A 144,179-nucleotide genomic window follows, 5' to 3' on the forward strand; every position below is an offset into this window, starting at 1 on the left:
GAGTGCCAGACAGAGGCTCTCCAACAGCAGTTCATCAGTCTGGATCCCGGTGCTTCATGAACGTCTCTACATTAGTCTGGTGATCCTGAGATTAAATTACTTACTATCCGCTAACCGGGTAGTAATTGATGTTGTTGTGCATCCAGCGAGGTGACAAGCAGAAGTAGTTCACTGTTTAATTTCCACATGGGGCACATATGATCATTAACTATTCTTTATTGTTTGCGCAAGATTTCTCAATTATTTAATGAACACGCTTTCGAGAGCTCGAAAGGATAAAGTTGCCGGCCGCTTGATTGAAAACAGAATCTGATCTTATAATGTGGAACCAATGCTAGAAAAGTTGCCAAATGTTTCCAAGTTTTGAAATGCTAGTTATGAAACATGGTCGGATATTGTGTGAAGTGGTGAGCTACTCCTAGAGTTCTACAGGAAAACCTCATTGCAACTTCCTCCCGAGGAACGGAGAAATGTGAGCGACCGCAGTTGGGACGAAACATCGAGCTGACTTGAAAAGGCATTGTTTTACACAATGTCCAAGGGCTGATGTCACTAGTTCTTATTTCTGGGGGTGTTTTTTTTTTTTTTTTTGCTCCTCTAGTTTTCATGGTTAACTTCTGATGCACATATCTGCGTTTTTGCTCACCGCACTGAGACATATGTTTGATTGTTTGTTATCGCTAACTGTTCCCTTGTATGGTGAATTAAGTCGTTGCAAGTCGATTTTCCTGCCTTACATTCAAAACAAGGTAATGCTCTTGGAGCCTGCAAGGGACATGACACATGAAAAACGCTTTCGGGTTGATCAAGAAACCCACATACACTCATCTATACTTGGTCCTGGAGTGGGCAGAGAAAGGGATGATTGGGGAACAATCACACATTAAGAATGTTTTTTTAAAAAACAAAAAAAAACCCCTATGATAATTCTGAATATGACTTAAAATGGCAGAAACAGGGAGGGGTGCAAACAGGAAGGGAAACACAATGGAGGAAGACTGTCACACCAAGTATTACAGGTGTTTCAGAAAAACTCAAAGTGAGGTTAATCAGAAAAGACCAAACACAACAACTCTGTTTACCTGAGAATCAACCAGATACAATCTTAAAAAAAAAAAAGTAAAAAAAAAAAACACATTGAACAGCATCCAACACAGCAAGCAGCATGGGTCAACAACTCACCGATGACGCTGAAGACTCAGGTGAACCAACCTGCCACTCAGATGGGGGTTAACCTCTCTTTTCACCCCCGAGACTGAGAGGGTCCCCGTGTCATGTTTCTTCACGGCCAATCCCCTTCTTACAGCCTCGATGCCTAAAAGCTGGTTTCTCTTCAACTTGAAGGCGTTCAAACCACTCTGACACCAGCCTTCGTGAATCCCCATCTTTGTCCCTGATACTGAAATAACCTTTAATACATAAATAAGATCACGGTCGATGGGAGGCTCCGTTTCTCGACATCTTTCAGAGCTTTGTTAAATACCCGACCTGGAGTGAACCCGTCACAAACAATAGACTTAGAAATAATTGTTTGCTCAATACAAGCAAGAAATGAGACTGGCCATTGATACATTGAGAAATTATATTGCAGATGTATGTTCACGAGCAGAAAATGAAAAAAACAAAACCCTCTCTAATCTAAATTGGTTATTGACAAAATAACACAGCGATATAGCGAACAGAGAGCGAGGAAAGCAGACGGATGAAAAACTTGCACCGTTACCCTTAATTTCAAAGGGCGTTCGGCGATATAGGGGGCGAAATATACCTGCAGATGCGGGTCAGGTTCAGATCTTTACATTGCAAAGAAAATAATAGATCAGGAGGACGGCGAGAGAACGAGTCGGAGTGCCGTCAGAGTTGATCTGCTGTGAAGCAAACACACTCATGCACGAATTCAAAAGAGGCCCTGCAGATTGACCAAACGCGCACATAATGCATGCAACATTAGCAACCTGTTTGAAAATGATTCTTTGCAGTGCCAATGACAGCATGGGGGATGCAGTATGACAGGGTGACTTGTTTTCATTATGCATAGGAATATCAATCAACGCGTATCCATGATTTTGCAGTTAGAGCGAGCATACTGATGGCAATACGATATAAAATACTAGAATGGTAAACACTAAAAACCTCCGAGCACACTGCTTCATGGAGGAGTATTTCAAAAGGTGTTCAGCTGCCACTGGATACTGAAATACAGCCACTTTGAGGATTCTTAATGCAAATTTTTCTACTTTTCTTCACCGTCCTCATAATGTCTTTGTCTCTATACAGCTACTCTGAGCAGCCGGCAGAAGCGGGACTGCAACCGTGGATTGTAATCTTGATCCCAAGTGAGTTTCGAGTCTTTTTAATTAAGTTGAGTCAGTCTTCTTTTCACACATATAGGGTTATGTAGGGTTTCGTGCTATTTCCCAAAGTTAGTTATTTTACCACTTATTGTTTGTTTCATTAAAGTTTATTACCTGATGAGAGAAGCGTCTGAGTGGTTGGGATTTGCGGTCTTATATTACAATGTTATTTTAATGAAATATAACAACAATTGTTTTGGTTCCACATAACCATTCCCACTTAGCGGTCCCAGTTGAGGGGTGTGGGAATAAGATGGGGATCAAAAATACACTTAGGCATCCTTGAACGTCTCGGTCTCTGGCAGAAGTGAAAGTCCTTCAGCGACGGTGTTGAATCCTTGAAAGCGGGCGTAAAGGATCCTTCAGTCACGTAGAAAAGCTCCTATGTTAATCCTTAAACTCATATCTTGTATTCTTTAATGGCCACGATGGAACAGAACCTGGACTTGAATGCATCATGTCTAACAAAATTGCATGGATTTGACCAACTATATATAGAAAAGTAATCCTTGCAGAACATTTTTCAGCATGTTTGTTTTCTGTGATGGTGATTCCATTTTAATTAAGTTGTCTGATTTAATTCTATTTCTCTGCTGTATAACAACAAAGTAAAAAAAAAACAAAACAAAAAACAACAGTACATTTCACTTCATATGATCAGCAAGAACATTCTCTTTATTGTAACTGTTTGAAAAACAAACAAAAAAAGGGTTTTGTAATTCTCTTTTGTTAACGTTTCAGAATTCTGTACAGGATAAAAAGAAATAAGCACTGCTTAAGAACAGATTCAAATCTCAAACTAGAAAAAAAATGAAAGCAACAAATAATCAAACAGAAGAAAAAAAACAGGAGGTTTACGATACAAATTAGTAGTAAGACATTGTCCGAAGTGCAATGGCATTTCTCAGATGGGTTAAAAGTGAAAACAAAAAACTTCAAAATAAAAATACTTCTCTATTTTTCCAACAAACAGTAAATTCTTTACAGAGTAGAGACTGTATTATCTGATGTATTTAAACCTGTAAAAACATATTTACAAATAGCCATTATCTTTTATATAATTTTTTCTCATAATCACATATATGTCAGCACCAGTAAAAAAAAAAAAAAAAAAAAAAAAGGGAAAAAAAAAAAAAAGAGAAAAAGAACATATAACAGAACATCAACAACAACAGTTTTTTTTTGTTAAAATGGTGTCAACAGACTTGGTCCCAGATATTTGGAGGAAGCTTCCGTTCTCATCCTGAAGAGGCTTCTAACCGTCACCTTAAAGAGGACAAGACAGACCCTAAACATTGACCCGGAAGTCTTGCTCTACCTTCGAGCCTCCGAACCTCAAGATTTCCAAAACGCCAACCCTGCTTTACTGGTTTTGACAGCATTCATTCATGTTTGTACTCAAACCTTCCTGGTCAAAGGTGTGGAAGATTGAGCAATTATGCTCATCTGCTTTCCCCAAGCATACTTTGTTTTGACTGTCTTGCCCTGATAAAGCTTGAGAGAACTATAACCATCAATATTTGTCTGCTGTTGACCTTCAAAGTCCATACAGAGAGATGGAAAACTTCCAGAACATGACAAAAATCCAAAATAACCTCATTTGTGGGTGCTACCAAATGCAGCAACAATTACAGGACAATGGGCGCGGTGGCTAAAATTTGTATTTAAAGGGTTGGATTATACAACACCGAGAACAAACGCGTCGATGGCGAGGAGTTACTTTACAGAGAAGAAGGCTTTTTGGTTTGTTGATTACAGCATCATCTGTAAAACGTTCATTCTGATGATCTAAATACAAAGTAATGCACACACAGTTACGCTTTCATCCAACTTTTAACCAAAATTACAAAACATTTAAGAGAAGCGTGGCGTCCTACGAATGGCGGCTGTATTAAACCTATTTGACACGTGTTCATCAGTCAACCGAGATGACGGGAAACGTAAAGGAGGTTTGGGACTTCAGTGGAAGCACTGATTGTTCTGATGGTAACTGGCGCTAACTGTTGTCACCCTTCAAACCCTATTAGCTGTGCAAAGTTCCTTTACTGTTTAAACCAGGAACTCTAAAATATGTCAAGGCTTTAGCAGTGGTTTAATTTTCCTAGTAAAGCGCTGTAAATTCTTGCATTTCTTCACAGTAGTTTTTACAGTAAAGCACAGTTAGTTGGAGCGAGGGCGTTTCGTAGTTGTGGTATAAGAAAAGCCACAATGTAGAGCAGGGCTACGTTGATTGACAACCAGCTGTGTCACAATGGAAGGGAGGCTTTTGCTGCAACGGGAGGACAAACAGATTTCCAAAAGACAACACAAACTAAATGAGGGCTATTTTTTTTTTCTTTTAATCGACAAAGACACAACCAGCATCATTGTTAGAGATAAAACACAGCAACAAAACAATGTGAGTGGGCTTTTTCAATGTGTGTGTGTGTGTGTGTGTGTGTGAGTGTGTTTTTTTTTTTTTTTTTTTCTCAAAAGGAAGAAGTCACTTGTGGTGCTTAAATACATTCAGTGCCCAGCGATCATTTCGGGTTGTATCAGCCTGATGCGTTTGATGTAGTTTGTGTCACACAGGCAGAGGGTTCAGAATGTAACCTTAGCTACGTACCCACACCCTCCCCTTTGTTGGTTTGTATATGTGTGTGTCTGTGTGTGTCCAAGTGGTTGCTTTAGCTGCCTGTCCTCTCCCTCCTTCTCTGCGTTTTACGCTCTTTGTCTCCGGCTGCACATACATACCAGTCATCCACAGCCACGTACAGGAAATGAACACCCCCCCCCCCCATTCACCCACCCACCCAGATGAAACAGCAACCAAGCCGGTTGCCTAGCAAAAGCACTAGAGGGCCGAGTGCGCTCGTGTGGGCAATAGATGAACATCGTTTGTTCTGTTGTGATGTTCACGATTTCATCAGGGAAAGGAGTGTTGAGCGCAAGGAACCAGTCTCTGGAGAGAGGGTGGGAGAGACGAGAGGAAGGAGCATGAGAGAGAGAGATCAAGAGTACATAGTGAGAACATAGAGAGAGTGAGACAGATTTGAGTGTACGTGTGTGTGTGTGTGTGTGTGAATGTGTATATATGGGAGGGGGCGCGGCAAATCTGAGACAGGAAATGGGAGCATTGAGCTTTTTACTCCTGTCAGCTTTACATGTAGTCGAGAGATCTGAAGCACTAAGCTGGGTGGCACAAACACACAACCACAAATAAAATGCTGTCTTGAGAACAAGTCTGTCTTTCCCTTCATCAGTCTGCGGTGTTCAATCGGCCGCCGCTCGAAGCTCGGGTTTAAAGTGTTAATGTAAATGGGGCTTGCTTTCAAATTTGGGAACTCAGAAGAATTCATTTCAGTGGGGAAGAAAAGCATAAAACTAACAAAAAAACATACCTTTTAATCTCTATATCGGTTTTTCATTAATATGCACAAGACATTAATGATCTCTCCCTCCATCTCACGTGCGCGCACACACTCGCAGGCACGCACGCACGCACGCACACACGCACACGCACACACACACACACATACACACACACAAACACAGAACATAAGACATGAACTCATTTACTACTTTGCTCATGTTGGAAAACAAAAACATGCCAGTCACCAGACCACATTTTGTCATTCTTTTTGTTTAGACTTTTAACATTTGTCTGACTTTAACGTTTAGTTCATCCAGTAAAAACTCATATCCTCTTATCCCTCTTGGCTATTGGCTCGGAAAAAACTCCTCCATCCATCCATCGCTTGAGTCCAGCTCAGCCCCTGAGCCATCGCCCAACCCGAAGGCTCCTGCGCCTGAGGGCCCGCCCCCATATCCATATGATGACATGTCCTGATTGGCTGTCCTCTGGTAGCCCTGTGGCTGACCTCCAACCCCCACTCCCCCTGGTCCGTAAGGTCCACCTCCTCCGCCCCCTGTTCCTATACCGGGGCCCCCTGGGCCTGGCCCAAAAGCCCCCATCCCAGTCATACCCTGGCCCATGACTGCTTGGTTCATTCCTTGGTTCATGACCATGGGCCGGGGCTGGTTGGTCCTGGGCTGACCACCCATGTGAGGGCCCATCATTGGACCGCCCATACCTGCTGCTGGGTTGCCCACCCTGGGGTCCATGCCCGTGCCCAGTCCCTGGCCCGGGCCCTGGAAGTGTTGTTTGGCCATCCGAGGGGGTTGACTTGGCTGCATCCCGTAACCCTGGGCAGAACTAAACCCCACCATGTCCCCTCCTGCTCCTCCCGTAGTCCTTCCGACGCCTCCTCCCATGGCTTGCAGACTTTGTCCTTGTTGCTGCGGCCAACCACCGGACGCCATCCCTCCGTTACCTCCTCCCGCTCCCAGCATGCTTTGCAGTCTCTGCGCCTGGGCTTTGGTGCTGGTTGGGCCTTTGAGTGGTTGCTGGGTCATGGAGTTCATCAACATCCCCTGTCCTCCGTAACCTCCGGCTCCACCACCTCCAGGGCCCCCGGGCATACCTCCGACCCCAGGTCCTGCACCTGCCTGCCGGGGTTGCCCTCCGGCTGGGTTGTGCTGCGGTGGAAGACCCATGGAGGCTTGGACACTTTGGCTCTGGTGCTGCTGCTGGTGGATCATTTGGCTCATGGAGGGGTTGAGCCCATACAGGGAACCCTGGTTGGACCCCTGATTGCCGTACGGTAGGCTCATGTCAGACTGGGGCCCAACGGAGCCCCCCTGGCCCTGGACAGAACTCATTTGGACCATCTGCTGTTGACTCTGCTGCTGCTGGTGTAGAAGACGTGCAGCTCGGATGTTCTGGAGAGCCTGGCTTCGGGAGGCCAGATCTTGAGGAGGACCTGATGCGGAGAAATGACGGGAGTTACAACAGGAGAGCGGAGAGAACACTTTTGGGGTCGATCTAGAAGCTAATTCTGACAGAAAGTCACAAAAGACACTGGATTTTGTCGATTTGAAGCCTGTAGACTGGATTCATTTCAACCACCAAATGGTGCACAAGTCTGACTAAGTATAGAGGGAAGGATTTGTGTTACGTGACAACCTGTTTACTCTGGAAACTAGCGGTTCCCTTCCAATTTACTTCAATTCCTTCCACGGCAACATGAAACTCACCGCACAAGCCCGGCGCGTTCCCTCTCCTCGCTGTTATGGGCTCAGTTGTGCGAGAGCTGAGGAGGTCTGCTAGCGTGGAAATTGCTCTAAATCCTCTAATAAACCCACGTCTGACAGCATTCAACTAATCCCTCACCTCAAAGCTCGGACTGCAATGGAGTGAGAATGAAGAGGATCACATATACTCCACACAAGGAAGTGTTGAGGGAGCGGAGTTCGAGGTTATGTAACTACTGCAAAACGGCCACAGCTGTAACAGGTCTGAGCCGCTGTAAAATCTTATCGTGGCAACTGGACTTGGTTTTTCTCCTTGAGGACGTTCCAAAAGGCTTCTTCAGCACTGAACTGTATTTAAGCACCAGAAGCGGCATCAGAACTGAAAGAGCCGTTCCGGTAACGGGCGAAATGTCTTCATGGGGAGAAACCAAGTCCAACTGGCGTGATAAGACTTGACGATTGAGCATCACCTAGATGACTGACAACACATTTGAGCGTGTATTAATTGAAGTATATATGGTGATCCGACTGACGTGTTTGCGGATGACACTAATCAAATCACTGCTTTTAAATCACAGGTGCACAGTAAGCCAGCAGAGTTAATATCTACATTAACATCATGCTGAAACCTCATCTTCCTCTACCTACTGAGTATTATACTGAGTACTCTATGATCGCTACCGATGGCTTTCGACTTGACTGTTCTTCTTCTTTACGTTTTTTTTCGCCTCACCCACTCGTCCCTCTCACTTGCTTCCTTCCATGCCCCTCCGTCTGCCTACCAGACCATCTACCTATTCCTCTCATTGCCAGCATCACCCCCCCCCCCCCCCCACCCCCTGACTCACTTCCCTCCTCTCATCCATCTCTCTGACTTCACCGGAACTCTGGGGGATCCAGGACATAGAAGTTGCCGTGGTAACAGGCAGAGCAGGAATATTCTTTTTTTTTTTTTTAAAACTTGAAGATAGATTGAGAGAAAGAAAGAGACAGAGAGAGAGAGAGAGAGAGAGAGAGAGAGAGAGAGGCTGCTAAGGGCGAATTTGAGCGCCACCCGTTATATCTGATGGAGACAGACAGAGGATGAGGTTTAGATCCGTGGCGTTCAGTCACCGGGGTTGTTTGCATACTTTTTTTTTTGTGTTTACGTGCCTGTTTGACCATGATAATGCAAAAGAAAACTGTCAAATCTGTTAAATGTCCACAAGTCTTGGCAGTTTCCCATATATATCATACTTGATGAAAAACTCAAGAGCAGGCAATATGGATTCGCTAACATACAGAACCCAAAGACCTCAATTTGTGGAACCATCTGGTACACATAGCGAGCTGGACGGGAGCCCTAAGACTAAAAACTGATGTTAAAGAAATCCATATCCGTCAGTGTGTTCATCATAAGAATTGAGATGCGGTCCTGAATTTTATTTCTGTGGCGTCCCCTTGTGCTTTTGTAAACGTTACTAGTGTCTCACCTTGGTACTGAGTGACTTGGGGGTAGGGATTCCTCTGGCCCTGGCTCATCTGTCGTGGTAGATGCTGTTGTTGGAGCTGAAGAAACACACACATACAGACAAATAGAAAAATTAAGACTTTCTGTCTTGATCTGTTTGTTGTTCCCTATAGTAGATGCAAAAACACAGGATGTAACATTTCTGTTTGTTACAGTATGCCATGACCAGTAACTGCTACAGCACATAGATGTCCTTCTTACCAGATTAAAGTTTTAGGGTCAATTATACTCAAAGCAGATGTTTGATGCTGCAGAAATAACACAAATCTGCATTACAGTTGATTCATGAAAGATGTCGGATGGACTACTTTTTTTAAGAAGATGATGAACAGAGAAGATGGGATACAGGTGATCGGTCAAGGAGATGTGGCAGACGTATGAGATAGGAGACAGACAGATGTTTGGTACAGCTGATGTGACAAAAACATTTGGTATGATGGAGGTGAGACAGATGTTTCTTTACAGAAAGGTACTTGTTGATGTTTCACACGCAAGGCACATGTGGTGCACCGGAGATCCATGGAGCTCAAAGGTTCATCAGCAAAGAACTACTGCTAACTATCTCAAAAGTTCTCAGATGAACAAAATGGACTCCACTTTTTTCCGAGCTCCTCCGCATATTCCCCCGTTTGAAACAAAATCAGACGCAAACCGAATTGTTTGACAAGACATGTGAGGAGGATGACTCATTTCCAAGGACTGCGTGAGGTTTGTGGAATCTTTGCAAACTATACTGGTAGCAACGCAAGTGGCCAAAATCGAGGCGTAGCTAGCATTGTTATTTTCAACCGAACACTTTTGTCATTTTTTCCTGCAATATACCGTATCTTCAATGTAGCAAACCCATCTGTACCGCTCTGTGCCCCACCAGGTGTGCTAATCTCAAAAGAAGTGTTTTTATTTAATTTTCCTTGCAGAGTGCTACGTTGGGTACGCCTTGCTTAACACTTGAGAGCCGAGTTTGAGCGAAGTGCAAAATCCATAACGCTTTTCAAATGCGCAAACTGCAGGAGAAGACATTTCCCTATAGGATTTGGCAAGGGCAACTGTTTTTAGTGAAACTGTAGTGCAGACAAACCACGGGGGGAAGTGCTGTGGCATCAAACCTCAGGGGATTATTATTGGCTCAGTACCTGACGAATGGTTTACCGGCACAACCTCGGGTCATTCTACCGAGGAACAGACTTGGATTCAAAGAAAGCTAGAAGAACGTACACCGGGGCATCCTGACACTCCTGTGGAGAAGATCTGCTGCTGTCTGAAGCAAAGTACTGATGCTGGGTCCCTGCCTTCCTGAGCGCAAGCTTAATAGTCAGCTGAGAATCTCCCTTCCTCACTGTTCGTGTCTGGATTTCATGCAGACCAAGATTCCCTGTCTAATTGTATTCCATCTCTTGACATCCTAATTTTAACAGTCCTTCATTTTTAGTCTATTGCACACTTTGCCCTTGTATTTACTCACTGTGCCAGACTATAAAGGATAATAATCTGCAGTTAGTCTCTTTGCAGCTGATGAGACTTGAGTCTATTGAATTCATAAAGTATGGCTTTGTGAAGAGATTGAGCCGAAAGTGATCAGATTATGGTTTGACTTAATTGGAACCTCTAAATATTTAAAACCGCTTGAATGGAAAAATCTGACTGTAAATCTACATGTATGTGAGACAGATTATAGTAAAACAGACACTCAGAAGGTAAGATTTGCGGTGAGAAGATGCGAGACAGATGTTCGATACAGCGGCGTGAGACTGATGCGCTGCAACTGTCGACCCTGATTTCGACGCCACAATTTTGCCATTAAAAGTGCAAAAACAAATGAGGGGAAAAATGAGAAATTAATATTTCATCATTAATAATCTGCCTTGGCTCTCCCTGAATTTTGAGGAGATGCTTTGAAAGCGGTGGGTGTTGCTCATTAAAGGAGAGGTATGATATCCAGTTAGGAACATAAATACTCCTTTTTTTTTTGCAGACACGTATATTTGTATGTCTCTGTATGTTTTGCAGAGCCAATTAAAACCAACATGGTGGGTGTTGACTTCAGAGATTGGAACTCTTTAACACTTGATTCCTTCACAGAGAGAGAAATAAAGGGAAAACACAACATTATCACAGCGGGCGGCATGTTGCAAAACACACATACACGCATGCACGACAAAAAAAGAAACGCTCACACACGTGTGTGGGAAAGATGAAAGGGATGTAGTGAAGAGGGGGCTGGTTGAGGGTAATTATACATGCAACCAGACAACAGAGAGGAAAAGGAGGGGATGAGCTGCTCCTGTTAGAGCTGCAGACACAGACAAATAGACTGAAATGTTGGAACAAACGTTGCACAGACACACATTACTGCTCATCGGGTGATAAATGAATCACCCGGGTCGTTTTTAAACCAGCACGCAGACACGGTGACCTCGCGTTGCACCTCTCACCTGTTCAGCCAGTAGCTGCTGCTGCTGCCTCTGCTCCCTGAAGAGCTGCTGCTGCTTCTGCTGCTCCATCATGTGCATCTGCACCCTCTTCTCCTGCTCCATGGCTATCATCTGCTTCATCATGGCGGCCTGCTGCTGGTTACCCACGTAACCCGGGGGTGGACCTGACCCTTGGTTGGGTCCCACTCCGGAGGCCACGCCGCCCGCGGGGTGTGGCGGTGGGATGGCCCCGGGTGGCCGTGACATTCCCACCACACCTTGTTCCTAGAGAGGACATAGAGGGAGGGGTATTTTTTAAGCAATAGTTGGTTTAAACTTCATGTCATAGGCACTTAGCTTATCAAAGTAGTTTGCGTTGCTTAAAACTCACACCTCAAATGTTGTATCAAATCTCCCTAGTTGACCATCAATTGCTCCAAACGCAGACAAAGTGGAGCAAATCCATCTCTACAAATTAATACTATACCAATCGCTACAGTTCGGCTGAAACATGTCCGTTTGATGAACTAGGCCAGTTAACTTCTACCGGTGGCGTCACATTCACTGTGCATACATGAAGATGTTGACAAGTATACAGGATTCATTTAGACCATAGCTTGACATGATGAACTAATGCTCACTCATGACACGCAACGATGACATCTGTTGAGAAGGAAAAAATGGACACTGCAGCAGCCACTACATTATTCTGCTGGCCGCAAAGGCACAGTTGTGAAAAGAAAATAAAGACCGGAATGGACGATTCAGCCCATCAGGCCACCCCGACTCCTCCCAATAGGGCAATGGTTGGTCCTCCCAGCGAACATTATCTCCTCATTAACATATAAAGAGCGCTTCCTTCTCCACTCACCCGTATGCTAATCTCTAATAGGATGAAATAGCCCGGTCTGGCCAATGGGAGGGCAGCGTTTATGAATTGACCAAAGGTTAGACAGCTGAGCGAGAATGGAAGTTGTTAGGTCCGCTGGCAAGAAGAGTGGGAGGGGCCCGATGGGAGAGGGGACATCAATTTGGACTTGACAATAAAGAGTGTTTGTACATAAAAATGTGACAACACACTGCAGCAGGAGCTGACAGTGTGTAATGAAGCACATGTAACTGCAGGGTGAGAGTAACACAGCAAAAGGGGGATCTACAGCATCAAATAGCAGCGGTGGAAGGAGCCTGTCACATACCGCTATGCACAAAATGTAATGAAAAACAGAGAAACATAATCCATATTGAGACTATGCAATTCTTAGAAAGGAGCTGGGCAGACTTAAACTGTGTTCGAGCACACACAGACACACAAAAACAAAACAAAACAGTGAAAAAACCGGGACCCTCTGCTGAAGACTGAGCTCACCAGACAGCCACACCAGACTGATCGATGTTCACAGCTACGTGTCTCATCTCTGACTGACATGTTCCTGCCGGATGGCACCGGGGCGATCCGGAGACAGGAGGAGACGGCAAGGAAAGGCGTAATGTCATAGTACAGTCAACGGGTGGCAGTGGTGATCTTTAAGTGTCGACGCGTGTCGTTCGTGTATGTGTGTCTCACTGGCCTCTTCTCAGCAGATGGCTCAATCATGACGGTTCTGATCTACGATCTTTCCCTCTCCCCCGCTCACTACCTCTTTTCTTTACTTCTCGCTAAACACCCCACCGTCAAACTCCTCTCCGCTCTCATTCTCTTCTCTCTCTGAAGACACAGAGACCGCCGTTTTCACGTAGTTAAGAGAGTGAATGTGAGATCACAAAAGGTAGACGGGAGGGAAAGTAGTAAAATAAGTAGGGGGAGGAGGAAGGGTGTGTGCTCGTGTGTGTATGATGACTGAATTAATTAGAGAAAAATAGAGCATATAGACCCATATAGTGTCCTTATATTTGCATTCAGGAATGCACAAAGGTATGGTGATGAAAAAGGAGAACTGGTCTCATTTTGCAATTGAATCTAGGGGACGCTGGGAGATAGACGGGGAGTAATAGGTGAGGAAGCTAGGAGAGTAGGTACCCTGGTAACAGTTGCTGTGGCGAGGAGCAGATGGCGCTTGGATGATCAGTTCTGGTCACCCTTCACAACACTGGGCTGAACTGTTGGAAGTCACAGACTTTGCACTTTGCTTAGTTTTATCTTCTTAAGGATATCGTTCAATCTGTCCGGTCGTCTGTCCCGACTCGTGTACGTTGCTGAATAATGCAACAAAGAGCATCCGCTACTCCGCCACTTTATCTCGCTCTGTCTTTTCCTTTGTCTCCATGTCCCTAAGCAGATGCTTCGTTTTGGCACCTCGGACCGGCTCGAGTCACTCCCCGAACTATGCGCTGCTCGTCAGAAAAGGTCAGCGCTTAATAAGACTGGGTCATCAGCTGATTAACTGGAGATGCGACAGACAGGCAGAGTTTGCAGCAGCAACAGCTTCCGTACGTTGGCAGTTTGTTGCGGGAATGATAAAACAGAAAAGAGAACACAGGGTGAAATGAAAGAGGAGGTATCACAGGTTGTTTCCAGAGGATGTGTGTGCGTGCATAGTAGCGGCTGTCAGCTTTATTGGGTTAGGAGGCATGGAAAGCCCAGGTGATTACATTACATGTGAAGTGAGTGGAGGTGTGTGCGCGCAAGCGTTTGTGTACATGTGTGTGTGTGTGTACACAACTCAAAGCCTGTTTCTCATGAAAGTAGGGAAGTGTGTCTGTGTGTTTAAAAAAGGTATATCAGCATACACTCTCTCTAGGAAGGATGAAGTCACATGCTTCCATGATGACCACACAAGATTTAAGGATATATTTGCTGCTTATACATACACACATGCACGCACACACACACACACACACACACACACATGCACAAGTCACTATGTTTGTGCATTATGTGTTACAGTTCATGCATTGAGGAACTGCTTGAAATGCAACAGCATATCACGCACACGTGTTATCACGCACAGACAGACAGACAGACAGACAGGCAGGCACACATCCACGCACACACACACACAATAAGAGCAGTGGCGCCTGGCAGCAGAATGCTGGGTGTCTGTATGCTCTCTAGAGTGTCTCACATCTGTTACCCACTTGTGTAAGAGAAGGAAGGGAGGGAGTGTGAAGAGGCGGGAGGAAAAGCAGAGAGATGGATAGATGGATGGATTAATGGATGGATGGATGAAAGGATGGGAGGGGGGTAGTGGCTGCAATCACACTGAGAATCTGCCCACATTATTCTCAGCAGCCGTTTGTAATGTGATGGGGAGACAGAGTGTCTCTGGGTGTCAGTGGGGGCGGCTTGAAGGTCACAGGTGTAATCTCTCCCACAGCCAGTGCTCATCAATGTCTGCATGCTCTTGAACTTCAGAATGCTTGATCTTACAGTCCGACCCCTCGGCTGATGAGTGAGAGGTGTGTAAATAAGCTCTTTTGAAAACAAAGGCAGACATTGGCATTAGCCTAGTAACGGCCATGAAAATGAGCTAGCTGAATTTAGGCGGGCTCCGGGTTGAAAATAAGACAGGGGTGCACGGGTTGATAGACGATGTGTAAAACGGCTCTGTTTGTTGGTGAATGCGGCTCATTTAAAAACATGCGACAATGCCAAGTCATGCACGATATCAATAATATACCGAAACTTGATGTTTAGCTTTCGTTTCGAAGTCCCACGCTGTGCATGGCTCAAAAAAAACTAAAGAACAGTTAGAAGGCTGCGATGGAGCATTCGAAAAATACGAATTACTACGCTACACTACAGGAAGCTCAATGAAAAGCTTTGTTTGTTGATGTATGAGTGCAAAGAGGCATGTTGTGATACGTGGAAATCTGTCTTATCAACTGTAGATCTTGAGGTTACTTCTGTTTTCGAACCCTCCGGTGTCACAAATGGGGTTGGATTTTTAGCGGGGCCAATATCCATGGTTACTAATGCTCCACACGCGGATCAGGTTAAGAACAAGATAACAGATCAAACCATTGCATTCTTCCAAGATCCCCCGGACTCAGGTTTTTGGATTCATTCTTTTCCAGCTGGCTGCTATTGATTTTAAAGCAATATCGTTCTTCCACATGCCTTTCTAGAGGGATATGTAGCTGATTAAAGAATTATAGCCTTTCAATTTTCAGCCTTATAAGATTTTTTTATTCATGTGAAATGTATTCTTCTCTTGCTCCCTAACCACACTTCTATTGATTTACAAGCCATGAAGATAGATCCTGTCCTGACGTAATGATGGAGCAGATGTATTGATAAGTCTATTAACTTATATATTATTAAGTTTTCCTTCTGCTGCAACTACCGTGTTGCCTTTGACCTGTTCACTGACTTTGGATGATTAATACCTGTAAAGGAAGATGACTTGTGTTTTTTAGCTCAAATACACAAAAACCTTGATTGGCTTTAGTCGTACTACTTGTGTCAGTCTTGGTCCGTGAGTTAAATGCATGAGAAAACATAGGTTATGGGCGAATGACTTTCTTTTGTTTTTGAGACTAAACACATTGTCAAATTTGTGGTGCGTATGAGAAAAAAAAAAATTAGCTGGTTGAGTGGGAGCTGGTATAGCCAATCGAGCATGCATGTATTGATATACCCAATTGAACATGCTCTGTACATTTCCTTTAAAAGCAACTATTGCCAGGATGAATCTATGTGGATGATTTATATTATTATATTGTCAAACAACGCACACCCCGAAGAATGTCTATTTTATGCTAGTGTCATACACCCGATGAGCTCCGAAGTACAATTGTTTTTAATTTTCATTCTTCGGTTATTTCATTAAGAGTATTGTAGTTGTTCTAAAGACTTGCCTATCTCAACATGTAGCTCATTTTTATTCCTACAATAATGAAAAAAAAAGAGAGCGCCCGAGTTATTGTTAGAATAGCAATATAGGTTGAGATTGAGATCTTAATGAATGATGCGACGCCATCTTTCTCTCCCTCAGCTAATGGCGACTGGCGCTGCACCTGCATCCCCTTGTGAGAGTCTGGAGAACCTTGTCCAGTTGCTGAAGAGCAGATAAAGGCAAGCTACGAATTGGTGTTATCTCTCCCTCGCTCTGCTTCGTTCAGGAATGTCACCCCGGCGTCCACATGCTATTACCATCGATGGCAACCGTACTTCGCATGTGGATTCTTTACGGCATTTTAGAGGCTTTTCAACACACCGAAGCTCAACACTTTTGGATTCTTTTACGACACGGCTAAAATGTGGGCGGAGAGTTAATCATCCCATCATAAGTGGGTCTGGTGCATTTGCGCTAATGTTGTTTCTTGTCTTTTTTTCTAATAATGGCTAAAGGTTTGCTAAAGCTGACAATGGCTGTTGAACTATAATAAAGTAACGTGCATTTCAATACACTCCACCGGTACTTAATCATTACTGATTCACTTTCAATTATTAAGTATTCATGTGAGTGCTTACAAATAACTTATACAAGATGTTCATCCTTCCGTGTGTCCATCACTTTTATGGGTCCCATGTGTGCCCTCCTCCATATTCAATAAAAACAAAACAAAAAAGAAAACAAGCACCCTGTCAGAGCCATGATTGAATAGAAATAGAAGATAGAGAGTTTTACTGTCATTGGAGAGCACGAGTTTTAAAGTGCAAAGATGTTTGGTTGCTCGGGAAGGATATACAAGGAAACAGTTGAACAGAATATAATCAGAGTCTATCATAGATTACCACTGATTGATTCTCGGACACAGACACCTCGAATGCACGGCACTACATGGATCTCTATGGACACATCCTCAGTTCCAGCAAAATGACCTATGTGGTGCAGACAGACTGATGGCAGGAGGCAAATTATCAAGAAAAGCACCTCTGTGCTCTGACCAGTCCTGTGATGGAGCAAATATACAGTAGAGCAGGTGTTGTGTCTCTAATAAGCATTTACACTTGTTTGCTTATTAAAACTGTGAACATAACAAAGCAAGTTTAGCCCACATCATAGATCACCGACTTTTCTTACTGGTTATTAGTCTGTCAATGTCAAAAAATTGAATCAAAGACTACAATTTGAGAGACAATACTCTAAGCAGTGTGTGTGTGTCTGTGTGTGTGTGTGCAAGTTGTTTTGGATACTGGGATCTACATTCCCCCTTTCTGTGAATGACAAACCGCTGTGCACGTACACATATGTTTTGAGGTTCTATTTTGCTGAGCGAGGCGGATATGAAGTTGCGTAATAAAGGATATGTTCTGAAATAAAAATAAAGTTACAACATCATTGGTATGCAGCACCTGCCGGCTGATCCATAGAGCTGCGCACACATGCACACTAACCCCAAGCAGATGGCGGAGTCCGACCTGACAATATTAAAATATCCTTGCGGCACCAACAGTAAAGAAGACATCAGTGTGACATGCAGAATAAAAGAGACAGGTGGACCTATGAAACCAGTTTTTTGATTCTGAGCCACCACTCCCTCGTGTAAGGGACATATCTGCCCACATATGCTTACACCACCTCCTCAGATACAAGCTCATACAACACACATTAATACTCATTTCTCCCTGAAGAGTTATATTTAAATTGGTGGAGATGAATCTTGCTCCCCACAGAGGTCTGTTTAATCTCTAACATCTCTCTGCTCTAAACCCTAACTGGCCTATTTCTGAACTCTACACACACACACACATTATTGGATCAACTCAAACACACAGACACACACAGACACACGTTCAAAACCAATAGACAGGGTTAACATGGTTTCTAGGGATCATCCTTTGACCATAACTATAACAACCTGCTGTGGTGCAGCAACACTGTGAAACGCATGCAGGCATGCAGGAGGGAATCAGTTTAAGTAAATGAATCCCTGCAGCATGAATTCTCTTCGGAGGCAGTGTATTTAACCAGCCCATTTCTTCTCTGCCCCCCCCCCCCCCCCCCCCCCCCCACACACACACACACACTTGAATGCTACCCTCACACAGAGCACAGTCTGGAAATTCCACATTTGTTTAGCAACCATTTTGGATGATATTCTTAAAGGGGTAACCCACAAATGATCTTTCTATCTCCAGGGATAAGCACTATGTGTACAAAGTGCACTACACACTAATGCCATTTCCCATTTGATGATCCCTAACGAATGGCATCATGCGCGCAGGAATGTGCAGCAGTGCACAGATGTTGCAGAGCCTCTGTCACCACTGGAATTCACCGCTACATATTACAGTTGGAAGACGGGTTATATTCCAGGCTTTGATTGACTGGTTGCCCAGCCTACACACACTTTCTACATGCTGATCTTGCCACCACTCCAGCCAGGCCCCATCATTTTCTGATCTTTTATTCTGCAGCAGTCAAGGTAGCACTGGCTTCATACTATTCATATATGTTATTTACCACACTCTCTCTCAACTAACAGCACAGGATGGATCTTTTGTCCATCCATCAGTTGTGATCTGGACTGGAATATCGCAATAAGCCCCTGAACGGAGAGATGTGGAATTCCGCACACTTACCCACAAGAGGACAGCTTTTTCCTCCAGTGCCACTGTGAGGTCAAGTGTTGAGGTTATGTCGCTTTGATTGTCATCAAGAATTTTTTCAATCGTTACGAAGCTCTTGATTTCAATCTATTCATACACTCAGCTTCATGTCAGTCCTTTAACATCCTACATAGGGGAGTATTCAAAGTGTAAAAAACCACCCCCTTTACTTCCTATTTATCATACCTATTTAGTACTTTACCGTCACACGATGAACGTTAAAATGGTGTCAAGCCCATGAAGAATCTGAAGAATATTCAAACAAATTGTTCAACCAAGAAGAGATAAACAACAATTTCTAATGATTCAGAAATCCCAGCATTTAAATGGTTACAGCCAACGTTTAACCACATGTGGTGGCTAAAGAGCTTGGAAGCTGCTGCAAAATGACCCATGGGAAAATGACTTTGTATCTTTATTACAGTAAGACATTACTAAAGCTCATATCAGTAGTCATTGGTCAAAATACAGGTTAAAACAGCTAGACAATTATAATTTTTTGACTGATATAATGGTGCAATTTTAATAACATAATCATTAAAAATGATTTAACTTTAAGACGATATGCTGAACAATGCAAAATTGCCATGTAGAGCATGGCTGTGGATTCAGCTGTGTGATGCAGTTGTGATTTAACACCAGGGAGAGTGGAGGACGACCCTGTTCTTAAGCGAGGATTGACACTAGATCCGCTGATAGAAACTGCTGCTAATGTGTCTGCTAATGTCTGCTAATGTACATTACTTTAACCACTGAGCTTTTTGACTGATTGGGAAACAATCCAAAAGGTTTACATTTTTCTGTAAGGATAAGAAAACTTCATTTCTGCATTCCCAAAAAAGCTGAAGATGACAAATCTGCACTGTCTTGTCTGCTCAACTAAATAAGTGCTACAAATTCAGATCGGAAGTGCTACCAAACACAGCGACGAAGAACATTTTCCAACCCTGTTTGGCTTGTTTGAATAAGTTTGAAATAATAAATGATTTAACAATTATCCAAACTGACGATGCATTTTATGTTGCTCAGCTAATCAATTCAATTGCTCCAGTGCTGCTATTCGCTGATGCTTGATGAGTCTCTGGAAGCTGTTTATAAGCTGAACAGCTTCTTTCCACTTGTGTTTGCTCTTATGAGGGAAATTAGTGAGGAGGGGAGGGAATATCTGCCACTCTGCGACACAGAAGACGAAGAGTGGACAGGAGACACAAGTCAGTTGTGGCCCTGAGGAGGGACCAGGAGGATAACAGGGAGGGAGAGCGAGCACGGCTATGGGATGAGATCATTGGGGGCCGGGGAGTGATTGTGGTGAGTGTACCACCCTGAGAGGGACCAGGTGCTACAGTAAATCACCCTGGAAACGGTCACCATGGAAACCTTAAAGACACACATGTAGACGAAAAGAGGCAATGTCTGGGAGTATGTGTGAGAATGTGAGAATGCCTCGTACAACTATCAGTGCTTTTAGGACAGTAGACGGATGTGAGGTTGTGTGTGTGTGTGTGTGTGTGTGTGTGTGCGACTCTTTTTGTGAAAGAGAGATTGATGTGTTTTGCTGTAAACTAATCACGGAATATGAGAATGGTGTATCTGGGTGAGATCTCAGAGTATCAGCAGGTGGACTGCTCTCTTCACCGGCTCTCCAGTTTGGTCTTTGAGTGCGTGTGTGTGTGTGTCTGTATACATTGAGTGATAAACAGAGCCCATAGCAAGAGGTCGTAATACACATATACTCTCCTGTGTGCTCTCTTGTGTGTATGTGTATGTGTATACATCGAGTAGTATACAGAGCCCATAGCAAGAGGCCGTACTACACATATACTCTCCTGTGCGCTCTCTTGTGTGTATGTGTGTGTTTGCTTGTGTGTGTGCGCGTGCATGTGCATTTGTGAGCACTTGGCCCTGGTGAGAGTTCAGGCTCTTCCTGGAGAATTCCTGACTGGAGGGTTTGAATTATTCACAGTTGCGATTGGTGCTATTACACGGCTGTTAAGGGAGGTAAAGATACGAACATCCGTCCATCCCCGCATCTGTTTGCCTCCCTCCCTCCCTCTCTGTCTCTTTCTCTCTCTCTACAACGGTGAACTGTATTTTTGCCACCCTCTCAACAACACTTCTTTTCCTAATCGCCTTCTCCTGCTTTCCTTTCACTCATTTATCTCCATTTTACTCAAGTCCCTCCCTGATTTTCTATCTCTTCTCAGATCCCTGGGCCGCTACTCTGCCCTCCCTCCTTCTCCGTCCACCATGCGACTCCATCCATCTTCCCCTATTGCTTCCTCCTTTGTTAACCCCGGGGGTTGATCCTTCCTCTCCCCCGCCTGCCTCATTCGCCGCCGGCGCTCCTCGCGCCTCCACTCATTTCACCCGCGCCGTGTTTGTTTTTCTACCTGTTTCACATTTTCTTTTTCTACATCCACGCTCATCCATCTTTATTTCGGCTGTTGCTCATTTAACGCCGGGATCCGTCCCGGTGCCTCGGCGCCAATCGTTCTACCTCTCCCTCAGCCCTTCACCTTTTACTTCGTTCCTTTTCTTTTTTTTTTTTCTCGCTTTCTCCTTTCCTCTAACACGACTGTCCATGTAACCTCCACCTCTCTTTGTCTCTCCCTTCATCTCCCTCTCTAAATCTGTTTCTGCCTCTGTCATAGACCCCCTCATTATGCCTTCTCCTCCACTCCCTCTCTCCAGAGAAGCCATTAGGTGCTGCTGTAAGGCTATCACTCTTTTGCTCTCTCCCTCTTTTTCTCTCTCTGCCGTAGTCTCAGGGCAATAGCTGCCCCCCCCCCCCCGCCATTCCTCCTCAGTTTCTCCATCTCTCTCTCTTCCTGTCTTTCTTCAGGCACTTTTCTCTCCTTTTCCCTCACTCCTCCTCACATCTTCGCATCACCCGACACCCCTCCACTTCAGTCCTCCGCACTGTCCCTCCATCTTGATTTTTTTCCACCTCTTTGACTGCTCCCCCTCTCCTTCCTCCCTAACATGTTCCAGTCAGATGGACAAAATACACAGCACTGACAAACCTATGGCTCTATTACGGATGGCTGCTACCCACTAACGGATAAGAAGACTTTCCATATATAAATAATACAAGTTTAATGCATGTCGGACTCGGGTCGTGACTAACAATCATATTTTATTTGCAGTTAAATGTTCTACCTGATGGACATTTTCATCAAAAAAGATGAGAGAAAAAGCAAAAGGAGTAAAATGAGTATGTGTATCAAAATATTGGCCACTCTAACTGATTTTTTTTGAGTTGAACCAAACACACGAACATGCATTGGTAGTTGAGTGCAATATTATTATTGTATTTTACATTCACACACCCTGAATTTTTCACATGATCCAAAATACAGACTAAAACCAGATGCTCCTCATAGTTAACAAAGAAAAGTTTCTTACTTATGTTGGGGAATCCAGGCGGTTCACTGTTAAGCATAACTGAATAATAAGCAATAAATGATAGAGCAAGACTTTCCAAGTAGAGAAGAAGTGGAGCTGAAGCTTAATATCCTTGATAAATATGACCTTATTTCCCACTGGTTAATTAATTGGTTGTTGTGGAAAAACACTCAACACCAGAAATTCAAGTAAGTGATGTCTTTATCTTTGTGTGCAAGCGAGGGTGTAAAAGGTGGTGAAGATGTTAATTTTTTTTTTCTCCTACCAGGCGGGACAAAGAAAGTCACAAGGTCATTTCAAACTAGAAAACGTTTGGCGATTTGTCATGAAAAAAAAAAATGTTTGGTTACCTTATTGACCATCAAATCTGTTTGCCTAAAATGGATCTGAAGCTGTGGATGAACAGTCAGAGGAAGAAAGAGACATGGAACTAGTGACCTGTGGTTATTGTCTAAACGCCTCTAGGAACACATTTTCTCTCTGGTGGGTATTTGCTCTGGAAAAAGGATATAATGATGAATAAATCCAATTTTCTTATCTCCTTATTGTATTAGAGGCAAACATTCACAAATCGGTCTGGGCACACACGCACGCAACACGAAGACACACAAAAGCTATCTACGGTGCACAACCTCCCTTTATTTTCCTTTTGTCTTCTACATTTTGCTGCCTCTCTACACGCCGCACCTTCAGCTATCTCCATCGCCCCCGACTCTGCCCATCTTTGTATGCCATTAATCTTTCTCCTTCTCCTTTACCTTCCCCTCTCTAATGCAAGAGAGAAAGAGCGAGGGAGAGTGAGACATTTGGAGGGAGAATGACCATTATCTAAGCCAGCATCTCCAATAATTCCACGGCAACCTATTATCCACAATAGAGCCAAAATGGCCTTTGGTAATATGATGAAATCTCCCGTAAAAAGTAGAAATGGGTCTAAAAGCGTCGGAGTGTAGAAATACTTCCATTCCTCAGTTGCTTTATCACATTATTGCATTCTACTCATCTTCCTCTCCGTCTCCCTCCCTCCCACATTTGGTGCATTATTGTGTCTTTCTTTAAATTCTCTGTATTTCACTCGGTTTGTCTCTTTCTGGCTGCTTGTTTGGTGATACCCCTCCCTTCATCAATCACACACTCTCTTCTACTGGATTGCCTTCTTTGTGTTTCACTTTCTGTCTCTTTATCTCTCGCTCTCTCTCTTCGGCTGCCATTCGATGAGCGTGTCAGATAACGCCGCCTTCCAAAAGGTAGAAAATGGAAACATTCCATTAAACTAAGTGTCGGTCTCGGTCCCTAATGCAGCTTAGCCCAACAAATCCAACACATCCGCGCCGGTGTGTCTCGATGAGACCTTGCAACGAACACGAGAGAGGAAGGACCTTCTGATTAGTAGCATACAGCAAAAAAAGGCAGGAAAAAACAATTTGCTGTCATTGCTAACAGCTGCTGGTGGTGGAGAGGAGGTTTTGAGATCGTGCGCGTACGTATAAGTGTGTGTTTGCGTGTGAGAGAGAAAGGACCAGAAAAATACTGACACCCTCCCTTTCGTTCCTCCCCTCCTCCACAGTGTGTCCCCAGGGAGGTGCAGAGGTGATGTATAGACCCTCTCCTGATCGCACGACTCAGCAGAACAGATGGACAGGGAGAGGTGTACAGAACAAAAGGGCTACGTGACTGCGCGTGTCTCTGTAGGTGTGTCGATGCAAGCGTAGAATATAATGCATAGCTTCCTCAAAACCTGGATTCCAAAGTGCCTCTGGCTTAAACAGCCAACTGCGGCTGGAGATGATCGCCATATATGGCAATGAAACATGACCATCAGCTTGTCAGGTCATATCTGTCCTGGTTGACACACTGACTGGGTCTGCGTGCTGGAGGTAAAAAGCTGAAAAGTTTGGGTCTTTTCAAGTCCTCAGTTCTAACACGCGATGTCAAACAAACCTAACAAACCCCGACATTAGTGAACACTATAGTTGCCATTGTTTTGAAGCACCGCTGTGCGGTACACTGCAGCACAGTCTAGCAGCCATCTGAATGCATTTTGAAAGCCATTTGATGGCCTTTTACACACTGATATTAGTAGTAACGTGCATTACTTAGGAGTGGAGATAATTCAGGTGGAAAGACGACTCCTGTTCTTACATCCGAGGTACGTGGCTGTGTGCAGCACTTCCTGGTGTAAACAGGAAGCAGGCCGCATCTGTAGTCTGCTGCTTTGTTAAACAAAATATGGATTTAACGTCCCACTGAGTCTTGGCAGTATAACGTCACAGATCCGTGGCACTGAAGTACAATTGTCCACCTACTGTATCTGCATCAGATACAGCGTTGAGCTAACACAGAACCAGGCTTTATAAGACGGTCATATCTTTTGTTTTAGGGTTTGAGAACATTCTTGTGCCGGTAACAGCAGCGTGACTTTTACTTTGAAAATGCACTATCGAGGATCCAGCCTTTGATTAAGGACACAAGAACATTTCACACAATGTGGCCAGTCTCCGACAGATTGTGGCACGAACTTGCTTACAAGCCTATTAGGCTTACAGCGGGCTAATTTTCCAATTGAGTGATGTTACCTCTCATTTGATTCAGACTGGATTCAACCTTCTGGTGAGCAAATCAAAGTCCAACGCTCACTGTCCTTGTTGCCGCCCTCTCAAGAAAAAGCTCCCTGTAGTTAATTTGATAAAGGGATGATCATGCAGTTGCCATATTACAGCTTGAAGTTACAGAGTGGTCACAGTGGACAACTTGGGCCTGTCAAAACCAATGTGATGAACTATGAGAGAATAAAACAATAATGGGAAATGCAGATCTGAGGGATCATTTTCTGCAGGTTCTGATGAAAAATAGATGAAAAATATGTAATAATGAAAATGTTTTACAAAATGAAAATGGGTGTAGAACACACAGGGCGCTGTGTGTATGTGCGTTGTGTGGAAGCAAAGCACAAAGTATAGACAGAATGATGCAGTGCTGCTCATCAAAGAGCACCCATCTGTTCCTGGAGCGTCTACCTTTATGGATAACAGCAGACCTTTTGCTGTAGTCAGGTTGACACTCCGTGTTAGCGAAGCTGCTAACACCGATTAAACCGGGGATGCGCTTGATGCGAAACCGAGCCGTGAAGAACCAATTACCTACGTAGCGGCCAGGGACCCTTCCTCCCTCCGCCCTTATCATTTCTACAAAACAAGAGCAATCCAGAAGTGGTTAAGAGGGATGGGGCCACGCAAAGGGTGGGTGGAGGAATGACACAAGGAGAGATGGAGGGAAAGCTGTTGAAAAAAGAAGAAGGAAAACAGTCACCCTGAAGAGATGAAGAGAAAGGGCAGGGGGAGGTGGAGGGGGGATATAGGGGAAATGGTTTTTGAAGGAGTGGACTGTCGGCCAACCTAGATAGATGTGTAAACAAACACTGGCTATAGGGAGAAGTGAGTTAGCCGGGGGGGAGAGGAGAGAGAGAGAGAGAGGAAGATGGCAGCAGAGTGTGAGTAAAGCACTGAGAGAGAAAACAAGCTCGCCCATGTGTTTAAGTCAACAATGGCAACCTTAATCGAGAGAAAGGTGTGGGGGCGGGAAAACACTCCACAGGGAGAGAGCAGACAGATGTAGAGGGGGAAACAAGCATGGTGATGTGGGGAACAAGGAGGAAAGAGAAGGAATGATTCTTTGAGCGATGAGAGCGATAGATAACAAGCAAAAGAAAGTGATCGAGTGTGAAGGCATGCGCTTCCTTCAGCTCGGCGATGAATCCGCCGTTGACAGGAGAAGAAGCGAGGAGAAGTGGGCGGAGCGGGATGGGGTGATGGGAATTAAACGACAAGAAGAAAAACTAATTATTCTGTGATTTTGCTAATTAGCTCTGGCTTTACTGACAAGCAGACGTTTACTGAAGGATTCACACTACCCTGATGGCCCGTGTGGGTGGGACCGCAGGGAGGAGGGAGGGAGGGGGAGATGGAACGATAGCAGGAAGAAGAGGTGAGAAGAAGAAGATAGAGGTGGTGATGAAGGTAGTCAAGTGGAGGAGGGGGTGCAGGGAGACAGATGTATAAAGATGGACAGAAGGAAAGAGAGGAAGAAGGGATGGGGTTTGACATTTATGAGAAACCGCATACGACAGAAGGAAAACCAAGAGACCCTGAGGAGGACCGACTTGGGACCTGTGTTTACCCGTGCAGTGAGCGGCTTTAACACAAACCAACAACTAAAACGCGTCATTTAGAATCCCGCCACTGCAGACAATGCACACACTGGCGCGTCACAGAGAGCGGAGCCGACGCCGACCGCTCTCGAACAGACAGAAGCGGTGGGCGGATGTGAGGGTTATGGAAGAATGATTTCCCACGAACTCATGACGCTTTCCTTTGGATTATTGGATATAATTGAGGATGAAGTTTAACCAAAGAAGTGTCAATAATTAATCCATAAAGAGAATTTAATTGGATAGATTTATTGCGTTAATTTTTTTTGTGCCGCATATTCTTGTCAAAGACTGGCTTTTTTTTTCTCCTTCAATTCTCAAAACTCACTTCCATTTGTTTCTGCTGCAATGCTTTTTCAACATAACGTGGTAGCGGTGACCACATTTGCAGATTTTGCGAGGAAACCGCACGGTTTTCGGATTCTTGACTCCGAACTGAAGCACACCAAGAGATTTATGGCTATTTAAAAAGTACAACACTTTCAATGTGAAGCTGTAGCAGCGGGAAATGCTCAGTTTTCATTAACAGTACATGAATACAACCTGTGAATCCCACCACGACACCCCGCGCGTGCAGTCTGTCATGCAAGCTTGTTCATCAGTGGGTGATCCGTCTCAGTTTCTAATCACCAGTGTTTAATCTCATTCTCAAGTGGATTTGGGCTTAATAAAAAAGAAAAAAAAAATTCCACATCACTCACTGAAGTCAGAGTAGACTTCTTACCCAAATGATTTCTAACTTCCATATTTTAATAAAGGGAATCAATGCACGTTTGATGACCTCCAGTGAAACTGGAATTACTAAAATGGTAAAAAACAAAAAACAAAAGAAAACTTGAATCAAAATGTTAGGAGTCCATTCTGGTTCCAATACAGGGCAAGATGCTCCAAACTTGTAAGACATAGAGTTCCTTTGTTATTCAAATATATCTAAATCCCGTCCTTCCTGGCTGATTATACTCTCCGTATAAAAGGGATGACGCCTCAATAATGAAACCCTTGTCCCAAGTTATGATTATCAACGTTTGTACATGTTTGGTCTTGCGCATGCATGATTTGTTGAAGCATATGTAACGTAAAGCCCACTCCACGTTAATATGTGAGAAAAAAAGACACACGTCAGTTGTGAAAAAGTAGAATGCTCATTTACAGCCACTGCGATTTCACTCAGGCTGTGAGGTGTGCCACGTGCCGGGAGCGTGGCACTCTGCAAAGTATTAGTTTACTGATCACATTTACACACTCGCACACGTGCCGCAGCTAATGGGCACTGGTGGATCCTAGCACGAGTGAAGGGGGCGACATGAAAGAGAGGGGTTAAGTCGCGGAGTATGAAGGGATTTAGACCTCAAACGGTGAAGGAAGAGTGGAGGGAGAGAACGGAGGGGGGAGCAGTGAATGAGTCATTGAGTGTGTAAGTGTTTAGCTTTGCCATATTGTGTTAGTGAGTGATAAAGAATTCTGCAGGGACCAACGCTAAAGCTAATGCTAACGGTGCTCCAGTAACATCTCTGTCTCTTCGACTGCTTTGTCTGCCTCTGTTCCCTGGCTCTCTATGAACCTCTGGGGTGTCGGAGGAAGGGAAGAACCTGCCTTGGAAAATAAATGGAGACACTGTAGCTGCTTTCTCCCTTTCCTGCCTATGACTCTCCAGTCTTCTTCCCATAGTGATGTATAATGGATGCTTTGCTAACCAGACGAGAGATCCCAGGTTATTGATTCCACGTATTGATAAGTTGCACTTTTCCATCTGCCTGCATGCAGGTGTGTGCACGCGTATACGCGTGTGTGTGTGTGTGTGTCTGTGTGTGTGTGTGTGTGTGCATTTGTCCAAGGAGACTAATGTTATGCCTCTAGTTTCTGCAGCAAGGAAATCAATGACAACACAAACCTCCTGTGCTTGAAAACAAATTATTGTGACGCAAGCAGTGTGTGTATGTGTCAGTGTACCTATGAATGTTTAGAGTAGCTTGTTAGTGGATACTTGTATGTCCTCTTTATTCCCACAACAAAGAGGGATTACATTGTGATTCACTCAAATATGCTTCCTTGCTTGCTAATCTTTGTTTCAGACTGTGTGTTCTTGACGTGAAGGCGATAATCAGTGGTGGTCAATGGCCACCTGAGGTGGACTAATGTGTGAGGCCCTCTCAGACAGCAGAGTGCCATTTGTACTGTGGCTGCTGGGATTGATCTGGGTTGGGTAGGAGCGGCATATTGTAGCGTCGTTAGCCTTGCTCATTGACCATATGGAGATCAATACTTAGAGTGGCTCGAGGATGGTCAGAAATACACACATGTTCTGGGCGTGAAGAAACACACAGACACACACGCACACTTGCACGAGTCGAGCACACAAGCATTCTTCAATAGGCAAACATGGAGGCAAAAGAAAAAAACACACCCTCACATCCACAAACAGCCTGTGGTCCAAATAATGTTAATGATTTGACCATTAGGAGGGAAGCATGAATCAGTGGTAATGGCTACCAGTCAGGGACTGTATTGATAAATTGTTACACAAGCACATACACACATCGACACACGCTCAAAATGGCATGGCACGAAATACAATTAGAGCCATAAATCTAAAAAAACCTCAGAACCTGTCTGAGGGTTGTACATCTGCCTACAGCATGATGGGGGGGAAACAAGGATGTAATGTTCTGCCATTAAGCTGTTTATGTTCCAAACCGACCAGGATCCATGCTGCAGATGGCTGCTGACAGTAGAATAGTGTGGCTTTCTTATTTATGTTTATCTGTCTACAGCAGTTAAAAAAGCAAGCAGTTTAAGGAATAAAAGAAGGGGTAGCACAACAAGCAGAACCCTAAACGACACACACAGGATTGGGTGCTTTAGAACGAGTGGTACTTGTCCTGGTTGAGAACCAGGAAGTTCCTCATACATATTAGGGTTACAATTTCCCAAAATTACATTTTCCCAAGAACTTCATGTACATGTTGGCAATCTTTGCATAAAAAAGCATGAGTTTAAAAAAGACAATAGTGATGACTTGTGTGGCGGGGAAGGGTAGGCTTTCTAAAAATGACATTCTGGAGTGACATGTTGACATGTTTTAAAAAAATTGGACTCTTGAAGAAATCAGGTGTCACACATAGTCATGCCAATGAACACACAGCAAGGACAGTGTCCTGAAACAGATGAAAACGGGCTTGGGGAGGGGAGGTGCAGAATTACACAAGCGTTTAGGGCCTATACTCCCTGAACACTCAAGACATGCTTTAGCTTTGGCTATTTCAGTCTCATCTGCAAAGAGTGAGAAAAAGAGGAACGGGAGGGGACCAGGAGGAAGAATGGAAACTAAGGCTCTATATTTAGCCTGATGCGACATTCCACAGAAGAATAATGCTGTTTCCTCCTGCTGCTGGAGGAGGATGGAGGTGGGGAACAGATTCTGCAGGAATGATGATGATCCCAAAGTTGTACAAGCACGTGATTGCACGGCAAAAATGACTCCTGTCAAGACAATAGGATCCCGGTGACAGTTTAAGGAAAACACAGACGCATTGCTAAAAGTTTCCGCTTGGCGGCTTGTTGGTGTATGCAGTCGTTTTTTGAGCCTGAGCACTCAGAATCTATTATGTGATTTTCTGCCCGTCCGTATATCCCTGACCTTCCGCTGGGGGAACAAGAACGGGAGGTAAGGAGGGAGGGACTGTAAGCGAGAGGGAGGCTAGGGAGCCGAACAGCCAGGAAGGATAGAAAGGGAAGGATTAGAGGGAGCAGAGGATAAGGAATGAAATAAAGAGGGGAATGAAGACATAGTCCCGCCCCATACGGCATGCTAACATGGTTGCAAATGCACACGTAACGAATGATCGATGCTTTATTTGTGCGAGGTTGCTATGTGGTGCACAATTGGACTGGTCTGCAGGCTGCAGTTTGCCTTATTGTTATTTCAAGCCTTATTGTTGTTTCAAATGATGATGAGAACATCTGGCTCGAAGAGCAATAGATAAATAGTAGTGAACTCCAGCAAGCTTGCGTAGATACAATTAATTTTTATGTCTGTCATCAAAACTGATGTGAATATATGAAATCAACAGAGGTAAAATGTGCAATGAGGAAACTATTTGCACTTCCAAAAAACAAAAACATACAAAGAAAAAAATTGAAAAAAACTTTTACCTATAGAGCTTTGTAGTACTGCTGCTACTCACCATGTTCTTGCTTGATTGGAAGATGTCAAATACTGAAAAACATCCATACATCCATAATTGCCCCAAATAAAACATTCAATTAATCACCCCACATGACAAAATAAGCTTTTAATCATCTCACCAAACAAAAAGAACCTAGCTCATGTTCTGGCTTTTTTTTCCCTCAAATTTTTTAGTGAATTAAAGAGATGGCAATTCAAATTTTCTCCTGATCAAGTAATAAAATAGACTCTTTCAACAAAATAAAAACAAACAAACAACAAGAAACATGCCGAGTAATATGTAAGAGATGTAAGATTTCAGCCGTGTTACAAGTCAAAGAATGGAGTAGATCTTTGAAGAGGTCAGATGTTGACAGCTGCTTACCATCACTTGGGAGGAATGATAATACTCTCACGCCCATGTTTTACGTGCAACTATGGATACAGGAAGTACCCATCTTAGCTTAGCATAAAGATCTGACGCAAGAATATTCAGAACGACCTTTCCCCTCGGGGTCATTCATCCAGTGCCTACTGGATTTTCGCACGAAAACAGAAGGTAGATATATGGATGAATACCATTATCCTTTAGGTATTTCAAAGAAAGGTGTATGCTATTGCAGAAAACAAAGACGTAGCTTTAACAGGTTAATAGGCACCCTGCCTATTTGATGCTCTGTGAGAATAACTGATGTGGAGTAACATCGCCTCACCTTCAAGTCACGCATCTTTCATGTAACTGAAGTTAGTGTTGGAAGACAGTAACGGCTCTGAATAAATTGTGGGCAATAGGATTGTGGTTGTTTTGTTTGTCTGGACTTGTAACTTCCTTTGACATCCAACGTGTCTCAGGACATAGTTTTATCTGGAATTGTAATTGGTGTTGCATGCGTATGGACATGCACAGTGTCTTCCTCAATTTTTTTTTTTTTTAAATCTGGTTGGGGGCTCTATACAGCTTCATGTTTCACTCATCTGTCTGTTTTAAAAGTGAGATACTTAGTACACTTTAAAGTTTTTGAAGACAGCTTTTTTTTGTGTGTTTTCGTGGCCTGCTAGCAATGTTCCATTTTGTTTAGGTGGTACAATCAGTTCTGTCAATAAAGTCTTCAAGTGATTTTTGACTTATATTTTAATGTACAGTGTTGATCTTGAGCTCTCTAAAGCGCTGCAATAATTGCTGAATTGAGCGTGTCAAATCAGTACATCTCCAGAGTTAAGAAATTTCAAGATAATCTATGCAGCTGCACATATAGCTATAGGCTGAATTTTTACAATATTTTACTCAGATTGAATACCATTTCGTTTTGAAGAAAGCCAGAAAGTGATTTGAATAGTATCCAAAACAATACTTTCATAATTTGAAGGAAATAGATGGTTGAAATTAAGTAGTGTATTTATAAAATTTATGATTTTTCTAAAATTTGTTGGGATCAACAAAGAACCAAGCCTGAATTTAGGGATGAGGATAGTGTGGGGAAGGGGTGGTATTTTTCATAGGTTTACTTTTTTCTTGCCAACTACTTTCTCAGCTGGAGATCATCCAGTTTGTTCATTCATTGACGGATGACTGAAGTGCAAATCTGTAAATAACGTACCATAGCCTACATCCTAAGTTGGAATGGCACAATATTTGTGATTCCTAAATGATGGGTCAAAATATACACTTTGACGAATCAGAGTCGAATCTTATCGTGGCAACTGGAATTAGTTTCTATCCTTGATGACGTTTCCCCTCTTGTCCAAGTAGCTTTGTCAGTTCAACTGATGAAGAAATACCATTATCTCTCATTCAACTGCAGAGGCATCTTGGATGAGAGGTGAAACATCTTCAAGGAGAGAAGCTAAGTCCAGTTGCCATGATAACGTTTGAGAAAGACTGACTCTGACCTGGTATATACTTACAACGTTACAGACATGTATGCCTTGATGAATTCTTTACTTTATGTCTGTTACAAGAAGAGAGTCATGGCAAAGGCCAGAGAAACAGAACAATATCTTCATTTACCACAAGTTTTAAAAGCAGTATTTGTGCTGGATGTTTCACATAAGAACCATTTATTACATCCGGTGTCTTAAAATAGTTGTGAAATTTATAGCCAGTGAAACCTATTTAGGGGTGTATCATTTCGTGTTCAAGGGATTCCTCAACAACTGGGCTACAATGACACATAATGTAGACTATGAAATGTATCAAAAACAAGAAGCGAGTACAAGAAAAACTGAAAAAAGAAAAGAGATAGCCAAAAGGACAATGATAATATCTAAAACACAGAGCTACCCTGACAGCAACAAAAACTCTTTATATTCAACAACACCTTCAGACTCCAGTCTGAAAATGATAAGGATCGTTCGTTCGCAGATGGAGAAATAAGAAGAGTTATAAAGTTTTATAAAAGACATGTGCAACTGATCCTAAAATAAGGGGAGCATTTTTGAACAGCTGGAAACAAGAAATGGACCGAACATTTTTGGTTAGATTATTCCAATCACAGGGAGCTTTAAACATAAAGGCGCTTTTACTCAACAGTCTGCTGGAAAAGAAAAAAAGAGTGGTACTGAATGTCCCAACTGATAATTATTGGATGAAGAAAAAGGTACCATAAACAGTTTTAAATAGAGGATAATTGAAATGAATACATTTAAAAATAGACGGTACCAGTGCCGCTGTCTTCTTATGATAGGAGAGAGCAAGTTAATGGTCTCATTCATTGTGCAATGATGAGATGTAAAAAGAGATTTAGGGGAAAAAAAACAGAAGAACAAAACTGCAGTCTGGTAGTAACAATATTAAGAGCAAGAGGAATGCTTTTGGGTGCAACATGTTTGAGAAAATCAACAATCTATTGTAGGGAAAAAAGACAATGCAAGTTATTTTTCCACTAGTAAAGAGGCGATCGGAGGTTACTTTCGAAAAAAGTAAATTATTTACTTGACAAAATGATCCCAGAGTGTAGCTTGGGTCGTTATTTTGCCTTTCTTACCCATTGCACAGAGGTTTGCCATCAACACAGGAATACATCTTGGATTTGGATTAAATGCTTTGTTGGGCCTGATACTTTTAATGTGTAATGTATCAATACAATATTGTGAAGCTGATACAGTCCATCCATCCATCTTCTGACGCTTATACTGCACTCAGGGTCACGGGGGACGCTGGAGCCTATCCTGGCCGTCATCGGGCAAGAGGCAGGGTACACCCCGGACTGCTCGCCAGTCAATCGCTTTATTGTATTAAAGTGTATTTTCATTTAGGTAGAGGTGAAAACTGCCTTCTGGTTCAGTTTTGGTATGGTGGATGATAGAAATAGGAAAAATAAGAGTGGGCACAGGCGCTCTCTATTTTGCTTAACAGTGTGTCTGGCATGCTTCCTTGAAGAAACTGTTTCCTGGTGCAAAGGTGAAGCACAGCAGAATGAAATTAATATGAAGGTAGGTAATGATCAACCAGACTGATGGCTTCTTTTTGATTAGTTAAAATCACACCACGTAATTTATACAGGAGATATCTTGCAAGTCTATAAAAAAACAAACAATAAAAAAACCTGATACTCCATTTATTTAGAACAAGTTTGAGCATCTTCTTTTCAGGAAAATCCCCTGTTTATTTTTGAAAATATGACTTTATCCTGATCTGCTGGCCACCAATGGGTTCCCCTGGTGGCCATCAGAGAGGTTCTAAGGATAAAGGTACTTGAAAAAAAAAAAAAAAAAAAAAAAAATCACATATCTTTCACATGAGATATGAAAAAAAAAACATGGTTTTAGTTGTAGTCCCAGGACGCTACTATTTTTTAGTTCATTGACAGTATTCTGTAAAGGGCCTTCAAAAAACTAAAATGTGTGTGTTTATGGAGTCAACATACACAAAACATAATAGAAAAAAAGACAGAGAAATAAGCACGCTTGTACAATTTCAGACAAAGAAAACTGACCCATTTCAAAGGAATAACATTCAGAAGAGGAAATAAATGGTGGTGTAGTGGCACCAGAACATGATGTTCAAACCACGGCTCAGGTCAGGTACATACTATGCTCGTGTGGGGAAAACTGAAACTGTCTTTTAACTCCAGTACATTTTTTTTTCAGATTCAAAAAGCACTTCCACATGGTCCACGAGTAGACTGTTTTGCTAGCACCGAAAAAGAATTTGGTGTTTCAATCACAGCCCTGGCTGTCAAACTTGGATATGAACTGTGGCTTGTCCTGAGCAACATAACCCAGACTGGGGTCCAGTTTTAGGACCGTGATCTGTGTGAGCTACTGGCCCAGACTCTTTCCAGCTGGACAGCAGAAAGTGCACAATGATTTTCCTCGGAGACAAAAATGACATCTGAGCAGCTGGTCCACACCATCAGGCCCGTGTGTTTCTATGGTAGTTGCACAGGAGGACATGAGAGGAAGATCTCCGAACCCTGGTCTGCTCATAATAAGCCCTGTTTTGAACAATTAATAGGTGCATCTCTACTAAGTGTTATCAGTTATTTAAAGTATAAGAGTATTGGTGACCCCTTCATATTTGTGGACAAACAACCGCCCCTCTTAAACCTCATCTCTCCTCTCTCTGTCTTGCTTTTAAGGGAAGAGCCATGGCACGGCCTGCCCACACAGAGGCCACGGAGAGATTTAGCTCCTTATCAATTGGACCAGACTGCCTGTCAGAGGAGCCCGAGACTGAAAAAAAAAAGGACTGATGAAAGATGGAAGCACGGACAAGATGGGGGGGGGGGGCTGCGATGGGCAAGGTCATGTTACTATGGAGATTTTATAGGGACGTGACGTCCAAGGCGACTGTTGTGACTAACACCGACAGCACACGTCAAGGTCTCAAGTTCAGAGAGTAAAAGACTTGCTGAAGGGTGGGATGAGACAAATAAAAGAAGTGGGAGAGAGTGATAGATGGAGGAGGAGACCGATTTGGTCTTCGCTGTGGCGGCAATGGGAGAGAGCGGAGAGCTCAGTGTGTGTGCCGCTGGAGCTCCGTCTGCCAGATTACAGAGTGACGTAGTGTTATCATTTCACTGATAGGAGCTCTGCCACAAGAGGAGGGGGAGTGTGGGAGGAGGAGGGGGGCCAGGGGGAGGGGTGACAAGTCTCATTGCTGGAAAAACGGTCTGATAGCCAAGAAAAAAAGGGAGGGAGGGAAGGAAAAGGAAAAGTGAGGCATAGAGCAGAGATAGAGACGTAGTGGCACACAAAGGAACGGAGCAGACACAAAGAAAGAGAGACAGGCATAGGGAAAGGAGGGCAAGGAAATGAGAGAGCGGCAGAGGGAGGAGGAAAGAGTGAAGGAGGGCAGGATGAGAGGGAGCGCGAAAGCTGGGTGAAAAGTTAAAAGTGAGCAAGAGGGGAGGAGGGACAGAAAGAAAATGAAAAAAGAAAGAAATAGAAAGACAGAAAGAGAGTGGAGGGGGAAGAAAGACAGGAAAATAAAGAGACAGAAGAAGAAAGAATGACATAAGTAAGAAATCCTAATGACTGGTGGGTCACAGAAAGTGTGTATGGTTGTTTGTTTGTGTGTGTGTGTGCGTGTGTGTCCACATGGCAGCAGCAAGTAACATTTGCAAAGAGGCAGCTGTTCCATTAGCTACTGCCATTGTGCCTAATTACATCCTGGTCTCCTTAGACACACGCCTCTACACACACACACGCGCGCACACACACACACACACACAGAGAGGCACATGCACGCAAGCAAACACACAGCATATGTACATGTAAACAGGCATTTGCTCCTTCTCCAGCCAACCAAAAAATCCCAACCATGCACGCTAACAAGGACGGGAACTTGGTGCGACACAGCCACAGCGTGCCTGTATATGTGTTTGTGTGTGTGTGTGTGTGTGCGTGCGTTAATCACACTGTCATACATACTTCCTCACAACCCCATCCCCCTTCAATACAAGAATATGAGGCAGAGAAATGACACTTAAGATCCACGAGTAGCTACCTCTGTGTGTATGTGTATGTTAGCCAGTGTGTTTCCCTTCTCTCTCTCTCTCTCTCTCTCATACACACACACACACACACACACACACACACACACACACACACACACACACACACACACACACACACCTCCCCCAGCCTTTGAGGAAAGGAGGATCTGAGGCTTTGTGAAATACCAAACATACCAGAGAAGCCACATGAGAGAAAAAGGCAGCTTTTGAGGAGCCTCAAAAGACACACACTCACTGAAATGCAGGGCTTGCAGTTGTTACAGGAATGAGGTTTTTCACACACAAACATGCGCACATCAAGCTAACCTGATGTAAAAGCAGATAGACAAAAACACAGTTACTGAAAAACACAAACAAATACACACATGCAAACACACATTCTCGCCTCCGTAATCAGCTCAGTGTTGTAGCATTTGGATAAGAAGCACTCCTAAGACTCCTTGATAATGGAGAGACAGAAGAGCTTACATTGTATTAAACCAGACAAACTGTACACAAGCATCCTTCAAACTAAGCGCTGTTGCTAACCTGCTGTCTGACTAACACGCACACGTGCACGGAAAATGAAATCCACCAGACAAGTGCCTAAGCGTTAGCAAACAGGCTTCAGGTGTGGGGTTGTTCATATTAAGCCTTGATTTGACTTCAGTTTCATCCGGCAGCAATGCGGAGCCAGGACACACACACACACACACACACACACACACACACACACACACACACACACACACACACACACACACACACACACACACACACACACACACACACACACACAGAATGTGTGGATGCCAGGTGCCCCTTTGTCGTGGTTCAGACCATGTCTTAACATGAGGGGGCCACACGGCCATGATCTTTAATTGAGTGAACACAAATATGACATGGGGTGGACTGTGGGACCACTGAGGAGATGGATGCTCGCTGTGGAAGTGGAAATAGGGGCCAGTTCCTGTAACAACAGCGGGTTATTTTCGAAAAGATTTATCACAATCGTGTCAAATCCAGCGTCCTTTTTTTTTTTTTTTCTCTTTTCTATTTTTTCGGGGTAGCCTGACATGCTGCAGACGTAGATCCAGAATACTGTTTTGATTTCTTCTATTTAGTTCTGATGATTCAGCAGAGAACCTAATCATGTAGGTGTAGGTGCCTCTCTGTCGCGACACTCCGCTTAAACTAATTATAATCAAGTGACATCACCCAAGCAAAATAGAATTTTAACAACAACATCTATGGGCTGACAATTTGAACAAGATACCCGCGTGCGCAGCATGAAAGCAACATTGCTGTACTAGTGAAAATACAAATGAATGCATTGCAATACAATAACATACATCTTTTTCTGATCTTTTCCTGATAAATTTATCAAACCATAATGAACATTCTGATGTTTTACATCCTAGAGATACAAACAGAGTCATTTGTATCCAGCTTAAGTAAAGAGAGACAACTCGGACCGGAAAAGCAGGACATTTAACTGCAAGCTACATTCCTGGCTTTTACTGTGCATTCCACTGTCTTATTCAAACGGTGCACTTAATTGAATTAGCTGATCGGCGAGGCCATCCATCGCACCTCCTATGTGTGTTGATATGAATCTAATAACATTGACATTTATATTCATTGCAGAGTAAGTGCACCATGCAGACTGTAAATGGCACAATTTTAATGACTGAAATCCAAAGTCAAGAGGACAAGAGGAAAAATTAGGTTTTGGGAGAAACAGGCAGAGACAGAAAGAGAGGACAGCCAGGTCACCTCATTCAACTTATCATCAGTGGAAGCAGACGTCGTTTTTTTCTCGCTGCCACTCATTTTCTTCTTTGGATGGGGATGGGTGGGGCTTTGCCTTATGAGTGACTGTATTACTGTCGCTCTGAGGGCACATTGTCCATTACAGCTCATTACTTCCCTAAATCGGTATTCATTTTCAATGGGCCGCTCTGTGGTCTAATCCCACGGTCAGGAGGAAATGGGACGCCATAGAGGAGGGATAGAGTGAGGAGCGTCAAGTTACGAGCAAAGGAGGCTGACACTAGATTGACATCAAGTAAAGCAAATAGAACATCTGAGCTGAGACAGGTATGAGCTGTGAGAAAGATACATATAAGATCTGTCTCTCAATCACACACACACACACACACACACTCACACGTGCACGCATGCACGTAGGCACATACGCCTGTCCACATTTCCATCCCCCACAAAGATTTATGAGCTCAACCTGGGAGATTGCTTTTCACAAGAGGGAGAAACATATACCAGCCTTTTCAAAGACACACACACACACACACACACACACGCACACACACACACACACACACACACACACACAATGTCATAAAGCCATGCCTGCCATCCATGTCAAGGAGAAATGGAGTAGGAAAATAAATAGATGCACTAGTAGTAAGGCACTGCTCCGTTGAGCAGTGACTGGAATACCTATTGTACACGCACACGAACACACGCACGCACACACGCACACACACACACACATGCACACACACACAAATGATTTATTTATTTTTTCCATTTACATTCAGCAATCAGCCGACAATAACATACAGCTGTGTACCAGCTTGCCTTCTTGACCCCCTCCACCTCCCTTCTTTCCTTGTGTTTTCAACTTACTCTTTTTCTTGATGCAGCTGAGCTTCCAATCACAGAAGTGCTGATAATAAATTCTGTATAAACTGTGAGACTTTTGGTGAGCTGCATTCGATGCAACGACCCAACTTTGCAATGTGTGACCAGTCAAAAACACAACACTTGCTTCCCGCTTGCTGATCTCTGCCATGAATTAAAAGTATGCTTAAAGTACATGAAATGTTTGACTTCCTTGTGAAGAATTCCTACTTCAGAAAAAAAAGGATACTTGGTTTAAACAGCGATTGTGGAACGGTATATATGTTAATCTGCTCCCGTCAAATTCCAGAGGCAACAAACTAATGCGCCATATGTTTTGATTAATAGCCTCAGCGGGCTGCACCATCCTCAATGGTGGCAACAAGATATATGGATAAGGGTCCTTATTTTTTTGCAGTATTTCATTATGATGAGTGATGCAGGAATTGGTAATTTCTCAGCATACTTCACTTTTTCTCCCTATTACTTTTACCAGCCAAGATTTCCTTAGGTGTAACACCTATATTAATTATTGTAACTTTAAAACTTTGGGGAAAAAAAGAGGGGGTTTACGTTTTATCTCGCAAATGGAAAACTGCAGGCAAAGTTCTTCAATTGCTGGACAGAACTTGAAACTGACTTGAAAAAAAAAAAATCTAGAAATCCTGGAAAAGAACGAGAATAGAAAAATCTGACTCTATGTACCTTGCGAGACCTTCCTGAGAGGGAAAAGCTAAAGCAAAAACACTTCAACCACAGACTTCATAATTTCTATTGTAAAAATCAATGTGATCATTTTAATAAGCTAAAAACAAAAAGCAGCTTTTGTGATGCAAATGGTGAACATATAGGAGCTCTAATGTCTGAATTAAGAGCCTGTCTGTGTTCCAGCATCTATGGTTTAAACCATAGGGTGGATCAGCTTGAAATCAGTGACACTGGGAAAAATCAGCAAATTGGGTCTCAACCCATTAAAGTGGTTACTCCACAATTCCGGTCGTCAGCCATCGGTATCGTTAATCCTAATCCTTGCTGCTCCACAGGCATTCCATAAGATGGGAAGTTAAGTGATGTGAGATTATCTTTCGGCAACACTCGTCTATCTGCTTTACGTTGACTGTGTTCTCCTCAGAAAGCGCCCAGTCAGCAGTTTGTGCCTGCTACATTTCTATTTCTGGATTGGAGGGTAACCTTGCGACACCGTCTGTGTGTGTATTTATGTGACGCTGCCGTGTCCAAAACAGGCAGAGAGAGACAGAAATGCCCTTGTGTGTGACGCAAAATAGTGGCTGAGAGCCCAGGTGTCAAACGGTTCTTGAAGACCGATGGTGGTTCATTTCTGCTTTTGTCTACCGGGGTTAGGTGTGTGTGTGTGTGTGTGTGTGTGTGTGTGCCGGAAAAAAAAAGGAACACGTAACCTCTAATGGTCAAAAATAGCCCTCTGAATCATACTGTCAGTGGGTTGAGTAGCCTATAGTCATGTTCTACGACAATGGACATTGGGACACGAGTGATAGAGCAGTCATGTTGGAATTTTTGAGGACCTTAAAACTATTTAAAAATAATTGAAGAGAGCCTGTCTTCTTCGCAGCTGTTAAAAAAAAATCAGGAAATTACATTAAAATAAACATACCAGGAGACGATAATGCGGCTCAGTTTATAAATCCTTTTGCTTGGTAGGTGTTTCATTTTTAACGATGTTGCAGGTATTTTATTTTTCTATGGCTCTTTCATGAATAGACACCTTCCTGTGGTGTAATTAAAGCTGAAAACTTGTATTTTCAAATAACACTGAAGCACTTAGTATTAAAATTCCTACCAAGATATTGCTTTCTGCAGACAATGGACCCTGTGCTTTGGATGATGCTCAACATAAGTGCAACTCCCCTCCCTTGCATTTCGGCGAGAGTATCAAGTGTTTTCTTTTTTTTTTGCTTTTTAATCCATCCACCGTATTGCTCCCCACCAAAGACACGCACACACACACACACACACACAATGACACACTGGGTCTTTAATAACACTCTTAATTGCTGTTTGGCTGCCTTTGCAAGTATCTGTTACCTGATTATGTCTTATCACGTCAGCTACATTCAAATCATAACCATACAGTCAAAAGAGTGAGGAATACAAGGTCAATTATCGTCATCACAACAAAATTAAGGTCGTTCAGGAGAATACTGCTAATGAGGTGGAAGTTCTGTTTTTGTTTTGTCTTTTAACTCGTATGGCACAAAACTTCTCTTTAGGTGTTTATTTTCCCGTGATCTTGTTTGCTGTGCTACAAATTAAAAATTTGCTGTTAAAAAAGGAAAGAGGAATAATAATGAAAATCGGAGGTCCTGAAAATTCATGTCTACATTAAAAGTACTTGATGTAAAGGTGTATTTTTGTAATGTTCCGTGCGTCAGCTGCTGTCCGAGGTGCTGATCCCGGGAACGATATGGGGGTGCGTTGCAGCCGCCTAGAGGTGCTCACCTTCACCAGTGTGCTGACTGGCACGAATCCTACGACAAACAATGACAGAATGCAATCCCGGCTGCTGAGGGGATTTGCTGTCTTTAATAGCTGTCTTTATTTAGGGAGCTTGGCAGTCAATTCTGTGTTCTGCTTGTTTAAACTGCCATTTCTGGGAAACACCCTGCTGCTTTCTGTTCATTTGTGGTGGTCCCTGTACTCATCTGAGACTTCAGCGCTGACACCAACTGGTAAGTGTAAGCTGCTGCTTAATGCATCATTTTGCAGAACATGTGAAACAAGTAATTATTTCCGTTAAAGTCGTGTAAAAATGCTGCCTCTGTTACAATTCCAGCAATCACCTTAAAGAACATCATGCTAGAGAACGTATTGGCAAACATATAAGACCATAAATATATAAGACCATGTGCGCTGATAGGAAAATTTACCAGGTTGCTACTTTGAATGAAAAATGAAATAAAAAACAGTTGGTAATGCATGTTTTCTCTGCTACCAATATCATTAACATTCTTGTTGTCTGTGACCCCAAGTGACCGTTTTAGTGTCAGAAATAGTTTGTGTGTAAATTCAGAGTAAAAGAAAAATGCCAGGTTCGAACGAGGGACTTTCATGTTGTGAGGCGGACTGCCCTCCGTGCTAACCAGAGCGCCACTGTGTTGCATATTATAAATTAATTTTAATATTTTTTATTAATTATTGCTTTTAATTTCAACACTGGAACTCTACATCAAGCATATATTGCTCTTTATTTGCGCTTTGAGCTAAACAATAAAAAACTGAAATAACGTCTAACATCTTTTTGATATCAAACTGCATATTCTCATTGTCAAAGGCTATTCAAGGGTATCGTGTGTTTAATTACTTCAACATCGGCTTCCCTTATTACATTTTATACTAATGTATTTTAATTTTTATACCCTTTATCAGCCCATTCTGAGCACTTGGATTTGAACTACGAGGCTTTTGGCCATCATGTCTACGTCCACTCAGTATTTTCTGCGATTGGAAATACAGTTTAGAATCTACACTTAATGTGTAGTCCTTGCATTTGGTTGTACGTGGATATTGGTATCTATAAACTGGGTTGTCTGTATCACGGGTACAAACAATAGGTGCCATAGGTGTCTTACTGCTAACACTTCACAAATCTGCTTGTCGATCTCCCGCTCCATGTTTCCCTCATTCATGAACAAGGGCCTGAGGTACTTGAACTCCTCCACTTGGGGTAGGATCTCATCCCTGACCTTGAGATGGCACTCCACCTTTTTCTAGCTGAGGATCGGAGGCGCTGATTTTCATCCCGCTGTTTTCTAATCGGCCGCAACAAGAGCCGGAGAACACGGTTGGACCAAGCTAACAGCAGAAACACAAGACCCAGCCCTCGGGGAATCAAACCTTCACTGCCGGCAATGCGAATCAGGCTCTTGATAACATACGTACAGGGACTGAATGGCCAGAATCACACAAATTCCATCGCATGTATTTTGGGCGCAGAAAAAACCCTTATCCGTCAGGCTTCTCTCCTTTACACTGTATTTGGATGTTTGCTGAGAATGATTGCCGGGTTTGCTCTCCACACACCAATGCATACTGCATTAGTCAGATGACATATCAGCACTTAATGCAGAAGCAAGAAGTTTGATGTGTTCCAAAAGGTTATTTAACTGAACAACAACAAATGTAATCCTCGGTCAAAAAGGTGTTAATAATCCATTGTCTTGTTTCTACATTAAGGTGTTTGCCCTCGAGGAACCTGTCCTTGTAAGCGCGGCAGTGGAGGCTCCAACACACACAAACTGATGTTGTTTACTGTACACACACACACAGACACACAGCTCTACACGACAGTATACCTTCACGCACGTACACAGGTTGCACGCACGCAGACACACGCGTATGCTGTTAATGGTGCAAGTAAAGCTGTGCTATCTCAAGCAATTTGAACTTTGTGTGAGACTGGCAAACATCCCTGTGTGTAGGGTAAGCACATTTTCTGCTTTCTTACGCAAAAAAAGGGAAAAAAAATACAATAAGGAAGAGTTGGATGGAGCGGGGAGCGGGTAGGAAAGAAAGAGCACAAGAGATAGAAAGAGGAAGCAAACGGGGAGAGACTGGGGAGGACCATGTATTATTGCTTACCCTCCGCAAAAAAAAATATGGTGGATGAGAGCAGAAGGTCAGGAAACAGATAGGGGGAAGGTGAAGTTTCCTTTCTTGACCTGTCTCTGGAACAGTGGTAGCATGAGATACAGACTTCCATATTCACGGTCAGGCCCCAATTCACATGACCACGTACCTGCATCTGGTACACACTCAGCTGCATCTTTTGAATAAGAGCACAAACTGAAGAATCAGCCGATGTTTTAGTGCGGTCATGTACTGCTAGCAGTAAACAACAATCTGCGCTACTTTTCGGTACTTATCACAAAAGGATGCTATGCGGGAGCTCTGCACCAGAGGTTAAAAATGTCCGAAATTATTCCGCAAGGAACTTGCATGAATTTACAACTCACAAGACATGAAAGAAAACTACTGTCAGTGTCCTCTAGTTCAACTAAAAGTGCATCCAACACATGAGCAACTTATAAACAACGAGAAGCATTCGTGTAGCTACTGTAAGTCATCGATTTTGAATAATTCATGCAAAACAGACTGAGCGACTAAACTAACTTTGACTGCAGGGTTGCCAGAAACATAGAAAAATGATTTTTGCTTTCAATGCTACTTTAACGGCCTGAGAGTGTAAGGAGTATCTCTCTCCTTCTTTACTTTTTGACTGTTAAATTTAGTCGAGAGGGAGTTTTGTTGAAAATGTAGCCGATAAAGGCATCCACTCCCGCACCTGATAGCGGCAGACAGTCACGAGTGCCTACAGTTGCAATCTTGAAATAAGCGTGGTGAAATATACAATGTCGGGGATAAAAATAGCATCTGTAGCCAGATTCAACATGTTGGATTTTACCAGCGGAAAGATCAGGTGACAGGACACGTGAGAGTGACGCCAGCTTCAGTCAAACCAAGGCTACAAGTCCGGAGTGAATTATCTATGGCGCACTGGAAATGCCTCACTGCTCTGTGTGCGGGTGTGTTTTCCTCCCTCTTCGGTTATAGCGCCTGGGTGTGTATGCCTCGTCCCAGAAGCGGTGTGACAGTGCATCCTTCCTGGCAGGGGTGTGTGTTGTATTTGTTTCTCAAAAAAGGGATGGGATGTTGGGAAGCTCAAGAAATGAATAAATGCATCACAAATTAAGTTAAAGTGACAAACAGAGACTAAAGAGCAACAGCAACTCTTACTTTAACAAGAGACATTCGTGGATGGTATTAAAGAGGTGGACTATTTTGTTTGTCATTAACAGTTTTAGTGGTGCTGTTAAGTATTTCAAAATCTGTCTGAGCCTCTTTGGAGAACAAGGAAGAGGCAGGTGGCTGTGAACTCTGACCCATTTTTGCTTTTAGGAAACTCTGACACAAAAGATAATTTGTGCAAAAAAAAAACCAAAACAAAACCGAAACCCTCTCTGAATACGAGGCGTTGCTTCCAACCTATAAAATAGTCAATGGCATTGCAACATCTTATCTATTTGCTTTGCCGGAGCCACAAGTGCCCAGAGTTTTAGTCCTTTTGTGTAACCAAAGTCTGGAAAACGGCGAGAGGGCATTTTGGTGTGCATCAGCTTTGAGGAACAGTCTTCCTCTTGACATCAGGGACTCCTGCTCTGTTGACATCTTTAAAGGAAAGCTGAAGACCCACTTGTTTACCGCCGAGTGTCTATTTTATTTTATTTCTTTCTGATCGTAGTGGATTAGTGGTTAGCACCTCGCAGCAAAAAGGTTCCTGGTTGGATTCCAGCAGTGGGCCACTCGTGTGGCGTTTGCATGTTCTCCCCACGTCTGCGACGGTTTCCTTCTCGGCTCTACGATGTCCTCCCACAATCCATGAGGTGGGTTAAATAGAAGCGTCTAACCCGTTTAAGTCCCTTACTTCAGTTTAAGTGGAATAAATGCATTGAATCTGTCTATGTTCATTTGTCTATTTGTGACTCCTCTCATAAATATACTGATCATTAACATTCACATTAAGGCAAGCAAAATCTTACAGTCAACTTAATGCCCGTAGCTAAGATCAGTGGTAATCCGCTCATATTTTAAACGTTATCTGACTTCTTTGAAACATTTTTGCTCCCTCAAGAAGATCTGACACAACATTTCAGACCGTGAGCATCGATCCAGGTCAGGCCTCCACAATGGGTGTGTATACTGGATCGACTCAAATAATTTGAAAATGCAGTTAGTTGAACTGAATGATTGCGCAAAGTTTGGGAAGGGAAGTAAAATGCATGACATTCATGACATTCTAATGCACAGGTGTTATTTTCAAAACACACTTCTTTGTCTTGTCACCCTGACAACAAAAATGCTTCTTTCTCTTTGTCCCGCTTCTTTTATCCTTGCCCCTTAACTGTAAAAAAGGTGGAGTGTGTATTTGAGTGTGTGTCTTTGCGTTAAGCTATCTGTTTGTTTGTGCTGCTTGCATCCCATGGTTTGCCTGTGACAGGCCTTTTCCTCTTCCATCCTTCAATCTCTCTCTGTCTCTTCTTGCGTCTTATCACGGCGGATGAGAGAATAGGACCCCTGATAGGTGTCATGTGTGCCGCCCCTGATAACACCACCTCCCTCCACTGCGACTGTCTTGAAGGCTGATAGATGAGCCGGTGCAATTGCAAGCGGACGCGCAGGTAGAGCGCGAACCCACAACAAGAAGGATTCGCTAACTGTGGCTGCAAAAATTATCATTGATAAACCAACAAATATAAACCAACAAACAAAAAGGTCAATAGAAAATAGTCCCAGGTCTCCAAGGGACTGAATATCCATTACAGGTACTTTTGGATGATTCAGCAATATGGATAAAACAGATGGATTTGTATGTGAGAGAACACACTTCACAGGAAGATGGAACCATGATGATTAAACCTAAGTGGAGATTTCAGTTTTATTCACTTAATCATTTTAAACTTTCAGACACAGAAACAGCAGATGCCACCCTCAAAGACTGACACAGATATACGGCTAAAATGGTCAAAAAACGAGATACTAACATCGGTGGCCTGTGTCTGAATCACAGCAGCTCTCAAACAAAGCTTGTACCTGTTCATTCCTAAGCCGTTCTTCTGAACAGAGCTGGCTTTATTTAAAAATCTACTGATTAACATTTCAAGCAAACACACGCATAGATCTCGCTTATCTAAAATACCTATAGCGCGCAGCTGTGATTCTATTTGCCGCTATTGTCGTAACATTGTTCCTCCAAAGGACACGCAATGTTTATCTAATCTTGTGAACTACTGAGATAAAAGAACTGAGGTCAAGCTGGGAGCAGGTAAGTCTGTTCTTCAACCTGATGCAAAATGGCTGCAATCCTCACATTACTCTTGGGCAAAAAAACAATACCGGAGTTGCAGCTGCAATTCATCAATATCTTGGATCGGTGTTGTCAATATGACGCACGAAGCTGAGGAGATTCGGAGGAAGAAACGCGTCTTTGTTTGTTTTATGTTCTTTCTCCTTTCCGAACAGTAGCAACTAATGTAAATGACTTTTAAACGGGTGTGTTTTCTGTTCTTCTGCCATTTTAACTGGCTGTGTGTCGATCTGATGGCTCAGATGTGATGTTGCCAAAGAGAGGTTTCAGCTGCATGTTTAAAGGGCAGCAGTGAATTCACAATATTTCGAAGTGTACGGGCATGAATGAAGGTACCATCGTGGGTTGAAAAAAACTAAAAAACGTTTTAATGTAATAAATCAGTAAATAACTTAATAGCATAAAGTGAATTGTTAAGATACTGTTCTAAGTGCAATGTACTAACACGGACGGGACAGGTCTTATAAGCAACGCTTCAGCTAACAAACCAGAACACGATTAAGATCTGTTGTGAGCTCCCACAGCATCTTTATTTGTGGAATATTTATCTCTGGAACAGATTGAGTAAGTTAACAGGTTACACATCAAACTGCATGATTTAGGAATATTTTGATTATTATCTGAAGTGTGCAAACAACCCAGTATATAAAAACGACTTACACAGGAACAGCGGCGTGCTCCAACACCAGATAATTAATCAAAGTACAGAAAGTGAGCGTGTACGTGCGAGAGAGAGCTACAGCGCAGGTGGGAGAAAGTAGAGGGAGGCTGGCAGTGTGGGAATAAAGACGGGGGAAAACGGGAGCGGGTTGGAGACGGGGAGCTTTGCACAACAATCAATCACCTTCTCTGGGTTCAACTTTATTTGGCTCCATTTTTCTTTTGAAAGACAGAGTACACAAGAGAGGCCGAGGATTCGGGACTAACTGAGAGAAAAAGTCTATCTGTGTGTGTGTAACGGGTAGGAAGAGGAAGACAATGTGTGTGGGGTAGGACAGAAGAAGAAGAAATAACGGTTTAAAACCTTGGCAGCAGGAAGTGGAGCATAAGCGCATTTAAGCGTCAGCCTGTTACTCTAGTTTGTGCAGTGAGCCACCGGTGCACTCCGTCTATCTTGATGCACAGGAAGCATAAAGGAACATTGGCCGGGGAGAGTTACTCCTTCATGGAGATTTTCAGGACGCACACGTTGGCCACCAAGCACACTGCATCTTCATGCGGCATCCTCCGCTCTGACCGAAACGTTAGTATGCGTCTTTGTCACGACATATTTCATACCTAAGAAGCCTGGCGAGAGTGGAGGGCATCGGCGTGCGCGCGTGCCTCTGGGTCTGCAGCCCGACTCAGAGCTCTAATGAGAGACCGGAGCTGCTCCGTCTCCATCTACTCAATCACTCCTCCATCTCTCCTGCTGTCTGTCTCTGCTACTGTCACTCCTCATAACAATTTGGACAACTGTATGTAGGCTACTCTCACAATGGCTGTCTCTCCTGTTTCGCCCTGCTAGATTAGCTTCATCTGATCTTCCTTATACGGCCGATTTAAGCTCTTCGACGTTGATGTTCTCCGTCCAGTAAAAGCCTCAGGTCCACGGGGCTGTCTCTTCGTCTTCTCCTCAATATGTTGCCCAAATAGGATATGACTCACAAGCCCCTCTTTCCATCACGCAGTAACATTTCCTCCTCTTTCCCCCTACCTTTGTGAGTGTTTCCAATTAAGCTTCTCCCCAGTATCTCTTGCAGACTAATGGTTGCCGCACTGTATGAAGTCTATCGTACTTCTCCACAACCTCATTTCGCTCATGACGGTTGTTTCCCCTGACACGCCAACGGTGTATAAACAATATCCCATGATTCGCTTAACTCCAGCCACACAAGTTAGACTTTAAAAGCCCAATTCAGAACAAGCTAGACCATAAGACTTAATTCCAAATGAGGAGGGGATAGCATTTGAGCGTGAGCTGAGGGTGACAATGCTCAGTGCTGATTAAATGCCAATGTAAGCTTTCGTTGGCGGCTTAAAGAATGATGCCTCTTGTGTAAGTCGGTCCAGGCGGCTGCACCTGTTCACCACCTGCTGCATTGCTCTTGTCAAAGTGTGCTGGGGGGGTCAACTGTTGAGGTGTCGTTGACACAGCTCTTTTGGAAAGCCTCTCATGAGCCCACCCCTGACTTCTTAAGGTGATGGGGTCCACGGAGAGCTCCAGAAAGCAGGTCTTTTTAGAAGGAAATATTTACCAACCCTGGTATGACACAATTGAATATCATCATATATCTCAAAATAAACAGGAATCTATCTATAGTAAATTCTTCCATGTGTATTCACAAACTCATTGAAAAGCATAGCGTGCACAAACATGAACATATACTACAAACAAGTTTGTTTCATGTTATTCAGCCACAGGATTTATGACAGATATTGCCAACATGTAACTAACATAAATACACAAAAACTGAACTTATACTTGTTATCCCTATCTCACCAGAAGGATATTCAAACTGTAAGGAGACTGAGCTGCTCTGGAAATACGTCAAACCGGCAGGACAATTGTCAAATATAGTAAATAATGCAGTGTTACTAAGCGATGATGATCCAAAATAAAATACAGAGTGTAGATACTTTTCATGATTCAGATAGTCAGAAGATTCAAACTGGCACCTCAGACAAATCCTGGCAAAGCCAAGGTCAATAGCACTCACACACAAATACACTCACAGAAATACAGACATACAGTTATCTGCTCATTGATGTTTGTCTGCCATGTTCACTTCCTGAATTTATTACCATATATTTTTTAGGGCTCTACTTAGATGAAGACAAAACCATTTCAACTGTCACAGATTGACCTCTAGGCTAAATGTTCTCAGCAGGAGGCTTGATGCAAGGCAGTTGAGCAAATATGGCAGTAGCCTTATGGGTAATGAGCTACCTAATAGGTACTGCACAATCATAATGACCTTATTCGATGTGAATTATTTGGATAGTCTTAAAATTCTAGCAAACGTCCCCTCTTTATGTCCTTTGTCTTTCAGCTTTTCAAGTCAGGGGTCGCCACAGCGAATCAATCCTCTCCATCTAACCCTAGTCTCTGTATCCTCCTCTCTCACACCAACTACCTTCATATCCTCTCTCACTACGTCCACAAAGCTTCTCTTTGGTCTTCCTCTAGACCTCCTTCCTGGCAGCTCCAATTCCAGCATCCATCTATCAATATATTCACTATCCCTCCTCTGTCCATGACCAACTAAGTCTGGCTTCTCTGACCTTCTCTCCAAAACATCTAACAAGTGCCGTCCCACTGATGGACTCATTCCTGATCCTATCCATCCTGCTCACTCCCAAAGAGAACCTCCACATCTTCATCTCTGCGACCTCCAGCTCTGTCTTTTTGTCATTGTAACTGTTAAAAATCCCCTCTTTATGTAAAGTATCGTGAATTGTTTGTGTTTGGGAAGTACAATTAAAAAGAAAAAAACTACTCTGTCCAGCTTTCACGGCATTTGTAGTTCAGTGCAAAACCATCTGTGCACTGTATTCTTATAGAAATTGGAGAAACACCACCGCTAACAGAGTGCAAAGTAGAACACCACAATATCAGACGGAATGAGGGTCAAGGAAAGATTCTGACTGTAGCCTTGACAAGGCAGACATCCGACTTTATGTTTGACATGTGAGCTAATTTATTTCCTGTTTACGGTCACCAACAGGACAGGCTGAGTTAAGCGCTCAGCGAACATCCTCATGGATAAACTGTGGCCAGGTGATCACTGGCTCTCAGCATTCGGGCCGCGTGATGGTCTAAATCTGACACTGCTGGTCAAGTATGAAGCAATACTTGTCTCAAATGCTTTTATGGAATATGGAATATATTCAAGTTTGTTAATTTCACAATTTTGAAGGCACATTTTGGACAAAGGGGCTGGCATGGTAGTGCAGTGATTTCAGTTTTGGTCTTGGCCACCATCTTCAACTTTCGACAAGGTGTACATAATGAATGAATGAACAGCTGCCATTTCTTCTTGCCACATTAAAACATTCAAATGGGAGATTGTAAGAAAGTAAAGCAAGAAAAACTTTCCACTTGAGGGGAAAAGAAGCACAATATTTTGACCTGTTTGGCTAAAAATATCGTTTTTTTTTTAGTTTTTACTCAAGAGTTTCCTCATCCTGTCAAGTTTAAATCTACAGTTTTCAGAGCTGCTGCTGCGTCAAGCGTCCCGAGATATTTGCTGCTGGGAAGTTGCTCCACACATGAAAATTCTTGCAATTTCTGAAAATAACAGTATCTCTTACTTACTTACTAAAGTAAATCTTTAATGAATAAACAGCACATCAATATAACAGACAGAACAGAGGCAGCAGTTACAGTGACCTGCAAAAAGGATCTTAGGGAGGCCTCTCTCAGATTAAGGCAATGCAATGCAAAAGTTAATAATCCTTTTGGCTGGAAATGTGCGTGTTTGTGCGACTATGTGAGTGCTTTTTACCAAGGTGTGTATTTGCCAAAGCGGGCGCATCTAACCGCCTGTATAATGCACTCTTTAAATAGAGGAGAAGCAAAACAGTGGCATCCAAACAGGAGGGAACCAGCAGTGCTTCAGACCACACAAACACACATTTGCCGATTAATCAATGCAGCGTATGATTACCAGGGTTTTTTCTAAACCAGAAAGAACCATTGATTTGAGAATTACAAACCGTGACGTGATTTCTCAAATGTCCACAACCAAAGGATGTTCAACTTAGTGTGACAGAAAGGTAAAGAAACACAGATTGACCATAAATAAAGAAAAAGTTCATTTGAAAATCCTTGCAATGCGAAATGAAAAAACGGATCCATTCATCAGTTAGTTGTTAAACTTCACTGTATTTAGTGGTTTATAGGTCAGCGCAACCTAATTCCCAGAAACTTCAAAATATAATGTAGGCCAGAGACCGAAACCCGAGACCTCTACTGCGCCCTCTTGTGTCCTGGCAGTCAGAGTTTCATTAGCTATTTGTGTGTGGGTGGAGCTTCATGGTGTACAGTATAATTTCATTTTCCATACAGTGTAGCCCAGTGCATTTACATACTTCCTGTGACAATGGCAAAAGCCATTTTGAAGTCCTGTTTAAGATAAGGTTTTCAAATAGTGAAGTGCAGATGATGACTAGTGAAGAAACACTGCGCTGACTGCTGACATTGACGAAGAGAAATGGAAAGATAAACATCAATTCATCATGGGAGAGCTTTCCCATTGAGAGCAACTTCTCAATGTCCGATTTGAGAGAAATTAGTTTTTTTCGTGGCAAACGTCCATTTAACGCTGGATAGCACACTATCTACAACAAACGCACACACAAACCTCTGTCCATGTGTTTCACATCAACCACCTTTTTGTCAGTTTTCCTGTCTTGCTTCTGCTACTGTCTTTTCTGCCTCATTTTTGGTATCAGGTTCATGATAGTTGGATCCGGCTCTTTTAAGAGCAGATTAGCCGTGTCGAAGCTGTGTGAGGTAAATTGCTCCACAAAGTCGATCTACCCTCTCTACCAGCACCAGCACCACCACCAACTTCTTCCTCCTCTGTAAGGCAGTCAACTTAATCCTCAAAAGGTCTTACTACATCTACTGTCCCCTCCCAATCCCTCTTCCCCCCTAATACCCTTTCCTCTCCCCCCGTCCCATCTTTCCCTCCTTCTCTCAGCCCATATAGGAGTGCCGAGGAAGAGCGATAGATAGATAGATGGCGGCGGCTTGAGAAGGTGAGACGGCGTGCGAATATATTCAGACGCATGTGGGTGAACTGTTCAACTTTAAGAGACCGCCCGCCTTTGTGGCTGTATGTGCATCTGTGCAGTTCAGCTGGTGTATGCCACTAACCTGTGGCAAATGGTGTCTGCAGTGAGTGTCTACGTGCACGTGATTGTAAGCATGTAGGTGTGTGTGTGTGTGCGTGCGTGTGTGTTAGCATCTCACTGAGCAGATGGGGAGGATGGGGTGCATTTTGGGGAAAGGGGCAGGGTCACATCTGTGGCGTCCCCTGGTCTTTATGTGTATCTGACTTGGCGACTTGGCCACATTTAGTGCCACCAACACAAACAAGGTGATTAGTGTGTTGGGATGAACCCTTTATGAAACTGTATTAAACAGACCAACCCCACACACGAACACTCAAAACAGTCACCGGTTTTGTCTCAGACTCCGTGGACTAGACAATTGTTTTCGGTTCAATCGAGACCCCAATCCAATTTGTAAAACACTGATAGCCTTGGTGATATTATGATTTATCACTAAACTATGCTCCCACCTGCTTGCGGCCTGGAAGACTCAAACAGAGACAGGCTGTCGGGTGTGCGCACACACGCTACCCCTGCCTACCCTCGTCTTGGAGCTGCCATTGATTTGGGCTGCAAGGTGCTGTGGGCAATCGTTTCCATGGTAACCGGCAGCTGAGGAAGGCAGCCAAAGTTTGAGCTGGCATGGGGAAAGTGTGTATACGTGCGCATGTCGTCTGTGTGTGCGGGCTGTTTATAAGTGTGTGCGTATAAGAGGTAGAGCAACCAAGCATGCATTTATGCTTCTGTGTGTGTGCGTGCGTGCATGCTTTTGAGTGTGCGATGTGCTGGCGGGGGGACAGCAGTCTGTTTAGTATGCAGCCTTCTGACTGCATCTCCCTTCCTCCCTCCATTTGGCCCACAGACACAGCATAAGAATGATCTACACACACTTGGCTTTGGTTACTCTTCTCCATATGCATATACTTACAGTCACACACACTCTGACACCACGTGCCTGTCACGACTGATTTTCTGCACACTGAGGCCTGCAGGTTCATAGTAAAGATCAGGTTAATATCAGAGGGGTTGATTACACAATGCAGACGGAAGCACGTTAAGAGTCACACACACAGACACACACACACGCACGTACACACACACAAATGAACACTGAACTGCGACATTCCTGTGAACATGCAGCCTGTTGGTAGAGGTGAGCATTGATATTTCCTCTCCAGCCCTCTATTCACACCCCAAGGGCGTGACGAAAGGGTGTAGATGGTCTGTCTCAGTGTGTTTTCTCTGGCAGCTTTAGTGGGAGGTGGGTGTAGTGGGGTTGGGCAGGAGTGGGAGAGGTTCACAGGGGACCCTGAGCGTGGCTTTCCTCCCCGCTGTTGCCACTGCTGCTCAGACGGACGAAACTAAACGTAAACACACGTGTTCCCGCTCATATCTCTGGATGTGCAAGCATTTGCATAACACACACACTGTCGAAGATGCTCTCTGGACACACGCACACACATACACAACCTTCCCAGATATAGTCACAAACTCTGAAATTATGAATCACACACACATTTAAACATAACAAGAAACAACACGCATGCATTAGTGCGAGTGTGCGTGCAGATACGCACACACACACACACACACACACACACATTATTGATCGGGAGTAGAGGAGCTCAGTGCTAACAGCTCCCTCTAAGCACAGGAAAGGCAGAGCGGTTAAGGAGGCGAGGAGGAGGAGGAGGAGGGACGGAGGATGAGAAAGGAGATATGAAGAGCAAATGGACAGCAGGAGCACAGAGGAATCAGTTTGTCTTGTGTTTGTCTTCACAGGAAGCATCTCAGAAGAGACAGAGCAAGCAAATACACACCAGAACATGGCAGCCCCCTCCCACCAACCCCACCCCAGCAGGCTCCATCCCAACACCCGTTAACAACCTGACCCCCCCCCCCCCCCCCCACACACACACACACACACACACCCAGCCTCATCTTCGGAGCCTCTACAAGATCTAAGAGGAGCTCAGCTCAAGCCCTGACACGTGTGCCTGAGAGAGAGGAGGAGGAGTCAGAGTGAGCAATATTCACTTGCGTGTGCGCGAGTGACACAGCGCGCACAAGATAATGTGTGTGTGTGCGCGAGTGTGAGCGAGGGTAATATCTTCCGCTCCTGGGTATAGATGGAGGAAAGAGGAGGGGAAAGAAATTACTTGGTCTGGGGCTTTGCTGTTCCCAGTTCCCTCGTTTTCTTTTTTTTTTTTCCTTTTCACTGCCCATCTTATACCTTCCGCTATCCTTCACCAAGTATTTTGTAACATGGCCCAACCGGATTTTGGAGGAAAACAGTCATAAATATTTAATGACGGACAAAAAAAAGTACACAACAAAAATTTATATGTTGGATTTCCCGAGTCCCCGTAAAGATGACGCTCCTCACAGGCCTCTCTTTTTTGAAAAGATCCTGTGATATAGCTGTAACACTTACTTGCCATGATGATGCTTTGTTTGTGAACACAGAACTGGTGTGCTGTACAAACTGATTACTTGGAGTTAACACGTATGCTTTTTTTAAAATTATTATTAGGGATGTTGAATGTAGGTTAACAGTGGGTTAAAAACATATGTATAGTGCCTGGGTTTGTGTTGTCCTTTGACATTGCAGAGAGAACTGACACAAGCTTGAATGTTAACCCAACACCTATTGACCTAGCTCGGCCCTGTGCATATTTATGCAGACGCTGAGGCGTTTCTGTTTCAGATGTTGACTTGAAATTAAATATTTCTCATCTTTGACACATACTGAAAAAACATAACTTACCATAACTAACCATAAGTAAAACAGTAGATGTAAAAAGAAAAGAACCTTGTGTGTGACTGATATTGTAAAACTAATGATTAAACAATGAAGTACAAAGCACAAATCACGGGAATTTACTTTTTAATGACTTCATGTATCCCTAATTCAATAACACTGTTACAAAAACTGGAAATCTCGATACAAATAACAAATTATTTTTTATTATTCTCGAAATAATATTGGCATAATTCCTCAAGCCTAAACTCCAGCCATGACCAGGCAACGGATTCAACAAGTCATTAAGGGGCTTTTGTTTTGGAAAAAGTGCAGCAGCGAACCTGAGGTTTGGCACGAGGTTAAGCTGGGTTTTTGAATTAACGTTTTTTTGGACTTCTGTGATTGTGTGCAGCCTTTGTAAGCTTGTCTGAAAAGTGGACTGACCTTTCCCAAAACATAGCTTCTGACATGGGACTGTGTAACGGAGAAAACGAAAACCTTACAACCGACCGGAGGCACATTTTTGGAAACGCGAGCTGTGGTTGCTTACGGCAGTCATTGTTTCAGCATCGACAGCTTTGACAATTTTGTCCAATAATGTTGATATGAAGCACTTGGTTTTCCAAGTCCAACGAGTCCTAGAGTGACTTTATTTAGCAGCAGTTGGCTTGGTTTCGCTGTTGCCTGCTCTGTTGCGCTTTGTTTGCAAAATTAAAGGTAAAGATGAATCACAATTCTTTCTCAACTTTGCATTTTGCAATGTACCAAGCCAAAGTAGAATCATTTTACAGTAATTCCAGGTAGAAGGCATTGTCCAATAATGGAGTTTAATGATGCCCAAGCTCCATTACATAAGGCTCTGATCCCGACACTGATATATGGTTACGAGATAAGCTTGTATCTGCAAAACCGTAGGTGTGTGTGTTCGTTTGTTTAAGGCTGCCACCCCTGAGATCTCCCAAGTCAGGGCTCTCAGCAAAACAAAATAGGAGAAGACAAGAAATGGCAATAAAGACAATTATCAAAGAGGCTTCACCAGTGGAAAAAGTACAGCAGGAAGGCCTTCTGTAAGACAGTGCAGACCCAACAGTGTTTTCAAAACCGGTTTTCAATAGACCTGCTCGTGGGAGGGTGCTGGTGTTGTCAGTCAAGGGGCAATTAACCGCGGCCTTGGCTGCTTCCTGAACTGCAGTCTGTAGGTTACGCGGTCATTTACAAGCATGAGGCTGCAGTAAGTAGCCTTATTCAACATTCAAACCTCCCAATCCAGCCCATTAGAGCGATACCTCTTCTCAACAGCAACAGCTGTCAATCCTTCCTGTTCCAATTATTGCTCAGATAACCCGCCCCCTTGCCGCTTGTATCACACAGCTGCAAATACTTTTGTGCAACCAGCAACGTCCCTTTTAGAATGGGTCTCCCAAATGAATTGAGCCTCATCTGTCACACACAGACAATCACGGTAACATCCTTCACAGAGACGTGCATGCTTCTTTTCTCCTGCACTTGCTGCTTATACCAAGACAGCCACCACCGGGGTGACGGTAACCTCGACAACAAGCATAAATTTGCGTCATGGCGATATGCAAAGTAAGTGAGCAACAATCAAAGCTTGACTAACGAGCTTTTGAGGGGCAAGGCTGAAGTTTCACTGAGCAGCTGCAAACTGGATTAGTCTCCGTGGAGAGAAAAAGGGGACAGTGATGTTGAGCATCACCTGTGGGACCACACGCAGAGATGTGTGCGCACACGCACGTGCTCACAAACAGACAGAAACGCAGCCAAATGCACTACGCTAATGCAAACAAGTATCACAAGGCACAATCGCGTAAAAAAGTATGCCTTTGATGGCAACTACAGGTACACGTAGAAGAACACAGGTACAAAGACACACACACACACACACACACACATAGAGTTTAAACCAATGCTGCACACACTGTCTACCTAACGACAAGCTAAAATTCCAGTCATCTGTTCCAATTCGGCGTATAACCAGGTTTAAAAAACACAATTAGTGTTAACTACTGTTATTACACATTTCATCGGTGAAGGGGTTGAGGTGAAGAAATGAAATTACTAGCCTAACAGGTTTGCATGGTCAATGAAAGGAAATATAATTGAGCCATAGCTAACTTCTTGATTCCCTATTATGTTAAGATTATATCGAAAAGGGGGTTACAATGACGGGGTTGTTAATGCTCTGCATAGTAAAGCTGATCAAGAAGTAAGAATTACCATAAACACTTTATATCCATCTTTACATGAAAGAGTGTTTATTAAGTCGCAATTTGAATTTCAAGTGGGTTCGTGGCTCAAAATGTTTCAGCTTTTTCTTTCAATTTCAAAATGAATTTCCTCCCATAAGTTTTACTCGCAATCGCAAACCTGCATTGTTTGCTCCATTTGGTATTTAGAGATTATTATTAGGTATTATTATTTGGAACCTAATATTAAACAGCTTACCAACCACCCTCTTTCAGCGTTGACAGTTACTTCCTGTTGCCATTCTGTACTATGCTGAAGTTCTATCACTTTCCAAATCTTTTTGCATGAGTCCTGAAACTGTGGAGTTTTCTTTTTAGAGACAACAAAAATTGCAGTGCCTGGGTCAATCAAATATACTTGACCTGATCCTGACATGACATTCTACTTTTCAAATAGAATGTAGTAAAGATCACCTTGACATCAGTATTTTCATAAATTACAGCGATCTTCCGCAGCCAAAATTTGTGACGGCTTTGCTGTCTTCACACACCGTTACTACATAATGCATATTTACTGTGGGCGTTTTGATGATCTACTAAAAGATGCGGATATGGTTTAATATATCACCGGCAATTCAAGACTGGATTTTTACCCATTCTCACAGATCCGTCCTGGTGCCTCAGAAGCAAAAACGGTTCACTTTCAGGGGCAGTTCTTGCTTCTAATCTTATGAAATCTGATAAAGTCATTTTGCTTAATATTTTAACAGAAATACAGTCATTTGAAATCACAAATAACGATGACACAAAAAATGTGTCATGTTTGTACATCGGCTGCTTTCTTCAATGTGTATGGTAATGCATGTGTAGCACCTCTGTACCACCTCTACCCTCATGTTATCAATATCCAGTGTTATAGATACAATATTTAACATCTTACCACTGTTATATTTTGTAAGTTTTTAGAGTAATGTTAATGCTATTTACGAAAAGGTTGTCTATTCAGTTATCAATCCCAGAGGCGATACTAATATATACGAGACAAGAACAATGAGAATTTTGCAATTCAGACGACCCACAAGGCATTGATCATTTATTTCTCACTTTCCAGACCCTTCACTTTCTTTTTAATATGCTCTATCTTCATTCTACCGTAAATCTCTCTCTCTGCATTTGCCTTTTTCCTTTTATTTTCTTTTTTTCCTCACTGTGGGTTTTTTTTCTCCCTTCTTCCTGTTCTCCTATTCTTGCTCAAATACAGCCCCCCCCGCGCTTCAAAATCCAAGAAACACACACAAACATGCATGCGCACAAACCTGTGCACACAAATACACAGCCCTCCAGGCAGCAGCCACAAAGGCCCCATATTAATAAATCTGCTCCTTTATTGGTGCTGAGTGTCTCTGGCAGGAAGAGAAAGAGAGTAAAAGGGGGGGGAGCAGGACAGGAGACGCAGAGATCACCAGAGAGGAGGGGGAGAGCAGGAGGAGGAGGTGACTGACTAAAACCATATCAGCAGCACAAGGGAGGCAGAGTGAGAGAGACAGAGACATAAAGAGGGAAGGAGGCAGCATTGACAGGTGCATCATAAACAAGCACACACACATGCTTTCTACTGATGATAACACAACGGTGTAGAGATAATGAGTATGAATAACATCATAGAACAAACCACACAGGTGTGATCCTTCAGATTGTCTAGGTGTTTACTTAGAAGGTATGGTCCACCCACACTCCCTTTACATCCTGTGTCCGGTGGATCATTAAGGACACCTGACATCTGGCTCAAGCGCCAGAGCATCCAGCATGCAGCTGCATTGCTCGCTGGGCTCGGGAAACAAACTGCCTGAGGTTGGCTCACGGTAATGACAGCAGCTAGCTTGGCTTAGCGGTCCAATCTCAGCCATCAGTCAGCTGTGACAGATTGGGGATATGAGCTAAGGAGCCGTTGAGCTTTGGTGTTTGCCTTGGTGTGTGAGTGCATGTGCTTGTGTGTCTAGGGGAGGAGGGGAGAGGGCTATCAGTGCTGCTAGTGTTGCAGAGGCATCAATACACTCTCGACAGGCCATTTTCCTATGCCTATTCCCAGCCCTGGCTTGTTGCTGGGGCAACTACCGCCATTTTACCTTCCCTGGCTGCACCTCCACAAGATTTCATAAACCACTGATCCATGTTCTGTTAACTCCCCTCATCAAATGCTTAAACAATCTCAGCTTGTGCTTTTTTCTAAGCCCATACCATGGGACAATTTTATCTGTATTCATTTCCATTTTATAAGGGAACCTCTAGTGGACATAGACTCTTAAAGAAAGGGCAAGCACTGTGGGAGGTATTGTTCTCCCCCCAAGGTCAGCTGTCACATGTTGCTATACGCATTCTCTGTATACAGCATGTAGGACCTTGCGGGAGGAGCTTAAGAAAAGCAGCCACCCCCCTGCGTAACTATTAGCGTCATTTTCATCGCAGCAATAATGCTATGCCATCTGGAGTGAGACTAATTCTGATGGCGTACAGAAGAGTGCTTACCTGTCCATGAGGCTGCATCGTGCTGTAGGGCATATTCTGGTTCAACACCTTCTGCTTCATCAGCAACATCCTCTTCTGCTCTTCACTCAGGTGGGCTGTTTGCCCTGGGATCGGCCCCTGAGTTTGCCCGGGCCCTGCTCCCTGGCCTCCACCTCCGCCGCCACCCATATACGGAGGCATCATCGGGTTCTTGACCTGACTGTTGGCTCCCATAGGCGGCGTCATCCTCTGGCCTATGTGATCGACCCCGCCCCCGCTGAAGTGACTCAGTGGCTTGGTGTTGTTGTACGACAACATGGCTGCCGTTTGTTGCTGCTGTTGCTGCTGTTGTTTGGACAGGGTACTCTGGCTGATGCTGTTGGGCTGTTGCTGGCCCATCATGCCCATGTGATTGTGAGGGAGGTAGTTGTTCATGGGAGCTTTGGGTCCATTGTTGGGAGTCATCCCAGCCACTAGAGGGCCCTGTGGTGTGTTAAAGGCTTGTGGTGGGTACATCATTGGGCTGTTGGGTTTGTCCTGGTTAAAGGGACCAGCATTATAGGGACTAGTTGGGGGGCCTGCTGGGGACCAGTTCGCTGCTTGCTGCTGCTGCTGTTGCTTCTGCTGCAACAGTTTAGCGCGTTGCTGAGCAGCCATTGCTTTTAGTTGCTCTGCGGGAGAAAGTTCAGGTGTCACAGGCCCTACTGGCTGACCGGGGGGGACCCCGGCTGATGCTGGTCCTGTGCCTGACTGACTAACACCTGGGCCTGGATTCATCATGTAGCCATTCCCTGGCCTGGAAACTGCTTGTGTCTGAGCCTGGGTCGGGGTCTGAGGTGAGCGTGCCACACAATTATGTAATGGAGATCCTGATGCCATTGCAACAGCTGGAGACTGTTGCAGAGGTTGCTGAGGTGGTGTTCCATTGGCAGTGGTGGCAAATTGAGGTCCTGATGAGGATGGTCGGACCTGAGGAGAAGAATGTCCAAACACAAACGTGATGAAAGGGAGCAGGGAAGTAAGTCTCAGAGTTAAGCTTGATATGCACTTTTAATGTGAATTGCCGCTGTACGTGACAGCATAAATACACCTGAGACGAAGCCCTGATATCTACCTCCTGACAGATGTAGCTGCCTATCGCAGGGATTGTCAACTGTGACAGCTGTGACTGCTCCACTCTGTAAAATAATGTTTCCTCCGACACATTTTACATCGGCACCTCCTATGTTCCTTTATAAGGCCTCAGTATTTCAGTGATTGAAACTGTTGTTGATTGGTTTCAATGTAAACCCTGCCTGGGAGGACTAAAGGGCATTTACATGCTTTACTGTTTGTCTCATATTAGAATCTTCTTCTTCTTCATTCGGCTTTTCCCTTCAGGGGTCGCCACAGCGAATCAACCTTCTCCATCTAACCCTATTCTCTGTATCCTCCTCTCTAACAAAAACTACCTTCATATTGGAATATGTTGTTAAAAAGCACAAAGATTTGTTATTTCGTCCATATCGCAAGTTCTAGCACGTTTTAACCCCGGGTTATCACTGTTGTTTTACCAGCACAATGTATGCGGGGTTGATGACGTGTCCAGGTTGCTTGTAATACCTTCGGCTTTTCGCTACTGTAAACTTTCATTCGGTACGGTACGATATATATGTTAATAATGACCGATTGTGCTGCTTTTGGGTACAATTTCCAGTCCAAGGGAAACAAAGGGACTGATGTAAGTCTACAAAGGTTTCCGAGGGACAACAAGAGAAGAGAGGAGTGGGAAATTGCTTGTGGATGTACACAATTTCCTGAGGATCCACGTCTGTGTTCTTACCGTTTCTCTCAGGATGTATTTGACGCATTTAGCCGTGCTAAGCTGCTGAAAGAGCTCATGGGTGCTGCCAGTTTTAAATGGATACTAAAGCCAAACGCTGTGCCTACAGTTTTCTTTCAAAAGCATACAAAAGGTTCTCAGCAATTGAGTGAAGCCTGCTAAAAGAAATGCCACAGGCAGGAGATGCTGGATGTTCTCCTGCGAGGATGTCAACAACGCTACTGTAGAAGTAGCATCTAATGACGAAAGATTGGGCACATGGTCACAGACACGATCACGTAGGACGCTGACGGCGAGTGACCTGGTCAGTCAACACAGCAGTCTGTAAGTCTACAGTGAACAGCTGATGACAAAAAGTGGAGCGCCTTACAACAGACACTCTCTGTTAGCGTAGCAACCCAGGTGCTGCACGCACACTAGCGACTTTTCATCTTTGTCTTCATTGTGAAGCTAATTTTTACCTCTGTCTTCAGCATTAGATGTAGTGACAGATTTTATTATCATTTTTATGTAGCTGGTACCAATAGTGATCAAACTTCAAATCTTTTGCTCCACCCCATGCCATAGTTTGAAGGACACAAGGGAACGAAATTGCATCCATGGCCAATCATTAGAGCATCAGTGGGGTATTAATGGCATGAATAGGACACACTTGTAACACTGGCATGGTTACGGTATAGTCGGTGGCTTAGCTGAGCTAATGGACTATCTCAAATTGACTGTGAGCAGATATTTGAACACCCACATGTCTGTGAAGAATGAGGCCATGGTAAGAACAGCTAACCATCAGGAAGCGGAAGGGGAATGACTATCCACTGCAAATGTTAACAAATCCCTACTTCAAATTGACTTTTCATTCAGACTTCCAAAAAAAAAAAAAAAAAAATGTGAACAAAGACCCATTTTTTCATTAACAGAGTGAGTGTATGACACCATGAATTTAACATCAATTTCAAGATTACCTTTTTCAAAAGGGTTAATGTTAAAGAGATGTAATCCGTTCCATATCTCTACTCTGATTGTGCAACTATAACCAGGAGCGGATCCCAAATGTAATTTATACCAAGCTTGTAGTTTCAGAGTGGGGTGTGTATGTCACAGAAAAAACAAACAAACAAACACTCCCCACTCTGTGAAGTGGGTATGCCTTCTCGGTACCTACCTGTGGCGAGCCCATGGGAACCTGGGGGCCACCCTGTGGAGGCTGAGGAGGAGGAGGCAGGGCTGCCGCTGGCACCGCTCCCCCTACAGGTGCTGCTGTATTCCCAGCTGTCTCCTGTGGGCCCGGTGTCTGATTGTTTGCCGGCCGACCAAAATCTGCCTCTTTTTTCTCCTCAAAGTCCTCGTTAAAGAGGTCGTGCATGTCATCTTCGGGCACAGTGTTGGCCAGCTCATCAATCAGCTCCTGCCACTCTTGGTCATTGAGGTTGATGTCAGAGAACAGTTTGTTCTGATTGGACAGAGACTGGGGATCAGAGGACTCGATCCCACCTCCATCATCGAGTGGCTCCTGTTTTAGATCTTTGAGGAGCCCGAAGCTGTCCTCTAGGTCAAGCGAGCCGTTCAGTTTCATTTCTGGAAGATGGCTGGTACCGTTCTTCCCAAGCTCATCAGACGCCCGGCCTACATGGTTGCCGTTGCCGTTTGTAGTGTTGTTCCCGGAGGAAGTGTTGGGCCCGCCGAGTAAGGGCTTAATGTCCATTTGGTGATGCAGTGGCGAAATAGGTGGAACATTGTTGTTATTGTTGTTGTTCGGGAGGCCCGCTAGTGAGTCCAGTCCACTGGAACCCTCCTTCCGTACCCGTTTGGTGGTGGGTGAGTAGCTGCCTCCATCACAGATGCCATTCTGGTCTCCATTGAGGGGCGATCGTGCACTGTCCAATTTCCTCTTTACTGTCTCCTGGAGCTGAATCGTAGAAGAAAAAGAAAATAAATTAGTGTGGTGAGGGGCACTGGATAGGAGTGGAGCAATATAAAATCTTTCTGCTGTCCGCCGGGATTGAACTATAGAAACAACATGAAACACCAAATCAAAAAGGCTTATTCCTTCCTGCACATATCAAGAGCTGTCATGAGAAGGCAAGAGCTATGAAAATCTAAATATCACAGAGCCAAATCAATGAATATTTCACTAGTGACCCAATCTGGCTGAAATAATGATCAAACTACTGAGTTCTTAGACGGCGCATATTCTATCCACCGTGCACATAAGAACGCATTCAGTACCATGTTTTTTTTTTTTTTTTTACAACACAAGGTAAAATATAAAGCATTAAGCAGTAGCTTGATGAGAGATTCATCCGATTTTGTTGGTAAATAATGAAAGGGATTAGCCAAGAAACTGCCAGCAAGAGCAATTATAAGCACTGTTAGAAAACTATTATTAATAACTTTACGCTTTAGGAACTGAGAGAACGAAACAGTTTCTGTAGGGCTGTTGTTAGTTGTATTTTCACAGCTGGGAAGAAAAATTATGTAAAACCCTCCATCATTTGAGCTTTATGGTTCTTTATTTTCAGATGTATTTAATGTTTTCTTTTTGGTTCATTTTCTTTCTTTTACTGACTTAGTAACACTGAACTTCCCTTGTTTTAACCAAAATAAAGAGAATTTGCTACGAAAAAGGGACTTTTCACATTTGTAAAATATGGTAATGAATAAATATTAAATAGTGATTGAAACAGAAAACAGAAGAAAAAAAACATCTGATATGTTTTGGTTCTGATTTGCTGATGATTTCATGGTCATATTCTTGGCTTAACTTTCATGGATTATCTTGCTGAAGTTTTCTGGTCATTTCACGTAAGCCATTTGGTTTTTTTTAATGGAAATTTCCCAATAATTTTAGGCTGACCGATTGCTAATTTAGTCATGAAAATTTTCTACATGATTTTGTACACAGTCAAGTGATATTTCATTGTTAGTTCGGTTGGTCCATGCTAGCAATTGGAAATAAGTAAAACTTGATAAGCAACGCACTATTATTTGGACACGGCATGTAGATTCAATACTGATCTCAGCTTTGATGAAGTTCTTTGTGGCGGTTACCTTTCACACAACCTAAGAAGATATTTAACAACTGACACTCTCAATTGCACAAGGCAGTGGTAAATGGGTATATATGTATATATGTGTATATATGGTATATTTGTGTGCATATGTCTCTTTTTTTATTCAGATGTACCAGCACACAAAGTAAATCCAGATTGTATTCGGACCCTTAGCTGGACCCAGTCAAGCCGGAAGGCATGCACAGGTGTGTGTATGTAGAATAAGTGTTTACGTGCACGTGCTAGGTTGGGCTGGGAGATGACTTTTCCTCTTTGCCCTCTACTATGTCTGACAGGCAGTCTAATTATCTTTATGGCCTGATAAACACTATTAGTATTGACAGCCAAAACTACAGTATGTGTGGTTTGAACCCTGATGCTGTTGTACCCATTAGAGGAACAACTGACAAAAACACACATCTCCACTGTCACGACACAGCTTAATCAACTCTGTGTGTGTGTGTGTATGTGTTTGTGCGTGTGCTGGTGTGTGAAGCCCTGTAATCAATGCGTTTAAATAATTCAGGTCTCCAGTATGTGGGTTTGATTTTGAGCGTGTGCGCGTATGGGAGCGGGAGTGTGTGCGAATGCATGTATGTGTGTGTTACATGCTTTCCCTAAATGCCAGTGACTCATGTTGATAATAACAGACTTGCCTTTCAAAGCCCACCTATAAAAACTCCCGTAATTATCTAGGTGGTGTGAGCTTTAGCACCCACCCACGCAGACAAAGACACACACACACACACACACACACACACACACACACACACACACACACAGGGTTCTGCATATGCACCTACCTATAAAAATCATTAGCACTTTAACCTTGCAGACCAAACCCCAAAGCCAAACAGACACAAACTAATAGGGAAAAAAACAAACAGAAAGAGAAAGATGTACTGTGGCTGTGCCTGCTCAGCACCATGTGAAGCACGATGCCATCACCTGAGGGAATGTGACAGGATGAATGACAAAACTGTGAGCCGGTACAAAATACTTTAGATTAAATGTTGTTAATTAATCATCTGCCGCTTTTAGCACAATTAAGTGGCCTAATTAAATCTTTGAATTACAGTTATACACCTGTCATGAGCAGCAAATGGAGTCTAAAGTATTTTTTATTCATTTGACAATAAATGCAATAAAAAATGCTGCACTCTAGCAGGGGAAGGTGACCAGCGCAATAAAAGGATGTAAAAGAGCATCAGCAGGAGAGAAAAAGGAAGAGCGCAATGCTTGTTTCCCCACCTGCATCTCTCTCCCTCTGTATTCTTTGACATAATCACCTGCTGACTGCTCCTCTGTCTGCCCCCACAGCACTGAGAGAGAGCGACAAAGACACAGAGACAAAGGTAAGACTCACTCACACACACACACACACACACACACAAGCGCAAGCGCGCACACACGCACACACACGAGGAGAAAGAAAGGATTTATTTGTCAGACAGATGGTCGTTTTCCTTTGAGTGGACGAGCGAGTCTAACATGCATTGGAGGGAGGAGAGAGGTTGAAGGAGGGAAGAGGAGGTGGTCGGGGGCGGTGGGGAAGGATAGGTGGCGTGATGGAAAGGGATAGCGCGCCAAATGACAGCAGGGAGCAAACGATGAGAGGGTGATCAGAGAGAGAGGCAGAAAGAGAAGGAGAGAGAGAAGGGAGACAGAGATGGAACCACTAAGGTGCTGTTGTTATAGCAACCTGCTGCTCTGGTGCTTTGTGCGCTACATCCTCCGTCTTCCTCCTCCTCCTCTTCTTGCTCACTTACTCTCTCTACTACCCTGCTTGCCCCCCCTTCCTCCTTCCTTCCTCGAGTACCTCTCCATCTCCCCTCCATCCTTCGCCTTTCCTTCTTACCACATTGTAATTACATCTTCTGTGAGAATAATTGCACCATATTTCACTAATGTAACGCAGCCATTCCTCTCAACCTTCTCTGACACTCTGTTCAAGCTTCCTATAAGTTTACCTTCAGGCCGGATTTCCACACCTGTGTAGTATCTCTGCAGCCTTTTCTTTGTTTGGACTGCGGGGGGCAGAATACGGCACACAAATGTGCGGTGAGAGGCAGCTGAGTGCTGTATCAGAGACTTAACAAAACAAACGTCTACCTTCTTTATTTCCTTTTTTACTTTTGATAAGGATCGTTTTAAAACAATTTTTACAAACCTCCGTGCCCGTGTGTACAACAGAGGTAAGATTATGACAACACTTAACACCTTTTCTGTGATGCCTCTGCTTCAATTTCCCGTAATTCCGCTTATTTTCCGCTTGTTTTCCACACGACAGCTACATGGTTTTTCTATTGAATCTCATGACTGTTTAAAGCAGATTCAGGTTTAATTGTAGGAAGCAAACAAGGTAGAGTTTGAGACAATCCACAACCCCGTCATCTAAAGGGCAACCGTTCAAATACAAGTCAGCAGGCATCCATCCTGACATAGTGCTCTTGAGCAAGTCACCGAGCTCATCCGCAAACAACGCTGAAATCAAGGGTCTGTACCTTGGCCAGAGCCTGGGACTGACTTAAGAAAAAAAAAAACAGAACATATTGAAGACTTGAGCCAGACAATTCACAATCAAATGTTTTGGAAGTTTTGACTTATCAAGCCTGAGCCTCGGTGGAGTAACTTAACAGTGTCGGATGAGGTCATCGAAGCACCAATATTTTGCCTGTTCTCAAAAGGTGATCTCAGTCTGGACCAAAATGATCCTCAGTTAATCTCTAGGTTAAACTGTACTTACGGACCAAGCCGAGGCAGGCTGTTAAACGATAGAGGGACAAAAAAACTCAAAAGTATATCAGTCACTCTTTATCTGTACTGCTTCTCCCGCATGCAGGGATTGGTGGGAGAGGTAGAGTATACTGTATCCCTGACCGGTCAACTGTCAATCGCAGAGCCTTGAATAGACATATCCAGCCATTCTCTCTTGTACTGTGGGGTGAAGACGAAGAACCTGGAAAGAACCCGAGCAAACTCTATGCAAAAGCTACCCAAATGGGCAACGGGATCAAACCTTCTTGCTAGGAGGTGAACTTGCTCATCATTGGCAAACTACAGTTCCTCTAACAATTACCATGCTAAAGGTGCTAACAGATGTAAGCTTCTTGTATAACCACTACTTGTAAGGACATTTACGAAGTTACTAGAGTTTTTTGAAAGACTGAGCCTTTTCTTTTTTCAACCCTGTAAGTACAATGGTCAGTTATCTATATGTGATTCCTTGCCCATGAACTTTTATGTAAGACTATAATTTTAAGTTAACTTGTTGTGTTTAGATCTTTGCCATGTATTGAGTAATGTGACAGGCTAGGGCTCGGAGAGACGTTTCAAAAAGCTGTAACAATGGACTCTGACCCTTGCTGATCAAAAATGAATTGAGATGGGTGAACAAAACGACACAGTAAGTTTGTGCCATTCGTAGTCCCATCATAATAACGATACCATAGTGGCAAACAAAAGAAAAAGGGGTCCTTCTCCTACAGAGGAACAGGAAGCAGTGCAAATGAGGGCTAATGTATGCATGATGACAAAATTACAACAAAGAGCAAGGTGTAAAAACTCTCCGAATGTGAATTCTATTCATAAATTGTAGATATACAGATTATGTGATTCATGACTTTGATGCCGACTGATATTACGCTCGTTTTAAAACCCTTTTACAAACAGGTCTTGCTCTGCGGCGAGCCCACGCAGACACACATTCAGGAGATACGGCATGCCAACAGCTCACCTGCCCAACCAGCAAGTTGTGTTGTATGTTAAGAAGGAGTGTGTTGTGAACAAAAACGCTAACTAAGCAAGTGCAAGAGCAATCGTCAAGGCAAAGAGATGAGTCAGCTTAGAGAGTAAATCACTAGCTATGGACTTCTGACTAGGAACAACATCCCTGGCTCCTCTGACTATCCCATACGCTGTATCTCCTGTTGTGATTCCTGGCACTTTGTGCTGAATCGCAGCCTATCCTAATTCGCCCTGTAGTCTTCCTGACCGGATCCCGGAACATTGAGCAATAGATGGACTGAACACAAAAACAAAAGAGTCTGCAGGAGTGAAGGACAGAAAACCCCAAGTGACAAGAGGAAGGTACAAACAAAAGAACCATTTGGCCGAGATCCCAGGGAAGGGTGTGAGTGTGTGTGTGAGGGAGAGAAAGCGCCTGTTAGTCTGCCTCTAGTACACACCCCTGATTACAATATACAGACTCCTAATCTTGAACACAATGATGGTTTAAATACGGCCATTTCCTGCAAATGAAGCTAAATATTTCCACCTCAGGCTCCAATATTTCACAGTTGAAGTGTTGGACCAGATTAAGTTGTGCCTAAATATTCTTCAGCCCCCAAAACAAGCGGTTTGATGTCACTACAGTTGTTGCGTGGCTTTGAGTCGGGCACAGACAGAATATGAAAAGGTTTTTTTAACAGCCCAAAGTAACACTTAAAACAACAGCGAAAACAATGGGGACTATATCATTGCCAGAACAAATATTGCAAAAAAAAAAAAAAAAAAAAATCATCAAGATAAAAACTCACTTTGTGGTATTTCAACCGCTGATTTCAATGTGTTTGAAACCGAAAAAACTGTAGGTATGGGAAGCATCCACATACTCACAGAACATGCACAATAATAATAATAATAATAAGCAGCTCAAGGTTTTATGGCAACTCTTTTTTTCCTTTCTTTGACTTGTATGTGTATTGCCGTCTTGAACAAAATAAAGAGCTCAAGTGTGCCATCAGCAGTTTAAACCTGCAGAACTTATGTTTAGACCTGGTGGCCGCAGAGAATCATCACTATTTTCCCCTGTGTTCCCCAAACCCACTCCCTCCATCCTTATCACCCCAATAACAGAGACCTTTGTGGGTGCATCTGTGTGTGCTTGCCCGTGAAAAAGATGAACCGACATATTTTCACATCATTCATGTTGAAACGCACGATTCATTAACATCTGCGTTTGGGGGTTGTGTGTCTGCGTTTGGGTGTTTGTGTGCGTCTCCTGGCTGTTTACATTTTCAAGAATAAAGTGCAAGTAAGACAGAGGGTACGCAGCGGAAAGAAAAAAAAGAGAGAAAACAAGGGGACAAGAGAGGGGAAACTGTGCGTGAGTGTGTTTGTGCGTGTGTGTGTGTGTGTGTGTGTGTGCATGTGTGTGGTTCCTGGCTGAGCAGCTCCTCTCTATTTATAGAGCTGCGGCTCCTTCCTGTTTCTGGAGCTGTACCATCACGCCAAGAGGGGGTGGGAGTGAGTGAGTGAGTGAGACAGAGAGAGAGAGAGAGAGAGAGAGAGAGAGAGGGGTAGGAATACAGTGAGGGAGAGATGAGGAGAGGGAGGATGTGTGAGTGGGTGTTTGGGAGGGGAGATCAACCGTGTTTGAGTCTTTAGTAAATCAACAGATCCACCCCCTCTCTTTTTCCTCTCTCTCTCTCTCTATCACTCACCCTCCTCCCCCTCACCCCATTTCTTCTTCCTCACCCTGACTCTCTTTCTTGACAACACGGGCTCAACCGGTGGCTACGGAAAAACTGCACACCAGAGAAAACGAAACGGGGGAAAATCATCAGAGGCTAAAAAGATGATTTGTGGGATACTTGTGCACTTGAAGGTGAAACAAGGATTCCGGGATTATCTTCCTTTTTTTTTTTTTTCTTAACAAAGAGGCAATTGTTGATATCCAGCTACACACACTGACCTGATAACTTTCTCAAATCATGTGGCATCTGTGTGACTCAAACCCAGACTTTTAATGTTCACAGTCTGAGGGAAAGCGGGATACTAAGATTGGTTCCTTTAATCAGAGAACAACTGAATAATTTTGTCTCCATTATAGTCTAAAATTGCTAATCTGTACAATCTGTGCTGCCAGAGTAGCCCTATGTGGCCCGGGGAGGAAAACAACGCCACATGGTTGGAGTTAGTTATGCATAACAGAATGCGTTTTAATCTCTGCTCAAAAATATTGCGTCCCTTATTGTTTCTGCTGTCGGATATTTGATCTTCGCCGTGCAAAGAGATGATGTTTGTTCGATTTGACAGGAGGTTGTTTTCACGTTCATCCGCTTTAGTTTCTCCAAACATGTGACTTGAAGGGAGGGGTTCACCAGGAGCAGCGCTAGTTTAACACAAGTTTAATGTGGAAAGAACAGCCACTGACAAAAGACCACTTGTCACAATTTTGTGTCCTCGCTGAGGGCAAATGAGGAGGTGCAATGTAAAGGAATTCAATGAGGTAATAGGCTTTTCTGCGGAAAGCCGTATCGGACGCGTATAATTACATCACACTGGGTGCTGTCACATCTTTCAACATGTCTGGAGAGGATGTTTGAAGTTTTTTAGACGGAAAAGCTACCTTTTCAAAGCTCAGAGACTGAAAAAACAGGGAGAAAGTTCTTAGAGAACACTCTGCCGAAAAATGCAACGCTCCGTCTAAAAGGATGCTGACCGCTGAGCTTGGAACAGAAACTGAGACTGTAGAAGCAACAGATATCCTTTTTTTATTCTTTGAAATGCAAATAAAATAAAGTAATGCCACTGTCCTTGTGAGACTGAGCGGCGTCACTCAATTTCCATGAATCTTGGACATTTGTCTGCGAAAGAAAATGATTTTCCCATAAACATTTACACTGATGCTTCTGACACTCTGATTTGTAGCAAAAGGAAGAAAACAGTTACCCGATGAGAAGTACTTTATGTGCGCTTGCGAGTGCAAATAATGTAAGTACACTTCTTTATTCCTGAAATAAAATGTTGGTACTGAACTCTAAATAATCTCTCATGAATTTCTGTGAGTGTCTTTTTTTTTCTGTTTTGTACATCTCATGATAAACACCAGAGGGGAAACATGAGGCTTTTATGAGGTTTTTCTATATTTCTGTGGCTGGATTGAGGTGGACAGATTTGGGATTTTGGTAGCAGAAGCAGACCACAACCCTTTGTCAAGTGGACCGTACTATGAGATTGTGTGATGCGTTAATGACACAGAGAGAAACAGAGAACCCTCGTCCACTCTATCATTACTCAGCGCATCATACATATTAAGACTGAACCACTTCTCTTTGGTTGCCTGTACATTAAATCTTAGTTGTCCCTTTCAATTTATTTCTATCTGTGTGACACAGCATCGAGCTGAGCCACTGACAAAGATTTGATTCTTCTACCTTAAAAACAAACAAACAAAAGAACAAAAAAAAACATGGATGGAGGATGAGTTGCTGAATGGGTCCAGTATGTCCCTCAGCGAGAAAAAGATGGAACAAGACGGTCTGGTGTTTATTGGTTTAGTGGTATTTATTTAGTTAATGAAAGGCCAGCATCTCTTGAAAAACATGATATCAAGTCATTAAGGGACGTCAACAAGGGCTAGGTTGCATCGTTACCACTGACTGGAAAAATAAACTTGGATTCTTACCATATGACTGTATGAACACAGCCTTGTTTACCAAGTGTCAGTAAAACCCTGTGCATTGAAAAAAAGCAAAAAAAAAAAAAAAAAAAAACCTGAGGCAATCCTTTTTAACAATTAATTTGGAATGTTCAGATTAAACCTTTAAAAGCAGACGTACTTGGGCCTCAAGCCTTCATCAGTGGCCGTGCCAAATCCATTAATTGTTTAAAAACAGGGAGTGCCTTTGAGTTCTTCTTGTTTCCCCCATGTTTACTTGCAACTGTTCAAAAGAGCACCTCGAAATAAACTCAAAGGGTGTGTTACGTTCCCATCTAACCCATTTCTGACTCCATCTACTTATTTATTTTCAGAGCAAATTACTCTCTGATGGAAATACATTTCATTTTGATGGTAACATTTTTATAATTGTCTGGTGTACTTGTTTTTCTGAAAAAAAAAAAAAAAAAAAAAAAAAAATGTAAACACATTTTATTTTGTTGGGAACTTTTGTGCATCACACTGTCACACAAATGGATGGAGGCCAGGAGGGGACAGAGGTCTTATGTAACAAGTGACTAATGGTTGGTTGTTAGAGCCTGGTTGATTGGCTGTGGTGTCCGGTCTGAGTGGGATAATGGATCTCAAAGTTGACTATTTTAAAACACACCCCAAGTTCACAATTCCATTTCGATCTCGGTAAAACTCAAAGGAATGCAAACATTAAACAAGGCTGAGTCAAATGTCAAAAGTGTATTAAAAAGTGTAAGAGACAGAAATATCACCTGGGGGCACTGACAGACTGGCACAGTGAATACTGAACGCATTAATTAAGACTGAAACGTAGCAAAAAAAAAAAAAAAAATAGAAAGAGAAAAAATCAACAAAAACGGGTATGTTTTGCCTACAGCTTACAGTACAATGGTTGGGTTAAGTTAAAATAAGGGGGAAAGAAGAAGAAAGAGTTAAAGAGGGGAATTTTGGCTTCATGACCAGATGGTCACCAGGAGGGGTCTGACAGCTGTGTGTGTGTGTGTTTGGGTTTGTGTTGTGTGTGTGTGTGTGTGTGTGTGTGTGTGTGTGTGTGTAAAACTGACAGATTGTGTCCAACACCTGTCCTCCCAGGACACAGCGACAAAAGATAGAGCAAGAGTGTCGAGCTAAGCTTGAATATGGACAACATCAAACACATGGAGTGAGCAGCAGAGCGATGGAACAAAGAATGTGACGGAGAAAATAAGAGAAGGAATCACAGAAAGTGGGAGTGAAACTGCAAGAGAGAGAGAGAGAGAGAAAAAGAGAAAGAGAGAGAGAGAGAGAGAGAGAGAGAGAGAGAGAGAGAGAGAGAGAGAGAGAGAGAGAGAGAGAGAGAGAGAGAGAGAGAGAGAGAGAGAGCAAAAGAGACAGGTGGAAAGATAGCAGGGGGGTTTTCACCTGCAGGGGTCATTTCTACTCACACACATGCTGAGGTTGACCTCTTCAGCCAAAACCAAAGCGTTATTGTGTTTATTGTTGGGATATGTCCACTGTGCTCCATGTACGCGTGCATGTGTGCATTTGTGTGTGCTTCATATGGCCTTCTCTGATTGGCCGAGTCGAGGCGATGTGCCACAGAAGGCTAGGGCGGGATTGGCTGCGATCGAGCCACAGTCGGCATCTGCCTCTGCCAGGGCCTGTTGTGAGGGCAGACCGGCACACATGCACACGTGCACACTCGAGCGTGTGTGCACAAGTGTGTGCATACGTGCACTCACTCACACACACACACACACACACACACACAAAGCTTTATGGATGCTCTAGTAGCAGAAACAACAGCTTTTTTCCCCTCTTTTCACTAGTTTTCCCTCTCTACGCTGTTGCCTCAGCTGTGGGGGAAGAGGGCGAGAGAACAAGAGCTACAGTGAAGGAGAGAGGCTGCTATGGTAACGGATCACTGTGGCGGCATGGGGGGGAGGTCTACTTGGCGGCAACACAAGTCTCTCTGGCTGCACACACACATCAGTTTGAATGAGTGTGAGTTAAGTGTGTGTTGATCAGAGGACATGCTGAATTGGAAAGCGAGTGTTCGGTGTTTGTGTGTGTGTGTGTTTGTGCCTTTCTGGGGAGGAATGAAACCACTGAGCAAGCGTGTATGTGTATGTGTATGTGTGTGTCTGTGTGCGTGCGCACTCTGTGCTCCAGATGTCTTTAGTCGTGCAGATCGATGGCCACACGAGAGCACATCCCACTAACTTGAGTCACGACACCCATCTCCTGTTGCCTCCTTCTGTCTCTCTAATATCCCGGCTGAAAGGCTCTTCTACTTAAAATGTTTTCCTGCGAAGCGTTTGACAACCAACCTCTTTATTTCACCACAGCTAAATCAGCTAATGAGACACTTGCAGAATGTTTTCTAAATAAAATAATGTTCCACTCCTCTCTTCCTTCTGTCACCCTCTGTGTTGTCATCTTTCTATGCAACTGGGTCACTCAGTAGTGGACCGTTGTTGCCTTGCCACTGTGCCATTATTTGAATGTGCGTGCGTGCATGGATGCGTGTGTGAGTGCACGGGCGCACATATGCATGTGTTTGCACAGCCTAAACACACATTTCCACCAGACTTGGAATGAACAAAGTCCAATCCAGCATGTGTGCATTCAGGAAACAAATGCAAGGTCTGGGTATATGTGTAAACACAAACTGCACAGATACACACCGATCATTTATTAAATTACATTTCCAAGCGCAGCGCTGCGCCTCTCTCGTGAAACACTTAGAACACAGATCCCCGTCGAGAGAGGAATCACACCGTACCACATTAAATTTTTATTTAAGTTAATGCACCGCAATTGTAAATCTGCTCCACTGTCTTCTGCTGACACCGAATGACTCCACTTCATTTGTGTCACCTGTTGGCCTTGGTTTTGGGTTTTCATTTCCATTTCGACAGCATTTTCAGATGGTTTTGCAGCAGAAAGGTAAATCTTAGATAGCAAAGGTTTCTGCATTTCGCTGTCGACTGACACAACAATAAAACTGTGTTGACCTTTAATGGGGAAAAAAAAGCAAAATATGGAGACTGAATTGAGAAGCTATCCTTTGGCTACAAGACTGCACCAGAGAAAAAGACGGGGTGATGGTTACTTGGGTCTTAAGTCAAACTCTCGCTTGTTCGGGTAAGTGCTCACTAAGTAAAGCTTGCTTCCAAAAATGTAAAGTAAAACGCACCAAACACTTGTTGTCAATAAGAACAGTGTGTATATCTTCTTTCCGTATTTCATATAACTGCGTTGTCCACTATACTGTCCATTGCTGGCCTCATATGCAGTGGTGTTAGCATATTGTGCATACTTTCTATATGGTTGTTTGTTTTGGTTTGTTTTCCATCAGGATATATGTTATGGGATGATTTCCCCTAGACATCAGACGTTTATATTATCGTGTGAATACACTGAGATGAACAGGTGAGCGTTCAACTCTTGTTTCACAGATATTTCAAACTCGCGCTGACTGTCACAACTCTAGTTGTTTTACGTCCCTGAACATCTCAGGCAGCACAGGGCTTGTGCTTCGTCCTCACGGCAACAAGGTCCTTGGTTCAATTCCGACAGCGTGGCCTTTCTGTGTGGAGTTTGCATGTTCTCCCCATGTTTGTTTGGTTCTCCGCTTTCCTCCCGCAGTCTGATAACAAGCAGGAGGTTCATCGGTGACTGTAAATGTGAATGGGAGCATGAATCGTTGTACGCCTTGATATATCACTGCAGCAAACTGGCGACCAGTCCAGGGTGAACCCTCCCCTCTCGCCCAATGACAGCCGGGATAGGCTTCAGTCCCCCCAGCGCCCCGTAGTCCAGCACAAGTGGTACAGATAATGGATGAATAACCGGGACATTACTCGAATACACAGCGCTATTTACTACAACGTGTAAGGCATTGATGTTACATCTATATTTTTCCACGAAAGGCACTTCTGAAGATGCTAGAACGCTTTGCATTATGGACTTTAATAAACTGGCAGTATTGGATGGTGGTGTGATTTCAGTTTTAGCCTGACCCTGCCACGTCCTGCTCCAACCTTAACTTTCTGAAAGGAACACGTAAATTGGCAGTCTTATGTGTTTTTCAGAACTGTACACCCCGTGAGAAAGAGCGTGTCACTGTTGTGCTGTTATATTGACTTAATACATTTTCCCAGGACAACTCCCAACTTCAACCAGAGGTCTAATCTGCCACGATCACTGAAACTTACTTGTGTGTGTGTGTATGTGTGTGTCCGTGTCCACACTGCGTTTTACAACACTCTAGGGGAATGAGCAATTCTGCTTTTAGGAATGAAATACATTTCACAAGTTCTTCACATTATCTATGTTTCTCCTATTATGAACCTGCTGCTGGTTTAAATCTTTTTGTGCCGTCACCGTCCATGGATCACCCGACACTGTGTCTGTTCCTAGCATGTGTTTGATTGTTTGTTACAACTCTCTCTTGGCAGAAATCACCACGGGGAGCAGAAGATAGAAAGTGTCATCTATTGAGAGCCAACCAATTAAACTCAATCCATCTCTCACCCATCTTCCTCTTACTCTTTCATACTCCATCTCCCCCTCAATTACCTTCCCTCGGCCAAAGTCTGCTCGGTATACATGACGGATTGAGCGAACTGAATATTATTTTATTACAATCAGGGACAAAAGTTATTACAGATATCAATGTTTCACCATGAAAGCTTAAAAGTGCCGGAGGGCGGCGTCCTTGGAACCAAACACTCCTGGTTCAATTCTTGACTCCTCCTCACTTATCACTGTTGTTGAGCAAGACACTGAACCCCTAACCTCTCCCTTGCCGCTGAAAAGTGGCTGCCAACCGCTCATGGTTCATCTGTGATGGGTTAAATGCAAACAGGAATTTCTCGAATGGATTAATAAGTGACATTTTTTTTTTTATAGATTTAATTTTTTTTTTAATGTTTAACGCCAACAATGAAATGAGCAGGTTTTCTGGATTGGGCAAATAATTAGGAGGACACAACAGTGGTCGCTTCCTCATGATAGTGACATAGGGTAATAGATTCAAAGCTCTGCTAAGAGCTGGCCATTGCCTAAACCTTTAGCAAGTACAAATGACACATTGAAACTGTCCTGAAAAAGAAGGTGCACAAGTAAAAAAAAAAATCTTTTATTTTCAATGAATATTGAATATACACAGAATTCTTACCTTCACTTTTTTATCTGATATGATTTTAGATTTGTAATGCAACTCCTGCAGCTCAAGTTTATACACCAAGAAGCTTTTTTTTCTCACGAAAAACAGGCAAACTGCAACACTTTCAAGTACTGAGCTAAAGTCACCCAATGCTGCAGCGTTTTTTTTTTTTTCCCCGGCGTGTTCTGTCTACCCGCCTCAATCAGTTTTCCCTCAGCCTTCTTGTAAATCTGTAATAAGTCCACACTTCAGATCCACTTCTCTGAGGGAGCTGGAAAAATCTCTTGAAAACTGTCGTTCCCTTCAGCCATGTTTTTGCGACTCGGCACCTGAGACTGTTGGTAATGCCGGACCGAATGTGACTCAATGTTTTCTTCCATTACTGTTAAAAACAGAAACTCCAGTATCATGGTTTTCAGTTGTATCCATCCCCTCCTCTAGGTCTCACCCTTTTCTTTCTTGTCCTGTTCTTGGTTTCATGTGCCTTATGTGTGCAGCACAGGCAAACCTGTCATTATCTCAGCATGCAAGTATTGATCCACTGCCCCAGAGTGTATGTGTTATTTTAAGATTCTCAGACCCGTAATCACTGTGTTAATGATAGTTATCGCCAAAGCAACGAGCTCTGTGTGGTTATTCCAGGCCTGTGGATACCAGTAAAGAGGTTGGCTACTGCCTGTGTGCATGCATGCGCACTTTAACACACACACACACACACATACACACACACACACACACACACACACACACACACACACACACACACACACACACACACACACACACACACACACACACACACACACACACACACACACACACACACAAGTACAGACTGGCAAATAAAAACAAACAGCCTCAAGAGTGGATGGAGGCATGTTGGTGTTCTAATGAGGGCGAGTGCTGCTCTGGAGATCATGTGCAGGGATTCCACTTCCTGCTGTATGTCCATCAAAAAAACAGAGTTCAGAGGTCACACATATAGTCTTTATCTGCCCCAGGCAGTGGTTGGTCAGTTCTGCACCTGTTCGAGCATTATCGCTGGAACAAATTCTTGAATGCCGGGGTAATAAAATACATTTTTAGTTATTTTCCTATGACCATGTCCTTCTCAGTGGTAACTGGGTGTCACCCGGGTCAAGATATAGAAAGTGGAGAAAGGTAGGCCGGAGAAAATAACAAGAAGCAGCTTGGAACCATTTGGAAAGAAAATATGAAATCATTCTCTCTGAACATACTTGTTACAATAACAAAGCTACATGCGCCTCGAATGAAGTGTCGGCAAAGGTGGCACAGTCTGTCACCTTTACGCTGCGAAGGTAAGAAATGGGCATTCAAAGAAATTCAAAGTCCACCATATTGTGACTGCAAATACACAAGTGAGCGAGTTTGTAATTTGGATCTGTAGTTGACTCAGAGGTTCACATGTAGTGAATAAACACTGAAGAAGTAAAAGATTGAACATACGCTTTTAATAAAAATTTTCACATCTGTTAAAATGTTTACTTACATGCCTAAAATTCACCAGGCTAGGATTATGTTTGCCACAAGCTTCATACACTTAGGCGTGCAAGTCTGTGCCCTTTGGCCCATCGGCTGAAGCTCCAGGCTGTTACTCGCCTGGTAAAAAAAAATATATTTCTGTATTTCACCAAACCATGGCAATTTCACATTCCAATCAACATAAGATTACCTAACTGATGTTCCCACCCTCCCAACAACACACAGACGCACACAGGCGCACACACATACACACACACACACACACACACACACACACACACACACGTATGCCGTCAACACATGCAGATACAATTCATCTTTATATATTATGGGATACAAGCCTCAGACCTTAACACTGTTCTTTTCAAGGGAAATATACACATGTGCATGTGCGTGTGAGTGCGCACACGCACACACACACACACACACACACACACACACACACACACACACACACACACACACACACACACACACACCTTTGCCAGTGTGGATAAGCTGTATTTGGCAGTGTTGAGGAAGATGCATTTCAGAGGTAAATGACATCATTACCATATAAATGACTTCCATCCAAACACATCTGCTAATGTAGAGCAAACACACAGACACACACACAGACGCACAGACATACGCAGACCCACAAAAACAAAAATGCAATGAGGTTTACACATAGATTTAGTGCCAGATTTTTTTTTTGTGGTGCATTTACTTGATACAAAAAAATCTGTTTTAACCTTACACATCACACAACTTCCAATATAAAACCAGACACACTATAGGCTCTGATAGGGTTTAAGACTCACAGGGTGGGAACTCCAAGCCTTAGCTATAAAAACAACAGCCACAGACACCACAAAGCACATACAAAGAACACAGTGTTAGAGGACTTGGAGGTGAATCAGGTTACACTGCATGACCACTTCAGATAATTCACCGAGCTTGTGCTAATGCTTACTAGGTGGGTGGAAACCTGTAGAAGTAAAGACCTTCAAAAGGACTTGAAAAGATTAAATGCCTGATTCGATGTTCTGATAGTTCGATCAAACACCTTTGTTTTCAAATGAAGAAAATGTATCGGCGTGTCGGTTGTATCGATGCCTCCGTCCACTGAACGTGAATCGATCTCTGGTATTGGGGAGATGTTCGCCACATGGGTTATGACAACAAGATGTTAGCACTTCATGAAGTTCTTTGGTGGATTTTGTGAGACTGTAGCGCGAAACCAAGACCAACTGCATGGAATGGTGACTAAAATGTGAACCTCAGAGAACACTGTAAACTTACTGCTGTGGAATTTTGCCTGCCGCTTTTGAGTTCAACAGAAATGATAAATTATTTCCCACCCACTGAATGAACTGGTATAAAATGATGTGGAAAAAAAAAAAAAAAGACAGAAAAACACATTGGGAATTTTTGTCACACGCATCACTGTTTGTTTCACAGCTGAAGTGGCAACTCACGTGCCAGACTGGAGACCGAGAGAGAGAGAGAGAGAGAGAGAGAGAGACATTTGTAAAGGTTTTGAAAGCATATGTGTGAAATTATGGCTCCTCTTCTTTGTTGGTATTATTGCTCGATCTCGCTGCTGTTCCACAGCTGTGCTGCCCTCCATGGTGAAAAGAAAAAGAACACACCTTTCATCGAGAGCCATTTTTGTTTTCTTGATTGCCCGGTGGAGTCAACAAATAAATTCTTTCCATTTAGGATGATTTCAGGAATGCTTGAACAAATACAAAGTGTGACCAACCAGATAGCAGACTGCAGTGTTGCAGCTGCATGTGTAAAGAGAGCTTATGCGATTAGTACATAAAAAAGGGGGCAGTGTGACACAAGTCTGGCTGTGTGTCTCTGGCGCTAGCATGAGAGGCTTCCCCCCTGCTACAAAAGACAAGAGGAGGCAGGTAGGCGACGCAGACTGCAGCACGGCAATGATGGTCATTATTGTCCTCAAGACTAGGGCGGCTTTTTATCTGCTCTCTCACAATAAAAAGGGGGGTTGGGGAGAAAAAGGAAGTGAGAGAGAGAGAGAGAGAAAGAAAAAGAGGGAGAGAGTAAGAGGGAACAGACTGCCTGAGGCTTCCTTTCAACATCTCTCTATTTTTCACCCTGTTCTCTTCCCTGATCCTCCCTCCCTATCCGTAGTCCTCCTACTCTCTCTCTCTCTCTCTCTCTCTCTCTCGCTTTCTCTCTCTCCTCATGCCCCCAGGCTATAAACATCCGCATGTCACACACATGCCATGAAACACAATGAGCACACACTAGCACACGTCACTGCGGACACACGCATACACTGTCGACACTGAGGAGCACCAGCACAAGGCTTGTTCCACAGTGCTGGTCTGGGGTCCTGGGGAACCAATCATGCAAGCCAAATAAGTGTGTGTGTGTGTGTACGTGCATGCGCAGGCGTGCACGAGCACACGCACACACGCACCCTTCGTCCCCACTGCCCTCCCACCCAGACTGTCGCTTCTTAACACCATCACTTATTCATGTGAGTGAACATTAGAACAGGACTCTTTGTATGCGTCTGTCTGTCATGAATGTGGTGTGTGTGTGTGTGTGTTTGTGTGTGTGCGTGTGTCTGTGTGTGAGTAAGTGTGTGTCTGTGTAGAGTGTTCAGAGGTAGGGGTTCCGGGTAATACACGATTAAAGCTATAGGTTATTCAGTGGAGAGGAGTTCCTTTTTTTCTTTGCATTATTCTTGTCGTGTGTGTGTGTGTGTGTGTGCGCCAGCGTATACTTGCATGTGCAGTGTCTGAGCGGGTCACTGCTCAAATGAGGAAGTGAAGTGTGTGTAAGCAGGAGAGAACGTGACACAGAGATAGGAAGCAGCAGAGGAAGTAATTAATTATTTTTTCTCCTATTAGGAGGAATAAGGCAAGCCTATACCCCTGGAGATGTGTCATGAACGCCTCTTATTGTTCTGACGTTGACACGCGCCGCTCTTCTCTTCCTCCCTTCCAGTCTGCCCTTTTCTTACCACTCTCATTTTCTTCTTGTTTCTTTTTTTTTCTTAGTTTCTCTCTCTGTTTTTGATTTTTCTCCATTACCAAATGTCAGCCGGCTCAACCTTTTCATTCCCCATCATTGCTCTTGGTCCTAAACATACCCTGTTATCCCTTATGTTTGCCGACATCAAGCCTTGCTCCCTCCTATGATATCCCATCTGCATTTGAGTGTCCTTCCCCTGTCCCACCCCCTGACACACACACACGCCCACACACACACACATACACATACACACTTTCATTCCACATTAACTTCATGTCTTGTCTTTCATGGCTGCTCGCCCTTACATACACAGCTTGCTCATCCCTCTTGAACCGCCACATGTTTTTCTTTTTTTTCTTTCCTTTTTATGTCTTGCGATGACTACAGCCCGCCCAAAGTCGGTAGACGCAGCGAATGAGAAGATGGCAGGCGACTTCCTCATTTTTAACGGCACTGAGTTCAGCAAGGTATTAAGACAATTACACAAACATGTGGAGGGAAAACAGACGGATGGAGGCAGCGAGACGGAGACAAAAGGAATTCCTTGTTTCTAGACAGAGGTTTTGGTAGAAGCCAAGGTGATGAGGTTCGTTGTTGCCGTAGTACATCCCGCTCAGCGGCGCCGCTCAACAGCTGCCTTCAGTGACAGATAATGCAGGTTATTACAGAGACCCTCACTCCATCTTCACCTGCATAATCAAGTCATGAAGAAAATGAAGTGATCTTCTTTCATGATTGATATTTGGGGGCTTGTGTGTGACGGATTGTCATATCTACAGAGGGAGGCTGTTTTTCTCTCGGACCAACATGAAAATCCTCACAAAAAATTTGGAGTCAAGCAGGTTGGACATTGCGATGCTCCTCTTAGGGGGTGATGGAGCAGTACAGGGAATCTGCAGAATTCATGCACAGGAGCTGAAACACTACAACAATATTTCTGGAAGTCTTCAGGTTATTTATCCTGTTTTTTTCAAGCTGTATTGCTACTTGAATGATTTCATTAGTTAATAAGTCAGATGGAGCAATTGAAACATTTATTTTGAAAACGTACATTTTGAACGTCGCACAACTCGGCGCCCATGTTGGCTTTTAAAGTTTGGCCCGGTGCCTCAATAGAGTCCATCTAAGTTTCTTCTGCTTTGTCAAAGCAAAGCTGCTGGTGGATCAAAGGAGGTCACACACTGAGTCAATAAACAGGCTTCAGCCCAAGCAGCTTGTGCCTGAATCAAGAACGCCGCGTCCACTGGCCAGCTTTGTTGAATTCAAAAGAATTCAAGCGTTACAGTAAAGGAAAACTATTGTTTAAGGGTCAAAGAATTAATAACTTTCCATTAATAGGAATCGGGGTTAAAGTTTTAAATAATTGCGACGCAGACTTGAAGTTGCATCTCCTGCCAATATTTATGAGACACCATTGAGCTTCTACTCATTCTCCATAAGTTGTTCTCTACACCAGAACAAAAACACAGAATATAGCTGCTTTTAAATTATATTGGCCTCGGTGTCTCCAGAAAATAAAAATAACAACTCATAGTCCATGTTCTTGCTTTCCCACAGTGATTTTGAAATTCATAGTTGTGTGATTAGTTTGAAAAAAACTTTGTTAGCCTGAATGGACGTTATTATAATGCCATTCACTTTTCCTGCTTTTATTCTGATAATCTAAATGTGACTTATTACAAATTAAGCACCACAAATATTAGTCAATAGAAATTTCGGCTGTGTAGTTTTACAGTACTTGCGCTTGAAAGCACATTACAAGTACCAAAAAGTGAAAAATCTACATTGTCTGCCCTCCCAGACACTATCACATCCCTTGATGATATGTTACGAGTGACAGGCAAAGAGGCCAAAATTTAATAAGTGTTGTCTGGTTGCGTCTTTACGTGAGACGAAGACTCTGCTATGAGCGCAGACAGAACCGGCAGCGGTTCATTTTGAACAAAAACACTGCTTAGGTCTAGTTTGAACACAAAAACATGGTCAGGTTTGGGGGAAACTGCGGTTTAGGTTTTAAACAAAAAAAGAAAAAGAATCTGTTTGCCTTGGTCATATCTATGGATGACTCAGTGACAGACAACAAACAGCATGGAGTGAGAAAATTGGTGCAGATGGTGAGAAATGACAGGTCAGCTCACCAGAAGGGCGGATGTTTGTTCTCTTTTCGTTATCATTCTAATCCGACGGATAGAGTAAGCTCTCAAGATCAATCTGTTTTAGCTAATGGAAGACCAAGAGCATCAAGCTGATAGCGATGATATGCAAATGTAGTATTTGTTAAATCAAAAAGTCTATGCGAATGTCAGCTTGTTTAAAAAAAAAACAACTGATTTCTCAGCTTTAGCAGTAATTTCCCTAAAACCATGAAGCCACCTCCTGTTAAAAAACAAGAGAAGGACAAAAAGGGTTACTCAATATGCCCTTCCATGCTGGCATATTTCAAGTGTCTGAAGCTGGGTGCACAAAAATGGCTAAAAGGAGGGTGAGCGTGAGGCTTACATTATTCAGGTGTGAAAATAAACTCCATGCAAAAACAATGATTGGATGTCATATACAAAACAGGTTTTGCCACGAGTGGCGAAATCCATTTTTACAATCTGCAAAGTAGTGCTGCATTTATATTTTTTATGCTGCTCGCTCATCCTGCCAGAGTCAATGTGACCAATGCCGAAAGTCAGATAAGATCAAACTACCATTTTGTCTTCCTTCATCTGTGACTGGTTATGAGTCGATCACACTAGTAATTTATAGGTAAGAGAAAAGTCAGTTTAAGAGCCAAATATGTGACGAGCTGTGCACACAACCTTTATGATGTGTGAATGAAGATTATGAGTGTTGGACATTTCATCTGAGGTCCACAGATATCTGCTTTACGAGTTGCAATGTGTTTGTAACACACATAAACTATCTGGGCTGTGTCTTATTGAATGCCACTTCAGGTGGAAACTAAACTTTTACACACAGTCTGTAGTCATGTTTTTTATGATCATGTATGGTTTGGTTGTAGGTAATACATCTCATGACTGGACATTAAATATCACATATAAATGCAACCACTCTGCTTCTATGCTTTATTACCAAAGTATAGATTAGCCACCTCTTCAACCAAAGAAACAGTATAAAATTCTTACGTGAGAAGTCGACGACTGTCACATTGACAGGACGACTCTTTCAGTGCATCTTTACGGGGAAACACAGAAATGAGCTAACCATGGCCTTTTTTCTGATGAATGGAAATATTATACACCCCATAGCTGCAGTTCTAACGTGCATGCAGGTGCAAGTGCACCTCACTGGCTAACTGCTTTCAAGGCTTCCCGCTCACAAGATTTAAACCAAGCTAGTTGTAGGCTGTTTAAAAAATACTATATTCAAAAAAATATTTTTTTTTCATGTGACTCTAGCAGGATATACTCCAGACAGTTAGATTATTTGCTTTTATTTTTTTACATTGACATCACTTTATTTAGTCCTTTTAAAAAGACTCTCCGTCATGCTTGACTGTTCCTCATTTCCATCACTGTTACACTGCTTTAATGTATTATTTGGGTATAACACATTTCTATAAAACAAGGAGACAACATGAAAATTTCCAGTTAAAAAAAAAAGTGTCTGGAACTGCATGAAATCTCCCACTATCTAGCTAGCAAATAAGTTAGTCTTTAATAAGCAGTCGGCAGGAGTCGAGTCAAGACAGGAAGATCTTTGACCTTGGAATCTGCCGGGAGTCACCAGTCTTGTACATAAACGAGACACTAATTATCTGTGTGCACACATTTCATCTGTTGATGCGAACACACGCAAAAGTGCGCACTGCACAGAAACACACACGCAAATGGTGACCAGGATCATGAGTATATTATTGTATAGATGTCTATAGAAATACACACATATATACACTGCTCTCTATTGTCCCCCAGACAAAGATGGGAGTACATCCCTTTGCCCTGGGGGAGACCTGATTCTGCACCCACCCCTTAACTCCCACATGAATGCACACACACACACACACACACACACACACACACACACACACACACACACACACACACACACACACACACACACGCTCACACAAATATTAACCCACCCCCCATGCTATTTTGAAGAGTAACAAACGTGCTTGCAGGGAAACGTGGGGGTGGGGCAAAAGGGTCCCTCTATGGTAACAAGGGCATTATAAGCCAATTAGGAGTACCGCCTGAGTGACTGACAGACAGAGTGGGGAGAACGACATGGCTGGCTGTCTGATTTTGAGAAGGTGTGTATGTACATGTGTGTGTGTGTGTGTCTGTTTTTGCCTGTGTGTGTGCGTGTGTCTTTGTCTCAAATTGCTTTCTCCCCTCTTGCAGCCAGAGCTTTAGGCTAAAGGGCTCTAATGTGCACATAAACAGATATACAGAGGCTTACACAAACACATACACAAACGCACACGCATACACGCACGCGCACACACGCAGGGCAGACATCCACACGATCCCCTCCCTTGAGGTCTACCTCCTACACGCGAAGGCATTCAAAAGATTTCTTTGTCTCTCTATCGTGCCAGAGAAATAGAGGAGCAAGACAAGAGAAAGGGAGAAGCACAGTGAGCGAGGGAAGGCTGGAGGAGAGGGGGGAAAAAACAGAAGAAAAGAACAGCAAAAGGGAAAGGGGTTTGCAGGAGGAACGAGGGAGAGCTAAAGTGGGGGGGGGGGATGGAGAGAAAACATGGAAGAGGAGACAGAGGAACAGGAGGGGGGAAGTGAAGAGGAGGAGAGACACAGAGCAGGGTGAAGGGATGGAAGTGAATAGAAGGCGAGAGACAGCCGGGCTCCAGCGCTGCACTGAACTCGTTTGATCCAGTTCGTCTCGCCAGGCGTTCCTCGAGATACATTCCTGTGGCTGGCTGGGCGCAGAGTGGGAGAGAGAGAGAGAGAGAGAGAGAGAGAGAGAGAGAGAGAGAGAGAGAGAGAGAGAGAGAGAACAAGGAGAGAGAGAGAGAGATAATGAGAGTGAGGAAGAGAGAGAGAGAGAGATACGACGGATGAGACCATGAGAGAGATTGAGAAATAGCATGAGAGGCATTGAGAGACGCTTCAAGGTAATTTGTGAGAAGAGTGGAGGAAATTAAAAGATAAGAAAAGCAATGGATCAACTAGCAGTAGTGGGAAAAAAAAAGACACCGAGGGAGGAAATCTGTTCAACAAAGAAAGAGGCGCAGTAAAAGTTTACTAACTGGTGCATTCAACTGAAGGTCAAGCCTCATTTCCAGTCACTTTATTTAATGTTTTTGGTGTCATTTTTTTTCCTTCAGTCAATGTCAGAGACCCTGAGTCTTTTAGCAGGGCAGTCAAGAATTAACTGGAAAACACAGTCTCTCACAGGTTCAGATTCTGTTGTTGTTGTTTTAGTTTTTGAATCAGTAACATAAATTCACAACGGAATCACACCGGTGTGAGAGAGACAAACGTTAGAACTGATGAAAAGAGACAATGAGAAGCAATGGAAACTCGAAATGGAAAGACCGGGGTATTCTGTCAAACGGGGAGCAATTCAAAGATTGTACCTTTGACAAGGGAAATCCCTGCGATGGATTACTTAAACCAACAAGTTTGAATCTGACATCCTCATGGTGAAATAAATCTCTTCGCAAACCAGAACAGGGGCACTCGGTACCTGCAGGTGGTGCCACCGTTTCGGTGCTTTTTGGTCCCTTGACCAGAAATTTGCAACTCAAAAAGCTCCAGCGATGTGATCGAAGCTGTTCCTTGAGCATGGGTCTGCTGATATATGTGCAGACAAACATTTAGCTTTTGCTAATTCATTAGCCAAACAAATAACATATAGTAAAACCTGGCAAACCCCAAAATAAATAGCCCCCTCACAAGGATGAATTGTTTGCTGAAGTTTTTGAAACATTTTCATATGACAAAATGGTTCTTTCAAAATTCACCTTTCATAAAGGGAGTGGTGTTTAAATTGCTTAACACACAAATAAATTGGAGGGGAAAAAATGGAATTCAATAATGTTGAAAAAGAGTATTCAAGAGATAAAGTTGACATTGAAAATCCTAAGGAACAATAATTTAAAATAGGACGGTAGATAGATAGACGGACAGACAGACAGATAGATATGTGGATAGATTAATAGTTGTTTTATTTTTTAACCATCAAGAAACGTTTTTGTCCGATTCCAGGTTGGACTGTAGTTCAAGTCTTCTGTGTTTTAAAAAACAAGGCGGCTTGGCCAATGATTTTACAATTTAGCTCACTTGTTTGAATTATATTAAGTCTAAAAAGTTATTTTTAATTGAGTGTGGCCTTGTAAAGGGGCAGTGGCTCCTCCTTTCCTTGACTGTCTTGTCAAAATATTTTTGTATCCATTTCCGGAACCAAGATGAGGACAAACATAATGCTGATTTGGGGAGTCTGTTAACCAATGAATGGCACTCTACTCCATATATAGTCCACAAACATCTATAAAACCATTAATAAGTAGTTGCTGGGCTGCAATTTTGGACTCGAAAATGTTTCAACGTACAGGATATCGTAATTATGGCTGGGGGACTTTAAACTGTAAATTAAAGGATAAATGAGTAGCTAATACATTTGTTTTCAATCCACCTAATATATTGGCAAAATGGGATTGAACATTTATTTGCATATGGCATGAGCTGGCTGGATTTGGCAATTAATATACATGGTTCGCTTGAAATGGGAAATAGTGAGAAAAACATCACGGAAATCAAATTTGAGCAAACTTCTCCATATAGTGGAAAGCATCTATTCATCTCCTCTAAAGTGATGATGTTAGAAGCGTCTGGGACTGTCCACATTCATTTTCACATCGTGTCCTACCCTGTTGGCTCTGACCAGCTTATATCGCTCCCTCTTTGCTGATTCAGCACGTTGATTTGGCGCCTGGCATGGTTCATGAGAAAGAATGGCTTTTCCAACACGCTGAGGGAAGTTTCGTGTTAATAACTATTTATTTGGGTAGTTTTTTATATTATTTTAGTAAAAATGTGCATATGTATGTGTGGTTGCCATGAGTGTTTTTTGTGTCCATTGACAAAGAAAACAGGTTCAGGTATATTTTTAACTGTTTGAGTGGACAGATTGAGGATTACCATGACATTTTAATGGACCAAAAACCTCTCCTCTCACTTTTAATTCATGACTGTAGGTAAATGTCTTTTTAACACTCAGCCACAAGTATAAAATGAGGATTATAAAACATTAATGGCAAACACTTTAGCTGATAGGATTTTACCAGTTACACCCTATCAAAAAAAAAAAAACAGGAGCAGGACTGGATTGAGCCAAGTGACTTGAGAATGCAACATGTAATAGCAATATTAATGTTTTTTTTTTTTTATATTAATAAAACCTCTTATTATCAAATCGATATCAAAAGGTATGGAAAGGGAACATTCGCTTGTCAAACCATTCAGTTCACCTGCTGCACTCAAAATTAATGCAATATTATATATTAGCCCTCCAATAAATAACTTTCTGATTATTTAGTGGTCATTTTAAAAGCTGTGATTGCTGATTTTATTTGAAGACATACTGGGCTACGGTGAGAGAATTATGTCGACCTTTAGAAAATCAAAAAGCAAAGACAAAAAAAAGGTACTGTTTCCTGTCCTGACTGAGTTGGACGGGAGTGTCCTGACGGACCAACCCTGGTTTTATATCTCTCTTGCTTTTATCTTCCATATCTCACTCCATTTTGGTCTCATCCACAAAAAGGACAGGCCATCAGTTGTATATGTGTGTGCGTGTGTGTGAGTGGATAAAGATAGTCTAATTGCGGGGGATAAAGGAAAGAAGAGAGATGGGTCAATTACTGCAGATAATGGTATGTGTGTGTGTGTGTGTGTGTGTGTGTGTGTGTAAGTAGAAGTGGGGTTGTGGTCTGGCCTGTCATGGCTTCCTTCCTTGCTAAAGGGTCATTCTTTTTAACACACCTATAAAATGCTTCAGCTGCTCCAAGGCACCTTCTTGCTTCTCCCTGGCCTTTCTTCCTCCTTTTCCCTGTATGCCCCCACCCCCAAGATAGTTACTGGGACCACCCACCTCTACTCCATCCCACCACATATACACACACACATACATTCATGATTGGGCTTTTATTAGGCCGGTTTATGTACTTCTGATAACCTGTGACCCCAGCCATCGTGCGCTAACAGCACACGAGCTGGACAAGTTCACATCCCTGTGCTGAAAGTGCATTTAAAAAGCACCAATAGCCGAAAAAAGCCTCTTCAGACACAAATTGAGGGGAGACAAGCTTACTTTCAGTTCCTCCCCAGCAAGGGCCTGAACCGCTGGACTAAAGGAGAGTGGAGGAAAACGAAAGAGCTGCTTTTTTACTTGTATCGCGATTTAACTGACTTTTTGTGAAAATCGGAGAGGGGCTCACACTGAGCAGATTAGTGAAGATGACTCTGATTAAGCAGCAGTGACAACACGCAGCAACTGTGAGACCCTCACATCCATCTGTCCGCATGCCGCATGTTTGTGTGTGTGTGTGTGTGTGTGTGTACTTGCACGTTTGTCTGCGCAAAAGTCAATGCATGCTAAGAAGCTAAATATGTGGTTTTATTAACATAAACAATCCAATCACAGTTTATTGTTTAAATCTCATGCCCTATCGCCATGTGGTTGACTCAGTGGTTTCAAATGGGGTGTGTGTTCCCCTAGGGGCGGGGTGCGGTACTGCAGGAGAAAAACAAGACCATTAAAATGTTTTTAACTCTTAACAAACTTGCTTAAACATCTTTAAGGAAAATGCTGAGATGATAATGAAACAAATAGGCTTTTTTTTTTAAATTATGTCCTTAAATGTACTGGAGGATCAGAAAGTGGATTTAAATTACATTAAGTTCCAAAAAATACCAACCCTGTTTCGAGAGAGAACGTCGAGTAACACTGTACGGTTTTTGGACAGGCACATAATGCACCTTTGCCGTGTAGCACAAGCCACATGTTCATCCGTTAAAAGTCCAACTGTCGTTTTTACTGTCCCTCCTGTACTGTAAACCACCCCAGATGTAAAATGGTGGTTTCTGGTGTTTAAAGAAAAAAAAAAAAGAACCTTGCAACTTCTGTCTGCTGGACGAAAAAAAAGTTTGATGCTCTCTGAGGGAGACAAGAAGGCTGCTATTACATAATGCCAGTCACAGATATTCTGTGTGTGTGTGTGTGTCTGTCTTTGTTTGTCTGCATGTGATGTGTATGCGTGCACCAAAAGGACTGACTCAGGTTGACATCTGTGTGTATACCAAAGAAAGATAGAGAGAGAGAGAAAACTGGAGAGAGAAAAAAAGAGTGAGTGAATGTGAGGGAGAGAAAGAGAGAGAGAGAGTACTGCATATGCAGGTGGACACTTCTTTGTAGGGAAGTACTGTCTCTGTCTGAGTATGCTTTTGCTTTTGTATGTGTGTGTTTCTGTGTGCGTGTGTGCGTGTGTGTTTGTGTTTGCGTGTGCGGGTGCACACGCCTGTGGACCAGTGTCTTTAGTAGACTTGTGGTAATCCTCTTAGCGTATGCTGCTTGAAGCTCAGAGCACATTATGTAACCCCTCTAATCCAACACCGCATCAAGACAGACAGCAAAAGACCACAACCCGTGTTCCTTTACTCTCTTGCGTACACGCACGCACACACACAGGCAAAAGCATGCACAAGCTTGTTCTCCGAGTCCAAAAAACACAAAATGGTACTTGACAACTATTTCACATGAAGATATCTGATATGAAAAGACATTAATTATCAGCATGGACTCTGCTGCCCTTTTCACATATTCTCCACTGCAACCTGAACATCCATCCAAAAGGGTAAAAGAAAGAAAAATCTCCTTCCAGCTCTCGATTCTGTTGCCAGGGCAACAGTGGCCATCTTGCCATGCCCCATCGGGCTTGGGTACACATCACAGGCCGGTCATAAATGCAGAATGACAGTCAGGGAGGGAGACCGGGGAGAGAGAAACAGATAAAGATAGAGCAGAGAGCAGCGTGCGGTGATGAGAAGAAGGTGGAGCGAGAAACGGGCCGAGCCAGAAAGATCGGATTAAACACCGCTGTCCCGATCAACGTTCGTTTTCCCCAATATACTGCCAGGCATTGATGAGACTCACACAGGTTTTCTGCTTGTGATTCCATGTGAGTTACCAGACAAGGCTGTGAAGGCAAACGGTCCATAAAATGAGCAAAAAAATGAAACGGCTTGAGGATTTTGAGTTGGCGTTTCTCCATCTGTGTGGCGTTAACCCAGTTATTACTATGTAAAAAAAAAACATCACTGGCGTTTGGTTGAGATCAATATGAAGTCCAAAGTTGCCAATGCTGTAAAGATGTAACGGGTACATCAAGATTGTGGCTTGTATGCTTTGTATTTTAAGGTTTTGTTTTTTAATTGTTTTTTGCCGTAACAACAAACCACATTCAATCCCAACATATAGAAAATATAAACTTAAATCACACTGAATATAACAGTAGCAAAACATTGCATTATATCAATAATAACAAAAAATGGCAACGTGTGCAAGGATTTCATTTCAAAGTTTCATTTCTGAAGAAAAAAAAACAAAAAGTGAAATTTGAGTAATAGCATTAAAACTTCAGTCAAATAAAAAGTAAGAAAAAAAAGGCAATTTTAGGTGCAGCATTTGAAAATATTAAACATAATCTGTCGAGGCCAAGATGATTACTTTGGCTAAAAGGAATGGACATTTGGAATGGAAGTTGATGACTTTCAAAATCTAATATTTGTTCACATATCTGAGAACTGATGTGTGTATAATAATGTTTTATTATTGTGTGAAACATTTGTACAAATGCTATAGACACCCGAGTTTGACTATCATTGTTTTTTTTTTAAAGCAACCGAGGACGGTAATATTCAAATGACATGTTCTAAATAACTGAGTCAGTCCAATATACAACTAGCTGCCGCACAAATGTCAAGCCGACAATGGTGGCATCTGTCTTTGACTATGCCAGCTGAAGTTATCAATGGTTCCATTTTACCAAACAAGTGACTAATGATACTAAGTGTGAGTCTGTGTGTGTGTGTGTGTGTGTGTGGTGTGTGTGTGTGCGTGTGCAGGGGCGTATGTTTCTTTGCTTGTGTGTGAAATGTTTTGTGCAGATGTAGTGTCTTAAAGCCTCCTTTTTGCAGTCTCTGGATGCCAAAGCGGAAAGACCTATGTTGAGTATTTGCTCTGAATTCATGTTACACACACATACACACACACAAACGCACGCACGCACGCGCACGCACGTGCACTCTCACCCCAACCTCCTATTCATTTCAAGCAGAGACAGTGCTTACTGTCCAAGGCACAGTGAAGGCTGGGGTTACCTTAGACGACCTACGCTCTCTGGGGGACGTGACAAACGTGACAAACGTTTTAGTCCTGCCAGGACTAAAACTAAGGCACAATCCTCTCTGCATTAAGGGCATAAACATAGAGTGTACATACAGCAGCAGAGGGGAGCAAGATCATCACAAAACACACACACACACACACACACACACACACACACACACACACACACACAAAATCAAGAAAGTCCAAAAGTCAATGCAGAATGCTTGTGAAAAACGAAAGTAGTGGAGGAAAGATATAAAGACTTGTAGGTAAGAGTGAGAAGGACAAGCAGGTCCGAAGAAGCAGAGCGTTGCTCCACTCCTTCCCCGGGTTGGGATGGGTGTTGGGTTACTATTATGTGCACCAATAAATGATGAGTCACTTTCTCAAACAAGCGGGCGCACACATACGCACGCACACACTACTGAAAATGAAGATTCAATACACTCATAATCTTTGTGTAAAAACCCAACCAGTCCCTCCCAGGCTTACAGACATGGGCTAATTCATGATAATTAATTAGCGTTTTCAACACAGAAACAGTGACCTTCCTCCCAAAGCTCTAATAGCTAAGAAAAATATTTTTTTTGCAGAAAACTGCAGCGCTCCCCCTCTCACTGCCCCTCTCCCTCCCTCCCTCGCTTCACATGTCCCCAGGCTGGCCTATGTGCACACGCAGGAACACACCATGGCCCGCTTTTATGACATTTTCTCCGAATTTCTTGTCGTCTTAAAGAGCACTAATTACAGGCTTAAACATGCGGGCGAATGGGGAGTACGCACACATATACACACGCCCACCCTCCCAACTCACTCATCAAGCGAACATAATTAAAGACTTGAGAGAGCTATGAATGAGTGGGAAGGCGGGGGGGGGGGGGGGGTCAGAGAAGTGGAGATCATAAGACATGAAAAGGTTTATCTTCAGAGTTGAACATCTTGGAACTTTACGGAGTTGCTCTTTCAGGCTGACGATTCTTTGGTGGAGTCTAGTGAATGACTTCCCTTAGAAATTGCATGCACTTCACACTGATGCTGGTAGTCCCGATTTTCATTTAAATGTCAAAATGAGAGGGGTTGTAGAGTCATGTGACTAGCGGAGCTGATAAACCATCCAATCACATTGTGTCAGGTCATGATTGCAACACTGTTAGGTTTTGAGCTGCAATGTGTTGAAGAGAGGCAGAACTAAACTTTAAGTGGTGAGCTTAAAATTAACATTGCTTTTATTTATGAGAACACACGCGTGCGCGCGCACACACGCGCACACAGACACGAAAAGAAAGTAAAAACAAACACAGGGAACGATAATACAGTGTAGATTCAACTTGAGGCAACTCCTCTGCGGGTTCAAGTTGCAGCGCCGTTTCAGAGTCGACAAAAACAAAACATGAGCAGAGACTTGCTGACTACAGCTGCGCGGCAGCACAAGCAGGGCGTACAAAAGCACACAAACGCATCCCGACTGTTGCCATATGGATCTAAATGCTGAACAGGAAGAAAGTTTACTTTACCTGTCAGCAGGCTGGATGAAAATGGCTATAAAGTGCGTTCTGGAAAAACACCACGGCAGTCAAACTTTGCAGAGAAAATCTTTTGCAATACACGATAAACCGGAATGTATCAACAGCAATTTCTACTTCTCTACGGCCATAAATCAACGTAAACTCTCCACCTTTAAAATATTCAATTGGTTACAAATTTGACACAGAGTTTTACAAATAAATGTATTCAATTAATCAAACATCACTGACTCTGATTAGTTACACAACATGACAGAGAGTGAGAAAAACCTGTGCTTCAAGCTTTAATCTATATGTAATATTGGATAAATGATAGCATTCACCTACACATCATGTGAATGTTTATATACATTTCTGGTAATGTTATCACTTCCAATCAAATAGTCAAGTCATCTTTTACTCCAAGATTCTGTCCCTTAGAGTCCATGTCATTTGACATGGACAAAACTCCTCCATGGCAATCCAGGAAATAGAAAATCCGGTATGATATGCATCCAGATGCAGTCCATTTTCAGTGAATTACATGAAAAAAAATTTTTTGGCTTAATAACCTAAGTGACATGAAGTACTCCCTGCGAGGCGGTTCTGGGTACTTTTTTCTCACCACACCGTGGACGGAAATAACTGAGGAAAATCTTTATCAATGGAAACTGTCAGTCATCCCTGATACACATCATATTACACAGAACCAAAACCAAAAAGTAATCTGCTGGGATGAAAAGTCCAATTATGGCACCGTTTAATGTTTTGTAGTTTGCTTCTGCTCCATCAGAAGCATACAAGTACTGTTTTTCAAAATATCATTTCATTATTTCTGAATATTTGACAAAGGTATGTCTACTGTATCAGTATCAGCCACACTTCCTCACTACAGTGCCATGGCAGTAGCCCCGCCTCCACCCTGACACAACGCTGCTCTGTCTCTCGGTTGTTACAAATCTGGTATGGCCTTTCGTCAACTTATGCTGGGGTTTGCACCTTAAAATTTTTAATACCACCTCACATCTGAAGATTAGTTTTGAGAGCTTTAAGTCTCAGCCTAGTCGCACGATAGTCTGAGACTCAGGACTGTTGATCCTACATTTAAAGACTTTGAAAAGTTTCATGGAAAACTACAACTTCTTTACCCATCATGCAATGTTTTCCTCATGCTGGCACCAGGTTTCCGGTTTCTTGTTTTGTTGGAGCTCATCTATTGGTCGTTGATTCAGTCTTTCCGGCCACGTAACAAAAAGACATGATAACATCAAACACGTTTGATATTGTCCTTAACCCCAAGACCTACGACTGTGTTGAGACTGTATGACTACCACTTAATGACCGAGATGACCCGAGACCCCAGTAATTCTTACACCTTCTGATTTTCCAGTTGCAGACTTAAAACTGGCAGTCGTAAGGAAATCGTCGGGAAATAAGACGTAAGACTCGAGTCGCAGTGTGCTCCCGTCATCTCATTTGTCAAGTGAGGGTAGTCTATCTGTCTTTTCCTTGACTTGGGATTACGCCAATATCAAATATGTTTGACGTTAACACAAGTCTCAGCGTTACATCACCGTAAAGTCTGACTAAACAGCCAATAGATGAGCTCCAACAAAACCGAAAAAAAAGACCTGGTAGACAAACAGTTGACAGAGCGGTATTGGCAGCAGAGACGGTATTTGTTAGCAGAATGGATGAACGGCAACGGCGATGGACGCCCCTTTCAGTATGGAGCATCCAGGAAGGGAAGTGGATGGTGGAGCTGTGGGCATAACAGCCCAGCTCGTACGATGTAAACACTCCAAACGTATCACGGGCAAGTAGAGAAAGACAAGCAATAATAATAATAATAATAATAATAATACATTTTATTGATGGCACCTTATTGATGTTGGAAATGTTTTTATTTATTTTTTTATTTTACCTTCATTTTGTAGTTTAGTTTATAAATATTAAATATAGTTCATATTTATTTTATATATTCATAGATGTTCATCTGCTATAGGTTGCCATGCGATCCCTTGTGCCCTCCGATTGTCCCTAGGGTACAAATAAAATTTCTCTGATTCTGATTCTTGGACTGAAATAGCATTATAGGATGAAAATTGTAGGATGTCAGCTCAGCATTAGTTATCCTTTCCATACGGCTGTAGCAGACTAATGTAAAATAAAATAAAATAAAAACAGAACTGCTATTTAGCCAGACAATTTGTTTTCTGGAAATTTTTTATCAAGGAAATGTTTAAGATATTAGTTTGCCATCACATATAACATATTTAGCAAAACACAGCAAGAGCCAAAAGTCAAGCAAAGGGAATTGTACAAAGGGAAAAGGAATTCAAATTTAGCATCTCCAAGACAATAGAGAATTTCTGTTTATTTTTCTTCTGTTAAAATATCATTTTATTTGGAAATATTTAAGACATGCTTTTTTGAGTGTCTGATTTTTAAAGAATAATTGGTGCAGCTAATACTGATGTGGATTAACGACATATCTTTGGTATTGATGCTTTGCTGCTTGAAGTCCCAATGCTGGTTTACAGTAGACATAAACTTAACTTTTCATCTTACACTTCAGTATTACATTGCTCTTCCTAAACAGCCGTGCAGTGCAGCCGGCAGCCAAACGATTGGAAAGTACCGAGTACAACAAATAAATAAAGTTAAACGATCATTCCGTTATTTTGATTCCTGCATTTTCTATTAGTGAATAATTAACTGCTATAACGCTTTCATTTGTTGATCTATTTTGAAAAGGAGAGAAAGAAAAAAAATTTCTACCAGCCAGAATGTGAAAAGACAGGCAAAATATTAGCTGCCATCTGGTTTAATTTTTTTTTTTTTTAAACCCTCAGGTACCACCTCCAGGCAGTTTTTTTAATTCAACGTACCACGGTATTAAGCAGGACCTGTATCAGCATACTGTATTGTCAACATCAAACTCACACTGGGTATGTGCCAGAAATAAAAGCACCAATACAGTCGTCCCCAAAAGCAATACAAGTTCAAAGTCGTGTCCTTTTTTTGTTTTGTTTTGTAGTATATTTTATCAAACTTGGAAATCCCGACAGAGATATCAAGACTAGAAGGTTTTCAGGTTGGGTCTCCACTTGAAGAGCCTTGGATATGAAAGCTGAGACATATTTTTTTTCTTTTTAAAATTGTTCTCCTTGTCAAGTTTTTCATTAAACTGCTATGTCTGTTGACCCCACCTCTGCTTCATGTTTGCATCACTATCACTATTTTTAGCCCTCTCTTTCGCAGATAAGGAGCCTATTAATAGACCCCCTTTATTTTGTCCAATAAGAGGACTCTGTGTGAGGAGAATGAAAGCATCACAGAGATTCACACACCTCCCACTTGGCTCCCAGCCCACCCACCCCCCCCCCGCTCCCATCCCATACTCCCATCAGGTTAGGCCCACCCTCCACTCTTTTGCTTTACCCTCCAATCCCACCGCCCTCCCCAGCTGTACGAACTGCTGGCGTGGAGCCCATAGCTCCAGTGGAAACTCTACACACAGGAAGAGATTCACCCCCCCCCCCCCAACACGCACACACAAAACACACTTGCGTGCTTAAAGTCAGTAATCAAAAGAGACAGTAAAGATTCAGTATGACGCGTATTGTAAGGCTAAGTGTCTACAAACAGTCTAATACCCAATATTACCCCGCTGCTCTTATACACTGACGGACTTACAGAAGGAGAGACTTACAGATGGACTGATTACATTTTTCCCCTTCCTGACATCTTCCCCTTTAAAAAAAAGGAGGACATTACATAATTCTCCAATACTTCCTCACTAAGCCGAGAGCACTCTGGTGTTTTATCAGACACACACACTCATACACACGTACGCACAGGCGCGCGCATGCACACACACACACACACACACACACACACACACACACACACACACACACACACACACACACACACACACACACACACACACACACACTTGACATATCCAAGCAGACAGGCAGCCTGTTCAGGCTGTCTGCATCACAGTCACTATGACAACAGCAGGAGAACAATCCACAAAAACAGCCACTTGGGAGGGAAGGGGTGGGGGTGCAGAGGGAGAGACAGACAGACAAAGACAGAGAGAGAGAGAGTTGGGGGGGGGCATAAACACATGAGCTAATAGGGAGCTCATGTGTACGTGCAGCTGAACCCACCATGGCTGGGTGCCATTTCATTGGCGATCCCCAGGTTAGTTTTGCATACCTGCTCTATTCAGGAACAGCACATTCTCACAAAGTGGAATTAAATTTGGCCCACCGGGTTAATAGATGCCTCAACTGAGACCCAATAGGATGACGTCAGAGTGGACAATTTCTCTGAGGCACAAAAAAAAAACCAACAAAAAAAAACAGGAAAAAGAAGTCAGCAGCACTATATGAAATGTTTGGGCCTTTGTGTCTGATCATGCCTGATTATAGAGTGCAAAATGAAAAGGATGAAGACCAAACACTGTGGCTGTCTGACCACTCTAGACCAAGGCATTAAAAGCTGAAACTTTTAAAAATCTGCATGATACAAAGCTTAAATTTGGGTAAAGCCATAATTCTTTTTTCTTCCCATCGGCAGCCTGCCTCATAAATAATGCCCCGGTACCCCATTGACACTGTACCAACCCCCTCTAATGCACTTCCTTCCACAACAAACCACAATCTTCCAGATCTCGCCTGTATTTTTCACTTCTTTAATGCCTATTACATGTTTTCTGTTTAGCACCGTCAACCAAAGCAAATCGCTTGCAGTTGCAAAATAACTTGATGAATAAAGCAATTCTGATTCCGATTCTGATTGTTAATCAAAGTGCCAAACCAGCACCTGCACGGCCAAACTGTGGCCACAGGGAGCAACTCTGGCAACTCTATGCTTGCCTTAAATCAAGGTAATTGTAAACATGTATAAATGAGCGAAATGTTTCATGGAATTGGTAAAAATCCCTTTAACTTTGGATTTTCAGAAAGCAACGTACACATTCCTTGGAAAATTGCATCATAATCAATCTTTTGCATTGGAACAGTCACTATGGCAAACTAATACTAAAAGACAAGAACTGTACAAGAAAACCACTGTTTCTCTTATTTACTGAAAACCATGCCTGACACAGCTGAGACCAGCAGTGATGTAACACAAATTTGAAATAAAATAAAAAAAAAGATTGGAAAAAAAAAAAAAAAAAAGCGGAGGAAACCAGGCTGGGCCGGAGACAGCAGGATACGAAAAGCAAGTGAATTGTGTAAATACTTGAAAAGACCGAGTTCATAGAGGTTGTAAAAGGGTTAATAGTTCCATTAGCATCTATTTTTGAAAACTGGAAACACTTATCGGGAATCGGAAAGAGTTAGTCAATATTGGTGCCCTGTCTTTGCATTAGTATAAAATAAATTACCAAGAAAAATACCTTTTACTCTGACTTATGGTTTTTACCGAGTGCTATGTAACATGAAATATATATTTGAGTTCTCCATACGTCAGGCCATTATTGTGCTGTTTTGACACAAAAATCCATCCTTTAGCATGTAATGTTTTGACTCCTGACGGAGGTTGACATGGATTATTTGAATCTCTGAGTCATCGCACCGAACAGCACATGTGCACTTCAACATCCTCTTCGGTTGAAGCCCTGCGCAGCAGGACTGCCACGGAACCAAACAGGTGGCTGAGCTGTCAACAGGCAAAGACTGTTTGTGCCAAACCACAACTTGCCCAAACAAGCTCGGTCTGCCAGGCAAACGAAAATAAATCCACCATTTTAACATGACATTTGTGACTCTTTGGCATCACTCGGTCTGAAACTGGGAGAAGTGCAAACCAAGAGGCAATGGCTTGGAAAATATACTGATGATGTTCCAAACTATTAAGTGGATGTGCACCTCCAATAGCTGACAGTCAGGGTCCTCGAGGGGCTCTCATTGTTATGTTTTGTTCAGCAGTCATTAAGTATCCATTAAAAACCCAATGGCTCCTTAACTGTCAGTGAGCCAAAAATAAAACCAAAAATCCTAGACTTGCTGTTTCTTCCAACTGGAAAAAGTGACAATTACGAAGCTTGATCACTGCTCTTCCCTGCCTTCGGAGGAAGTGTTGAAACGGTTATAACTTTTTACAGGCTGAAAGTTTGTGTTGTTTTCTTTTTCAGACCCTGTCTTTGAAGAGTTCCAGTGGAGCTTTGAGCCGCTAACTCCACAAAGCACACTTGACAAAAATCATACCACGTCTGACCCAAATCTGCTCGAAGTCTTCAAGGAAATGTAGTTTCTTCCTTGGCTATTTTTTGATTCCGCTCGCTCGTCTCCCGATGCACTGAAGTGAACAGTTTGTGACAACGTGGAGAGGGGTAAACATCTGCCCCTCCACACTCTGCGGTCTCAGGCTGGAGGACACTGGATGACAGGTTGGGTGGGGGGTTCAGGCTGGAGAGCACAGAAGAACCAAATGGAGGAAGGGGGAATGAAAATAAAGACGGACGGCAAATGAAAAATAGGGAAATACGGGGTGCCGGAGAATTAAAAGAAAAAAACAATACATGACAATGTTCTACGAGAAAGTGAGAAGGCCAGGGCACATTGTGGAGTTTGTATGTTCTCTCAATGTCTGGGTGCGTTTCCTCCAGGTTCTTCAGTTGCCCCTCACAGTCCACAAACAGGCAGAGGGTCAACTAGAGGCCCTAATTGCCGAGACATGTGAATGAGACAGTGAACACTTGTATAGTATGTCTTTATATGTGTCCCTCCCATGATCCTGAGTGCATAATTGTGATATAGATAATAAATGAATGAGTGAAAGGAATATCACATTTTGGGCTTAAAGCAAAAAGACGGATATAGTATTGATGAATTATCACCCCAGGAACCAAAGTGGACGGGTGAGGTTTCTGCTCGACTCACGTGTCGTTGGCTTCAAGGTTCACTGGTCAGACTTTCAAAGGAAAGCAAAAACAAACGAACATAAAAGTTAAATAGAAAGAAATTAACTGAAAATTAGGGGGGAAAAGGAACAATTTTTCATCTGCATTGGAAGATGAATATCCATGCACTCATTTTGTATCTTGCACTTGATTCTGATTCAACTTTATGTAATTGAAGTTAAAACCAACCGGAACTGTGTGATTTGTGTTGAATATTGACATCAACAATGACATCCAAAACCAACAGGGTTTCTAATGTCTTCATCCTCTTGCTGGGATTTACAAAATGACTAAATGGTCTGTTTTTTCATCTCAAAAACACCGAACTGCAAGTTGATGCCCAGTTCTCTGCGCCTCCTTGGTTGTGATCATTGCTGCTGCCGCTGCTATTTTAGGAACCATTCAGGAAGTGATGTTCCGAAAGGCTGCTACAGAAGCAAACGGCACAGCACGACAACAAGTGCGTGTGAATGTGGGGAGGGGAGGTGACCTAAGGGTTTAGGACCGAGGGATGGGGGACATTACACAAAATCAGAGAGCTTCTCCGTGGACACAAAATCTTTACGTTTACTTCAGCGCGGTTATTTGAACAAGGTCGTGATGTGTACATACAGTACATGTAAGTAATAGATTTCTATTGATTTCCCAAGTGTTAGTTCTGGCACTCCAGTGCCTACAAACTCCTATTCAGTTGAATCGGTCGCCTCTGAGGCGAACAGGACAGTGCGTGGCAGAGACCTTGCACCATCGAAAGTAAAAACATGACTGAGGATGTGTGACTCATAAGGTGAGGGAAGTTTGTCAACAACATTCATTTTGGTGACAGGCGTGTAATGATACAGTAGACATGCATGTTGCCTTTCCATCCAATGTACCAGGTTTACTGTGATATGCAGTAGATATCTAACAAAAAGAAAGGGAAAAATTTTAATTTTTTAAAATGTATTGTATTAAAAATGTATTTACTTTTTTTTTTGTTGTTTTTTGTACTAATGTTGAAAACTACGTCAGTTTTGTTCATTTTTTTCCCCTTCAAATTATCCACTCGACTTACTTCAAACATTAACAATTTTCTAGAGCTTACAGGCGTCTCTAATCGACCCCCTTTGTTGAAAGGAGTTTGAGACGTGAAAACTGAAGGGAAAGCCGGTACAAACTCAAATAAAAAAAGGAAAACATATAATTCCAAGTTTCTAAAGTTCCTTAAGTATAACTATGCATGGAAGTCATATACAAACAAAGGGGGGGATGTTTCAAAACAAGTGTCTGTGTGCGAGAGAGAAAAAAAAATCTGCCGACATGGACGACGACTTTTTGCGTGATGTCCAGCTTTGTGAAAGAGTTCGTAGACATTCCTGGTTGTCGTGAGAGTCAATGTGCTTTAGATAACTTGTCGAACATGTTCTGATCTGTGCAACACATGATATCCTCTCCACCACTGTCATCACTCCATCCTCCATCCGGATCACTCTGCGGTATTATCATATAATGTGTTTTCTTTCCTCCTGCATTGCAGCCACTGTGGCACAATTACCCTGGATGCTGCACTAATGGTTATTGATGCAACTACCCCCTCACACAAACATATATACAGGCATGCACAACACACACACACACACATACAATCATAAAAAATTCATGATTCTGCCTTATTAGGAAGGTGTGTGTCGAGGATGGGGAAGGGAGGGAGCAGGGTGGAGGGTATCTGACCAGCCCTTGGATGAAAAATAAATGTCATTCAAAAAAAGGAGGAGGGGAGACAGGGCAGATGATGCAGGCCTCGACACGTCACTCAATGTTGCACAAAGAAAAGCGTGGATGTTTGGTGGCAGATGAATGTAAAGCCACACTTCGACTTGACCCACCTGCCACAGAAGAGATTCACGAACATAGTCGTGTGTGTGTGTGTGTGTCTGTGTTGCTGGAGTCTGTGTGGTAATTCCCTCTTAGCGTGGGATTTCTCCCCGCAACCGACCTGCGCTGAGAGAGCTTTAGAGTGCTAAGCCAGCTAGCTGGGACTGAACCTGGGATCACTGGAGACAAGCAGCTAGAGATGGAGGTGGGGAGGAAGAGCGAAAGGGAGGGAGGGAGGAAGGAGTGGGCTGGAGCGCTAGAAAAGTTAGGGTGGGTTTGACTGATCGGAAGGAAAGAGGGGAGGGAAGATTACAAAGGGGAAGCATCAAAGGTCAAACGGAGGTAGCACTGGACGGATGAGGACGAGACTCACACTGAGGCAAAGGGGGAGATTTTACGAATCCTGAATTTGAATTATCAAAACACTGTTGTTTGCGGAGAAGATTTTATGCTGAACTGCGGGGGAGGTGGCGGGGTGGGAGGAGGGTTACTGATTACTAATCTTTACTGGGCTCAAAACAAAGCAGAAAGTGAAAGGTCACTGGATTGCGGTCATTATCAAGAAATTTGACAGCAGGCGTAGAAAAGGGAAGTCATATTTCTTCATGAGAGGGACAATGCAGAGCCACCATCCCTGCTATCTCTGTTGAATCATACACCAGAAACAAGGCACAAATAAATGAATGAGTCTGCTTCTGTCCAACTTCTACTCACACATGCACACCATGCACATACATGCACACACCGCCTAGTCATTTTACTCCGTCTACTCAATGTAAGCTTTTTTTTCTATGTTTTTCTGCCTTTTTTCTGTTGTTTGTTAAAATTGTCATGGATTTTAGGGTGTGGCTACCAATCTACAGGTGGTATCTCTGCAGTAACCCCTTACAATTTTGATCTAGTCATTATCTATGTTTATAGTTGGAATGGAGCCTAGCCCAGCAGGCGAGGTTCCCCCCGGACCGGTCGCCGGTGGATCACGGTGCCACGTGAAGAGACAAATAAGTTCATGTGATCATTCGCACATCAAGGCAATTTGGGGTCTCCAATGAACCTACTGAATGCTTTTGGACTGCGAGAGGAGACCAGATGAAACCCAGGAAGTTAGGAGGAGAATATTATATTATAATACATCACACAGATCGGCCCCCTGTTGGAAACGCAACAGGGACCTTCTTACAGTGAGGCGGAAGTGCGAACCACTGAGCCAACATCGCAAACATTTTTTAAGTCTTTATTTTTCAACGCCTTTTCACTGTATCTCTCGCTGATTAAAAATAGGAAATATCATCTTAAGATTTCAGTCTTAAAAATGTGTATATATATATATATATATATATATATATATTTCTCACTTCAATCATCACTCATTACAACACACTGAGTAGCATTAAACTGAAGAATTCAAAATCCAATTGGAATTAGCAGAGAATGAATGATGTGAAAAGAACAGAGGATTCTCTTGAAAAGAGAGTCATGAAGATAAAAAGACTTTGGTCAAATACTTTTCAAAAAGTCCAAAGTGTAAAATCATCCCACAAATAAAGTTTAAACATTTAATTGAGGGTCTGATCCCCTCCAACAGTTCGTCTTGCATCACGATGGGCTTCACGCTGCTTTTTTTCAGATTCAGAAATTATATTCGTCCTGTGTTGGAGTGTTTCTTTTTGACCACAGAAAAAGTAAGGCTGGTCATTTCAGTGATTCTAAAGTTTTAAATATTGAAGATTTTCTTCTGGATTTTTTTTTTTTCACTTTGTTGGAATGTCACACATTGGTCTCTTGTTTTAGGTTATTTCCATGCTGACATTTAGGTTTGACTTCAGTACTGTCACTTCCTAACGATTTTGAAAGCAAAGGATTCAATGAAAAAGAACAAACAAATAAATATCAGCTACAATGCAGTATTTGTGCCGACTGGATTTGTCAAAAAAAAAAATTGATGACGATATTATTTAAAAGCACGCAATAATTTTGTAAACTGTGAAAGGTAATTCAAGAATAAACCTCAGTCCCTTAGATTATATCCCAAACAGATATTGATACTGCCTCATATTGCTAGAATGGTTAGTGTTTGTGTGTGGCTTTAACCGAAATCTTCCAGAATGAAAGTAAATAAATAATCATACATTAAATGTTTTATAAATGATTGTTTGGAAATTTCAGTGTGGGAGAAGAAATAGTGGCACAATGTCATATATCTATGGGCACATTCATAAGACTCACACACACAGACATACACTCCATTTGGATCACAGAAAACCTTAGCATCCCTGATAACAACCTCATCCATATTTTATCATTTTTGCTCTTGTGTGCTTGTAAGGAAGGATGAGGAGTGAAAGGAACAAAGATGGCCTCCCACCATTCCGGAATCAATAATGTAAAACGGTAAGCTGCCGTTCAGATGCTTCTCTAATACTGGGCTATCGATTGTATCAAGAGCGCACGTTAGCAGCCGTCTAACAAAATCCAAACAAAAGGGCAGTGCCGGCACGCTTGAGGTGATGAAAACCCACTACATCAAACAGGTTAATAGAGGTTTGTATTGTTATAAAACTGCCATAAGTGCAGTGAATAATGGTGAGTGCGTTATCACAACTTTGCCAACACTCAGAAACTAAACTTATTGTGTTTCAAGTGGGAGGCCTGACAGGTAACGTGCATGGTACTCGGAAACACTGTGAAACTGAAGTGTGTGCATTAAGTGCATTTTGAAGTTCATTTGTGAGCTGTTAAAAACACTTATTTGACAGGCAAAAGTAGAGGCAGGTTACTTTGCCACTGGGGTATCAAACCACCACACCTTCCCCGCACTGTCAGCCATCAAACACATTGGACAATGTGATCAAACTGAAGAAAGCTTGCAAAAATGTTTAAAAAGCACATAAACTTAAAAATGTCATAGCACAGCCTATATAAATGCAAGGTCTCCACAAAAACTTTTTGCATCATCTGATTCTTAAGTTCAAACAAAGAGTGTTTAATTGTATTATTAGTCCCTAACCTCTACTACAGTCATGGCCAAAAGTTTTGAGAATGACACTTTCACAAAGTCTGTTCCTTCAGGGTTTTTAGGTGTTTGCCAGATGTTTCTATGGTTGTGTCATTCTCAAAACTTTTGGCCATGACTGCATTCCTTGAATATACCTCGTGGTGCAACCTGAACCCATTGTCATTGATGTTTCCGTGGCAATCGGTTGTTTTGGGTCTTATATCAGCCGCCCCCACCTGGGCGTCCCGGCCAGGGATGATCAGGCTCCAACTTGTGTCCAGGAGGCTCACTCTGCGACGTGATCCGCTACCTTAACCAGAGCAACTGTGAAGCCATTTCAGCAGCTCCAAGGATTTTTTTTGATGGCTCTTGGCCTTTGCAGCCTACAAGAGCCCCAGGACCCGGTGTAGAGACCGTGTCAGGTCAGGATATCCTGAACTGAGTCCCTTGTTGTGAGCAGCCTCACTAGGACTTGCTTGGGGGGGGGGGGGGGGGGGGGGGGGGGGGGGTCAGGCTTCTTGCAGAGTCGGACGATAATAATTGGCGACTTCGCCGGGTGCTGCTGCTTGCCGATGTTGATACCAGTGCAGATGGTGTCGGATACTGCCTTCAGGATCTCGTCATGGTGCCACAATAGTGCCCAACTCTCAAGGCCTTAAGGCAAAAGCTGAGAATGTGCTCTAATGGGTCCCTTTTCTGGCAGAGTTGGCAAGTCCACCAGGCCCCAGGTGAACAGGTTGGCCATACTGAGGGGGGCGTCATACACTGGTGACGTCTACTTAATATTCTACATAATTATGTAGACTATAAGAATGTCTTCTAAAGGCACATTTCATCTGTTTGTCCAATTAAAAGTAGGCCTTTTTATTGCCACAACATGTACTGCTAAGGGGCTATTCTTTCACAAAATGTAACTGTAATTTTTTTCAGGTCAAAATCAGTCAAAGATAATAAAGAAAAAAAAAATTTGTAATGAGCAGAGGCGTTCTTGATAAACAATGTTTATTCTGTGCCAACTTTCGGACTCTACTTAGACAATTTGTATCCGGCGCCAAGTCACCATGCTTATGAGTCGGGCAGGGGTGAGACCAAACCGCAGGATCTTTCCCTAAACATGTTCACTCCCTAATATAAAGCTCTATCAAATGTTAATTAGATTCTTTTGCACGCATATTTTGTATTTATAATTGAGATACTGAATATTGTTGCCAACATCCAAACAACAAAGGTGGTTCATTTTCTCGCTTGTTCATTTAAAATCTATTGTAATTAATCCTTTGTGTAAAGAAATTAACTTCAATTCAACTGACAGTAAATTCTGGACAATCAAAATTACCAGGAGCTGCACACTGAATATCAGTCGCTTGTCACAAGCATTTACCCACGGGTGTTTTTTTTCCACACAGTGTGTCTGACTTGTGATCATTCATTCTCCACAACCAACCCTGTAAACTGTATCTATGCACGTATCAATATCTTCTGATTTTTGCAAGACTTGTTTTTCTCCACATGGCCCAGGTGGAGATTCTAAACCAGGCTACAACCCCACTGTTGTGACACCAAGCGGCTGCACCAAGGGAGCTGACAGAGCAAGGGAGCAACATGCCCGTTACACATAAACGTCACCGCATTTTTAAATGGTTGGCTTTTAAGTCCAGAAACAACCCATTTTTACTTCAAAAAATCTAATCTTTACTTCAGTGGATGACTTTTGCCAGGAATCCATATTGCGTAGGCCTACTTTCAAATGAAAATTGGAATAATGCTGGAAATTAACATATATAGAAGATCCTCTGCAGCTATAAGCTATACAAGATATTCTCTAATAATGAGTTTGACCTTTATAATAACAGGACCAGGTTATTAAACGCTTTTATGTCACAGCAGAAGCCCTTAATAATGGGCAAGTTGATATGAAAGATCAGTTTATGTATGATGAGTTATTCTCAATTTAGGTTAGGACATGCAACAGCTATTCTAAATGAAACATTCATAGATGCTGTTTCATAGAATTTACATCACAGGACGGAGGGACTTATTTATTGTGTATCAAGAAATATAAGATTAACAGTTAAGTACAGTTTATTAATGAATACAACGTATTTATAGATACCCTGTGATACATTTCTGAGTCCATTCCGATATTGGACGAACTGCGTATTAATTATTTGTTATTTATCAACTACTGCTTGACTAAAGCCAAGTAAGTCAGAATTGTTTAATATAAAATGCGGAAACCCAGACGCTGCTTTTACAGTGACATTTAAGTCACAAATACAATGAAAATTTGCTAAGAGGTGATTAAGCTACTACCGCACGAGACCAGTTGAGTGAATATTTGAGGCTTGACCAAGGAACGAAGCTTTCTGTTGAATTTGAAAGTGAAGTTTGCTATTTGTGCTTGCAAGACAGAGGAAGTATTGCTCACTGTCATGTGCCACAAGCTTTATTTGCCTTTTTTTTTTGGTTAAAAAATATTTACAGTCACTTCACAAATGTATATCTGCCTTGCTATTCTAGCAGCCAAAACGGATGGAAAACTGTGTCTCACTGCACTCATTTAGGGGTCTGCGCTGAATGTGTGTGTTCCTAACGAAAAATTTGAACAGGCGTGGGAGGAGGGAATGTGGTCACAGCCGCCCCAAATCAAAAACAACCAGCGTGTGTGCACAGCAACTGAGGGACAAGGGTGAGAGGAAACAAGTGAGCACTTAAGTGCATTATCAGAAGAAGAAAAAAAAAAAAAAGAAAACAATAAAGCAAACAAGAAAAAGAAAGCAAAGAATTCACAAGCTTTTGTGTACATATTAAGGGAAAAAAAACAAAAACAAAAGGAAGCGGTGAAAGTAGGATGTACTGAGCGTAGAACAGCATGCGGATGACGTCACGGGCGTGTGTCGACGTCACGCGCTGCTGGTGTGCATGTGGGTACTCGACAGTGTCAGCCCCATGCCAGCTAAAGAGTTTAAATATAGCACTTGGGCAGCAGTCCCAGCTGACATTAACTAGGCTGTTGCCACCAAGACCATCTACGCCACATTAGCGCTTCACTAAAGCTGAAACCAGAGAAGAGGAGAACACTGGGGAGGGAGGAGGAGGAGGAGGAAAAGGGGGAGGAGGAGGAAGAGAGGAAGGGAGGGAAGAGGGAAGGCCTCGGATTCATGAAAACTCAGCCGCCCACACTCCGGCCTCTGCTGCCAAGAGTGAAGCAGGACAACAGAGTGTGTGTGTGTGTGTGTGTGAGAGAGAGAGAAAGGGAGAGACATTCCTCAGCAAGGTGGATGCCAAGGAGCAGAGCTGAAGACAGACTGTCCTGAGCTACTGTGTAATGGTGGAACTAACAAGCCCCTCGCCGTGCACCTCAGCCTCGCAGCTGTGCACTTGTAATCAGATCTGGCTGGAGGTTTTGTCAGAAACTGCGACCAACAGGTCTGCTTTTAAGTGAACGCAATGACTTGTTGGTTGGGAGACGTGTTCCTGAGAACCAGAGGGCGCCGGTTTGATCCACTCAACAAGCATCTGTGCATTCTGAATACCTTCCCGACAACTACAATTATTTCCTTTGAAAGATGCACATTTACAGTATGTTATTTTACTATTAACTTTCAGACAGGGATCTTTTACCTAAGGTTTTTGCTACGTGGATCCTAATTCATTTGTTTTCAATGAATGTGACTGCTTAAATATTAATGAAGTTACAGTGAAAAACAAAAATGGCAGGAATTTTACGAAAAAAATCATGACCTGGCAAGCAGATGGATCTGCTGAGCTCATTTCTCTTTGCTGGGCTGTCTGATGTCCCTCCTGTTTGTTTCGCATTTCCAGCTGTTTTCAGGGGTAACGGACCTATCACGAGAGACTATTTCGTGTAGGGCGGGAGCGCGAGGAACAGCCAATGGCTACTGGGGAAGGGGAATGTGCAACACGCACCGTGAATTACTTTGGGCATTTTTAGGAAACACAAGATGGCTTGAATCAAGATGTTGACAAAAATTACTGATGAAAAGCTCAGATCTATGCTGCTGTGTCAGACTCCATTTATTGAGGGAGTGATTATTGATAAATTTGTGTTATCTGACCTGAGCTGGTCAGCGCCCGAGAAACATTCACGATATTTATTGATATCTAAATAGTTTTCTAATGTTCATGATGTCCATATTTTCCCCACAGGTGACGAGTGCAAAGGCTAACAGGCGAATGTCTGCCTTGGTAAGATGTTCAAAAAGAGACAACCAATCACATAAGGATATTAAATAAAGCAACAATATAATTTGACCGGGAGGAGCAAATTACCGATTCTGAGGTTTCATTTAGCATCAGAAGTCTCTCTGGGATGAAAGAAGGGAGAATATAAACTCGTACTTTTATACATCCTTCCTCTTTCGGTAGAAGTGGCAGCCTCAACAGGCCAGATTGAAGCCAAGGGACGTGTTGCGGTACGACGCTGTTATTGCCATCACTAATTCTCTCCCCACCAACACATGTAATGAACAAGCTTGCACTCACACCCCGAGGCTGTTTAATGTCATCTGGGAAGATGAGCACAGCAAAAGAGAAAATTAGCACACATCAGCATCAAATAACCTCTATAATTCAACGCACATAGCAGGATTTAAATGTTCGGCGTAGAACAACACTGAGTAATGATCTCTGTTCCAAAGGCTGGATGGTCTTATTTGGTATTATTAGAGAAAATCACAGGGGCGTGAGTTCAAATGTGCGCCAAGCTGTCGCCCTGTGCTGCAAAAAGAAGGAAAACAACCGCGACCCAACACATGTTTATGTCCTGCTCAGATATGGACAATCAAACGTGGCAGTGCACGGATATCTGTCACCATATCAGGGCGGTGTTGATTCCTGGATGAGTGTGCTCATGTCATGTGAACAAGTCCTTCCTGTGTTATTATGAGAAGACACACCCCGAGGTGATGGGATTGGCCAGGCTTCTGTGCCTCTTTGTGACCTTTAGGAAAGAAGTCAGCTGACAGATTATAAATAAGAAAAAATAAGTACTATGGAAAATTGCAATTTCACGGCAGAAGAGTGAATAGTGTGTGAAACTCTCATTTGGCCAAGTGGAGCTCGAATCCATTCAACTTTTGTCCCGTCCCGTCCCCCCCTCTTTATTTTGCAGTTGATTGTTAATTTTTCAGATTTTTACTTCCCCATTTTCGCTGTTGTTTGGTTAAGTTTATACATAAACAAAAACAATTTTATCATATTAAGTGGTGGGTCATTGTTTTTGTGAAATAAGGTCTCGTTTTATTTGCACATTAAAAAGGAGCAATTGAACTGGGTGGGTCTTTCAAGGATAATCAGTGAGACCCATGATGATTTTCACACCGACGGCGCCAACAGATCCATGTATTTGTTCACGCTCTTAAAAATCATGTTTCTTTGTTGGCTAGTCCTGAAAAACACAAGCTGGTCCGTCATATTTCTGGCAGCCTCTGTGTGGCTTCGCGAGGGCTGAGCAGAAAGGGAAAAAAATATCAAATTGTTAAGAGCCTAAAAACTGTTGATATCTGACCCAATATATAATCAGGGTTGTCAACTGCATGATTTATTTCCTTGCTAATTTTTAGCTCATTCGCTTTCCATTTTGGGCAACTTATTGTGGATAGAGTTAATCCCATTTGTCCTGACATTTTAGGTAACTTTTGGAAGCTCTTGCTAAGTAATAGGTTCCCTTTTTTATTGCGAAACATGACAATCAATTTACTCAAGTCATTGCACCAGGATTTCATGAGATTATCATGAGCAAACTAGTTATCGCAAATGTCAATATTTGGAAAAAAAAATCCATGATACAATATCAAGAGTGAAATGACATCCGTGAAATATGTATACACTCCCCTGCTCAGGGTGTCAACAGCCACTACTTCTGGAGCAGCAAATGGCAACTATGGTTATAGCACATGGTTGCTACATGCGAGAGCTACGTGCAAGCTGCAATACATGCACAACTTTTAAAGCCTGTTCTCGGTTTCGGCATTAATGCGATAAGTCAGGAAGGGTCTGCAAAGACATCCACATGTACGGCAATGGACACCTCCAGATTTGTGACCTTGCCATTGACGTCCACGTAATGTCAACGCTGACTGCATGCGCGAATCTACGTGCCCGCATTTGGCTCTTCCACCTGTGACCGTGTGACAGTCGGTGTGGCACTTGATGAACTTTAAGGGGCTGGATATCTTCTCCTGGTTTGATGCTATTATCCAAAAATCACTCCTGACCTGTTGCCGGTGCATTGAGGAGGTAACACAGAGGAAACATTTTTCAAACAATGCGGCATAAAGTGGTAAAATCTATCAGTAAGAAATGTATAAATGATATTTTGAAAAGACTGAAGGACCGCTTTAGAGTGTCTAAGTGTGTGTGGATAGGAAACTATCCTGAATACAACAGCAAACTCCTGCTAATGAATTTCACCGTGCGCCTCCAAGCTGAACAACATCTGTTTGCTCTGCTACTACTACTGTGTCACCTGTCTTGCCCATTGGAATAACTAACAACATGTGGTGGAAACAAATGTTTGTGAGGGTACAGCCAATATGGGAAAGGAATTGAAATAAATATATGAATGATTGTGTGTTTAACAACATGTGCCTTTTTTTGAGGCAAAGATGCCACAGAAATTGGGAAGTGTGTGTGCTGGGACTTTAATTTATTAAATAAACAAACACACACATGCGCGCACGCACACACAATGCTTTGTTCCTAATTTAATGCCACCTTCTTTGGCATTTGTTGTGGCTTTAACATATTTTAAGGTCATTTCACGATGTTTCAGCAGAGCGTTTGGCTTTAAAAGTAGGCTTCTTCCAGTTCGGCATTTCAAAAGAGCAAGTGTGTTTAAAGAAGAGGAAACTGTCAAAGATTTATTTTCATATCACAGGTCTGGGGTGTTAGATTGGATAAACAATATCCTATCATATAAGTGATATCAAGGATATTTAATTGAGAAATGAAACCATGACTATGGAAGTGATGGTCTGACAAGATTTATAGATGTTGGCTGGAAGCAGAAAGGCAGCCAGGTATTTCTCCAGAAACCCTGTCATTATCTGACAGTTACAAGTTTCATTCAGCAAGACATGGCACTGACGCCTCCTTCCCGCTTACCTGTCTGTTCTACAAGCTCACAAGACTCCCAAGTTTTCAAACATTGAATTAAGAGAAACTAGATGGGAATGCCAAGCCAGATCCCCGCCCCCAACTGTGCAAGCCAATCCATATTACACATGTATTCTGCTGAGCACAGGCCTCACACCAAAAAAAGAACATGGTGGGAGAGGAGAACAGACTCCCAGCATCTTTTCTCCTTTCTCACTAATAGTTACCCTATATACACAAACGCACACTTTCCATAATTACAGACTTGCCCCTGACCCGACGTGGGTGTGTCTGAGAACCATTAGTCCGTGGTGCAGCGTACTGGGATGCACATGACAATACGTACGGCATGAGCATTACAGCTGGCTCAGTAATTCTAAAAATACATAATTTACAAATTCAACCCATAATGTCTTTATCAAAGAGGTCATTTCTTGGCAAGTTGTCAACCAATGTGTCGCTGGTTTTATCTCTTAAAAAGCAGGAATTGTGCACACCGCTGCACTTTGCTTAACCTGACATTCTCCACACAAACAGTTGACACTACAAGGCCGCCCGTGTACTGTTTCAAAAAGTCACATCTCACAACGTGTGCCGATTAGTCTGATTCTCAGGGGTCCTCGCACGTGGCTAAATCACAATGTGTACGCATTCGCCAAGGTGCTGTGGGTGAAACTACCTTCAAACGCTGTCACGCTGTGTTTTTTGAAATACAGTCTGCAGCACAAGCCCCACAGATGAAGGCCCTATGGGTAATTGTGTATGCATGCATGTGTGTAGTTACATCAACAGTGTGCTCGCCTTTCCTAGAATCACCGTTTCTGCAGTGACTACATACAGCCATCTAGCTGCAGATCTGTTCTTCAGAGAAAAGAAAAAAAAATTGGGTGAGGGACAGCAGACAAATCTCCCGTGATCTGGTGTCTTCCGAGCATGTCCCATCTCAACAGTCAGCGGCTCTCAAAAAATAATGATACCAAAATGAGACATGGACGCGCGTCTCTGTATATCTGAGACGTTAAATACTGCCAGTTTGCATCCGAATATGTTCGAGTCGGTGTCTGGGAGAGGAGAGGAGGGATGCCACTGTGTCTTTAAGCAGTAATCCCTCCGTTCTCCGAGCCTTCATTGCCGGCCATCTAATGGGCAGTTCGGTTTAATGTCCACTAGGGCTGCTGGGAGGTCCTGCGCCGTTAAAAATCACTGCTGCCCCTGCAGGCTGCGGCTGCCGGGCCTCATTCACCTCTTTTTAAACAGTTGGCCCAGGCTGCCTCTCAAATAAAGAGATGTTCTCATTTCGCAAAAGGGGACAAGACTGGGATAGTGGAAATGCAACAAAAGGGGAAACCATATTGAGGTTCCTAACGTGTATCCTTTGGTCTTCTCTAAAAAATGGAAGCCAGGGCTTGTCCACAGGAGATGTGGTGAGGAGGGGGAAAGCAGTGTCCGGCAAGCGGTGAAGGGTTCGAGCATTTCCCCCTGTAAATCCAAAATTCTCCCCATATCCTTATTATCTAATGAGTTAAATGTGTGCACCTGTCCTGGCTCGGAGCGGCTGGAAACCAAGAAAACTAACCCAACAATCATCCATGGTACCACTGCCCCCTACCAACAGGAAACCAACGTAGCATTCCTTTGAATTCTGCCTCGGAATATCAGCATGTGTGTTTTCAGAGCACATGATCGCGCTCATTTTGTGCCCGCGCATGGTCAGGGTTCTGTGTTGTTGCTGTAGGGTCAATCACGTGATCGCCGAGCTCGTAAAAAAACTGTGTGTGTGTGTGTGTGTGTGTGTGTGTGTGTGTGTGTGTGTGTGTGTGTGTGTGTGAGTGTGTGTGTGTGTGTGTGTGTGAGGACTCCTGGCATCATCTGAAACAGTTACTCAATGACGCTGTTGATTTACATGTTACAAAGGTTACACGGCAGGCTGGAGAGAGAGAGGGAGCAGCAATTGCAACATTAATGCCCGCTTGCGGAACAAGACGCACCAAAAAAAAAAGAAAACACAGAAAATAAAGAAAAAAAAGCAAGAAAGCAGAAGTCTATAGCTTCATCCTCCAAAAGTTAGTTAGTTAGTTAGTTAAAGTTTCCGAGGGCAAAACCCCAACTTGACATTTCACAACGGCTCTAAAAACTCCGATCGGACAAAAAGTATCAGCTGTCATATGGCGAGCTCGGTTTCTCTTTGTAAACAAACACCAACTAACAAACAAACAAACGCGCACACACACACACACACAAACGTCCCGTTCGCTTCAGTGTTTTGTTGACGGGGAAAACGCGCGCACGCCCGCCCGCCCGCACGCAGCGAACGTGTTTTCCACGACCGCCCCCCCACGAAGGTGTGTGTGTGTGTGTGTGTGTGTGTGTGGACAAGTCGTAGTAACGCATCTCGTAGACGTCGGGTGTAATGTGTTGGGGGTGGGGGAGTAAAACGAGCACGCGTGTGACATGTTGTGCATGTGTAAGAAGTGCCCGGCGACTGTTTTGGTCGCGTCCTTCCTTACCGCGATGAGCGTGTTATTCCTCTGCTCCGTGGACGAGGCAGAGTCCGAGTCCAGCTGCTTGCTCTGCGGCTGCTTGCTGCTGCTTCCCCCGGCCGACTTCTTGGCCCTCTGCTCCAGACTCCGCTGGTACAGACTGACCGTCTCCCTCCGCTCGATCTCCAGCTGCTCGGCGTGGGCTTGCTGGTACCTGTTCTCGCAGTTGACGTGGTGTCTCCGGCAGCCCTCGATCCGCTGCCTCAGCCTCTCAACCACGGTGCTGTGCTTCGGTATCCCCCCGGCGGGCACCACGCTCCCGGCGCCCGGGTTCATGCCGTTGTTGATACAGATACCGCCGTTGGGTCCGGCAGCGGGGGAGGCGAAGTCCCCCATCACTGGGCCGAGTGGCTGCTATTTTGAAGGAACTTTTCTCCCCGTTGAAGCTCGTATCCACCGCCGCCTCCTCCTCCGGCCACCCCCTCCTCCACCGCCGCTACCTACTATCCCGTCCCTCTGTGTCCTCCACGGCGGAAGGGGTCCCGAGCGACCGGCTGGAAGGCGCGACCGGCGGCCGCCGCTGGAGCGAGCGAGGTTTAAAGGGCAGCGAGCCTAGCAGTCATATGGTGAGGGGGGAGGCGGAGGGGGTGAGGTGGTAGCGGGGGTAAAGGGGGGGTCGCCGGTGGCCCTCTCCCCTCCCCGAAAAAGGAAGAAGAAAAAACAGTTTCAAAACAACTCGCTCCAGAAAGCGTTGAAAAGCAGCCGGTCAGTCCCGGGCGAGGGGGAGGCGGGGGGAGAACCGGCCCCGAGCGAGTTCAGCGGTAAAAAAAAGCCGCTGCTAGCAACAACTCCGACACGGCGGCGGCGGTGGCGGTGGCGGCGACGGCGGCCGGAGCCTTCGCAGCCTCTCTCCGGTCATACACACACGAACCGTCCCGCTGAGGAGCAGCAGCAGCGGCGGCAGCAGCGGCAACAGCGGCGGCGGCGACGACGGTCCCCTCGCCGTCTTACGGCGTCGTCCTCTGAGAAAAAGTTTTGCTGCATGAACCGAAAGGGCTCCGGACTTTCCCGGTGAACTTGCATCTCATATGTTTTTTTTTTGGTGGTGGGGGGGGGGGGTTGAAAGAAATCCTGGGGAAGATGTTGTTCAGTAGCGAAGGTGAGAGGTGGTGGTGGTGGCGGCTCGGGGAGGGAGGGAGGGAGGGTGGGGGGGAGATGAGAAGAACACCGGCGCCCTCGGTAGTCCCGCTTGTGAGGCGAGCGGAGGAGCCTGGACGGCGCAGAACGCGGATAAGGGGGAGGGGGGGCGGCGGCGGAAGTCGGTAGTCAGAGGCAGCCGCCCGCCACCATCACAACAATCGGCTCCGCGTCTCCACCATGCCAGCGGAGTGATATCAGGACAGGAGTTGAGTAAAAACCTGCTAGAGGCTGTGAGGAGCCCGCTGATGGGCACCCGGAAAATCCGGTGCGGACTCGTCACGGTGTCCCGGAGAGGAGCATTTCTTTTCTTTCTTTTTCTTTTTTTTTTTTTTTTTTTTTTTTGCTCCCGCCTACCCGACGCGTGAGCCTCCCTCGTCGGTTAAACACACTTCTTCACCAAAATGGAAATCCTCGATGAGATCACACGGTGTCCGCTTCGGAGCTGTATCTGGGTCGAGTGTGCGATCTAGTTCCGTAGCTGATTTTCTTAAAAGAAATGTTTTGGGATGATTTAGTAAAATATCCAAACACAGAAGTACTCTATGAAGCACTACAATAAATACTGCTGCGTGTGTTTCTGCCCCCCCCCTCACACACACACACACACATACACACACAAATACACAAACTCACACTGACGGACGTAATGTTACTTCTGGGATAACTTTTAAATATCTTTAAGACTATCTTCGCAGTGGAACATATTTATCTGGAAGGGGATTTAAATATTTTCTCTTCTAATGAAATAAATTGCTATAAAGAGAAGTAATTTCATAAGAGTTTAAAGTCGGTTTCTTAGGTACTAATTCGTCTGTTTTTATTTGGATAAAGTAAAGTAATCTTAATAATAAGGTAAATATTTTTATATTTTAAACGGCTTTATGACGAGCGACGTATTTTTTTCGTGTTTCTTCGCACTGGTTTTGTTTTTATGGGGGCGTTTTTGTTTAAAATAAATGGGTATATGTGTGACATGACTGCATGTCACTGAAAAAATATTGCGTTTTAGACCCAAAAATAGTAACAACAATAAAAGCTGAAGACAAATGCTGTTTTTTTCTTTAGCTTTAGTACAGAATGTGTTCAAAGTCTAACAAAACATCTACTTAACAAAAAACACAAGGGATGTAAATATTTTTGAGACATCTTAGTTTCCTTTAAATATGTCCCAGTGTAAAATAGATATTGTGTAGCAGGTACAATATATACTATTACGTATCCTCTGAGGTGCAAAACTGAATGTTTGTTATTGGGTTATTTACTGCCTATGTTGAAATTCCAGGATCCAACCAGATCTAAATGATGTCTTTGAGACCAAAAAATAAGGAAAAGGTTCAGTGACAAACAAACTAAAAAACAAATGCATACTCAAGTCAAACAAACAAACAAAACAAATAACAAACATTTAACAATGGCAGATGGAGCCACACCTGTAAAAGGTGTAACAAGAGGATTTTTCTCACATTATTACCATAAACGATGCACCCTTATTACAGTGATAGTTCATCATATTATTGCAGGGAATACGTTTTTATTTATTACCACACTTTAACACATTCATTCCCATATGTTATTATGTGATAAAAAAAACCCAAAAACAAACACATTCACCCAGCAGATGACACACACGCATGCACAGCTACAACTACACACACAAAGACATCTCACAGTTAGTATGCCATCATGGCAAGAAAAAAAATGTAATGTTGATTTTGTTTTGTTAAATGATCAAAAAGAATTGTCATCTGAAAACTGTTGTTTTGGGAAAATGAACTTACCATAACAATAAGTAATCACGCTATATCTTTATAAGGACAATATAGTTGAAGTAACATTTGGAGTTCGATTATGAGGTAACAAGTTATGATATCTTATGTAGATGTTAATGGTCTATAAAAATGGCAAGGAAAAAAATCGCAAACATTTATTTCAACTTGAAAGTTTGTCACTAATTTCTTTCATGAGAAGCTTGTTCAGGTTGGCGGTTCAATTCCAAGCTCCTCCTGTTCGCATTGCTGAAGTGTCTTTGGGGAGGACAGTTAACCCCAATTTCTCCTGATGGCCTGCACTAAATAAGTGGGGACCATTTACCATTTCAAAACATGTAGGACAGTGAAATTGCATCTTCTGACCATGTTATCCAAACTCTCTAACAGTAGTTGAATGAGAAATTGCTTCAAATGTTTGTCTCGAACACGAACGTTCAAGTTAAAACCAATAAAATGTGTAATACTGACATTAAAAAATATTATAATCCATAAATCAGTCACAATAGTAACAAGAACAGCAGCAATGTTATACTTGGAAATCAGTTGTTTTAAGGTTGCTCAGAAATGTGCTAGTTATACTTATTCTTTCCTCACAATGTAGACAGGAGTTTATTCTCGCCATCTCACCTATGGACAAGTTTCATGACAAATACTTCAATGAGGACCAGTTGATAAAAAGACCTGTGACGTGGCTAATTCTTTCAGTTTGTCAGCTAATATAATGCACTGTTTTGGTGGAAATGTAAAATCCTTGATCTGTTTTCTGACTGGGTTAACTCGCTGCTGACCCGTTTGTGACCATTCGAGCTCCACGGAAACATTGTGCTTGTGCTATCAGAGAACTATGCATGTTTTAGCATCTCATCGCAGCAAACTTTTTTGTTTTCTTCCTTTGAACAAATGTAAAGAAAATAGACGTGTCTTAATGTTCAGAAATTCAGGGGAAGCAAGGAAAATGAACTCAAATCAATTAAACTACTGCTGCAGTAGGTAATACTTGGGCTAACAATAACTTCAGTGTATTGGCAACCAGATAAGAATTTATTGAACTCTGATTATGAGCTTATACATACCTCTTGTTTAAATTCCAATGTAAAGAGATTAATTCAAATGTTGAGAAGACTCATATCACAAACTCCCACAGCTGCAAGGTTCTAAGATGCTATATATGGCATTGAGAAAAAATATTGAAATATGAGATAAGTGACTAGATAATACTTATGGCTAGAGATGATCCATTAAACTAGGTAACTGTGTGAATTTAATCATTAACTCAAATAAAGTGATCTGTGTCCATATCCGTGGCGCAATTGCATATACACGCGTGTAACTGAACAAGTAATTTTACTTACACATAAAGGTGTATAGCCAGTAGTACACTGCACAGAGATGCTAAATATGGGAGCTTAAAAGTCTCATTTTTTTGTGTGTATTGGTGATTTTTCTCTTGAGAGTGAGTGGTTTCACTTCCAAAATAATTTCAGCTGAAAGTCCCCACAATAAGGATAAGTGTGGACCTTTAATAATGGCAGTTAAAAATAAGCTGGTAAAAGAGAAGAGCAGGAAGAGGAAATAAAAGAGACATTTTCTTTTGCATTTTTTTTTTTCAGATGAAAGCACTTAAGGGATATTAGAGTGGAAAGATATGGGAGAAGGAAAGCTACGTGAAGTAATGTGATTCACATCCTGTTCATCAACCTCCAGAACTTGATATTAAGATAATGGTTTACTACAAAAATTTGATCTTTCATGTGGCCAGTGATTGCTTGTGCTGTGGTGAATCATATGGATGTATACATTACATGAGCTTGTGATAGAGAGCACGTTTTAACCACTTAAAAAAAAAGTTAACATCAAACATTAATCCAAACTACGAATGCTATGCTCCCTGTACTGAAATATTATATATGACTACATCTCTAAAACGTTATAAATATCACTGCCTTGTCACAATTCAATTTGTAATTTATTATGAATTAACATGCTGGCCTGCGTACATTCAGGTTTCTCACCAAGTGGCTGATGTCATATCTTGTAGCGGCTGCAGAAGGGCTTGTGACCTCACTTATTTTCCAAGGACGTAGGCATAGAAAACCAACGACCCTGTGAAGTTTAAGTGCTGCATTAACTATCCCCTCCGAGAAAATATGCTCTTCAACATTTGCGTGGACACCGAATGCTCGGCTAGCATTTGCATTCTCACTCAGTGTGAAAAGAAACTACTCTTTACCAGCAGGTGGCAGTAAATTGTGTTCATCCATCAAAAGTGGTAACCTGGGGACCATGGACTGAGCATGTAAGTAGTTTACTGACCATTTGGTTTAGTTTAGTGGTTTAGTTTGTGATGCAGCTTGTTGTAATGGAAATAATATGGCCAAATGGGAGTTCAGAATGGTTACCAATTGATCTTGGGGCTATACATAGAAACAACCAACCATTTACTCTGTCATTCACAACAAAAGGGAATTCAAATTTCACTTGGAGGAGAAACCTTACAGGAAAACTTGAATACTTAATGAGGAAAAGCCGTTCCCGGACATTACGAGAAGAGGTCTTATCCCATGTTTAGAAGGATGCATAACATGTCCCTTCTTAGCAAACTCTTTTCCCCTTTGCTTACAATCACCTCTTGCCCATCACTTTCTTGTACTGAAACTGATCCCCAATCTGAGTGATTTCTCTCCAGAATTAATAGGGGAGCGTTTTATTTTATCTCACCTTTAGACCTCCGGAACTATTCATGTTATTCTGCTGTGGCTTACCAAATTCCCGAGACACAGAAACGTCTTTCCCCTCTGTAGTTTACAGAGTGCTTCCTAGAAATTATACCTCAGTTAATCAATCAACATTAATTAGCAAAATCTATGGGGACTCTTGATTAAACGAGCAACAATTTATGAAAAAAAGACATTTAAAATGCATATTATTAGCACTTTGGACACAATAAGAGATGCCCGTCGCAGGTCTAATGTACCCCATAGTAGGAGGGTATCTTTTTCGATCCATTAATGACATAGTTTAATTGACTGATTGCATTACAAACAAAGAAAACATGTTACGCGCAGGTGATGTGAATCAGGTGGTAAGAGCAGGTTGTATTGGAACTGAAAGTTCGTGGTTCAATTCCTGCACTCCTCCTCGCTTGTCAAGGTGCTGTTTAGCGAGACACCGAACTGTAACTGCTCCTCGTGTGCCGCTAATTTGCTGCCCGCTGCTCACAGAAAACAAAAAAAGAAAGTCGTTGATATTGTGTTTTGTGCACAACTGAATGTGTCAAAATAATTGTCTTTTTTTCTTCTGGGGGGAATCAGCTATTTTACCTTTTCTACAATCACCTTTGCATTGTGACCGCTCCGCTCCCCCATGAGCTACAAACGACCGTGTTCAACTTTTTCTTTGCCACGCATGTAGCGCTCCTCCAGACATGTAAACAGTGTGTAAAATGGAGTTCCCCGACAACTCCAGGATGCAACCAGTCGCCATGAAAAGAAGCCATTGGTGAAGACAGCAGTAAATTCGTTGCGTTTAATAGTGTTTCAGTGTGACGCTTGGTCGGCAGATGCATCCATCTACCACAGCCTCCTCTGTATGTGGTCTTTGTGGCCCCATATTTATGTCCCCAGACAAGATGACGTTGTCCCTTGAACATTCACACAAATGTTGTTTTAGACCGTGAAACAACTGACAGCGTTGTCTCTCTTGAGCAAAAATGGGCCAATTCTCTCCCTCGCTCACCGAACTCTCTGTGTCTCTCGTCTCCTCTCGTTTTTTATTTTTGTATGCCATGTCATGTGGGAGTTCTGAGTCCCATCCCAGACTGTTCAGGCCATATGTGCTGCCCCGTCTCTTTCAAAGTTTCCCCACCAACACATAGCGTCTACATGGCCATTACAACATAAACAGCATATGCCTCTAAAATCTCCATTGGCTGCCTTTCCTTTATGTTTCTGGTTTCGGATTATTTACAGTCACATCATGAATACACAACATTCTTTAACCATCGCTTGTTACAGTCGATTGTTTGGATGATTCAGAACCTTCCGAAAACAATATCGCAACCCCCCCAGGCTGTAATAATTTTCAATTCCACAAAATCCAAAAAGGAGTTTTTTAGCATGGACATATGGAGTCTGATATTTGAAATCAATAATAAACCAGACTTCTAAATGGATATTTACTCTGAGTTATTTACAGATCTGACAGATTTAAACTGGCATTTAATCATGTGGTTACAATCATAACTTGGCTTTCATTTCTGCTAAAATTCAATGGACTCACCAAGAACTGTTCAAAAATTGGACAGCCGGAAAAACATACATGAGTTTATGTATTAGAGTTATTTTTTTAAGGAACCACATGTAAGCTTTGTGCAAAAAAACAAAACAAAAACTCCTTTTATAAATGTTTTCTGACTATCTCTCATAGTTATTAGTTTAGAGATGCATTTTAATGATTACATCCTTTGAAGATCTGATGGTTCCAAGGAAAAAACAACTATGAGGCGTGAAGGAACCACATGCATAAAGCAATAATGTTTATTAAGGGATAAAACTGTGTAAAGCAATTATTTGGATACACCTATAAAACAGCATGTTTTTGCAGTTGTTTTATTTATTTCATTCGCCATGCATAAACCTGATATCCACTTCCACACATCTTCCTTCCCCAGGAAGGTTAAGAATTAGCATTTAAAAGCAGGTCACCAAAACAAGCGATGAACATTATAGATAAGCGGCAGATCATTCAGGGAAGTCTGCTATCCTCTGGAGCTCCCACTGCTGCTGCAGCCCCTCTCTTCATATCTGCGGTGTAAGTCACTGCGAGGGGGAGGGACATCTGGTCCAACGGGGAGAGGCATCTTTTGTTAGGGAGGCAAAACATCCTGGAGTCAAATCTCTAGTATTTCAGGGATATCCAGTGTATTTTGCTCCCATCATCGAGTTAGAGACCTGCTTTGAGACGGGTGGTCTTCGTGGCAAATGGTGTGACAGATTTGAGACCTTGAGGGTTTATTAGTCTTTTAGAAAACAAGTATAAGCTTTCTCTCTTAGCAATACAAGAATCCCCAAATCCTCACCATCTTGAATCCAAGCAGTTTTCAGATCACATATACTAACAGTAGGCATGCTGATAAACACCCATCCATCCATCGTCTGTAGCTTATCCCAGCTGTTATCGGGGGAGAGGTGGGGACCTGGATTGGTCGCCAGTCAATCGCAGGGCCACATACACATTCAGAGAACATTCGCTCACTTATTTGGGGCAATTTTCCCAGTTTTTTCTTCCAATTAACCTGCTGCGTGTTTTTGGACTGTGGGAAGAAACCCATGCAGACAAGGGGAGAACACACAAAAGTCTCCTTGTCAGAAATCGAACCAGGGTCCTTCAAGCTGTGAGGCCAAAGTGCTCACCACTGTGCAACCGTTAATAAACATATGAAAGAAAATTTAATTCGCCATTTTGGATAGAAATCATTAAAGTAACCCATATATTTTGCTTTTCTATATTTTGTACCTGCTAAAAAGGTGAAAAGGCCAGAAATGCTACGTGGCCATGTTTTCCCCCTTTCCTTTTTGAACTCTTGCAGGCATAGAGAGTTCAAGATTTAAGAATTTTAGAATTAAGAACTCTAATATAGTACTTTAGTAAATAATAGTAAATATGACATAAAAATTTTAAATATCATGTTTATTTGTAACTTCTGTCTAAGCATGCAGCAAAAACACACATGCAGATGCATGAGCTATCCAAAATCCAAGCGCCAAATATAATTGCAATAAATACAGAATTTAAGATGAGCGCAATGTATTTGGGCTAAAATGCAAGTGTGCATGAAGTACAACAACAAAGTAAAATATTAAAATCCGACCATAATAGGAAAAAGATTGATAGTAAAGATTATCTGGCCCTTTAGAATATAGGTTATGGTACCAGTGAAAGCAGAAACAGCTACATAAGTTAGTAACAAAGCATGGTGGGAATAACAGTGCCTGGAGAATCTTATTACGATAGTGTTTCTGACGATTTCATCACTCTCCACATTTCTGCCAGACCTGAAGCCATGAGGATTTTCTTGGAACATCTCGGCTTTCTCTTTGCTTTGTAGCAAAGAGGAAGCTTGCTTTGCTTGTTGTCCAGCACAGCAAGGGGATATCTCCCCCGGCCCTGGGGCAAAATAATGGCTCAACTCTTGTCGATGCCTCTTTTTATGTGTTCTGTAGTGTACTATACCTACAAAACAAAGAAAGAGGCTGAAAAAAAAGAAAAAAAAGTATATTCTAGACATGGACCTGAAATGTAATAGTTAATTTTCCAACTAAAAGCGGTGATTTCCTGAAGTTTCATGAACTTCCTGCCAACTGACATTCTGTCAGTCCAAAAAAGTCAAGGTACCGGTAAATTGTGGCTCTGAAAAAGTCAGTTCATTTCCACACATTTACTGGTCACACTGTAGCAGCTGAGGCACAGTTAGCTTTGCAGCGCCAGAGCATCCAGTCTACAACCCAGCTGCTGTACTGATACTGAACTGCAGCCTGACAGATGTCTAATTGATGACATTTATAGTAGAACCGCTCCATCTAGTGAGTCGGGAAATGACATATAACAGGTAGGTGCTGTGTTTGTTTTTTTGCTTATGATTCATATTGTCAGTGGGGGTTAGACCGGATTACGAAATATTCCATATATTTCTTGGACTGCACCCATATTTTTTTTTTTTTTCAGATTTATATATGTGCAAATCAGAGTTATCTGCGTTACGCTCCTACTCAACTGACCTTCCTGAGAAGTAACTAAATACACAGTTGTAACGTATACAAAAATACTGAATTCATGAATAAATTGATCAAATTTAAATATGTGTATTTGTATAAACACCTATATAAGTGTATATAGATATTTCTTTATACACACACACACACATATATATATATATATATATATATATATATATATATATATATAAAACAATTTCTTTATTTTTGTCTCCACATATCCTCACTCATTTGCATTTTCGCTTCAGATGCTTTGAGCCTCTGCTTAACTGCACTGTTATACATAAATCTATTTCCAATGTCTTGCCCACTGTGAGAAAACAAACTCTTTGTATAAAATATTTAACTTCTTTGTGATCAAAATTCTGTATTATTATACTTTTAAAATATTAGCTATTTTACATTTATTGTTATTATTTCAAAATTATATTAATAATACCATATTTCATATATATATATGTATGAGCTGTTTTGCTTTTTTTAGCTCCACTTTATAAAGCCTATCTTTGAAAAAATTTTCTTCGGCTCCTTTCGCCTTTTCCCTTCAGGGGTCGCCACAGTGAATCAACCTTTTCCATCTAGCCCTAGTCTCTGTATCTTCTCTCTCACACCAACTACCTTTAAATCCTCTCACTATGCCCATAAATCTTCTTCTTGGTCTTCCTCAAGACCTCCTGCCTGGCAGCTTAGCATTTTCATCTCTGCAACCTCTAGCTCTGCCTCCTGTCTTTTTGTTCATTGGAACTGTTTCTAGGCCATACAGCATCGCTGGTCTCACCACGGTCTTGTACACATTTCCTTTCATTCTGCCTGAAAGTCTTCTATCACAATGTACCCCTGACACTTTTCGCCACTCATCCCAACCTGGTTGAACCCGTCTCTTCACCTCTTTTCCACACTTTCCGTTGCTCTGGACTGTTGACTCCAAGTATGTGAAATCCTCCAACTTCTTGATCTCCACTCCCTTAAGCCTCACCGTTCCACCCGAGTTCCTCTCATTCACATACATGCACTCTGTCTTGCTGTGACTAACTTTCATTCCTCTCCTTTCCAGCGCATACTTCCACCTCTCTAGATTTTCCTCAACCTGTTCTCTGCTCCCACTGCAGATCACAATATCATCTGCAAACATCATGATCCATGGGAGCATCCTGTCTAACCTCATCTGTCAGCCTGTCCATCACCACTGCAAGCAAGAAAGGGCTCAGGGCTGATCCCTGATGGAGTCCCACCTCCACCTTGAACTTCCTTGTTACACCTACAGCACACCACAACACTGTCTCACAGCTAGCATACATGTCCTGCACCAGTCTAACATACTTCTCTGCCACTCCAGATTTCAGATTTCCTCATACAATACCAGAGCTCCTCTCTTGGCACACTGTCATATGCTTTTTCTCGGTCTACAAAAACACAACGCAGCTCCCTCTGGCCTTCTCTGTACTTCTCTGTTGGCATTCTCAAAGCAAATACTGCATCTGTAATACTCTTTCTAAGCATGAAGCCATACTGCTGTTCACAAATGCTGACTTCTGCTCTCAGACTAGTTTCCACTACTCTTTCCCATCACTGCATTGTATGGCTCATCAACTTTATCCCTCTATAGTTGCCACAATTCTGCACATCCCCTTTATTCTTAAAAATAGGCACCATCACATTTCGTGTCCATTCTTCGGCATCTTCTCAGTCTCTAAGATCCTGTAGAATAATCTAGTCAGAAACTCTACCACTGCCTGTCATAGACACTTTCACACCTCCACAGGTATATCATCAGGACCAACTGCTTTACCACTCTTCATCCTCTTCAATGCCTTCCTCATTCCACTTTTACTAATTTCTGCTTCTTTGCAGTCCACAATAGTCACCTCTTCTACCCTTGCCTCTCTGTCATTTTCCACATTCATGAACTCTTCAAAGAATTCTTTCCATCTTCCCATTACTCTTCTAGCATCTGTCATTACATTTCCCTCTCTATCCTTAATCACCCGGACCTGTTGTACAGCCTTTCCATCATTATCTGTTTCGCCAACCAATTAGATCATCTTCTCCCTCCTTACTGTCTAGCCGAGCATACAAATCATCATATGCCCTTTCTTTTGCCTTTGCTACCTCTATCTTTACCTCACGCTGTAACTCCCTGTACTCCTGTCTGTTCTCTTCAGTCCCCTCAGTGTCCCACTTCTTCTTTGCTAACCGCTTCTCTGTATATACTCCTCCACTTCCTCATTCCACCACCAAGTTTATCTACTTTCCTTCCAGATGACAAACCAAGTACTCTCCTACGTGTCTCCCTGATAGCACTAGCTGTGGTTCTCCAATCATCTGGAAGCTCACCCTGACCACCCAGACCCTTTCTCAACTCCTCCCTGAAAACCATGCAACACTCCTCCCTTTTCAGCTTCCACCACTTTGTCCTCTGATCTGCCTTTGTCCACTTCATCTTCCTTGTCACCAGAGTCCAAACCACCATCCTATGCTGTCTGGCTACACTCTCACCTACAACTACTTTGCAGTCACTGATCTCTTTCAGGTTACCTCGTCTATACAAGATGTAGTCTACCTGCGTGCTCCTACCTCTGCTCTTCTAACTTACCCTATGTTTCTGTTTTTTTTCTGGAAAAAGGTGCTCACTACAGCCATTTCCATCCTTTTTGCAAAATCTACCACCATCTGTCCGTCTACATTCCTACCCTGCATACCAAATAGGACCATCACTTCTTCATCCCCTCTATTGCCTGCACCAACATGTTCATTGAAGTCTGCACCAATTACTACTCTCTCATCTCTGGCGATATTCTGCATCACTTCATCCAACTCATTCCAGAACTTCTCCTTTTCCTCAAACTCACATCCCACCTGCGGGGCATAGCCACTGACAACATTGAGCATCACACCTTCAATTTCCAGTTTCAGACTCATAAGTCTATCTGACATTCGTTTCACCTCCAGAACATTCTTAACAAACTCCTCCTTCAAGATAACTCCTACTCCATTTCTCTTCTTGTCAGTGCCATGATAGCACAATTTAAAGCCTGCCCCTAAGCTTCAAGCCTTACTACCTTTCCACCTGGTCTCCTGGTAACACAGTATCTCCACTCTCCTTCTCTGCATCATGTCGACCAACTCTCTACCTTTTCCTGCCATATTCAAAGTCCCTACTCTCAGCCCCAGACTCTTGCCTTTCCACTTCTGTCTCTGCTTCCGAACACACCTCCTGTCCTTCTTTGACCCACAGTAGCCCAGTTTCCATTGGTTCCCTGTAGGTGATCGGTACCAATGGTGGTCATTGTTAACCCGGGCTTCGATCGATCCAGTTTGATTTAGTTATTACGGTCGATTCGCATTTTTGGTTTTGGCAAAAATTTTATGCCTGATGCCGTCCCTGACGCAACCCTCTGCATTTATCTGGGCTCGGGGTCAGGGAGACACTGGCCAGTGCTGCCCTGAGGCTGCATTAATCTTTGAACAAATCTAAGTTATGAAAATTCTTTGACCATTTCCACCCAAGATATAATTCCGTTCCAAATCACATTCCACTTTTATTTAATCAGTGAACAGTAATCATAACCAGTATTATAGCAAGTTTCTAAATGAGTGTGGGACTTAACTTTCTTCCTGTCATCTAAATAACAGATTATATTATAAACTGTTGATTATGAAAGTACTTGTTAAAACTGATGAGTAAGGTAAACATGAAAATGATCTTCATCCAGTTAAACCACAGGTCCCTCATTTACATTCATAACAACTTAATATTGTTGGTCAGCTTTAATTGTTTATCCTCCCGTTTTTCATTTTGTAACTGTAATGCAGAATCCCCAGAGCTAATTACTGCCCACTTAGTGTTTGGTAGATTACAACTAATAAAGCCATCCTGTACCAGTTGCATGAAGCAAAGAAACATTAGATGAACTCCTTAATGAAGTTTCAATGTTAAACATGTAGGCACGTAAGAGGACAAGGAAAACACTGACAAGGCAGGATGTTTTGCAATAATTTTAGTTGTACTGAGTTATGTGTCAAAGCTATGTAAGTAAATGTGCTGAGTTAACAAACTTGGATTCATTACAATATGATGAGGCAGTTTAGGTGAACCTTCAGGATATATTGGCTTTTGCTCATGCAATAACACCTGTCATAAAGCTGGAAGGAAATGTGTACAGTTATTTTATATTTCCATCTGTAATTTTTGATTCTTTCAAACCAATTTTTTTGGACGCTACCTTTCTTGAACTGTACCAGTGGCTTAAGGCCTGACGCCTGCTACTTCCACGTCCAATGAGTCCATAGCTCTGAAAGCCTTACTGAGAAAACTGTGACAGTAAATGCAACTGGGAAAGATTCAGTCTGACTTAATACACTTGTTCTATTCTGGCTATCACATATGGCGGCCATAAGCTAAAGTTAAGTTCAGAGCTTTTGCAGCAATAAAGGTAAAACAAAGTATGCCTAAAGTTATACAAGAGTGAAATAAGAGGACCAGTCACAACCAGTTCTCTCCGGAGTGTTAAATAGTGCTTGCTGTTTTTTGTAAATACTAGATTACTGCAGCAACTACCAAATAGGATTGAGAGACATGGGTGGTTTGTTTAGTGTAAAAGATAAACAAAGCACACCCAAAGTCATCACTGAGAAGAAAAACGTGTTTACTGGACCTCTGAGTGCTTTTGATAGCAGTATGTTGTCAGTTTCCACATCTTTGAGTGTCTTTGCTCGGTCCTGTTCTCCATTACTTCAATTGGTCATTCATTTCTCAGTTCATCTCTGATTCGTATATTCAGGAAAGGCTTGGATGAATAACCAACTACCTTGTGTCTGTATTAGTTGTAAAATTACTTGTTGGTATGAACTTTACACAATTGGTCCCAAAGCCAGATACTGTATATGCAGCAAGTAGTGTAAGGTAGAGCATCAGACCAAAAGGAAGCTTAGGAACAGGATTTAAGTTGTTCTATCATGTTGCTGATGAGATGATAAATGGGGTAGAAGTTATGCTCAAGGAGGAATTTCTTAGGAGTGACAGTGAAAGAGTGTTCAATAGACATATGAGTCTGAAGCTAAAAAATGAAGGTCTGATGCCCAACGCTTTTAATTACAATGCCCCACAGGTGGGATGTGAGTCAGAAGAGAAGGAGAAATTCTGGAGAGAGTTGGATGAAGTGATGCAGAACATCCCCAGAGGTGAAATATTGGTAATTGGTACAGACTTCAATGGACATGTTGGTGCTGGAAATAGAGATGAATAAATGATCCGGGTTTGGTATCAAGGGTAGGAGCGCAGAGGGACAGATAGTGGTTGACTTTGTGAAAAGGATAGAAATGCCTGTAGTGAATCCTTTGTTTGTGTGAAGAGGCGGGAGTTAATACTAGTTCTCGGTGGTTAGGAGGCGCTTCCAGATGACTGGACAAGTGCAGCAAATGTGAACAGGGACACAGATCTTTGAGTACCTAGTGTGTCACCATGGGGGGAAAGTAGACAAGGAGACTTAGCGGTGGAATTTGTATGAGTGGAGACTGAATAGACAGGACAACAGAGAAATGCAAAACAAGGTGTCGGTAGAAGTGGCTAAGGTTAAACAAGGGGAATACAACCATTTGTTTGTTGTGCAGTGAGGAAGCAGAGACCAAGTTGTACAGTAAAGGTTTGCAGAGACATAGAGATGGGAAGGATGTACAGCAGGTTGGAGTGATGAAGGACTGGGAGAGAGATGAATTGACAGTTGTTACAATTGTGATGGGAAGATGGAAGGCAGAAGATGAGTGAAGAAAATTAGGGGTAAAGAGTGGAACAGGTCACTGATTTGGACAATGATGTAGCATGGATCAGTACAGGTGAAATAAGGATGGCTTGGAGGAAGATGAAGCATGGAAAGGCAATTGGTCCTGCGAATGTACCTGTGGAGGTACGAAGGTGTCAAGGAGAGGTGGCAGTAGAGATTTGGAATTGGTCCTTCAATCAGATCTTAGAGAGTGAGACAATGTCCGAGATGTGCAGGTTCCAATTTATAAGAAGTCAGATATGCTAACTGTAGAGGAATAAATTGAATGAGCCATAAAAATGAAGTTATGGGAAAGGGTAGCACAAACTAGACTGAGGGCAGAAGTGAGCATTTGGGAGTAAAACAAAAGGATTTTAAGCTAATAAAGAAAACTATAGATGCAGTATTTACTTGAAGAATGTTGATAGAAAAGTACAGAGAAGGTCAGAAGGAACTGCAATGTACCTTTGTCGATCTTTGAAAAGCATGTAACTGGGTGCCAAGAGAGGAGCTATGGTGCTGTATGAGGCGGTCAAGAGTGGCAGAGAAGTATGTTAGACCGGTGTGAAGAAGTTTGTTGGTGTGATAGAAGAGGATGCAGAGAATAGGGTTACATGGAGGCAGATGATTTGATCATTGAAGGGAATAGTGGTAAGAAAAAGAGGAGGAAGGTACAAATTATACAGAAAAACAGCTCATTCTTCTTAAGAAATTTTAATTTGCTTGTTCTTTTTTACTATGTGATAGAAGACTATCAGCCAGAATGATAGAAAGGTGTACAAGACAGTGGTGAGACCAGCGATGCTGTATGGCCTAGAAACAGTTACAATGATGAAAAGACAGGAGGCAGAGCCAGATGGGTGTGATGAGGATGGATAGGATCAGGAATGAGTCTATCAGAGGTACAGCACATGTTAGATGTTTTGGAGAGAGATGGTTGGGTCATGTACATGTACAGAGGAGGGATAGTGAATATATCGGCAGACAGAATTGCTGGAATTGGAGCTGCCAGACAGGAGGTCTAGAGGAAGACCAAAAAGAAGATTTATGGATGTCGTGAGAGAGGATATGAAGGTAGTTGGTGTGAGAGAGGAGGTTATAGGGTTAGAAAAGGGTAGACGGAGAAGGTTGATTCGCTGTGGCGACCCCTGAAGGGGGAAGCCGAAAAGAAAAGAAGGAGAATTTGCTTATCAAACTTAAAAAGTATAGGGTAGAAATTCTTTTTCCTATATGATACCAGAGGTTAGAGGCTCACTTTGTCGTCCCATCCGGGTTATGAAGATAAAGTGACCGTACAAGTGATAGCTACATCGAACACAAGTGCCCATTCCCTCACGATTCATTCACTACAGACATTACATTCTCACAAAGTTACTTATTCATCACGTCCTGGTTAAAATGATGACTTTTGCATTCTTTTTTTTTTTCTAGAGGATGTTTTCAGTTTTAAATTATGTCTTTCAGCCCTATAAAATGAATGATATGTTGATACATTTACTTGAATGGTAAACGTGAATACCCACAGGTTGGGGTTTTTCTCAGGATCTCTGTTATACTACTTGCGGTACTGCCCGAGGTAGTTTCCATCCCCCATTTGGAGTCTGTGAACTATGATTGCAACTAAATCTAATATTTGTAGAATGGAATTAAACTTCTATTCATTCTCTGTATAAACCCTTGTAGTATTATTTTAATTATAATCTATCTATACATATGAATCTCTTCAGCAGCAACAATTCAACGTGGCCGTAATCAATACTTTAATACATACTATTACAAAGACCCCAGCTGCTATTTAGAAATAACAACAGTGCACAAGCAGGTATTGGAGTGGCCCAAGACAGGAAAAACACACTTGACCATGTTTAGATAATCATCAAACACAAACAGAAGCATCACCTCTACCCCATTTTTGCTGGTCAAATCTCTATTTTTGTAAACCCACCAGTGAGATCCTTTATCAGCACTGTCAGACCATGCAATGAAGGCCACTGTGTGCCCCTCATTACAAGCATTTAGCTATGAAAATATTTTTTTAGGTATCATTCATTCAGACCTTGAAATGTAGAGTATTACAAAAAGAAAGATATGCTTTGAAATATTACTGTCAGAATATGGTCTTAGTGTACTTGAGTGACGAGGATTTACCGCAGGAGTGAAATGAATATGAAAAAAAAAGATAAGACTCAATTTTCAATTGTAGCTCTGATTTACAATTACATACTAACTTTTGAATGGATGAGAATATATCTAGCCTTTTTAAAAATTAAATTACGAATTATGAATTAAAAAAGACAGAGGCAAGAACCTGGTTTCGGGTTCCCAATCCTCCACAGCTGAGCAAGTCAAACAAAAAACATCTGTGGTCAGTCAGTGATATTTAAGAAGTAGAAACACCTCCTAATATCTTCCTCGAACAACTCCGATTAATCAGAACATAAACTGTGCTTAGAAAGATCCCTCAAAAAACATATCGTACAGTCTCCGAAACTTTGTGAAAAATGTATTGTTACCAAATATTATCATAAAAGAAACAAGCATTGTGTAATGTGCAAGCTTGCTTGGATGACTGTTTGCCGTTTCATTTTTCTAAATCTTTATTTATGAAAGAGTAATGATTTACACGGACTCTATATATTATTCATTTAATATTTTCAAATAACGCTGCATATGCTCCCTTTTATATTTGAGCTCCACACGAACAGTTTGCCTGAATTTCATTGTGAGGCACCGACGCAGTTTGTAATAAAGGAGTTCAATTAAATCATACTTTGCTGCCACTGATCATCCAAAACACTGCGTGCTCACTAAAATACCATGTCTTTGTTATACGGAATATTGAGGTGAAACTCGAGCTTTCGGGTTCAGTTTCAGTCGAAGGAATACCTCATTATAACATCCGCTAACATTTCCAGCTATACTGTAGAGCGTTATTCTAAATAAAACTCCAGCCGTACTCAAGCGCAATTCATCTGTCTTTCATTTTATTTGAAAAACATCCACCATTGTTATCGAACATGAGCGAATCAACATTGACGGATACCGTTCACCTTCAAAAATGTAAAACGAGGGCATGATGTATTTGTTTGATAAACCACGACGTCACATGTGTTTGAAATGGAACTTTTATTCCAGCATCAACCTCTGAAAGAACCAATCGCACAGCTAGTGGGTTTACATCACAAAACCCCTCGCTCTCTTTCAAAACACTGATTATCTTATCACAACATCTGTGGTTAAGTTACTGCTTGGGATTTGTGGGATTGTGTTTATTTTAGTCTGAGGTTGTTTCACTAAAATTACTAGCTAGTATAGCTGCATATTGCTGTTAATTACAACAATCCAGCCTCTTTATAAATAATGTTTTATATTTGCAATGTTTAAAAGTGTATCGTGGTGGATGCAGTTTATTTTTTGTCGTTAAAGTAATCCAAGAGATTTGCACATCAGCCAAACATAGTTATACGGATATGATCTGATCATGTGATGCTGAATGATAGCTGGGGTGCAATTGGACCAAAAAAGACGTCCATGTTTATCAAATCCAAAATCCAATTTTCGTTGACTATTATTGAGTTAAACAGAGGCCATGACAGGCCAATTAGATTTAGTCCATGTGAATACTGATCAGATAGATAGAACCATCTTGAAACTTTAGTTTCACCATCCGAACAGAAAATATACTTCACGGTTGAATAAGTCAGTTGAAAATACTTACATGTGGGCAACATCCTTGCTAGTTTTGCAACGTAGTTTGCCATCTTTTTATATTAATGAGATTTGAATGAACCTTCTGTTAACAATAAGAAATGTTCCACTGGTTTAGACAATGACCATAAATGCCATTTGAAAGGTTTTATTTATAACATCAATTCACCAGGTTTCATAATGTCTCGCAATGTCGCACCCGCCTCTCGTGAGGCAACAGTGAATATCAAGCCATGTTTTTGCACAAAAATTCCACACCATCATCGCGAAAGACAACTGACAATTTACACACGTTGTTTGTTTTTACAGAGCCAAACAAAGCCGGTGTAATGCTGGCCGGGGTGCAAATTATCAGAGTGTTCGCAAAAACAGGCACGACGCATGTTTTGATCGAGCAGGTGTTTCAGATGTATCTTTGAGTCGGATGATTCGCGCCCGAGTTTTCAGATCAACGGTGGATTTCTCAGCCCCCCGATCAGTGTTCGTGCGCACGGTATAACAATTGGACGATATTGTAAACAATAGTTACAGGGGGCGAATTTGGCATGAATGAACAACGACAGTAGTTTGGCTCTTTGTCCGGAGCTTGCCTCCAAACATGGTGCTTCAGAGGAGCACAAAAGAGCCAAAGGATTTGGGCCTCTATCAATGGAGATAAAGTCTTTATCCACAGCTTTTCACCAAGTGGCAGAGAAGAAAGTGAGATTGAGCCGCCATCCAGAACAAACTTGCTACACAGGAAAGCTTTTCTAGCAGCGGTGACATTTTATAGGCTCCAACTAAACCCTGGGAATTGTTGTAAGTACTAGAATGTAAACAAACTTGTACATCGGGAGTTTCACCCTCAGTCAAGTAAGTTGGCTTTTCAACTGTTTTCCAAAACCCCCCCGACCCTCTAGTTTTGTGCTTTCCACAGAGACTGAGCGTCACACTATGGCAAATGTTGGGATGGCAGCGCTAATGTGAAAGGACAACGGTTGTTATTCCAAATATTATCCTTGGCAACAATGCTCAACTTAGGCAGAAATCTCGGGACGACTCCCAAGTTCCAGAATATTTGGATTACTTTGAAAATCTATTTGATTTTCATTGTCATCTGAATCACTTTCTTACTCATATCAGTCTAAATTGTACTTATAAGGCCAGTGCTGTGTGCTGACTCATTAAGCCAGCTGGTTCTAAGTTGATCAAAGTTTTCCAGATATCTGACGCTTCTTGTGTCACAAGGCCACCGAGAGGGGAAAGGAGTTCGCTGTGTGTCCGGGGGGGATGTGTGTGTGGTTGTTAATGGCTCCGGAGTGCGGCTGCCCATTCTGGCCAGCTTAGCACTGTAGGAATGAATGGAATGTTGTTTTACGCACGTACGCACACACACACACACACACACACGCACACACACACGCAGCATAAATTAACAACACTCAGAATCACTAGCATTTACCCATTTTTACGTCTTTTCTACTTATCTTCCCAAAGCCTGACATTTTTTCGGGGTTTCATTTTAAGTTCAACTTTAAGTTTAATGTGTTAAGAAAGATGCAATTTTATGCTTTTGTTTTCACATCCAGTTGTCAATGTTGACATTTTAGGAGTTTGTGGATGTTTTTAGGATTGAGGAGCGTGGGGGGTGTCGCGGGAGTGGAGGCTTAAGGGGGTGGGGGGGCTGTAACAGTTTCACTCAGTTAAAAGTCAGTGTTGAAGTTAAAATACAGGTTTTCTGAACAAAAAAAAAAAAAAAAACCTTCCAGGCCTCACTCTGTTCATGCCACTACCCCAAAATTCACGCGTATTATAACGACACTTGTAAGTTTGCCAGTCATTGATGTAAAAGAACAGAAGTTTTTTTTTAGAAGTGAAGTGATTATTAAGTGTTGTTAATGGCTGTTTTCACTGGATCTGCCTCTGCGCCGTACGCCCACACAGAAGCACAAAAGCTCATTTGTTCGCTCCCAAACAAGGCAGAGACGTATTTCTCTTTCTTTTCTCACTGTCATGCCGGTTTGTCTGCTCACGACTTCAAGTGTAGGAGGTGAGGAATGAGTTTACACAAAAGGTACACACACACACACATGCATGCACGCGCACAAACACACACACATACAGAGTTAAAAACTGAAATCTTGAAGGAGCTAATAAAGGTTGTAAAGATGATGTTTGGTGATCAGTCTACCAGCATGTAACGGTCTTTGTAACACCATAACCCAACCAAAAAGAACAAATAAAAACTTTTTTAACCAAAAAAAAAAAAAAGAGAAATGCGCGTTAGATGGCGTCCTCCTCGGCCGGCACCCCCATCACTTCGGTTCGCTCCTTTCCCCCTCCCTCTCATTCTCCTCCTCTTCCTCTTCTCATTTCACTGAGGCCTGTCTGTCTGTATTCCTCTGCTCGTGTCGCATCGATTTCAGCGGCGATTTGACATTCAGACCGCTCTGTTGATTCCTCCCAACACACGCCCAGTGATACCCACGGAGAGAACGGGGTTCTCCCACCCTTTAGGAACTTCCGGAGACTCCCTTCTCCAGTGTGGCAAACAGGGAGAGAGCGAAAGGGAAAGAAGACCCCCCGGCTCCCTCCCTCTCTCAGCGGAGAGGCTGCCGCACAAGGCCGTGGGCCTCTGAATATTTTATGGGCGGAGGTCTGCCTCTGAGAGTGAGATAAAGAGAGAATCGGGGAGGGGGGGTGATATATTGATGAGCCACGGGGAGGGCAGGAGATTGGATGGAAGGACAGATGGGGGGATGAGAAATGGAGGATTAAAAGAGGTGGGAGGACAACAGCATGTGAGAGACAACTCACAAGGGCAACCATCAGGGTGCTCAAGGGCACACTGAAGGTTGTTGGTGAGGACATAGACGGCGATTTGTTTGAAGGCCGTCCACTCACTGAGTCTTCCATCCTGGGGTACAAACCCACTGAGGGTGAAATAGGTGACAAAGATGCTCCCCCCCTTGGCAAGGACCACATTGAAGTACATTTACGCCATAATAAACGGTCCAATTATTCCTTTCTTTTTGACTTGTACAAGACTTTTGCTGCCAACTGGCCTATATTTATATGTGGAATGGTTTTGCCTGTGTGTGAGAGTAGTAATAAAGAAATATCCATTTATTCTCCTATTTCAGAGCTACTGCCACGTCTGTTTGGTCATTTAAAGGCAGGGCACATGAGAGAAGCTTTTTTTTTCTTAGAGAGCCTAAAATTTGTTGCCCTCTCAAGTGACATAGAGGCCTTCTATTACATTTAAATACATCTTAAGTAATATTTGTCACTTGTAGCCAAATATCTACACTGCCGCTTTGGTCTCATTAAAAAAAATCCTAAACTTAAATAAGGGTTCATTAGCCTTTCGGTTGATGACCTCAATTTATGTTGTAATCATCAGTAAAATGGTAATACTAGGTAATTAGACTCGAAGCCCTGACCTGAAAGCTAGAATTTGAATAAATTCAGCAACTTGCAAACTGTTTCTTGTCCAAACCATATTTAGCAGGGGGTGATGGATCGCGACACTGGCTGGCTTGAGAAGTTCAGATAATCGTAGAAGGCGTTCACTTCCTGCACCTGGTTCGTAGTTTATCCTGCCTCTTTTGCATTAGCAGATCAGCATATTATTGAAATTAAGGACATTTTGTGTTGATATGGCAAATGAGCGCTTAAAAAAGCACATAACTTATAAATCCACACACCATCATAACTTGTAAAATGCGGTATCATGCAGTTTACAATATACAGAAATGTGAGGTATACGGCAGTTGAATTTGTAACTTCATATCATCAAAGACTATGTGTCTGATACACTTGGGCACTTCAAATTCGGATTTGTAAATATTACCAGCTATTCACAAAAATCACAATCTATAATCATTGGCAATGGGTAAATCCTGACAGCCAAAACTGTTCAATGTTGATATCAAACATGGTAAATGTGATGTTAGAATACTATGCTTACATTTTCTGTGTCAATTATCCAAATCAAGGAATCTAAACTGTCATATCCAGTCCCCTTGGGTCCTTGAGAACTGTTGGAATAAGAGGTCAGCGCCTATCCAAATGTTGAGCAATTTTTGAATATCAGAAAAAAATCACCCATTTGGGCTGTGTCTCAGTCCTTTTCCTGTTGTGCAGAGCTGTTTCTTGGGGGATAAGCAGTCTATGGTTTATTTTGGATGTAATATGAAAAAAAAAATGCAGTCCCTTGAACAGTCCATATCTGATTTTTTCATCTGCTGCCATTTCTCTTATTTCCATTGGGAGAGAGGAAGAGACACAATTCTTGCTCTCCCACTCATGTTCCTTTCTAAACAAATTGTAGCAACATGCTAAATCAAGTTAAAGGAAACCTCAGCAGTTAATTCAAGTCAAGAAAAAAAAAAGGTTTTTGCAGCCATGTAAACAAACTAAAGTATGTTTTTCTTTCACGGAGTAGCTGATTTTAATTTGTGACGTCGGTGGTCATTTAAAGACGGATCATCAAGTCCTCTGTTGATATATTTAGCATTTCGTCAAGCAGTTTCAAGGGATAACGTTCCAAAACATAGCTTGTAATGGCTTGACTTATTTGCATAAATGATTACAGAAATAAATCACGTTATGCAATGAATGTCTAGGTCCAAAGTGGATCTATAGTCTTGAGAAATGTTTTGAGATTAATTTCTGCCCTCCAGCCATCCCTATTCTCTCACTACTGAAGACGATCTGCACAATAGAGCTGTAACATCCAATGGCTGCGCCCGGTGTCCATTATGACCCGTTAGATGTCTCTCTTCATCATAGGCCTCATCTTGACAGAGGCGGAGAGAGATTATGCGGTAAAAAGAAAAGTCAGCAATCTAGCCAGTTGGAGCTCTTCAGCGCACATAATAGGAGCATAGAAGTGTGCACACTGCTAACTACGTGTGCTGTATCAGACAAGGCGTCTATTGTTACTCACGCACAGGCGTGCACATCATGGCAGTGTAAACTCCTGGTGCCTGGTGCTGTGAAGGCCTGAAACCTCTGCCCGAGAGAGAAGATGCAGGGACCACACTCATGATGAAGTAGATTGTTAAGTGTAATTTTTTTTGTTCAGCTGTTAGAAGTCAAAAGTAATATCGGCAAGGAACTAATGAAACTACTTTTAAACCCAATATGTATCTGTATCTTCATAAACTGGATGTAACAGGTGTATTCCCCTGTAATAGAACTCTATAGGGCCTCATAACAAATTGCCTTAGGCTGCCCAAAAAACACTCAGTCCATGTCCACCATTCAGGAAAATGAAATCGAACCATCTTGCAGCAGCTTGGCCAAGTTAAAGAATATCATCAGGCTTCATGGGCCCAGCAGAGCACCAGAAATTTATGGGAGTGACATAAAATATTCATCCATTCATTATCTAAACCACTTATCCTGCAGTCAGGGTATCGGAGCAAGAGGCGGGGTTACACCCTGGACTGGTTGCCTGTCAATCACAGGGCCACATACAGAGACATGCAACCATTCACTCTGTCATACACACATCAGGCCAATCTTGGGTCTCTAATGAATCTGCTGCATGTTTTTGGGCTGTGGGAGGAACCAGGAGAACCCTGGGAGAAGCCACCCACAGGTCGCAGGTAAAACGTATAAATGTCCATATATACACAAAGAACTTCATTGTTAAGAGGAGGGCAAACCACTGCGGCGCCCTGAAATTGAATAAATAAATTAACCAATGGTTAATTTATGGACAGATAATACTTAACAGAGATAGAAAACAAGAAGGGATGTATGACAGAAAAAGGTTTCGTTGAAAAAACAGTGAGAAGGAGGAGCAGATCAGGTCTGCAATGAACACACATATGCATAGGTTTGTTACAATCATCACAAAGGATGCTGGGTAATTATGCTAATGTTGATATAATGAGATGTGTGTGCCCTCTCCCATCAGGAGACCACATCTCCCTTCCTTTCAGACTATGTTAATTTCTTAAATAGCACGCAGTCACTTCTGGGAAACCCAAGCAAACACATGGAAATACACACACACACAAACACACACAAACACACACAGAATTATGACATCTATTTACCCTATGCCTGAGGATGACTGTATCTCAAATGCAGGCACGCGCACACACACAGCACTATCTACACAGAACCCGTCAAAATGTTCAGGATTACGTGACCTTAAGCACAAGTGTGACATCAGATTTTTGGAAAACAAACTACCCCGGCACTTCACGCACGTCTAAACGGCAGTATTCGCGTGTCACTCACAGTGAGTGTCAGATATCAAAGGGGGTCAGGTTGAATGATGAGAGGAAAATTATGAGGCGAAAGACACAGAGTGACAGGCTTGGCAGCTGATAGTGTTTTAATTCAAGCATGAGAAACATCAGACATACACACATACAAACGTAACGATGTGTTTATGACTTCACATGTATGTTTCCAGCTTCACGACAGCGGCGAGACATTCCGTGTCCAAGCAGGTCACAAGAAGCTTAACCGCTGACTGATGTCAATACCTCGACCACACACACACACACACACACACACAAAAACCAACACACTTACGCACCAAATATCCTTTAATGACTGTTATTTAGCACTTTCTTGCCTTGTCATTGTGACACAAAGCAAACAGGAGCATGAAATATGACTGTTCTGTCTGAGCAGGAGCTGAAAACCCAGAAAGATGAGAGAAAGATCCTAACTCTGCAGTTAGAGGACAGACAACACTCTTTTGCTGTTATTTAATGTTTTAAGTTATCAAGATATATCAAATCTTAAAGGGTTTTGAGGAAAACTGTTCTAGAGATAAACTGTGCAAAAACCAGGCCCGGTTCCTAACCTCCGCCAAATACCAAGCAACCTTGTCTTTACGCTCAAAATTTCATCAAAGAAAGGGAAATTTTCAAATAACAAAAAACTATATAATTATTATCCTCGTTCCTCATCAGATTAGTTATTCACATTTCTCTCATAACTTGGAAGAAAAATGCCATCCAGCTTTTTGTAGCTCTTTTTACCGCTATTGTGGCTCTCAAAGACATAGTTTCTGTCAAATTTGCCCATAAATGTATTTGTAGTGACGTCAGTGAAAGGGAAACCTATTGAAGAATCAGCATGTCTGGCTGCATCTGTATTGCACCCAGATCCTCCTCGACTAAGAAACATCGTCATTGTGTCCAAGACACTGCCAGTTCTTCAGTAGACAACGTGGAACTACAAATTGTCATTCGTCTTCATTCTGATGGCCCTGGGAGGTCTCAAATTAAATAAAATGTGCATAAATTAGTGAACGGAAATTAGGTTTGACAACAAACAAACCAAAATAAATGACAGATGTCCTGGCAGAAAAGCAATTATCCTGTGGTCTTTGAAAAAAGAAAATAAAGAAAAAGTATCAACAAACTAGCCTCACCGGACCTAAATGGAGGCATCGATTTGGACTGACAACAGCCTTAACATGCAAACCCAAGCTTCACACTTCATTTTGAAAACACAAGCACCATAAATAAACCAAAAAATAAAAAATAAAATAAATAAAAGAGAGTGAGCAAAAATAAATCTTCTTTTTTCTGCTTTTACCTTTAGGGGTCGCCACAGTGAATAAACTTTCTCCATCTAACTCTATTGTCTGTATCCTCCTCTCTCACACCAACTACCTTCATATCGTCTCTCACTATGTCCATAAATCTTCTCTTTGGTCTTCCTCGACACCTCCTGCCTGGCAGCTCCAATTCCAGCATCTGTCTACCAATATACTCACTATCCCTCCTCTGTACATGACCAAACCATCTCAGTCTGGCTTCTCTGAACTTCTCTCTAAAACATCTAACATGTGCTGTTCCTCTGATGGACTCATTCCTGATCCTATCCATCCTGGTCACTCCCAAAGAGAACCTCAACATCTTCATCTCTGCGACCTCTAGCTGTGCCTCCTGTCTTTTGGTCATTGGAACTGTTTCTAGGCCATACAGCATCACTGGTCTCACCACCGTCTTGTACACCTTTCCTTTCATTCTGCCTGAAAGTCTTCTATCACATAGTACCACTGACACTTTTCTCCACCCATTCCAACCTGCTTGAACCTGTCAATTCACCTCTTTTCCACACTCTGTTGCTCTGGACTGTTGACCCCAAGTACCTGAAGTCCTCCAACTTTTTCCTGTAGCCTCACCGTTCCACCCAACTTCCTCTCATTCATACTCATATATTCTGTCTTGCTGTGACTAACTTTCATTCCTCTCCTTTACAGCGCATACCTCTCTAGATTTTCCTCTACCTGTTTTCTGATGTTACTACAGATACCAACGTGATCTGCATGGTGGTCCATGGAGATTTCTTTCAAACCTCATCTGTCAGCCTGTCCATCACCACTGCAAACAAGAGGGGGCTCAGAGCTGATCCCTGATGGAGTCCCACCTCCACCTTGAACTTCCCTGCTACACCC

The 144,179-nt window shown here is 42.6% G+C and overlaps 1 protein-coding gene across 1 annotated transcript; it reads right to left on the bottom strand.

Moving 5' to 3' along the window:
• Window positions 1-4,091: 4,091 nt before the first annotated feature.
• maml3 (mastermind-like transcriptional coactivator 3) lies at window positions 4,092-118,026 on the bottom strand. The gene is made up of 6 exons (XM_086142768.1): window positions 116,579-118,026; window positions 63,362-64,105; window positions 60,399-61,346; window positions 11,370-11,633; window positions 8,900-8,975; window positions 4,092-7,156 (listed from the first exon to the last, which is right to left on the bottom strand). The coding sequence occupies exons 1-6, from the start codon at window positions 116,945-116,947 to the stop codon at window positions 6,054-6,056; spliced, it is 3,504 nt and encodes a 1,167-aa protein (XP_085998894.1). The 5' UTR covers window positions 116,948-118,026; the 3' UTR covers window positions 4,092-6,053.
• Between the last annotated feature and the right edge of the window lie 26,153 nt (window positions 118,027-144,179).

The sequence above is a fragment of the Fistularia commersonii genome, chromosome 35 (genome assembly GCF_037954325.1).
Source record: "Fistularia commersonii isolate RoL2024-O1a breed Wild chromosome 35, RoL_Fcom_v1.0, whole genome shotgun sequence".
In the NCBI taxonomy this organism is placed as follows: domain Eukaryota; kingdom Metazoa; phylum Chordata; class Actinopteri; order Syngnathiformes; family Fistulariidae; genus Fistularia; species Fistularia commersonii.

Excerpts from the sequence above, each read along its gene's own strand:
- maml3 (XM_086142768.1), bottom strand. The coding sequence starts at position 116,947 with ATGGGGGACTTCGCCTCCCCCGCTGCCGGACCCAACGGCGGTATCTGT. Across the intron at positions 61,347-63,361 it reads TTCCCATGGGCTCGCCACAG|GTCCGACCATCCTCATCAGG; the intron begins GTAGGTACCGAG and ends TCTTCTCCTCAG. Across the intron at positions 8,976-11,369 it reads AGCAGCTACTGGCTGAACAG|CTCCAACAACAGCATCTACC; the intron begins GTGAGAGGTGCA and ends GTGTTTCTTCAG.